The sequence below is a fragment of the Conger conger genome, chromosome 6 (genome assembly GCF_963514075.1).
Source record: "Conger conger chromosome 6, fConCon1.1, whole genome shotgun sequence".
In the NCBI taxonomy this organism is placed as follows: Eukaryota; Metazoa; Chordata; class Actinopteri; order Anguilliformes; family Congridae; genus Conger; species Conger conger.
Genome location: NC_083765.1, coordinates 15532481 through 15676659, shown reverse-complemented (window position 1 = coordinate 15676659; position 144179 = coordinate 15532481). Strand labels below are relative to the sequence as shown.

The 144179-nt window shown below is 40.8% G+C and overlaps 6 protein-coding genes across 8 annotated transcripts in view; 5 read left to right on the top strand and 1 right to left on the bottom strand.

The window, feature by feature from the left end:
* The first annotated feature begins 25729 nt into the window (after positions 1-25729).
* Positions 25730-78978, top strand: LOC133130620 (nuclear receptor ROR-alpha A-like). Its single transcript, XM_061245319.1, has 10 exons — positions 25730-25859; positions 62457-62542; positions 65102-65243; positions 67563-67958; positions 68470-68591; positions 68714-68846; positions 69537-69644; positions 69783-69893; positions 70270-70382; positions 70989-78978. The coding sequence occupies exons 1-10, from the start codon at positions 25829-25831 to the stop codon at positions 71151-71153; spliced, it is 1407 nt and encodes a 468-aa protein (XP_061101303.1). The 5' UTR covers positions 25730-25828; the 3' UTR covers positions 71154-78978.
* A 721-nt stretch (positions 78979-79699) lies between these two features.
* On the top strand, positions 79700-91951 carry ice2 (interactor of little elongator complex ELL subunit 2). The gene is made up of 15 exons (XM_061246287.1): positions 79700-79790; positions 80118-80228; positions 80430-80673; positions 81013-81132; positions 81257-81391; positions 81519-81638; positions 82111-82270; positions 82682-82848; positions 83040-83841; positions 84918-85084; positions 85375-85504; positions 88442-88526; positions 88825-88875; positions 89212-89458; positions 91424-91951. Exons 1-15 carry the CDS (start codon positions 79777-79779, stop codon positions 91568-91570), a joined length of 2700 nt encoding a protein of 899 aa, XP_061102271.1. The 5' UTR covers positions 79700-79776; the 3' UTR covers positions 91571-91951.
* Positions 91952-94121: 2170 nt separating this feature from the next.
* Positions 94122-102361, top strand: LOC133130555 (annexin A2-like). The gene is made up of 13 exons (XM_061245216.1): positions 94122-94245; positions 95849-95905; positions 96722-96815; positions 97638-97732; positions 97940-98053; positions 98405-98495; positions 98595-98674; positions 98766-98825; positions 99448-99541; positions 100079-100174; positions 100678-100736; positions 100877-100999; positions 101968-102361. The coding sequence occupies exons 1-13, from the start codon at positions 94150-94152 to the stop codon at positions 102025-102027; spliced, it is 1119 nt and encodes a 372-aa protein (XP_061101200.1). The 5' UTR covers positions 94122-94149; the 3' UTR covers positions 102028-102361.
* Positions 102362-104626: 2265 nt separating this feature from the next.
* On the top strand, positions 104627-113255 carry LOC133130732 (PR domain-containing protein 11-like). Of its 3 annotated transcripts, XR_009708965.1 has the most exons (6): positions 104627-104769; positions 105818-105924; positions 106215-106474; positions 108904-109090; positions 109208-109300; positions 112534-113255. XR_009708965.1 is itself a non-coding variant. In XM_061245533.1 (5 exons), the coding sequence occupies exons 2-5, from the start codon at positions 105825-105827 to the stop codon at positions 112581-112583; spliced, it is 597 nt and encodes a 198-aa protein (XP_061101517.1). In that variant the 5' UTR covers positions 104627-104769; positions 105821-105824; the 3' UTR covers positions 112584-113255. The 3 variants fall into 3 exon arrangements, 2 of the variants coding, with proteins under 2 accessions (XP_061101517.1, XP_061101519.1); XM_061245533.1 differs by lacking the exon at positions 109208-109300 and having other exon boundaries at positions 105821-105924; XM_061245535.1 differs by lacking the exon at positions 109208-109300 and having other exon boundaries at positions 106302-106474.
* Positions 110374-122794, bottom strand: pnpla2 (patatin-like phospholipase domain containing 2). The gene is made up of 9 exons (XM_061245532.1): positions 122179-122794; positions 121641-121873; positions 120685-120750; positions 116957-117166; positions 115421-115481; positions 114979-115176; positions 113836-113968; positions 113494-113616; positions 110374-112845 (listed from the first exon to the last, which is right to left on the bottom strand). Exons 1-9 carry the CDS (start codon positions 122363-122365, stop codon positions 112557-112559), a joined length of 1500 nt encoding a protein of 499 aa, XP_061101516.1. The 5' UTR covers positions 122366-122794; the 3' UTR covers positions 110374-112556.
* An 18719-nt stretch (positions 122795-141513) lies between these two features.
* The window catches only part of LOC133130586 (ATP-binding cassette sub-family C member 12-like), a 20491-nt gene continuing 17825 nt past the window's right edge, over positions 141514-144179 (top strand). The window contains exons 1-5 of the mRNA XM_061245254.1: positions 141514-141665; positions 142715-142861; positions 142952-143099; positions 143266-143499; positions 143885-144058. Coding sequence (XP_061101238.1) covers positions 141514-141665; positions 142715-142861; positions 142952-143099; positions 143266-143499; positions 143885-144058 — 855 coding nt within the window. The remainder of the gene's footprint in view (positions 141666-142714; positions 142862-142951; positions 143100-143265; positions 143500-143884; positions 144059-144179) is intronic.

The following is a 144179-nucleotide window of genomic DNA, read 5'->3' as shown; positions in this document are numbered from 1 at the left end:
TTTAGCAGAAATGGGGTCACAGTTTTGCACACCCAGAGTCCGCCCCACAGACGCCCCGCGTCTCCCTCTGTTCCCAGAAGAACGTTAAAGGGCACCTTGGAACGTTCTCTGAAAAAATGATGCAGTAGATAACCTTACCACTATCACTGTGCAGTCCTGTCTAATTGAAGCCTGAAACTCATTTTAAGGTCCCTGCCGAAAGGCACAAGTGTTTCGAAATTAAGTTTTTCAGGAAACTTTTTTTTAGTTGGATGGCAGATACAGCATATCCAGTCACACCAGACATATTCCGAGGGCGTTATCCACTTGCAATAACCACTCATAGCGCCTTATGAGGGGTTGTGGTAAGAAAATGAAACCTGATTAATCCTTTTCAGGAGGTTTTCCCTTTCCGGACCCACAATGCATGGGGTTATTTCAGTTCTCCAATTGCACTCAGGAGACTTCTCAGCAACTAGATATTTTTTTTCCCCTTTCTGAGATATTGACGTGTATAGTTGTCTGCCTTTTTCTTTATAATATTGGTAAGCCAACAGTGCTGGACATACAGGTGGATTTTAATGAATTTACATGAATTTACTGCCATTGTGTTGGTTCAATGTGAATAAGGAGGGGATAATTGTGATTGTGAAGCACTGTGTTTTATGGGTCAGAAGTGTTTGCCTGATCTCAGCATACCGGTGTGTAACTTTGTATGAAACTTTAGACAGCAGGTGTAAATGAGCTACGGAGCTAGCTCTGGAATATTAATTGTGATGGGCATGGTCCCTGTTAAATAAAGCAATAGTAAATACTAGTATTCATCACAGAAATGGGATATTTATGTTTTACTATTATATTTTTACAGTGGAATTAAACCAATTTCCATTGTTGGATAAATATTCTATGAAGCACCGTTAACAAATACAATTTATATGTCATTTTTACTTGTCCAGTGTTGAGGCAACAATATCCAGGCAGTGCTGAGAAGCCTGTCTCTTAATATTGGATAGAAAGGACTCTAATGGTGTGGCTGTGATGGGTCTCCCTGTCAATTTTTTCCCAATAACACCTTCCACCTAGAGGCCTTTGATGGAGTGGCTAATGGCTCAAGTGTCTGCTTATTTTCTCCCTTTTAAAGACAGGTCTCTTTATATGTTTTTTTTTCTTCAGTAACAGTTTGTTTTCACAACAGCAATTTACAACAAATGACAAAGGATCTGCTTCAAAATTCACTGTACTGCAGTTCCGCTGCAAATGAGAGATACTGAGTTTTACATTTCTCCTATTCTAATGTACAGATTTAATGTACAAAAAAGGACAAGAGGATAGTTGATACTATGATTGGATAGGCTATTTTGTATATCTGTATATCTGAGAACAGATTAGAGGAATATAGCTCCCTGAAGGCAAATAGCCAAATTCTGGTCAGTCGATTGCTAAGTGTTGTTGGACTGGGATCTTAGTGATGGACTTTTTCAGAGTTTTTAAAGACTGTAAGACATAAGGCACAATTAACTCCTCATTCCTGCTAAATACGTGTTGGATACAGTTCTGCCAAACCTCAGACAGGACCCCCACATTCTCAAGTTTAGGAATTAACGGGGGTTGCCTTGGTGATGAAATCCTGTTGTAATGCCATGCAGAATCAATAACGAAGTCCGTGCAAGCTGTCGATAGTGCTCATGATCTGTTACCTGATCAGAATTTACCGATCCCGCTAATGAAGTGTTGCCAATGCATGCTGGGAAGCCTGTGTTATTGGCCTCCTGGCAGGCTTATCCAGCTGAGGATGCTGTCATTAGAGCAGTGATTATACCCCCTGATCCAGCGCATATCCTGACAGCTTTAGCCTCACTGAGAGATGCATAATTGGCCATCACCCATAGAGGGAGGTTTTCACATTTCACATGGCACGTCATGCAATATCCCCCCCCCCCCCCCCCCGGTCTGTCGGTCAGTAGTGGCTGTCCATCGGCATGGTAAGTGCACACTCGGCTTATGCAGTTTACAGAGAAAAGATGTCACTTGGAGAAATCCTATGTAATCCTATGTGCCCTCCCAGTGACATTTCAGCAGTGAAACAGGCCTACAGTTGCATTTCCGGCCTATTAAGGGAGAAAGAAAAGTAAGGAATAAAATATTTTAAAGCTTTTTTTGTAGAAACTCCAATCGTCAGTACCAGTGACGATCATAAGGGTGCTGCAGCAGACGATGGGGTGAGCTCTGCAGATGACTCGGTGGTGTCACTTCCAGCAGCCAGCCGGCTTTGTCGGAGATGTCCTTGTGCACGGGCTGCGGGTGGGGGCTGGACGGGGTGTGAGGAAGGGGGAACGCTGGGGATTGCTGGTTCACAGGCCCCAGTTTTCGTCTGACCTCTCTGTCTCCGCAGAGTGAGCAGTGAATGAGGATAAGTGAGCTGCACCAGTCAATGAATCACCTGGCAGGACAGCCCTGCCAGAGGGGGCGCGGGTCAATTTCCCCTCCGGAATTGCCTGGCATTAGGAAGTCCCCCCCCACGCCGCCCCCTGTGTATCCGGCGCGGCTTTAAATGAATCGCTGCCATTAGCGCGGTGAGAGGACAGCTCCATTATGGGAAGGAGACTGTAACTTTGAATGTCACCGCGCGCGCCTGAGCTCCGGAGTCGCGTCTCAGAGGGAGGGTGACAGTTCCATTTATGATAATCATCCGCTGTCAAAAGTTAAGGAACCTGGAATTATGACTTACAGCCCGGCGCTCTCCTCCGACTTCATTTCTACCCTGTCAGTTAGACGGCGCTCTTTATGGGCCTGCGCCGCCTGGCCCCTCTCCCAGGACTCTTCCCTGTGTTCACACTGTGTTGACACAGCCGCTTTTAGAGGAAGTGTTTACAGCCGGCTCGACCCCTCACAGTTTGAGATGCGAAAGAGTGGCTTTGGAGGAGATGGACCAGCGAGGATAAGTGTACTTATTAGCCATGCTTTGCGGCACCGTAGGCTCCGCTTAATGTCATCAATTGAATGCTGATGCTTTGAAAAGTGGCTTACGAATGTTTCATTTTAAACAGCTACCTCTGATTCCATTAACCACACAGATGATGTGCTGCGGTGTCTGTGGCATAAATGATTTTTCCGTCTCCTCTTCATATCAAGAGGTTAAGCTTCTCTTGCCTCTCCAGGGTGACAAATTCCCAACCTGAAATATTTAATTAGCCCGGCAAAAAAAAAAAATTGTAAAAAGGCAAAATTATTAATTGAATTCATCTAGGTTGCATCAGAAATAAAGACATTTTATCTCAATGTTTGTTCATGCAACATTAATTCTCATATTTATACAGTATTTGTACTGTATTATACTACTGTTTATATTATACAGAAGGAAGTGGATTTTATTCTGTTTACAAGTAAAGCTACCCAGACATTGAAAAGGTAGAATTGAATGAAAATGTATCAAGACAAGTGTTTTAACCTCCGGTCATCCAGATAGCCCTAATTATCAGCAAGTCGTCTCCATTAAAGAAGAGCATGTGTTGTCTTATTGATTTACACCGACAGGAGTGATTAAATCTCGTTAGCAGTGCTCGCTTGGAGAAAGAGGAGGTGGAGAACAGTTAATTGAACGGAGTGGCCATCCACACCATTACAGCAAGAGGGAAAAAAACCCCACAACAACACAGAAAACAACCTTGTCCAACCCGTGAACTGGCCCCTGATAGATTATTATGTCCATCAAGGGTACATTCTCCTTAAAATGCTGACATAACCTGGCAGGCTCTGGCTTTGGCAGTTCACCCCTAATATCTCTCCCTGGCCTCCTCCTGCTCCCTCCAACGGCTGAACTCTGAATGACACATAGAGGAGGAAAGTGGCTTCCTGAGTTCCCGCCCCCTTCCCAACCCTCACCCCCCACTCCCTCTCCCGGCCCTAGCAACAGGAGATTCTCCGTGAGTGACTCGGGATCACATATGACAGTAATGATTCCCGTGCAACTTCTTTGGTTCTTCTGTTTGGATTAGTTGGCGTATGTCTAAGTAGCTCTGACAGAACGACTGTTTGCGGTGAGGCCCAGGAACGGAGCCAGATGGCAGGGCTGACTCAACGGGAGAGAGACGGAGTGGAGGGGAGCCATGGCTGCACGAGGCGGAGAGGTTAAACTGGCCCTCTGTGTCAGATCCTCCGTAGGCTGAGAGGGCGTGCGGGGAAAGGTTGCCGGTACCTGCCAGATAGAAAGCTCTGGATAGGCTGTTTCCGCACTGTCCCACCTCTAACGTGTGAAAGGTCCTGAGATCCAACCTTTTTGCAATATGGAAATGGACCTGCAACACTGTGAGAGAAATGCAGGATTCAGTTCACGGAGCTCCCAGAGGCAGGACGTATTATAGCTAACGCAACGAAAATGTCTCATCTCCCCGCTGCTCGTACGTATTTTGCAGACTATTGCGTAAAATTGAATTTATTTATTTATTTATTCATTCGCTGTTCGAGAAGTTGCATTGCAGATGAATGCAGCCGGGGGAATAATCCTTCATTGCTTCAGCGTCCTACTTAATAGAGATGTATTTTGAATGTCAACAGAGCGATACCCCAGACTGAAGCAAACAAAGGGGAAGCTGGTGATATAATGCCTCTGCTGATAAATGCTGAAAGTGCTGTCAAAGGGATGCAGATGAAAAAGGGTAAAAGTGTGACAAACTGTTACATTCGAGTCATATTTAATATAAATATGTGTATAGATGTGCATTTGTCACGGTTCAGGCCTGTGTAGAGACGGCAGTCCCCACAACAACAAAAGGAAGACATCCCTTATTAAGCCGAAACCCGTGCGATAGCATCTGACATTTTTGCCTGGGCGTTTATTGCTGTGCATTGACGATGAAATGGATGTATCGTTTGCTCTGTGGTCAGTGTGGAGCATGCACCGCTGTCTGCGCTGGGTGCTTCCGCCCCCATACACACACAGTCAGAACGTCTCTCCACCCACTCTCCTCTGTGACAACAGTGACAAGAGATTAGAATCAAAATAACAACTGCTATCTTTGCCCTTACATCATTGTTCAGGAGACAAGAAAAGCAATGTCGCTTTGGCATATTTGTGCAAAATGTTTTATTCCCTATTTGACTGTTAACCTTTGGTACCCTTTTGCTGTAATTCCTTTGGAAGTGCTGTATGCCATTAAATGGCACATACATATTTGCCATGCATGCTTTCACTATAGAAACATGGATACAGTTTGATGATTTATACTTGTGAAAATGTGTTTTACTGTACAGAACCTATGAAACATATTCACATCCGTGCACATCAGCTTGTAGAATCTTTAACACAACCAATATGACTCCATCTGAAACAGCTCATTTTAGTCTCCAGTTTGTAGCTGATGTTGTCCTGCTTTTATGCACACAACAGACTAAAAGCAGATGGATGATGTCAAATATTGACTGCACACATTGGCCGTCCTTAGCTGTGTCAGTCGTCCTAGTGCTGTCATTGCCGTCTAATGTTTTGCCCCACATGGACAGATCTGCGGGTAGATTGTGACCTTTGTGATATTGCAGGGGGATTACCACTTGTTGCCTCATGTTTCCGTTTTTTAATGTGCTACTCTGTCAAGCTGCACAGCTCTTCATCCAAGTCGAAGCTCTGTCCATTGCCACTGCTTTATGGTGCTGATTGAGATCTGGCTGTGGCCCAAGAACCCCCTCCCCCATAGACCCTGCTCTGGTCAGGCTGCGTAGGGATTAAAGCAAGTTTACAGTGAAAAAGCCCAGCGCATCCCATCCACAGTGTAGTCAGATGAGTGATGGACCGAGGCTAGGTCAGCTCTGCTCACTTCAATAACACTGTGACTCCCGCTGCTCCTAGTAAATTACTTGGGTATTCAATCCACCTGCTCTGGCATTTGCCCTTATTTTTACGGGCAGATGTACGGAAGGAAAGTAAATATTTGTTTGCTGTTGCCTGTTGTTTGTGTGACAACATTATGGTCGGGATTCAGTCAACATTTGATTGTAATATTGAATAACAATTAAAAGAAAGATTCCTTTTTTCCACAAACATAGTTTCGCGAGCATAGCAATTGGTAAAACTAATTTGCCAAAATGAGTTTGTGGAGGAAAATATTAAGCGTAGGTTTATTTGTATGTCTGAGTAAAGAATAAAGGTTTATTGAGGCTAATCCATGAGAAATGCCTTAAACATGTTTAAGCCTTGTTTACATTTTACATTTTTACATTTTTGTCATTTGGCAGACGCTTTTAATCCAAAGCGATTTACAAGTGCATAGGTTCTACCACAAGTCAAAGCATCACATCCAGAACTAGGAAAATACACATGGAATGCTGTTCTAAACATAGTCGTCATCATGTTAAGATTTGTCAGTCAAGTTTAGAGAAAAACCACAAACCAGAATTATGTATAAGACAGTCATGGTCGTACCTCTAATGTGTATGGCATAGAAGTGTAAGAGATGTCAGAAATGCATATCTAATCTTCAACCCACACATACATTTGCATAATATAGCCCTTTGTTCAATCTGCCTTTGCTGCCAGGAAGTGTTTAGCAACTGGGTCTCAGATGGGTCACACACTTCCGTGACCTTTGACCCTGTGACCTTGCCTGGGCATGAACAACAGCACCAAAGAAGCATGTCCCTGCAGCCAGTCACATTTATGCTCTGAGATATGGGATATTTACTTTTTGTGTTTATTTAACAATATATTCCTCGAAAAAATACTAGAAAGCAGAATGTGTGTGCATTCATCGGATACATCCTAAATGTTTTTGCTAATTTTACATTTTCTTTTTTTCAGGTATTTCAGTAACAAAGAAGACGCACACTTGTAAGTATAAATATTTCAGTATTTCTGAGCTACAGCTCATATGCATAATATGAACGGGTGAATGTCTAATGTTATTGATAATTGTTTGTCCTTTCAAATGATTATCAAGATTAATTAAAGTTTATTTTAACGAGTACGCAAATAACATATATAAATGGACACAATAAAAAAACACAAATGGTTTTATGCGCCATGGTTTCTATTTGTTTTTGTTCTTTTGAGAAATGTTTTGGTCGCAGACCAGCTGTTTTCAAGCTATATTTTCCCACTGAATTGTTTTTGTTCAGGTCTGGTTTTTATCTTTTAGTCTGAGATAACCAGACTATTTCCTGCCGCTGGTTGCTGAAGTCTTATAATGTGAGATGTGCATAAAACATAAAATGTTATTGTAGCTTCCAATGCTATAATGATGGTGTACGTGTGTAAGGGCTACATGTTGTACTGTACATGTATGAGGAAACTTATCAAATAAGCCTTCAGACTTTTAGAAGCATTGGGCTTCTGTTATGGTAATGTTCTGTTAAAACACTGAAACTATTGGAAATATGTCATATGACTGGTTTGCAGTCACACGGTGGAATATCAGCTAGTTTGCTAAAGCTGTTCCTTGTCATGTGTGTAGCTTGTGAAAAACAAGGTTGTGGTTTGTTTATAACCCTCATGGGGCTTTTTACCATTGAACACTCTCTGATGGTCCTCACTTTCCAAATGGGAGTCATTCCATTTAAATTGCATAAAGAATATACATCATTAGATACGCCTGCTAAAATGCATCTAGTATTGTTCTGTAAGAAAATGTAACATATATAAAGTGTGTGTGTGTGTGTTTGTGTGTGTGTGCGTGCCTGTGTGTGTGTGTATGTCCATCTGACAACCTAAATCATAAATGATTCATTCCTGAAGGCCAATAGGTGTTAAAATGCACCATCTTCCCAAGGTGAAGGTTAGGTTTGGCCTGCAGCCTGCAGGCTCAGATCATTGTGACAACAGTCAGTGTCTGGCTTCGACCGAAGTAAAACTGCAACAAACTCATTTCTCCCAGAGCGTGCAGCCCTACTTCTCTGCAGGAGAAAGCAGGTTTACTTATTGGTCTTCTCTGCATTGGCCTCCTACCAACAGTCAGTTATGTAGCATGTACGTTTATTTTTGAGCTGGATTAACAAATTATCTACAAAAAGGCCTACAGGAAGTGCCTAACCAAGCAGTCTGTTTACCCTTCTCAGTGGCAAAGACATTCTTGTTTTGGCAGGAAACAACACCTGTGTGAAAGCAAAAAGAGAATGAAGCAGCACAGTGTGCACATAGCAGTAGAGGCAGAGCGTGTGACTGGTGGCTCTTTAGCAGAGGCTTCTTGTGCAGCCTGTAACCATGGGTATGTATGCTCACTGGCAACTCATTCACATGGGAGAGGAATGCAGTGAGCTCACTGGCACACACCTGACACTTTTGGACAGAGAACGTCCTCCGGTGTTTTCTGAAGGTTCTTTTCTGAAAATATGCATGTATTACTGCATTTTATATAAGTGTGCAATCTGTTATATTACTGCTACACCACAAAATAATATTTATACAAGTGATAATACTGCTTATTAAGACCATAATTAGAATACTTTAGTGCCAGAGGACACCGAGAGCAAAATATACCAGTCAATGCACAGCATGAGTTTCATGAGAAGCTATTTTGTTGAGATTTGTGATAACTTTGTCATGCTGTCACTTCCTGCTGTTAAAGTAAAAGTTTGTTTTTCTCGATGTTCAGTAACTGAAGATGTTTGTTTCCTTCAGCGGCTGATCCAGCCTGGACTCTACAGGCAGAGCTCCATGCAGAGTTCAGGGATGTTGACGATACCCCTATTACACTGGGGACGTCACGTCCACACTTGACTCAATATGGCGTGATTGATTGACACTCTCTAAGCACCTCAGTAGTCCCTTCATCAATACACATTTTCAGGGTGGCTGTGATCCAACAGAAAAAATCTCAGATCTTGTTGTGGATCTTAATAGAGTGAATGATTGTGTAAGATTAAAAAAATAATTTTATGGAGAATGCTTTAAAGTGAGGAGTGATTTAAGCGTACTACCCATACCACAAGCTATAATTCTCCTACTGGAACATATGGCTTCATTTTATTTTTTTCCCCAGACAACTTTATAGGCATTATGTTTATTTGGTATTACTGTGAAACAAAACGTTTCATAAAACTGTTTTGACAAATGGTTATATTTCATTCTGGCATTGATATATCAACATTGCTATTTAGATAAGCATGTAAGTTAATGCAGTTCTTTCAACAAATTCCTTTATTATGACAAATTGTCAGCTAAATAAGTGCAAAATAGCATAAACACATTTCTAGTTTTGCACCTCAAATTGATTTTTACACCACAGCAGTGCTTATCAAGCCAATAAAACCAGTGAAAATAGATTATAGATGTTTATTGATGGTGATAGCTTTGACATATACAAATATATATATTTTTATATACATGTATAGATATAACTCTAGATTAAAACTATAACCAATGATATAGGTAAATAAATGAGATGCAAAATAGAATTTTACTTTTGATTTCCCATTTCATTGTTAAACTGCAAGTAATATTTGCGTTAATCAGTAGTGGACCATGGGGTCAGAGGCATGGCTTTCAACAATGCACACCCCAAGCGTCCGAGCACGCACACACAACCTAGCTCAACTGTTGAGCATGCACACACACGCTCATTGCACAATGAATAAGCCGGGGAGATCTCAGTACAATCAGCCTTTTTCTTCAGGCACACCACAATGGTATGGAAAACCCAAGGGAGGCTGTGTCTTTTGAATGCAGGACATTTCCCAATTAGCGTTTTACACTAATTCACTTGCATTCTGATATCGCAGTGATCACTTTATTAGGTATTCATTAGACCTAGTTTTTACTTATTGGTCTTCTGCCACTGTAGCTCCGTCCACTTCACGGTTTGACGTGTTGTGTGTTCGGAGATGATCATCTGAGTACCACTGACGTGACACATGGTTATTCCAGTTACTTTAGCCTTTAGTCCACTGTCCAGTCTGGCCATTCTACACTGACTTTTTGTGAGAGATGAGGTGATATTGTGTTCATAAAATGTCTATGTACATGATTTAATTCATTTGTAAGCCTGTTTTGTTCATTGTTGCGATCTACTGTACATGGTATTTCATGCTCTTAAAAATATGTGACTCTTCAGTGTGACTCCTTACTGTGTGAAGTATGGTATAGTAGCTCGCTGATCGGCATTCAAAGCTTATGACCACTTAAATTGAGTTTGCCAATATTGCAACAAATGGAGAGACAAGCTGAAATAGAAAATGTACATCCATGTGAACATGTGCTTCAGATATTATGAGGCATTGTCGCATTTTATTTCATTAAATACACAAACACTGCATTTTAAAGGGATTTTTTAGCACATTAGTAGGATTTGATACTGCATGAGGCTGTTTGTAAATCCTGTACAGGCAACCCAGTGCAAAACAAGTGCAAGCAAATAGGTTAGAGTGCATTTAAGAGCCCTCCCACCCCCGAGTAAAATACCTCACGTGCAACCAATGAATATTACTTTAAGTGCTTTACAGCAACGACAAATATTTAGCTGTTTAGAGTATGAGGAAATGCATAAATTGAAGTCGGAGGAAGTGTAAAATTTCCCTTCAGTCTCCTAAAGGCAAGCCAAGATACAGAGTGCATATCCATTTATGTCGCAGGTCATTAGGCAGATGCCACTTAGTCAGCTGCTGGAGAAGGTGTTTGTTTTGGAGGCGCTGTGAACAGAACAGCGGCATCTGTACCGAGCGCGTGTGTGAAGGGGCTCGTCTCCTGCTCTGCCAGAGGCTGTCTGGGCCCAGGGAAGTCAAGTGCACCGATTCAGGCAGCTCTTCCACTGACTCTGGGCAGAAAGGTCCCCCAGGAGAGACACGCAGAAAAAAGCTCAGGTTGTTAAGTCACCCTATACTGGCTCATATTAACAAGTAGTCCTTTGGGGAAAGATTGGGGAAAAAAATTTGTCACTGCATTTTAGAATAATTCCAAACCAAAAAGTCATATGCGGAATTATGTTCACCTTCTCTGCATCTTTATTAAAATTAAACCCTCGGTGCTAACCTCTTGTGAATGCAGTTACTGAAATTTGTTTTGATCAGCATGCAGTATAATCTGGTACAGCATACAGTAGCCCATAGCCTTAAATAAGAGTGGCATCCTTTTAAAAATCACAACGTGTTTTATACCTTGCTCAAATATCTAGTAGAGTGAGAGTATTACACTGTACTTTAGATCACTACAGCTCAATTATTTGTGCGAAATCTAACCGTGTAAGGATTTATGAACAGTAATCGCGGTGTATCCTGCCAATCTGAAGCAATAATATGTGCCAGTTGCGGTTTAGTTTCACTTGGCTGGGAGTGTTCTCCTGTGAAAGAGCTGGGGACTGTAAACATCTTCTCTTTGTAGTGTAGTTGTTCACTCGATATTGGTTTGAAGGTGTGAATGAAGTTGTTATGTTGATTCAGCACAATGGGGATTTGTTTGCTGTGTTTGTGTGGGACGCATGTTAATTGCATTGCTAGTTTCAGCTAAAAATGTGTCCAGGAGTGTTCAGACTCTTTAACAGAAAGTTGTGGGTGTTAATGGCTTGTGTCATCTTATTGTATAATAGCTTTAGAGGAATGTCTTCGAAACATTTCAGTTAGTCCCCCCAGTTACCGGCAACATGTTTTACTGAGATACAGACAGGAAACAGGAAGTCTCTGAACCTCACTTGTCTGTGATAAGTTACGCAAATATACCACCTGCAAGGTTTTCTTCCACTCTTGCAATAGTTGCACATGTAGTGAAAGAAAAGTAAAAGCAGATGATCTGAGAGAATGATCTGAAATTGTTATTACATATACAGTATAATTGAACAATTTACAATGTATAAATAGTCTATATCCTCTTATAACAGCAGTCTGAGTTAAAGAGTTCTAGGAATATTCTTAAAATAGAAATGCAAATAACTATCAACATCTTCTTCAATGTTTTGTTTCTCAGATTGTTCTGTATAAAGATAGCACTGTGGTGTCTGTTAAAATAGGCGCATTTAAATTTAAACAATGGATTATGTTTTTGTTTATTTGTGTGAAAAATAATATTTCACTTCTATCCTTTCGCTTTAACCGACAAGAGAGAGACTGTTCACACTCCCTGAAACGGGCTGCCGTTATCACATGAGTGTGAAATACGTTGAATGAATGTAAACAATTTGTAAAGAAACATTGTGGATAAACAAGACTGGCACTTTTTTAGCCAGTGTTTTCAATCTTTAGCAATAATTTTCTGCATGTTTTAGTCTTTAATTAGGGAAAGATTTCTCTAATTCCACATGATTTCAGCAGAAGGGCAGGAGTTGTTAATTGCCTGTGTGGTCTGCATAGTGGACCAGTGGACCAGTGGACACGTGGCCAGGCACGGGCCTGTGTTTCCCTCTCACTGGTAATGCTTTATGGACACTTGGTGTGGGGGCTCACAGGGAAGCAGTTAGACCCATCCTCTGCTGCTCTGTCAGTGTCTGTGTCACTGCTTCTGAAAGGCCTAGTATAATAGCGTCATCATGTAGGAAATGCTAATGATAGTTCATTAGGTAATGATAGTTGTGGTGAGGCAGGTGGAACTGGGTATTTCTGAGCTGATAGACTTATCCAAGGCTGTCCTATAGGCCGTCCTGCAGGTCGTTCCAGGTAAAGTAATGGGGCATGCTGGGAAATGGGTGCATATTGGTGCTTCGCTTTTGCTTCTACTGTATGTGTGATGACCTTGCACTGGCATTTGGAGCTTTTTTATTCCTTATCACCTGCTCATCCTGCGTGTGTGTGTGTGTGTGTGTGTGTGTCTGCCTCATACACCAGATCAGATATGGATGTCAGCGCGTGATGCTGTCTTTGATTCATCTAGCTTGACGAAAACGGAGGTCACTGCTCATCATCTGGCATGATTCTGAAAGCCGCTGTCTGAGCAGGGTTTGAGGTGCACAGCCGGGTGAAATATGTCCTTGCTCCATCGTTAAATTCCACTCTGCCACGCCGGCTTCTCACCTTTCCTTCCATTCCGCACTTATCCTTACACACATGTCTCTCCGGGGCGCTCCAGACCTTGATGCAGTTTGTCTAAATAAAGCTGTCATGTATGGATTCAGTGCATGCCATGGATCACGTCGGTTTGCTGTTGCTCCAGTTGTAATGCTGGGGAGAATTCCGCAGTCGGCTCCTGTTTTGACTGGACTGAGTTGAACTTATGCCCTGTATTGTTACTGCAGTTAATAATAGAGAAAACAGGAAGTATCCTACGTAATATGTGTGTGTGTGCATGCATGTGTGTGTGCGTGTGTTTGTGTGTGTTTGTGCACATGCAGTGATTGTGCATACATGCATGTTTTATGTGTGTTTGTGCATGTGTGTGCATGGGTATATGTGTGTACATATATATGTTTGTGCATGCCTATGTGTGTGTGTGTCTGAGTGAGTGTGCATATGTATGTGTGGGGGTCTGTATTACTGCATTATTATCAGAAATAAATTATCTCACTGGTTTCATCAGAGTTTGAGCAGATTTGTGCATTGACCAGGTGCCAGGCAGCTGGCAGCATTGAAATGGGAAGCTAACTGTCAACTTAGCTTGAAAGGCTAATGTTATCTAGCAAGAAAAAATTATTTCATAAAATGAAGAATAATTAATGTATCTCACAGCACAAGCTAGAGCATGCTCAAGTGTATGCTGTGAAACTTTGATGTTATGAACACACATCTTATATGATTTTTTTTTGGAGTAGCACAGAATACATGAAGGTACCCCAGGGCATTATGCTTCAGAATTTATTTGACACAATTGCTACATATGCCCCGATGGACATAAATGAGGTTAATATCCAAGGCACTGTAGTACTTTCATATGAAGGGCGTTGTGATTTGTAACATGCGATGACAGTACACATTAAAGCACTGATGAAATTATATGAAATCGAATTATTCATAAATCATCTAATAATAAATATGTAGATTTCAGATGACTCAAATGTAATCTTATCTAATGCCTCGTACAGAGCCAGGGATTTCACATATAACAAGCTGCTTTGGCAAAGCGAAGGTGAACACATTATTCGCTGTGCACACACATACAAATGTTACGTCTCTGCTGTTTTCCCTCCGCAAATGCGCTAAAGTGCAGGCCAATGAACCGTAAAGGAAAGCCATGATCTGCAATGCATGATGCGTGTTGTTTCATGATCGCTGCAACAGAAAGCAGATTATGGAAGGATGGCCGAACAAAGTCTGAGCAGCAGAGACAAATGACTGGGTGGCAGGCGGCCATTAAAGAGAAGCTGGGCCCATGAAATAGATTGTGTGCTTTGTTAACTTGTGTGACATTTGGGAGAGAAGCAGTGTCTGTGCAGCTCGCCGGCTGATTACCCCCTCCATAAATCAATTACCTCCGCCCGCCCGGTGATGATGTTTAGACTCACACAGAGCATGAGTCTTCTCTGTGAGGGCAGAGAAACCCAAGAACTTAATTACTGATGTCAAAGACCTTGGCCTTCCTCCTTTCCCCCTTTTCTCTTATTCCATCTCCCATCCTCTATTCTTCAGTCTCTCTCTCTCACTCTTTCTCTTTCTCACACTCTTTCTTTGCAGGACTGCAACCCAGTTATACCATTATCAATGATTTGTTTACTTATGTGTCTGTGTCTACGCATGTACATGCATGAAGAACACATTGACTCATTCACTTCCCCGTGGTTGTGTCACATAAGGAGTGTGAAGAGGTCAGATAATATTACGCCCTTTTATCTTCGTCCTCATGGACAACTGGCTGTGGACATTTCTTACATTTCTGTGTCAGCAGGAGAAGCCTCAAAATGTTCTCTTAGTCTGTGAAAACGAGACAGCCGCAGATGTTAATTATCTATTTAAAAAAAAACTATTTTAAAATATTTAAGTGAATCACACAGAATAGGTGAGCATTCACACTCCAGTGTGATTAGGGCCTCAGACACCACAGGGTTTGCAGCTGCTCTGTAACTCTGGAAGAAAGAAAGGGAGTGAGATTGTCCTCTCTGTCTACATCTCCCTACCCCCCCCCCCCCCCCCCCCCCCCTTTTTATAAATGTGTTGTTCTAGTTCAAAGCTCCTCCAGTATAATTAACATCTCACTAAATTGGCGTCCAGTGTGATTAATGGGTAACTTCCCTAATGACGTAGGGCCAATCTGGAGGTTAGCTCACTTTGAAAGATCAAGCTCATTTCTTACCTGAGATAAGTAATGCAACCTGGATATGTTATGCTGTCTGGTTATGCTTAAAAAAACACAAAACACAACTCTGCTTCATTAAATTTGGCTCTCAATTGTTATGTTTTACAAGTGTTTGATCCCTTTACTTTTTTTTTGGCTGTTGTTAGCTTTCAACCTTTTTATCTTTGGTCTTTACAGTTCAGAAATTCTAAAGTATAATCGTTGCGAATTTTATAACTATGTATTGTCATTCTAAAACTGTAGCACAATGTGGCCAATCTGCTATTGACTAGCTTTTGTAATTGAATGTACGTTATGAAATTATATTCCGCTTCTATCCTTTTGCCAGACCACATTACTCTTTTCTTTCACTACACTGTCAGTAAATTTTAGCTAAGCTTGGATTTAGGTAATTAGCCATGAGCCCCAGTAAATTGCAAACACAAGTCTCCAGTATTCCCAGTATATATTTCCAAAATGTTCTAATACTGACAGATTTTCTTCCTGTGTAATTTGAGCAATTTCCTTCTGAGCAATTAGTGATGTTTTCTTAGTATTTGCTAATGAGTGAGTACCTGTCCCTTTGCGGCTCAAAATATTTTTTTATGCAAGAACAGAGCTTCGTGTAATAAGGTGTAGACTTACCGTGTCGAGGGAAAAAAGGCCAACCTTTCAATGTTACTTTTTATACATGTATAGTATATCTAATCCATGAGAATTAAATTTGAAATGTGTACATTGCAATTATCTTTCATTGCATGTAGTAGCAAGAGCCTGATATTGTGTATAGTATTATACTGGTCTTGGATAACAATATTTGTTGATCATCTCTGTCCTTTATATTAGTGGATTAATATAATTAGGTCTCATACCAGGATTTTTTTTTCCCATCCCTGCAAATTTGCTGTTATTATAAAATCTATAAAAGTCTCTCTTGAATTGTCTTGAAATCTGGTTAAATGTTTAGCGTTGGTTGGCTCTTTTGTTCAAAACAACAAATTTTGAAGTGCAATATCTCACCTGTTTCAAAACCAACCTCGATGCTGTTTTGCAGGTCTACTACAATGGCAACGATTTTGGTATTGCTATGTTGCACCTTTTCTGGGTTATGGACATAAACGTTATGTTAACATGAGACTGTTATGTTCAGCAACATTATCACTAGTGACATGGACAGGCTATCCGCAGCCAGTCTCACTGTCTGTCCAAAGTAGAAAGCAAGCACTCAATTTGTGAAAACATTTTGGATATAGTAAAGCAATGTTTTTTGTTTTTCCAGCATTCTCTGCAAACTCTAGCAGGAGTCTAGTAGTCGTGAGCGGGAGTAGCATGCACGGCTGTAGCATGTTGTCAGAGGTTTTTAGCGATATCTTGATGGAGAGCAGGCTGATGTTAGCGTTGGGGTTGATAAATATACTTTCTTGTATTTTGAGGCTTTCAGCAAATGTAAACATTTCATTTAAAACATCGTTTTTTTGTGATTAATATTATAGAAAATCTGAGCTGGTCACTGTAATTTTTTAAGTATTCCTGCTTTGTCAGTGGTGAGCAGCTGTTTTATTTCTGTAGCCGCCCTTGTTATATGGCCTTCTCGGGAGGCATGGGTGTGTCATTGAGCTGCAGGGTCTTACTGAATAGAATGGTACTGTCGGGTGGACTGTCCCCACTCTTCTCTTGTACACTGAAGGGATCCATCCATAGAGAATCACCTCTACTGCAACATTGCACAATGTCATCATCTATTATTTTAAAAGGAAAAAACTAATTTATATGTGTGGCCATATGATACTTGCCAATAAATTGCATTTATATAGCACATTTCATCACTTTCAAGGACCTCATAGCAATTCATCCTGAAGGACAGGGTGACTCACCCCAGCTTCCATTGATATACAGAGCTCTTCAATATAATGCTCAATGTGTTTATTGCACTATTTTGGGGGTAGCTGATGATATGAAACTTTACATGATAGTTATTCTGAACTTACATTTGATAGTTTTGTATGAATAATGACCCTGCCAGTTTAAATAAGGGTCACTGTGAGCAGCTTTTTTACCTTCTTTTGGTTTTGGTTCAATAAATTTGGCTTAACACAAATCTGGTTATTGCAAAAGCTGATATTTTATGTGGTCCAGTTACTTGCACTAAGTATTCCATTAGATGTGTTACCACACATGTGTGCTTTAATGCTACAACATTAGACACAATGAAGTTAAAAGGTGTCAGATGCGGATGGGAGGTACATAAAATGGAAAATGTACAGTATATAACTTTGCTATGTATGATTTTCCTGATTTTCCCGACATGTTCCTTTCAGTGGCACAAACCACTTTGTGTAAGGATGTTGTGAATTACAAGGTATTAGATATTAGGATTGTACACAAAAAATACAGCCGATGTATTTTTTCACACAGCGAGTGGTCAATGTGTGGAATAGCTTGCCAGTACATGTTGTGGAGGCAGAAACACTGGGGGTTTTCAAGACCAGGCTTGATACAGTGTTAGATTCTATTTAGCTTTCAGGCAAACTGGGCAATAGGGGTAGGAAAAGGTGAGCATTGCTGGGCTGAATGAGCTGTTCTCCATTATGTTATGTTATGTTATGTTATGTTAACATTGTAGCAACATTTTGCAATTCAAAATCTCTTTTTTACCATGTCCACATGTCCAAACCACAGTTTTCCAGCTACTTTCTGCAAGAAAATATTTTGAAGCCTTGACAAAATAATGAGAATGCAACATTTTCAGAAATGTACATAGCCCCCAAAAAACATTTGAAATACATTTGGCTAGTGGAATGTTTACCAGCATCTCCTAATGAACTAAATACAGTTCATTAGGAATTTATACTGATATAAATTGACATTATTGAGACTGTAATGAATGAGGGTAGTAGTGCCCATAAGGGTGTTTCAGTAGTGCCCATAAGAGCTTCGGTAGTGTCCATAAGGGTGTTTCAGTAGTGCCCATAAGAGCTTCGGTAGTGTCCATAAGGGTGTTTCAGTAGTGCCCATAAGGGTGTTTCAGTAGTGCCCATAAGAGTTTCAGTAGTGTCCATAAGGGTGTTTCAGTAGTGCCCATAAGAGCTTCGGTAGTGTCCATAAGGGTGTTTCAGTAGTGCCCATAAGAGTTTCCGTAGTGCCCATAAGGGTGTTTCAGTAGTGCCCATAAGGGAGCTGTTATGAGATACTTCCCAGCTCCTTGAGTTGGAGGAAACTTAAAGGTGTTCTGAAAGACTAAAAGTGGGCCAGGCTCCGAGGTCTCCCGATGACCTAGCTTGCTCAGAGGTTTCCGGAAACCGCGTCCTGACAGGCCCCCTCCTCGACGGACCGCATTACAAATGTGAGAGCGCGCGTGCGGAGCCGGCCCGCGTGATGAATGGCTGCGCCGCGTTAGAGGCATCCTCATAAGTCAGGAGTAAAAGCGCGCGGACTGCGCCGTAAAGGCCCCGTCCGCGTGAAGCCCGGCCGCGCCGGCGTAGCTAACCCGCAACGCCGCGAAGCGGAGCCACGCGCACGCGCGCCCCATAGCCTGGAGATCCCCCTCAATCTTCCCGGACAGTGCTCCCCGCAGTGAGCCGTCTGTTTTTCCCCCTCTCCCTTTTTAACAGTACAACAATCCCCTGAAAAGTTATTTCTTTCCCTGACAACCGTAATGTTAATAAATGACCGCATTAAACTGACTGATCGCAGTGAGTCTCTCTGGGTTGCTGCTCAAACGTATTCTTAACCAAGACCTTTAAAGATGTGTAAATCAGAGCATTGTTACTGCTTAAAAGAAAGGTGTGCCCTGAGCCCTGTGACAATAAGCTTGTTTGTTTGGATATCAGTTGTCTTGAGGCAATGCGGTAATGTTGTAGCATTAGGTTTCAGTTACTCGAACTTCCTCTAGAGAGTGTGGATCATTACGAAGAAATTGAACAATTAAGAGTTATTAGAGGTGTACAGAGCTACTTGTTTACCAGTAATGCATCCTACAAGGTATTGTGTTTTGAAGTATTTTAGAAATTAATAGACAAGGATATTATATTTACATATATGTGGCAGATTATACAATAGCCAGAAGGTTAACTATATTGTTTTTCATGCGTTCTTCCTACAGCAGCTGACATAACTCAATAGCGGTGAAGGAGGAGGAGAGAATGCAGGCTTTGTGTCGGTGCAATGCATCACGCGCTATAGGGGGTCCGCCTTGTATGGGCTGCCGTAATGAAGTCCATTTGTTAAATTCTTCCAAAAGGCCACATTCGCCTGCTGCCCTTTTCAGCAACCGACACGACTGTTACCGGAGTTAGCCTGCGCAACAGAAAATATAATCACGACCCCCTTCCTCAATGACTCCCCGCTTCCTGCGAAGAATAAACAGGCACATTATCAATTCCTCATACCTGGTTATGACCGTAATTATTGCATAGACTATGACCTGCCCTATTTTGTTGGAAGGAGGCGGTTGAGGGGCCCCTCTAATCATTTTCTTTTTTTGTGGAAGATGGATTGGTTTTGGAGAAAGGTGGAATGTTGCCAGTTAATTGGAATTCAGATAGCTGTACTTCACAGTGGTGGCTCCTGTCTGAGACGGACTAAGCCCTTTGCACAGACAAAACGTCTCTGAGAGGCTGCTTTTGTGTGTCAGCGCAACCACCTTCAAAGCCTCTTGTTCAGCCCTGCAAATTGTCATGGATACAGCTGAAGCCATATAGTAGACCCACTCTAACTCAATAAGAAAACATCAGTGTGTAGAGCAGTCCATAGGGCACACAAACACAGCCCGTCAGAATCCTCCCCCATACAGCCAGAGGTTTGATGCCCCACCATGGCACACATGCTATCTGTGGTCCCATCTCTGTCTGTAACCCTGTCTGAATAACGTGATCAAACACATAAGGAGGGTAGGCTCTTTAAAAAAGAAAGAAAACTTGAGTGTGTATCCAGTATCATGTATAACAACTTCTGGATGGGCACTGTGTCAATAATTTGTATCCAGTTAAGTGATTGTTCTGTAGCTATTTATTATGCAAAACCGTTTGTTTGCATGTAGAAGTTTTTACAGGCATGCTTGTGTTAAAAGTTTAAAGTTGTCTAATTATCATCGATCACCTATTTTATTATCTACAGTACTGTGCAATAGTCTTCGGCACCCTAGGTGTTTTTAATATAAATTTGGTCTTAGATGTTTTTTAGATGTCCAAATATTAGTTTTCCAAAAAATAAATGCTGCTTCCATCAGAAAAAGTTTATATTTCTTAAAATATTAAATAATAGACCACTTTTTTTATATAAAATTGAGGCTGTCTGGGTTTACCTGGAGAGCCAGCAAAAACAAGACAACTGAAGTCTGCAGAAGAACTGTGGAAAGTTCTCCAATTCTTTTGGAACAACCAACCAGCCGGTTTTCTTATGAAACTGCAGGACGGTGTATCTAAGATAATTCATGCAGTTTTAAAGATGAAGGGCGGTCAGGTGGTCACAACAAATATTGATTTGTTTTTAACCACTTACTGCTCTTCATAGTATTTTTTATATTTAGAGATTTTAATTTCCTTATTTTTAAAAGCATCCTTATTTTACAGATTTTCTTTTATGTGTGCTTTTCCACATTATATTGCCAAACCTGACTCTTGCTCTTTACTCTCTACTCTGGCTGTCCGTCCCTGAGTTTAGCTCATTCATCTCCCCTTTTTTCATCTCAGAAACAAATGCCCAAAGACAAGGCCTTTTCCCTGACATTCCAGCTCAATTAAAACCAGCCAGGCGATGACAACGGCAACAGCAACAACAGCGAAATACCTCACAGCCACGTCTGATGTTTTCAATTAGAGGAAGAGCAAGAGGAGAACTTATCGAATTTGTTTCCTACAAAAATGCACCTATCATGTACATGGAGCGGCACAGGCACACAGGAGTGTGCGAGAGTGTGTGTGAGTGTGCGGTAGTGTGCGAGAGTGTGCGAGAGTGTGTGTGAGTGTGCGGTAGTGTGCGAGAGTGTGCGGGAGTGTGCGAGAGTGTGTGAGAGTGTGCGGTAGTGTGCGGGAGTGTGCGAGAGTGTGCAAGGGTGCGGGAGTGTGCGGGAGTGTGCGGGAGTGTACGGTAGTGTGCGGTAGTGTGCGAGAGTGTGCGGGAGTGTGTGTGAGTGTGCGAGAGTGTGCGGGAGTCTGCGGTAGTGTGCGAGAGTGTGCGGAGGAGTGGAGGAATTCAGCAGGCTTAAATATGCTCCGGACCTTTTCCACCCTTTCAGGAAAACTGATCGGCTTCTGAATTAAGGCCCATTCCTTCTGCTCTCCCCGTGTCTCTTGATTTTATTTTGTATTCCTCCAGAGTCTTGGAATAAGGCTGTGTTGTAGTACAGTCATCTAATACGTGAGCTAATTAACCGACAGCCTTGATTGGGGATGCTGGGCTGTGAATTATTCAATCTGCCTGGGGTTGACTGAGCCTTGAGTCAGGATGCCTCCGCATGCTGTCAGCCTGAATGAGCCACACGGAGGGACAGGAGCACTCAAGACTCTCGGAAGGAAGAATAACAAAATGTTTCACAGCCTAAAATATTCTGTGAATAATTCTAGAGTGCCCCTGTATTAAAGTTAGGTTATTTCCACACACTCTGCTAAAGGATGCTTATAATAACACATAAAGTTTATGTGCTATTATTATTTGTATGCAGTGCAAGTGCAGTTGTTAAATTTTCATTTTAGGGAATTAGACTGTCATCCTTTTGTTAGAAATAGTAAACATTTTAACTATAAAACTGCGATTTTATTTTCAGAAGCCTCTGAAACCTAATTTTCCATGGCCTGGGGAATTACTCCAGCTCGAAAAAAGATTCCAATGTTCCATGATAATTAAACACTTTTTCACATAACCTCACTTTCAACACAAACAGGGCTGTTCTATATTGTCAGAAGGCCCTTGAACACAAAATGCACAGGACATGCACACACGCACACACACACACACCCGCACAGGCGCGCACTCACACACACACACACACGCACCCGCGCACACACACACGCACCCACGCACACACACACACACCCGCACACACAGACACACACACACCCACACACACACACACACTATTCAGGCTCACTGTCACTGTATCAATATTTCCTATTTAGATAAAATGTAAAAATTAAAAGCAGATTGACACAGAGCCTGCTTTTGTTTGGTGCACAGGGTTTTTCTGGGTTTCTCCTTGATTGCTCCGTAACTACAGTACATCTCCATTTATGGGCAGAGCTGAACCGCCGTGGGGTAACACACATGGAAACAGCTGCTTGGTAATGAAGCGTAATGCGACGCAGACTGACACTCTCTGTGTGTCGGTGCCAGGCCTTGCGCTGGTCCTGTGCGCTGTGACAGCTCTCACCCCAGAGTACCGCTTCAGCATCATGAAAGAGCCAAGCGCCACGTTCATCCTTCTCCATCCTCCATTTTGCTAAACCTGACATGAAATGTTCATGAATTGTTAGATTTGGAGTGAATGTCGATGTCCACAGGTGTGGAGAAAGCATCAGAGCCCATTTAAGGCACCAAAGGGTCACATGGTTCATTAAAAATATCGATTTTATTTGAATGAAAACATTTAAAAACTTTGGACTCAAAATATCTACCATATACTGATGATATGATTACATAGTATTGTGACGCTTTCTATATATATATATATATATATATATATATATATATATATACATGGACTATACTGCAGTGTATTATAGATACAGTATGTGGACTGCTTGGAAAGTATAATTTTAAAATGTATTTTAAAAGTAAATTACACTCGCAAGAGTAAATGGTAAATAGCAATTTTTGTATGTGCCAATAATTTTAATAGAACCTATGTATTGTGAAGTGTTGTAACATATTTTATTTTAAAATGTATTTGCAGCTTATATTCCATTATTGGACATTCCTTCATGTGCATTGATGCTTTTCTACATACTGTACGCTGTGTCTATTAATTAAACTTATATCACAAACCTGTTTCATATCGCAAGCGTTTTTCCTTTGGTCTATGTTTGACCGAGTCAGCGATGTAAGGCTGACACGTCACATGAAGTCATCCCTGCACAGTTGGAGGCATAATTATAGGGGCGTATTCAGTGCCTCAGACAGACCTGCCATTGATGTTCTTCATAGTGATGCAGAGGAAGGTGAACTGTGGGGTACGTTGCCTTTTTAAAGAGGCACCTTGCACCTTGCGAAGCAGAAATTAAGATATTGATAAAACAATATGAATGCTGGGCCATGTTTAATCCAATTATTTTCTAGCAGCAAAAAATTACTTGTTACTTGTGCCATTGCTTTTCAGCACTCTACTGGTGCATCCAGGCTTTGTTGTTGGACCTGTTCAGTAACTAGAATATTTCAGGCATAAAACTGATTTTATTTCCCTACAAAGAGCCCCGTATTTGCTCTGCTCTTCCAAGCTCCCTTGCCTATAGAAGACATGCATTTGAGAGTCAATGTAAGCTGTCCAAACACAATATTTTTACAGAGCAGCATTGTTACTGGATAGAGACAAATTATCTCATGTTTATATCTCCCAAATGTAGAGCTGTGTGTGTATGTTGTCTTTGTGTGTGTGTGTGTGTGTGTGTGCGCACGTCGTCTTTTTATCCAAATTCTCCCGGTTGGGCCCCAGACATAAACATGAATAGTTTGGGTCCTGTCTCCGGGGCCCAAAACAAAAGCAGCTTATGCAATATCCACCCATACATGCAGCATCCACCCAGAACTCATTTCTCCCAACCCTTCCTGTACTCAAACCGTGTGAAAGACCCATAGTGATAGAAGAACTGTACACGAGTAAAGTGCACGGCTATGTGTCTTCTCTCCCATGATCTCTCCTACACATACCCTTTTATCTCTCGCTCCCTCTCACTCTAGACAAATAGCTATTTTGTGCATCAGGTAATGGTGGCACAAGGTGGTGCTGTGTCAGGCTAAGGTTTTGCAGTTTTAGGAGCAGTTAAACTGAGGGCAGCAAAAAAATAGCCCTGGACCGTGGTACTTCTTGATGACTCTTGTGCAAGCAGTAGCACATCACTTCTGCTGTGTGAAATGTTTGAATCTTCTCTCCATTGATGGTGGTGGGCACCACCATCTGAAGTGTGTGATATGCCTGATTTGAAGGTCTAAATGCATCATGCTGTCTCATCTGGTCATTATTTAATTGTGCCTGTAGTTTGTTTGTGTAAAAGCTCTTTCCTCGTATATTCCCTATAATGTTGATGCCATATTTGCGCATATTATCTCACAAGGACAGTCACCTTCCAGAGAGCTGTTTGGATGACCTGGGATTTTTTTTTGTGTATTTTAGATGTTGATGAAGTTGAATGTGGTTAAGTCTGATTTGAGGGTCGGTTCTAGAACGTGCCTGGGCACAAACTGCTGGATGGAAAAAGCTCAAATTCATACTTTTTAATGTATTCTCTCCGGGCAGGCAGTGCCCCCTGCGTAAATGTTGACAGAGTAATTATGGCGATAATGTTCATATGGGGCGACAGGAGACGGCAGCATCCACCCACCACAAGGCTGCATGTGGCACTGCAAAATACCAAAATAAAAACTTACCAAAGGAACAGTGGAAAGTAAAACAAGTGAAAACAAACAACAGACAGGAAATGGAGAAGGATTATCATCAGTTGAAGGCTGAAAACAAAGGCGGCAGCAGTGGAGACGTGTTTGTCTCTGGTGGAGAGGATGCGGTGCTCTGCCGTTTGTGTGTGTGGAACACCAGCTTATTAATGGAGATTCAAAATGGAGCCCTGCTACTGCCAGAGCCCACTTGCACTAAGTCCAGAATATTGTATCAGAGGGAGACAGCTGTGGAGAGCGTCTGATCAGCTTACCATACGAATGAGAGAGAGAGAGAGAGAGAGAGAGAGAGAGAGAGAGAGAAGAGACAGAATAAGAGGGTGTGTGTCTATTTCCTTGCTGATTACACCTAGTCACCATGGCATTCGAGAGCTCAGTCTACACATTGCCAAACACATTACTCACAACTACAGTATTTTCCATTCCCTTCCCATTGTGCTCCATGCTACCTGTCAGTGATAGGTCTAGCCCACATAGGGTTACAGGAATAGTTGGGAAAAATTAACTGAGGATAATTGGCGGAACCTACGAGCTGTCTCAAAGATGGCAGTCCCCTTGAGAGAAATATGCTCTTTTCAAACATCTGGAGAGATTCTCATCCCCTTCTAATTATTACTGTATGTCCCTCAGCATTTACCCAATTGGGCAGGAGGATGTTGTTGATGCTAGTCAAAGATAAAAATCAGAGCAAAGGCTTATATATTTATATATTTTTAAATGAGAGCGCAAACTTATTTTCCTTTTTTCTTTGCATTCTGCTTCCAAGGGAATAGAGAGAGAGAGAGATGTCTGGTACAGCTACTGTAATGGCTTTATTTTCTTGAAGAAATAAGACAAGACAGGGTCTTGTGTGTCTACCAGCTACAGACACACAGCCACAGTGCTGCGATCGGTGGGAAGTGCTCCAGGTACCTCGCCAGATCCCTCCCAGCTGGCTTTTGAGTGGCGGCTCGCCGGGCCACTCAGAGCAGGGGAGGGTGGGGAGAAGGGCGGAGTCTTGAGATTATGATGTCACGGTCACATGGATTCTCATGTGGTCGTGCTCTGAGGTAGGAGCGGTGCCGTGCTAGCCAGCTGCTGCTGAGACAGCAGTGAGGGCTATACTCTGCCGATAGCCTTCTCCTATGGACTTGGAACTCAATGATGTATTTTGTGATTTCAGCTATGAAAGGTAGGAGGTCATTGCATGCTGTTGCACAATGTTTTTTAGGGTAGAGTAACAAGTTGGAGACACTGAAGGAGAAGGCAGAGGAAGGGTTGGGGGTGGGCTTGACTTCAGTGTTCGTAATCTGACAACACTATTTCAGTGTCTTTTCAGAAGAGAGACAGCGAGAGAGAGAGAGTGTGAGAGAGAGAGATAGAGGGGAAGGGAGAAGGTAGAGAGTGGAGAGAGAGGGGTGGCTATCTTTAAATGTGTTCATTACCTTGGAATTAAGCTGTCACAGTCTGTTTTTCTGCCTGAGTTGTGAGCATTTTTTACACCATAAGGTAATGAAGTTAGCGAATTTTTAATGGGTGGTGAGAGTTCCCCTTTTCTACTCATGTCAGGCAGATAAAATTGGCAATACGGGGAGTGTAAGCACTGTTCTTTATTCAGCTATGTGTTTAATGTGTCAGTGCCTGTAGTAGAGATTAAATAAGCCCCAGCTTTGACAGCGTATTATGCATCTGTGTATTTTCAGACAGATTATATTATATGTACTCCTGGTTGTATGTGTTATGATGAGCTGGAGAAACACAAGCGACCCGAGACAGCTGAAACTTCCTGCTGTGGTGGTTGGTGTGCAGATGGGGAGTCTGCATGTTTTTTTTATCCTTTCATCCTCTCTCTCTCTCTCTCTCTCTTGCACACACATGCGCACATACACACATGCATATGCACGGACGGGCAATTTCACATACACACATATACACACACACACACAAGCGCATGCATACGCAGAAGCGCATGCATGCACGCACGTACGCGCACGCATCCACACACAGACATGCACATACAAGCACACGCGTGCGCATGCACACACACACACACACACAAACACAAGTACACACACACACACGTACACACACACATACACACACGCATGCACACACACACAAACACAAGCACACGCACACGTACACACACATACACACATGTGCACATACACACCTGCACACACGCCTGCACACACATGCACACACACACACACACACACACACACACTCACTCTTGTTCCAGTCTAGGTGACATGTCAGCTCCGACAGCAGTTATAGTGGGCTTGCCTCCATATGATTTGTGGTTCGGACGGTGGCATTGGTGTTGGCATTGTGGGTTTTCTAGGCTCATACTGGTTTGTTGTGTTCCACTGACCTATTTTTTGGGCTGGTGCACAGACCACCATAGAAACAGGGCTTGTTTATCGCATCCCAGTGATGTAGATGCTGCACATTGGACTGAGCATTGCTTAATCCCCCCCTCCCCCCACCGTCATTACAGCCATAACATCAGCCCTCACAGAGCCCTGCCTCCACCAACGCCACCCTCTCCCGGAGTGCAGCCTGGCTAGCTGTCACTCTGCATTAGTCTCACAGTGGCGGGGATGGGAGGGAAAGAAAGCTTGGGTTCCACCATTTTACTGAATGTTGTTTCCAGTGGAGAGCCTGGAGCATCTGCTTCTCCTTGTATTACTCATGTGGAGGGAATTTTGTTTCCGCCACCTTGAATTTAACAAAAATTGTGTGTGTGTGTGTGTGTGTGTGTGTGTATGTGTGTATGCGTGTGTGTGTGTGTGTGTGAGAGAGAATTTGTGTGTGAGTGTGTGTGTGTGTGTGTGTGTGTGTGAAAGAGTTTGTGTGTGTGTGTGTGTGTGTGTGTATGTGTGTGTGAGAGAGAGAGAATTTGTGTGTGACTGTGTATGTGTTTGTGTGTGTGTGCGCGCCAAATGAATGTACATAATTACAAGAAAAAAATGGTTCGCAATTTTGCTGCAGGGTTTGATTACAGTATAACAGATAATAACAATCACGAGAGGGTAGTCATGTGCATTAATGCAGCATTATTATTTTAAATGAATTAATGATTTTCTTTCCCGTTACTGGGCTGGCGTAGGTTTGGAAGAGAATCAGAGCACTGATATTTTAATATAATCAATTAATGATAATGTCAGTGTTGGAAGCTGCGGTCTTGCTTGCGTCTAATGGATGAGCACGGCGGAGCTCTGATCTCCATGATGTCCTGTCAGTGAGGCAGCTGTGCGGGGGACATGTAATGTCACCATAGCCAGCAGCCACAGCTTTGGAGTAGACTTATCATCAGGCAGAGTAAAGAAAACACAGATTAAAATGGCATTTCATTGCATCAGTAGTGAAAACAGCGCTGGTCTATGTTACTTAAAACTGAGTTAGTGCACATTCTCTGGTCAGATTCTTTTTGGTGTACCACACTTGACCGATACAGAAAACCTAACTTCGATACAATTCATAGTCCAATAAGGAAAATGTTTTAGGTTTTGTTTTTATTTTGTGTCTTCACTTCAGACAGTATGCAGTGACCTACCGTGGGCGAGTAAGTACACATCAAACAGGTGTCATTTTAATTCAGTTTGTGACTGCAGGAACGCCTGCGTATAACATGAACCTGATGCTGAGCACCATGCTCTGCCTTTGTACACAGTGCTCCTGAGTATAACATAAACCTGATGATGAGTGCCATCCCTTCATCACAGAGAGCTATCTCCCCCAGTCTCACAGCTACGCACAGTGCAGCCACAGCCCTCACAAGTGCCATTAATGGAAACATCCTCCTCTTTACACAATGCAAATTGGTTGCCAAATTAGGTGAAATATTCCCAGTATTAATTTGAGAATTAATAAAGCACAGGAAGTGATGTGAGGAAACACTAGTGCATTTCATCTGAAAATGTATCAACCCTTTTGTCTCTTTACTCATGCAGAAGAAAGACATATTCAAGGTTGTTTGAAATGGCTGACAGCAAAAATGTATGTATCAGTAGGGACCATGATTTACAGGACAGTGTGTATGCGTGTATGTGTATGTGACATTCAGTGCCTAGCAGACCACAATAATCCGTTTTTAGTTGTAAAAAAAGGTATATGGCAATACACAACAGAGTATAGTGTATGTATTATTACTAGTATTATTATCAATAATTACAAGAACAATAATAATAATAATAATAATAATAATAATAATAATAATAAAACAGTTGAAATACTGAGTTTGTTCATATTACAGGAGCAGTTAACAAGGTTAACAAAATTACATTGAGGTGAAATAAAATAGCGCCTCAATTACTACATTTTAAGACAACCTTTAAGTCTGTTTTTTTTAGCATACCCAGTTTTAGTAGTACAACATCAAAGAGTAAGAGTGATGCTAATTTCTTATAATCATCTTTCCTTTGTTAGTTACTTGAATCATCTTTTGAAGACAAAGCGATATGGAATTCTGGAACCAATTACTGTATTAATATAAACATTATATAAGAAAGAATGTATATGTGAAACTTGAAGCAGAACATATTTTGCCGCTGTTGTTTGTTTCTGAGCATGATTTCTTTACATTATGGAACTGCATAAAATTCTTCCATGTCACTGAGCCCCCTCATGTGAAACACATTACTGCCTGACTGTAGGACTAGTTAACAAGGTATTGACTGCCCATGAAAGTATGGATTTTCCATTTATAGCCGAGTGTTGAAGAAAGTGCAGTCTGACTGAGAGTTCTCTGTAGTTTGGAGTGTTTCAAATTCTGTTTATTCTGTGGTTTGACACTTCAGGTTTTGATATGCATCTTCAAAAAAATGTTATTTCGTAAGTAGTCAGCACACTTCCAGTGACATGTTTTTTTTTATTGCATGAAGATATAAAAATCACCTGTCCCTTCATGTTCTTCCATTATGAATTATGTGTCTTGATCCACAGTTGTAACCAAAGATTATGACATAAAAGTCTCCCAACATTTGGTCATAAGTGTCACTTTGTGCATCTGTCAGCAGTGAACACTTCATTTCTAACACTTATTTCTGCAGAGGCAGATATAACAAGGCCTGTCTTTGACAAGGCTATATTCATGTTCATCTGAACTGATTCCCTGTCATATTTAATGCTTACCCAGAGCCAGTTCAACTCAGTAAGCAACATAGGCAGTTGCTTTGGGCCCCATGATCGCCAGGGGGTCTCCTAATTATTCAGATAAATTCATTAATGAGTTATACAAGTATATGTTTTTTATAATGTTGGGTATCCTGCATAGTGCTGTTGAGCTGCTGTTCTTTGGAACACTTCTCTCTTAAGAGTATCTCTCCTTGGCAGCAGGAGCCAGGACCAGAAGACTGAACTGAAGCCTGATGGTTGTGCCCTTTAGCAGAGAACTTTGTCTTCATTTATTTGTTAAATGTCACATGTATAATACATATAGCAGAATCTGATGTAGCTCCTGATCGTTGTTAGGCAATATAAGGTTGAGTGAAGGATGTTTGATGTTTATTTACACATGTATCCTAGATTACTGTCGAATGTCAATAGTTAATTTTATGTAATTTTATATCATTTCATAATTTACTTGCAAGTACTGCTTTAGCTCTGCTTTTAAGTGTGATACTTATTAGTCATTTTACAGCTGTTCTCTGCAATCGACATATTTAAACTAATTCCTGTGCCAATCATTGAGTGTGTTTTGCCATACATAAAACACTTCGGATCGAAATATGCCAACTTAATTTTAGAATTTATTAATATTTTTCAAGATACAATTTCAGGACATCAGTAGCCAACAGATTGTATGATGATCCCAACATTATTATTGCTGTTGCATGTCTCAACATTGCACACACATCACATATTTGTACTTTATGGCTCCTGCCCCAGAATCTCATTATGATGAACTGATCTTTAGTTTCACATAAATGCATGAGCTTTTCCTTTTTTTCCTGTTGTTATTGTTGTTGCAGACATTGCAGCTGTGGTGCTGCTCGGTGGCAGGTAATAGAGTTAGGAGGCGTCCGCTGTGTGCTGTGGTTTCCACCTGCCCAGAATGATCTATGGGAGTCTGTGGAGGATGGCCTTGTGAGCTTGTACTCTCTGAAGGCCAGGGCTCAGAAGTTCAAACCCAGTCGTTTCAGAGAAACAGGTTTGGTTTTGGTTGCTGTGCTGGTACTGTTATCAGAAACCTGTTTTATTTACCGTCCCTTGTACTGCAAGTCCCTCCGGTTGGCTGTCCATTGGCCCTTTCAAGTGCCATCAAAGGGGAGAGGGGAGAGAACAGGCATTATTGATTGTGCGTTTTGTCTAAATATGAAAGTGGCTAAGCAGTGCCGTGTGTACTCTGCTTCCTCACCCCTCCGCTGCAGAGGTGAGGCTGCGTCCTGCCTGGGCCCTAAACCCCCGCATGGCGGGGCCACGCTCTCAAACACTCCCTTTGACACTTTGTCAAAAGAAAAAAGAAAACGGCTAACTCAGGACAATTGTAAACCCAGGAATGGTGTATTCCTCTGGAGATGTCCAATCCCCTGCCCCCATACCCGACTAGACCGGTTTATTTTTTTTTAATGCCTGAGCTCTGAAGTTAAGCTGCTCGTCTCGAGAGACAAAGTTGTTCGGCTTTCGGCGGTAATCAAATCTCGACACTGGCCAAGCGTGAAGTGGAAACCACCACGTGGAGCTTCGCTTGTGTTCCCCCTCCGCCTCCCCGGTCGGCAGAGTCGGAGAGCAGCGGGCCCTGTCTCAGTCGCAGTGACCCAGCAGTGGCTTACTAAAGGCTGCGTCTGTCTGCAGAATGTGTTTGTGCATACCTCAGCTGCCAGCGTGTGGAAAGATGAGATATGGCGTTACTGTATAACTGCATATCTCTACAAATGACTGAATTCCACCCTGGCAGCCCATGTGGCTTTCTTAATGAAAAGACGAACGCTCTGTCACAGGACAACACCGTGAGTGGCATACGCACTGAGACCCTGCTCTGAGCGTCTGCACGGGCTGTCTGCTCAGGAATGAGACTGACAGATTTGGGAGGGAGGTCCACTGGGGGCCAGACAGACTGTCCTGGTGTGTGGTGGGGGAGTGTGAGTTAATGTCTAGGGTCAGGGCAGTGTGTGTGTGTGTGGGGGGGGGGGGGGGGTCTAGCAGGGTGGTAAATTCCTTCTTCCACCATAGAGACCTCTCACATGCTATGCACTGACCAGGAGGGAAAGTAAGTAAATCAGTAAATAAATAAGTAAATGTTGTTATGCTCTTGTGTAGCATAATGGTTGCTGTTGTGTTGTGAATAAGAATAGGAACTATATTCAAAAAGTTTTGTCGAATATTTATGAGAGACAATTACTATAGTTTAATAAAAGTCAGGACAAGATACATCCAAAGAATGAACTTAATTTCAAATCATTTCAGATGTGTCTGCATAAGCGTGCATAAGCCTGTGTGTGTACATGCGTACATGTGTATGTGCATAGGTGTGTGTGTGCATGCACTTGTGTGTGTGTGTGTGTGTACATACGCACAGGCATAGGTGCAGTGTGTGTGTATGTGTGTGTGCGTAGGTATTGCATTTTTGTGTGTGCATGTTCACATATGTCTGTGTCCATGCATATATGCGCATGTGTGTGTGTGTGCATGTGCACGTGTGTCTGTGTACATGCTTGCATGTGCGTGCGTGTGTGTGTATGTGTGTGTGTGTGCTGGGGTGGAGAGGAGTGCAGACAGCATTTTAATGGCATATCCTGCAGCGCCAGTCAGGAGGTGTGTGGCTGGACTGATTGGTATTTGGGTAATTCCATAATTAAAAATCTTTGCACAGGAGTGCCTGAACTCCTGGCTGGAATTGTGAGTAGGCCCTCTAACACGAACAAGGAGAGAGGCAGTAATGAAGCTGTGAGGATAGAGAGGGGAGATAGAGAGAGAGACAGAAAGAGAGAGAGTGATCTGCTTTATTCCTGTGATCGCCGTCTGCTCTAAATCCCTCAGCCACCATTAAAAAGCATGTATTATCATAAAAAGTATGTATTATAACATTTCTTGACTTTTAATGAGACAATGACAGAGTAATAGCCAAACATGCAAGTATAGTGTTGCATCAGTTATGAGAGAATTACTGCAATTAAGGAGGTATTTACATTATGTGAGGGAATTTTACCTTCATTATAAATGGTGAGATGAAGAATCACTATAATCTGGGGAATCTTGCTTGGTATGTCATCAGAAATTTATTGAAATAATTAGCAAAAATCTATCGGAGCGAAATCACAAAGGCACACATTCTTTAATGAACCAAGAGCTAAAAACAGTGTAGACACTTTTAATATGGTAAAATATATTTAGAAAAAAAAAAAGTCTCAATTTCCCTAAGTTTCATAGTCTTTGTATTGTTTTCATTATATATTTTCCCCCAAAACATATCAGATCCAGGTCTTGAGTTACAGGCCACTACATTTTAGCACAAGGGAAGATAATATGAAATAATGTACCGAACATTTGAGGCTGTGGCCCTACACGACCACATAGACGGTTTATGTCAACCACTCTGAGTGTACTAAAACAGTCAGAGGAAGTGACTCTCAGATTTCTGTACTGATTAAACATGATATATCTATCTTCTGCAGAAGATAATTATCTGCACAATATAACAACTTGCACACACACACACACACACACACACACACAATCCTCTGTTTGATTGTCTGCTTTAAAACATAAATATTGCGATTGCAAATTAACTTTGCTGCTTATGGAATAATTGTAATTTCAGATATGCATTTAGAAGATATTACGTAAAAGCTGATAGCTGATTAGTCTGAGGCAAATTTCAAATAAATGTGGTACACTAACTTAGGTCCATATCTCTGCTTATACTAAAGCTATATGTAGCTATGGCTTACATTAGCATATTTGACAGGATGATAAATTGCTAGCTAGCAAGCTAAGTCATTTTTTGTGTTTAATGACCCACATGATTCTATACAGCTGGCGAGCAAGCTAGTTACATTACATTCCCTTTTTAAACTGTCTTCAAATGACAACAAAGGTGATAGTAATTTGAATAATGTTCACATGTTTGAATAATGTGCACATGTATACAAGTACTCTAACATACCGTCCTGTGCATGTTATGTTTTGTGTAATTGTACCTTTCTTTCTACAGCCATTTTGTTCACTATGGAACAAAAACCCATTTCTGAAAGCAATGAATAGTATAAGTATAAATATAACATATAAAACAACTGTAATGATGATAAGAATTGCTACTCTATAATGTTTAAATTTCTGTTTGTATGTCTGTGACCGTAATGTTTCAAGGCACAGAGGGACTAAATGTCATGATCATTTTAAATTGCAAAGAGTCGAAATTTCAGATAAGATTTAATGGTGTGAGAAAACATTAAATCTGCATTAAAGACATCTTTAACGTTCCCCCTATTTGGTCCTACCTGCCAGTTTATACTAGTGCTCAAATACTATTATGTTTTACAATAGAAAATGCTGTTGTATGTAAACATACTGTATGAAATACACTGGTGTTTGTAAGTCAGTAGGAGGGCCTGGATGATGCCTGTAATGGATATTGTTGAGTACTCAGGCTGTTAGCAGGAGTTTTTGACTGAAACAGAGTGTTCTCATATAATGACAAGGCAATGCCAAGAACATTGGCCTCAGTTTTACAATATAAATTATCATCCTATCAGTGATTTTCATAAACATGTATATTGCATATTATATGCAGGATTTACAGCACATTATGTAAGTCACATATGGCCAATACTGTAGCTATAGGCAAATACATGCATACATTTGCATCTCACATAAGGAGCTATTCTGTAAATATATATCGATAAAGATTTCATGAGGAAATATCTGACCTTATGTGTTTTTGAAAATTCAGCTTGGTTTGAATAATAATAGATAGCAGTGCTCACACAACAGCAGACAGAAGACTATAAACTGTACTGTCTCCATCAACCAGAATAAATTAAAAACAGGAGGCAGTGTTGTGTAGAGAGATGAGTTGTGTGTGAGGCTCTAACCACTACTTTTCAGACATGCTGTTGCAAGCTTCTGAGAGAAACAGAAAACCGTGTGTGTGCGTGCGCATGTGTGTGTGTGTGTGTGTATGGCCAACAAAGTGCTGATTGTATTTTTGTTTGCATGGCCATTTTAGCTTTTAGGTAAGTTGCCATAGCACCGTTGTCTTACATGAATGAAGTCTCATTGGTTAAAACGTTTTTAAAGTGGGTGTTAAAGTGTTTTTAAGCTGGACTGCATCTTTTCTCTGTGACAAATATTCCTCCAGTGCCTCCTCTGTCAAGTCCTTGTCACTACATGTTCAATCATAACAGCTAATGTCTTTGTCTAAGAATGTTTTATCTATAATGCACCCTCATATGCATAAATCTGCATTTAAAACCTCATTTCTTTAAGCTTCTTTTTTGTCCATAGCTTGGATGCTTTTTTGTCCTCGGTAAAGGTGAAATCTGTATGCCGTTATCCCCATTATCCCCCCTGGATGTTGTGTGTCAAAAAACACGTCTGAAAACAAAGATAATGTATGCAACTATACAGTGGCAACTTCACTAATCCTGTATGCCAAAATAAATCATCAAACCTAATGTTGGATAATCAGTAGAGAATGATGGAATATATAAAATAACATTAACATAACATGTGTGTTCCAATGCTGGAACCCTGCAATAACACCAGTGTAAAAAGATTTGTGGTACAGCCTACACAATTATAAGGGATGAACTACACAAAGAAATGTGCGTAAATGTGAGATAGCTACACGTTGATCAGAAAAAACAAGGCTGCAGAGTCTGTGTTTGTGGTTAACTGTGAGAAAAACAGGTCTAAAACTGGCAAAGGCATTGATTAATGTGTGCCTTAATCTTTGATCTGTATGGGAATTTTTTTTTTTTTTTCTTGGGGCTGGGAGATTATTATAATTCATACATTTGGGGATTTGTTTTCCCTAGCTTGGGCAATCTGAAGTAAACACACTAAGCCATTTTATTTATTAATATATAAATCATTTTTTAAAATGTATTTTACATTGTTGTCTCATTACTATACAATGTAGCATTATAGACATGAAGGTCCAAATGCAGCATTTGATAATTGACTCACTCGAACAGGCCAAGTGTAGCAAGTACATTTGAACAGTTTGTAAGTAAGAAACATGTCTTCCACTGAAAGTGTAATTAGACAGGGTGGATTCTCAAAACGGTTAAATCATAAAATAACATCACATAGTCCATTTCAGCTTTATGAAATTAAACTTCATGTGCCTCTTCTAGTGAATTAAAAAGCTTTCCATGTTTTCTCAAGCGTAACACATCTGGGCTACAACGGAAAGAGCTATAATTTTTAATATCGTTTTTTATTAAGGTTTTGCAAATACAGTTTTGGCCAGAGCATTTTTAATGGAAAAACTAACGCTCCACACACCACATACTATTCATAAGCTTTGTGATTTAATCATCAAAGAAATATTCAACTGCAGTGTCCTTGTGGTGGCAAAATAACCACACAGTTCTCACAGGATAGATAGTGTGAAATGTTCTTTGATGCATATGTTGGTGTAAAATCAATTTCTAAAGATCATCATTTTACATAACCATTAAATTACTGTTAAATGACTGGTGTTGTGAATGAATGATGAGCCAACCCATGTGTAGTTAGCTACAGTTCTGCATGTGTAGACATGTTTCAGGTCTTGCCAGGCTATTTTTGACCACATGCATACCAGATACAGGCTGCATGGAGCTGTAAGGTATATTTAGCCCTGTCCTCGCACTGAAGGTTGATCCATAGTTAAATAAGTACAATCTGAAGTTGGAGGAATGGATGGTCTAATAGAAGGTCTAGAGAGACCTTACAGAAACATGGCTTTGTGATGCAAGTGTAGTGTAAGCAGTTTCAGTAGTGCACCCACAGACCCTCAGGTTGTAGCCAGAATTGCTTCTGTAAATATCCAACTGTATTGATGGCTAATAGTAGAATAGTCAGAATGTCTGACAAAATCACTATGGAATTAGCTACAACATTCACATGGAGCAGAATCGTTAATGCTCAAATATGATCTGTGATTTTTGTGAGCTAATGTGGCCAAAATGATATGTTGGCACTTTGTATTGGTTTCATTTGTATAGTATCAATGTATAGTGTATGCTGAAATGTGTATGCTGCTTTGTAAAATAACCTCAGAGATAACAAAATTACCAAGCAAATATCAGGTTATGGGAAATTATATTGTGGAAGAGTTTTAAATATTTTCCTGGAAAATATTTTTTTTGTATAATGTGATTTAGTTTATGTGTATTCCTCGTGCTACAGTAAATGAAAGCACTGGGCTTTGGGATGCTATTCATTCTCAGCATCTCAGAATGGATTAGTGCTCTATGGTAATTCCAGCTCAATGTTTCTCCAGTGACCTGTGTTCATTTTATAAATACATACACAATACAAATACACAGGGCTGTTTACTGCTGTGGTGGGAACTGATTAACTGAAGGCCATTTTGGATGATAGCTTGCTATTAATAATTGCTGACAGCATACATCACATCCTACTGACTGTATGTTGGGCTTACAACTGAAACGTATTGTTCAGGTTAGAGGCGTATAGTTGAAATATTGGAAGCAGCACTTGACTATTGAGGGGTGATAAGAATGAGAGCCTCACTAAAGCTTCCCTGTGTATCACAGAGGACCTGCTCGTGCTGTGTCTTATTACTTGGTGTGTCTTACATCCAACTCCCTCACCCTCAGTGTCTTATGTGCGTTTTTTGGAGGAAATCCCAGGCCATTCCTGGTTATTCCCAGTTCCCAGCGCTACGCCGCTTCACAGCCAAGCAGTGGTGCTGCCTGCCGGGAGTCAATTAGCACATTCCCCAAAGCTCACTGGAGGTGCATGACACCACCAAGAACATCAAAGCCTGATTTTAAATGAAGCACTTCATCAAGTGAAATGTTAGCCGCTGTTTGTGTGCATGTGCCTGCGCTTGCAGGATATGCATGCATGGATGTGTGTGTGTGTGTGTATGTGTGTGTGTGTGTGTGTGTGTCTGAATGCATGCTTAGATTCGATTTACTGAGAGAGCTGAAAATAACTCAGCTAATTTGTGCATGACACAAACTGTGATGCGGGTAATTATTTTGTAAGCAAATTTTGAATGCTGTGGTCCAACACAGAAATCCGTGCAATTGGCTAATTAGAGTGCGATATCATTTTTCTTTCCATTGGTGCATTCTCTGTACTTACTGTGTGTGATTGACTCAGAGCAGGTTTAGCAAAGCATGCTCTACTGATTTTGAAGTGCTAGAAGTGTTTGGCCTGGGTGAATGTGCAATATGCCTGTTTTTTCTCCGAACATCTGGCCATTTTTTTCTTGGGAAAGGAGCGGAGAGATAAGATAGACTCTAAATGAGAACACATACGTTATTGTCTCGTGAAGAACTGTGACTATAAATGCCATGTCTCTTGCTGCCCCTTCCATAATCAACAGAATTTTGAAACCTTGATAATCTTGATAGTGCACCTGCTGTCCAAGGCTACTCCTGCTGCACGGGCAATAAAGCAGCGCTTGTGTGTGAAACACGAGGATTGCGTGCAGTCTAGGGTGACGCGTGTTCATGGAGAGTGAACGATGGAGGGATGAGGGCACTGGTTAAACCGTAGTGGCTGAAAGGGAACAGGGCCTCCCACCTCTCTGTGAGTGCAGTGGCCATTCCTGTCTGCAGATGACAGATCTGATGTGGTTTTCTTTAATAGCGGCAGGTTGGCTCCGGTGACCTTGCATCACAGGCCGGTAGAGATGACCGAGTGTGCTGTGTCCGGCTGCAGGGAAGAGCCTCGCCATGGTGACCTCAGTCCACAAGCTGTAGCACAGCTTTTTTAATGGAGGACAGTATTTCATGGTTGCATTTAGCCTTGGTGTTAAGGGTCTGATCATGATGATTATGCTTACTTGAACTAAATCCTAAATAGACTGTGGCTGGAGGACTTTGGACAGAGTTCAAGCTGTGCTATATGCCTTGCAATCAGACCCAGACCCGAGAAGACCACTTTGGCTCAATTTGCCATGGTATAGCTATAGCTATAGCTATTGGGCATTCCACCATGAATGCTGGAAGAGGCAGAGGACACTGCCTAGCAGAACTGAATGTATTCTCAGGAAGGCATTTGGAATGTGTCTTTCAGTCAGATTGGGCGATATAGGTACCTTTGACTCAATCTTAGAAGTCTATTGACTCTAATGAGCACATTTCATTACTATTAAAAGCAATGTGCTTGGCAACAACAAATTAACATCATGCTGATGAGTGGATCTATAAATACAATATTTAATGCTAATCCTAAATATATAGACGATAAAATATTATATCCAACTCAAGAGATGCACTTTTTATGAAATTGTTTCTTTCACCATTACTATAGCTGAAAAGCCTTGATGTTAGTTATGTTAATTAGTTAAGCTTCACTTACAATTTGATATATTCAGTCTCAAAGACTCTGCATGCATACTGCATCAAGTCGACTGTGGCACAACAGAATGTGGTACTGTCTTGTGTAGACTGTTCTTACTCAATTACACAATATCACCATGTTTACAATCTTAATGTTGTTACTCCTTTCTCAAAAATCTTTATTTTTCTTGTGTGCACGTGTGTGTGTGTGTATGTGTGTATGTCAGTTGTAAAGGTAGTTTGGTGAGGGTACAAAAAAGGCAAACAGTGATCACAGTCCGTGCATTCACTTTCATGTTTCACATTTACAGTGGCCCTGCGTTTCAAAGTCAACACTGCAGCCTTGGTCCCTGTGCGCCTTGTCAGCTGCTCAGCCTGCCCCTTAATGGTTGGGCTTTGACAGCATGCACAGTGAGCAGATGAGGGACGGCCAGCGCTTACAGAGAAGGTCACATGCAATGTTATGTAACAGGCCCGATCCGACCACACTGACCGCCACATCGAGAGCAGCCTCTTCTGCTCCGGCCTGACCAGTGTCCACAGTGTTCCCCAGCTGAAATACGCCCCTCCCGGCCATTTTCTGTAAAGAGAGATAGTTTAGTGGTTAGAGCTTAGGTCTTTCCCAGTTAGGAAAACTGAACTGGAACAATTACGTTGGAAAACTGAACTGAAACAATTTAATGGTCAAATTATTTATATGTTACTATTTTGTTTTTAGAGGAAAGAAATTCAGTAAAGAACTTTCCAGTCATTCTTCTGGAAAAGAGTATTGAAAGAGTACTGATTAGTTAAAAAGATGTATCTGGACATTTTGATGTGCTTGGCATTTTGTCCCAGCATGTGAAGAAACTGATTAGTAATTTGGATTGTTGGTCATAGATATAGATCCCTAAAGGGCTGTAGCTTCCAATCAGGGTTCTTAACAAATGAAAGCTACAACCTGAAATTTGGTTCCTCCAAAGGTTTTCTCAGGCAGAAAGAGAAACATAATAATTAATAAACATAATAAACATAATTAAATATCTTCGTAGAAAATGCATCTATTGGATATCCTCAGTAAGGAAGGATGCATTGTAGATTAACCTTTAATCTATCAGGTAGATTCTTAGATTGTAGTTGAAGTGTACTGTGTACTGTGTACTGCACACAGACATAGCAGCTTCTGAGGTCCTCCACTGATTTGAGTCAGATGATCACACTTTAAAATGAAAATGCGCATTGACACTTCTTCTACACAGCATCCATTCCTTCACTACTGGCTTGGTTGGAAGTCACCCACGCCTCCACCAAGGAACAGGGTGATGCAGAGACCATTGGTCAAAGCAGCAGAAATGTGAAATGAACAAACGTTAGAGCCTTATCTGATCTTGATTTTCAACAAGGGAGCCTCATTTCCTGGCAGCGACTATTGGAAACAGATTGCGAGTGCCTGGCTGTGTGGTAGAAATTCAGACTTTATTGGAAACCTCAGCTCCTTGAAGGTAATGTCACGCATGGACTGGATTTGTCAAAGCATTTAAAGCCCACAGATCTGACCAGCGCCATGAGACGCAAAGTACACACAGAGTTTTGGGAAGAGAGCAATGTGTGGATTAGATCGCCACTGTTTTCCTTCAACAAGAGCCGGGAAAATACATTTATTTCTGCCTTTAGTTTCCATTAAGGTTGTGAGAAGTAGCGGGGAGACACCTTAATTGAGTTCACTGAGACAGTAACTCTCCTCTGTGAAGGAATCGAGCCGATCGAAGCACACCGTTGGCAGAAAATTATTCTTAATGGCGATTTTCTAATGAAGATTGAAGATAGAAAGCTCCCGGTTTATTAGAGTTTGAGCCAGCGTCTGACTCCACTGCCGATATCGACCCCAGTCCGTACATGGCGGCACTCTCGTGCCGAGGCGCCTGTCCTTCCTCTGGAACTGCAGCTGAGGAAGAAGAGCTCTTAATTTGTGTGCATGTAGGCCCTGCATGCTCTACAGCAGTGAATCCCCTCCCTGTGGTAACCACCATTTCTGTAAATCTGAGAGAGAGACTGTGACAAGTGGCAGTGACTTTGACTATGTGAAACAGCCTGTCTGCGATGAATTCATACACAAACTCTTGTGTGCAATGCACTGGCATAGTACTGTGATTCCCACACATTTCTAGATGCCCTGAGATACACATTGGCTGGGATTCAGGTTTGATCCAGCAGACCAGAATAGTTTGACATCTCTTGTCCCCCATTTTCAGAAAAGCTGAAATAATCTATCATTTAAAAAGGCAGACAAAATCCTCAGGGCTTCATTGGCTGCTTATGCACAACATTCATAAGCTTGCTTCATAAAGACTTCATAAAATATTTACAATTAGAGCCTCTGCTTTTCTTTTCAAATATATATAGCATTTATTGCAGTTCAGTTTTACAACTATAATTATACAGATAGCTACAGTATTTTGAGGCAATTTAGAATACCTTAGATACAGATACAGTGATCTACAAAAAAATGTAAGTCTTCAGCCATGTGTGTGCAGTAAATAGTTTTGTGGAAAGGGTTAACATGCCATTTGATCATACAAAGCAGTGTAAGATCTGTCACAAATCTGTACTGTAGTTTACTTGTTTCCTGCACATCAAAAATACAAAATGAATGCAGGTCATATGTGTTGGCTTTAAGGTTTTAAAGCATGACACGCTGTATACTGTGATTGAATTACATCCAACAATTTTGTCATAATGTTTTATTCTGTGATTCATGAGCGAGATTGCTGATGAAATACATATCCTAACCCATACTCAAGCACTGTATACAAATGAAAGATAAATAAAATATTCACCAGTAAAAATAAGGCTGCATGATTCCTTATTCCTCTCTGCCAGCTTGTTTTTTCTATCCTCCCTCCCTCCCTCTCCTGCACTCATCAGTGCAGTGATTGACAGTGCTGAGGGAGGGATGTGTATTTGATATGTTGTTATTTTTCATCCTCTTCTCCTGCATCTCAGTAAATCCCTGGGTGACAAGGTAGGGATCTGTCATGTCGATGGAATGAGCCTTTCATATGCATAGCTCAGATAAGGAACAGCCATTTTGTCAGGTCTGACTGTCCCTTAGCCAGCAGTCTTATGCACTGATGTAGGAGTACCTCCCAAAAACCTGCTCAGTTAATAACACGGCCTGTGTTTGCCAAAATGGTTCATTTTTCACTCCGACCAGATGCGGTCTGTAAGACATTGTCAGAAACTGTGAAACCTCTACAGTTGGCTTAGAAATGCACAATTCCCTCTGTTGCCAACCATGTTTTTATTGGGGGAAAAAAACACTTAAATGATGTTTTCAAATGAGTGCAGTCATTTCTTCATACTTTGTACTAATCCAGTATGTAGTGGATGGTGGATGTTAGGAGGGGAAAATCGCATTCCCCTTCCATCCTTATCTCTGGGGTATTTCGAAGCATATTATATCGCAGTGTGTCTTGAAAACATTCCAATGTGCTATAGGAGGCCTTTTGGGGCCAGAATAACGTGTAGAAAGTTGTGTGTTTGAATCAAATTTAATTTTAATTGCACCCCAATTGGTATTCCTTTTCCATTCAAATGTAATAAGATCTTGGCAGTTAGATTTGATAAGATCTTGGCAGTTACATTTGATAAGATATTGGCAGTTACATTTGATAAGATCTTGGCAGTTACATTTGATAAGATTTTGGCAGTTACATTTGATAAGATATTGGCAGTTACATTTGATAAGATTTTGGCAGTTACATTTGATAAGATTTTGGCAGTTAAATTTGATAAGATCTAGGCAGTTACATTTGATAAGATTTTGGCAGTTACAGTTGATAAGATTTTGGCAGTTACATTTGTTGACATTGCACGGCACTCTATGAGGTATCAAAGAAGCTCGCCAGTGAACAGGGTTATAAACAATGCAGCTGAACACAGCATGCTGGGTAATGGTGAAGTCTATAATAACTCTGACAAAGATTCACTTTCAAAGGATTTTTAAATGAACCTAAAATGAAGGGAACATGAGTTCCCAATCATGAGTTTTATATTTGGGGCATTTAGAGTACTTCAGTGAAGAAATGTTTTTTTTTTTATGCCAGCTAATTGATATCAAAAGATATCAGAAGATGCTAATTAGCATGAAATAGTGTCTTCCTCTAAAAAGTTGTACAGTTTTAGAAAAATGTTTCTTTGTTGGAAAAACTTACAAATATCTCTGGTAAATGAGCTGCAAACTTTTCTGACACCATATAATTGAACTATTGAAAAGTAATTTACAAAAAGTTATCATATCTCTGAATAAGAAATGGAAAAAGCCTGTCAGTTAATAATATTTCTGGTGTTAACCTGAATACAGAGAATGAAGACATCAGATAAATCCCAGACATGGTGCTTCCCTGGATTGCGAGATGGGCATTTTCACATGGCGTTGCTCAACTTGCTCATTATCAAGTCTGTCCTGCTGAGACCTGATAATCTCATGCATTTTAATTTTTATCAGGCTTCAGCCTGGACAGCATGAGGCAAAGCCCCAATGCCTGAGAGTGGGAGCATATTGCACGTTTCAAATCACATCATCACTGCGATCCAGGATGGGCCTCCGCTGGCTGTGTTCACCTGAGCCAGAGTCACAATTCCTGGGGTCAGAGCTTGAGCGCGATACAGATCTCCAGTTACCCAAAGGGTTGGCTTAAGCCCTAATCCCCATCCTGGTATTTCAGGGCCAGTATGTGCCATGCCTATTTACAGCAGTCAGGCAGCTGACCTGACTATGAAAAGTCCCAGCTCTTGAATGTGTTCCTAGGTCTAAGTTGCATAACCTGCAGCTATCTTTAGATTACAGTCAGAGAGCCCCAAGTGGTACTGTAACTTGTTTTCATGACATCGCTAAGCTCAGCAGCAAACAGAACTATTCCCTACTGTGAGGGAGTAGCCATCCTGTGTACTTTTTCTAGAGTGATTGTGTTTTAATTTTATTTTATTTATGCCAGCCAATTGATATTATATCAGAAGATGCTAATTAGCATGAAATAGTGTCTTTGTTTGTTTGTTTTGGGGGGAGTGATGGCACAGTTGACTTTAGTCCAGGAACTAGGCTATTTGTTAGTGTTAGTGGTAAAATTAAAATTCTCATTGGTATTTATGCGATGGGCCTACATTTCACTTTAATGTTGTCTAATGTTAATCTTTGGGGTCATGTTTCTTTGTATGTCATTGCATGATTTAAAAAGACAACCAGACATACTACGGAAAAGTCCCGTAGATTCTACAGGTTATAGTATTTACAGCCTGTACAGATTGGGTTACGTTTCCCTGGAACCAGAATAGCTGTTATATGTTATACATGCCTGCTCAACTCAGCCCACCTGCTTATGATTTGGACGCATAAGATAATAAGATGAGGACATTCAGCATTCATTTCCTTTCTTTCCTTTGCCAACAAATCGATTTCAAACCTTGAGCACGGCATGACTAGAGTGTCCCGGCATGTGTCCATCTCCCTCCGAGACGATTCAAGGCTTGCTTTTCCTGTTAAACCTCCGTTTCCTCCATCCGTTATCAGGACTGCCCACAAAGGTTTACTGCAACTCCACTATCTGTATGGAGGTGAGAGGGGCAGGGACCTATTAGTGGGGGTCTAGATCACATCAGCAAAATTCAGATCTATCCCATGGCCCCAATCCAAGAATGGTTTATTTCATGATACCCTGTGCCACATTATGTAATTGTGTTGTATGTGAATTGTTGTCCAAAAACCTCTAATTCCAGGCTTAAACCTAAAGAGGAGTTGGAGTTGGATGGATATTTTAGTGCTAATAAATAATGAAAAGTAAATAGTTGATGATTTAAGAAGGCTGGGCTTTTAAAAAAAATTCAAGTAAATTGCACTGACCTACAATTTTTTATTGTCCATGTTTGTGTCTTTAAATGAAATTAAAGGAGACCATCCTCACCTGTATTTACTTTGCATTGAAATCCCCCTAGTTAGGAATCACAGTCACAGCCAATTTGCCTGCCTACCCATTCAAGGTACAATACTGTAGATTGTTTTTTTTTCTTGAAAACAGGACTGCTAAAATAAACAGAGGAATCGGAGACAATAACATGAAATGTAACAAATGTTTCACACCCAAGTGCTACATCAGAAGCCAGTATGCTTGAATTGGAAGGCCATATGTGGAAGAGCTCTAGTGCTAGGAAAACAATGGTATGCATGTTTCTTAATTCTGGATTCACATTAGCCACAGTACTTTATCTACACTCTCATCAAAATGAGATCCACATTCAGACAATCCACAGATGGCCTACACCTGAACTCGGAGCTTATGTACAGTATGTCTATATACTGCTGAAATATGAGTAATATACTTAAAACGTAAAACTACAGTAGTCTGTACAGAAGGTACAGTATGGTTCTGTTAACCCCTTAAGTCCCACTGGCCCAGGGCTGGGCCGGTGTGGTTTTTATTTTGCATTCATTCATTTTTTTATGGTTACAGGATATACCATTTGTAAGCATTAACTCGCGGTTCTATCTGTATAACCTATCTTAAGATGACATTGCTTTAGCGACAACAGTTCCTTATTTTGTAACAGTGGGTGGTAAAAGAATTGCCATGGGTCCTTACCTTCTCTGTATTTTGGAAATCCACATATTATAAGAAATAAGGTACTATAAGTGTCCAGTGGACCAAGTGCATAATAGTTTCTCATTCTAAAATGTGCTAACCCAGAGAACGTTGATGGGATGTCCGTTGTTTACTTAGAATTTCTCTGGAGCAATTATCAATGTTGTCTGTTTTGCCATGCTATTCTTCTACAAAAGTACTGTACATAGACGTGCTATTATCTGCGTTACGTACAGGCTCTCTCGAACACAATGAGCCCAAGTACAACTGTCTCTTACTAGTAATTGTGATGTAGTTGCAGAGAAAATGCGTTAGCCCCATCCGTGTGTAAGAAAATTCAGTATAACATAATTTAGCTAATGGCATTACTTTTCCAATGGCGTATAATTTGTTAGGCTTGCATAAAACAACACAGCATTTTTTTGCCTGCTTAACAAAACTGTAGCATTTTCAATATGCACGGGGAGTCTGTTGGTCATCAGCAAAAAACAGTTCTTGAGATTTTATACAAAAAATGGTTGACGTTACACAACAAAACTTTTATTTTGTGATGCCTATGTCTAAATAGTTTTTCATGCATTCATTTTACTTTTTAAAATCTTTTTAATAAAAAATTATGATAACCAGGGAAACAGAGTGTGCTGTTTCTAAGTCAGTGTTTATAACCTTTATTGGTTATAAACATTGACATCTATGTTCCATTATCTGATGGATGTTGAGGAAATGACTACTCTTAAACCATATTCAATGTATCAATTGGCTTCTGAGGTGAAACAGGTGTGGGTGAATAGCCATGCTTTAATAAAATGGAGATGGGAAGAGTAAGCAAGCATGGCTGTCTTAAGGCATTTTCATCCACAGAATGTGTAGTGTTTATTAGCGGATTGCTGTTTACAGCCTCAAAGCATGAGCTGAAAGTTAAACACAAGAAGTTTCTCCTGTGCCGGTAGCAATTCATCATCATTTAGTGGCACCCAAGGTTACTGCCATCAGTCAAAGCCAATTTCTGCCACAGTTCAGATGCTGCATTTTATCAGACAATAAATTTGACATGATCACACAAATCTGAAGAGGATGTTAAAGATTAACCTGGAACCAGTCTTCTTCTGACAGGCTGGAAACTGCATGAATCTTGATTTGCCTTGACACTCAACCAGGTATTGTATGAAATTGCAAGGAGACTAATGCAGTTTGGCATGCATATCGGAGCTCTGGCACAGTGTGGAGACTGCCATTAACCATCATCATCATTAACCATATGCCTTATCAGTGGCAGTGTTGTTGGCAGGTTGTTGTAAGGTAAGTAAGGGGATTTTCAGACACAGTTTATGTTTCCAACGAAGTATACTTTTACCTTGAGACACTTCTAATACCATTCCTTATTCATTAAGAAATTCATTTTCAGCAAATTAGAGGACATTTGACTACTGCCATACTGAATCTTTGATACACTAGAGCAAATTGCCAGTGAATTACATATATTGGATTTGTAGTATTTAACACTAAATTGGGTCTCTGTTCACAGTATTTATTTATTTATTTATTTATTTATTTATTTCCATTTGGACAAATGACTCAGACAGTCAGAAAGCATACTCCATATTCAAGCCAGGCCATGCCACCATTGCCTATTCTGTAGTGATCATCTCAGTAAGAAGAAAATTTTTGCAGTGAATCATTATTTTTTTCAACATTACAGTGTGGATTGGGCTGTGCACCTGGGTGTTGGAACTAAGTGTTGATTTTATATTTGGTGCTCTTTAGAATGGATTGACTATTCTTTAGTGTAAATCCCTGAAGATTCCAGGAAACATAAAAGGCTAGGCTGTTTATGTGCATACAAATAATTGCAGGTTTCAAATTAACTATAATTTCAAGCACCAACTACAGTGTATTGAAATATGTGCTTTGATGTACAAATCCTTAACTCTGGAAGGACTAATACCCACAAGGTTAAGAGTTGCTAATTATATGAGAATGGTTATACATATCTAACAAGGAAAGTAGACAGTCTTAATAAACTGATAATTTCATAAGAATAGAACACAAGCCATTTTTATTCTAAAATTCATATACTTAAATATTAAATGTTTTTTTATTTTGTAGTTGATTAATTGTAGAATTTAAATGTAAACAGCGAGGACAGGAACCAAGGTCCTTCCTAGTGTTATCACAAGATATTTGAGATGACATATCCCATTCCAGTGTTAATATTAAGTATGTATTAAAGTCTATATTAAGGCTGTAAATCTCCATCATGCCACTATTATACCTTATAGGGTCTAATTATGAATTTACACTATATTATTTTTGAAGTTTATAAGCCCACTGCAAATGTGTTATACATGTAACATCTTACATCAATTTCCTCATAACATTTAAACAGGGCTGATTTTTTAATGGTAGTTCTAAAATATCAGTGATATATCCTAATACTTTAAGGGCACTACATAATGCTACAGGATTAAGCCCCAACTGTGAATTGCAACTACATTTTAATTTATATAAGCCCAATACATCAGTAAATACACTGCTGTGTGAATGCACAAAACGTCAAAGGTAAGTACCTGTGGACGTGATGGTCTCAGAAGGAAAAACAGACTGGTTTATGGTATCCAATTAGGTAGTGTGCTCTACAGTACTGTAGCAGAATCAAACCCAGGATTAAGACTTTATCACTTAGAGCTTACATTTATAGAATATGTTTTTCTCATTTTGGGTCCTGAGCCAGAGAGTGCTTCCTCAGTGTCTACAGTGTGTGTATAGATATGGTTAAATACATATGTCTTGTGTATGTATGTATGTTTGTCTGTATGTAAATCGAGGAATGTTTGTGGTATCCTTGCTCTGTCATCCGTGGTGGGCAATGTGGTATTGACCTCCTGGATGGTTCCGTATGGGATAAGCCGTAGTGATCGGTGTTGGAGAGGGAATGTGCAGTGTTGAGGGAGAGGGGCTGAGAGATGTGTTCATGCCGTTTCACTTATCTCCAGCCTCATAGCTCCTGTCTGTTATCAGCTCTCACTGTTGTGTAAGATTGGAGCCAGGGCCAATATGGCTCACTTTCACATGGGTCCTAAATGAAATATGTCCAGGATTTCATGCAGGCAGCGATTTACTATGGAAGGGGGGGGGGGGGGCTTTTTCATCTCCTAATGAATTTGCCTCAGGGGTCCCGGAGGTTCTCTCCTTCACCCTTCATTAAATGGTTTTTATTTCTGCGTTCATCTTGGAGAACAGGCGTCCCGCTGAGGAGAGGCCTCTCCAGCTCATTTTCTCTCTCCTCACTCTCCCGAGACCAAATGTTTACCCTCTCCCACTCAGCTCCTGACCCCAGTCCTGCCTGTCCAATGACCACTTTCACACACGTTCACACTTCCACTCTCAGTAGTCCTTCGTGACTTGGTCTGCTCTCAGCATGCACATTCTGGGGAAAATGTGAAACCTGAGTGAAAAATAATTGATCTGCCTACAATGATCCAATTGTCTTGGAAAGTAAAGCATAACCCAGCGGTGGCTCGATTCTGATTGGTGTGCATGTTGGGAACTGTAGTTCCATGTGGATGTTGGGGTGTGTGCATGTTGGGAACTGTAGTTCCATGTGGAGACTGTGGCCTGGGCTATACTGTATGCCTAGGATGGCAAACAAATTGCTTCCTCCCATTGTGACACTGGGAGAATATTGTGCACATAGTGTCTTTAAAGGCAGAGATGATTTTACCTTTTCACACTGGCCGTTAACAATAAGGTCAAGGTGTGCTTGTGTGATGTCTTTGTGAAGGTTTAGATGCAGCAGTGTTATTCTAAATGTGACACTCTATATTTTACCATGCCTCACAACCATATGTATAACAACCTAGCTCCACCCCTTAACTGAAGTTTTTTTTTATGCACTGCACTAGGGACACATGAAAATATACTGTACATAAATGCTTGTGTTTTCTGAGAACTGCTAAACTGTATTTCTTGTGCTCATCATGCCTCTGGTCAGAAATCTTATCACTAAAGCTTTTTTCCATATGGTCTGAAAACCTTTCCTCTGTTGGCATTGATTTAACGTCAGTCCTTAAACAGGGGGTGGGTAAGAGTGGGCAGATTTGGCCTGTGTTCTGACAGCGCAGTGAGGCCAGACAGGCCCTGTCTGTGTGGGATGGTTGGCAGGGTGGTGGATCAGAGCCAGGTATTGTGCACAGGCTCTTGTCTCCAGTGCAGGCTCCCTCATCCCCGCGCTGTGGCTCTGGCCCTCATCCCCCCGATGGAAAGTATCGATGGGTCCCTGGTGTTAATGAGGCCATTAAGTGTGGACACAGGCAAGTTCAGGGGGAACTGTTTGCATTTAAGGGCTGTCAGCTGACTCATAAGAGCTTTTGCTATGGAGGTAGAACAGGCTGATTATTATCCTGGTCTTTTGGGTTTGTTTATATAATCATTAATCTGTGTACGTCTTTATTTACCCAGGATTAGAGCTCCTAGCCCATTCACTGGCTGCCACTAAGCAGGTTCACTGAAAGGTAGCTGTGGGCGCAGAACCCCTCCTTTTCCCCAGGTTTCTGAGGGAAGCAGCCTTCGTGTGTGACTGCTTAATCCCCCTCCCTCCTTTGAAAAGGGCCATGGTAATGTTCCTGAAGTTATAAAACCGTGAGGTAGAAAATCAGCATCAAACAAGAACTGTAAGAATTATGTGTGATTGACCCAACATTTAGATGTGTGTTTTTCTGTGCAGTAATTCTGTTCATATGCATCAAGCTTTTTGATTCATTGAATAGTGTACAATTTGTATGCATACATTTTTTAAAAATCTAATTCCACTCCAAAATATATAGTTTCTTTAATGTGTGCAGGTCTACTTGCCTGTTCCTTTTACTGATAAATTGATTAGTTTTCTTTTCAGACAAAGACGGTGATTAAAGGCTGTTTGGCGAGAAAACTTTTTTGCAGCTTATTATGGAACACACAGAACCTGTGCCATTGCACTGCACTCTCCTGCCACACTCATCCCCTGGCCTACGGTGGAGCTTCTGCATGTTCTGAAGTATAGGGCTCAAAATACGCTTCCTATGGCAGTGCACTGTGGTGTAGAATTTTGGACACTGTCGATGGTAGTTGTCTATGGTATGGTAGTACATTTCCTCAGTCAAAATGTAATTCATTGTACATCTATGCATCTTAATCAGGTGAGTTAGCTTTTGTCGTCATTCGTTTGCACTCTCCACTTGTGAAATACACAGACCTCAGCAGTCAATCAGAGTACAGTAAATAAGCAAATCATACAGATGAGGACTGAACAGCTGAGAAGCCTTAGCTCTGGCTTGAGTATTTCACAAGGCTTTCTCTCTAATTACATTGAGGAAACCTGACTTTCTGCAGATCAGTTAAGGTTGGCTTGCATCGGGTTTCAGTTAGACTGTATCTCTGTAAATCTGTGAGAACAGTTTCAGTAACGTAATGTGTGTGTGCCTGCGTGTGTGTGTTACAACTGCAGAACATGCAGATGGAGTGGTGGAGGCTGCATAATTGTTTTTGTTTTTTTATTGCCTCAAATGATTTAAACAGTGAAATGGTAGCGTCCTCTTGAGTCACGTAAATCAAACAATCAAACACCTCTGGAAAAGCAGTCTCTTTGTCTATGATGCGAATGGAGCAGTTAATTTTTCCTCCGGGAGCTTTTTCTGCTTTTTTATTTATTTATTTTGTTCTTCTAAGTGCTTTTCAGGTTACAGTGCTTTCTAAGGTTTTCTGACCTACAACTGCCTACTGCTGCTCTTTCTTTTATAAGCAGTCCTTTAATCAATCAATACTCCGGCCCTTTAAGAACTGGCCTTGACAGAAAATATGTTGTTTTGCAAACAGACACTATACCTTAGTCTTATTTAACATTTGCTCTACAGCCCTTTTCCACTGTTGTGCTGGAACCAGACTGGTTGGTTTAGTGCAATTTATTTCAAGCTGCATTAATAGCAAGCAGAACTGCAGTGTGATTTTTACAAATGAATAAGTCTGGATCTGGATCTACAGTGGAAGGAGTGGCTGACTGGCAGGGTGGGCCCAGGGCACAGGAAACAAAGCATCTGCAGTGTCTGACAGTGCCGAAGGCTGCAACAGACTTAGGAGCCTAATCCCGGTTTGATCTGGTCCACAGCACTGGGTCACTGGTTTGATCTGGTCCACAGCACTGGGTCACAAGGTGAATCCCTTCCACAGAACCAGGTTGAATAGCTAGGCAGGTTTGTGCTTGTGTGGGATAACACACCAACAATGTACCCTCCCATCTCTGCAGTTGGCTAAGTGGTTCCAAGCAATTTCTAAGCAACTTCTTAGATTTTAAATCCATGTTCATGAATCAAGTTACTTTACTCAGTTGCATGGAAACATTTGACATTTTTTTGACTGTCAAAAAATAAAATGTTGGACTTGTGTAAGCCGGTTATGAGTTGAGTAGAGTTGTATTATTTAGTACATTGTATTATTTGTTAAACCAACATAACTGACTCAGTTACCTTGGTTTAAGTAAACTAAATAATACAATTTTGATGCTATGCAGCTCAATTATGTGGAACCTATTGACATAAATTAGTTATGTAACTCTAACGATTCATTTTTATTTGTATACAGAGCCATTACTGACATTCATGAATGGGGGGGGGGGTTTTCAGAGGGTGAAAATAAATGAAAATGGCGTGCGTTTACAATACCGCTGTGTTTGAAGCTGCATCAGTAGGTCAGGTCCCAGGCCTATCGGTCAGTCACTGTCATCTTTCTGTGTCGCGACTGCCTGGAGTCTCTCTCCTCTGGCTTTGATTGGGTGCTAGTAGTGAACTGTAATCTGCAGTGGATTCTCTGGCTGCTGCCCTGTGGGGGAGCTCCTTAGCCGTGAACTCCAGAGCTGGAATAAAAAAAATTTAAAACATCTCAGGCATTACCCAAAAGGCTCATGGGAATTTTTATTTGCATTCTGAGATCATAATTAGTCATAATTTGAATAAAGCATGAAGCATTCTCCCCACAGAGCCCTCATTGTGACAATTAACCTCAGTTAAAATGGCCTTCATTCTGATCACGTGGATCAAGGAGGTTTTCCAACCCAAACAGCACAGGACTTGAAAAACAGGAGAAAAGCCTACAGGAACACCACCACCCATCCCCAGTACAGAGCACTGTTCTGCATGCCTTCAGGAGATGCCCAAAAAAATTTCATTACTTTATTTCAGGTTGTCTGAAACCTGCCATTAAGTATGTGAAATGAAGTTACCGTTTAAGCTGCATCCACACATGTGCACATAGGCATACAGTAGGTACTTTCATACTGCCTTCTTATGTGTAGCGCACATACAGTATTCATTTTACTTTGTGTAGCACATGCAAAAGCCCAACAAAAGTCAAAGCTGTTACATGGTAATGGTGCAATTATCGCCATAACACGGTGGTTGGGTTTGGCAGTGTTTATTCCCGCTGTGTATTACCTGAGGCCTGTTGTCTGGTAATGGTTTCCCTGTGTAATTTCAGAATATATTTTGAAGGGTTCATTATCCATATTTTCTACTGTGTTGAATAGCCATTCTGTTATATTCATAGCACAGAGGAGCCTTTAGGGTTTCTTTGGGCTGTGCAATACAGTTCTCAAGCAGCTCCCAGACTAATTATTGAGCTTTAACCACGGACTGTGCAATTGTGGAGTTCAATATCTTCACACAGCTGGTATTAATGTGCTCAGTGATCAACTCAGCTGAATAATGTACTGTCTGTCTGCATAGTTTTAAAATGCATTGTAATGCTTTCATTATTCTGTTGGGTGAAAACATTTCCAGCTTTACAGTGGGGTGAAAACATTTGGGAACCCCTGGTTTAAATGTCTCTTACAATGAATCTTTATGTGATCAAAAGCAAACATGAACTCTAAATGGTACAGAGTTAAACATGAGACCTTTCTACAAAGATTGCTTTTTATTTTAATTTTTGGCAGGTTATAAATTATAAAAAAGGAAAAGGGCCCTGTGCAAAAGTTTTGGAACCCTTTTGGATTATTCTTTGTTACGTTTTTAAATGGTTAAAATGTTGTACTGTAAGTTTCCCATTATCTAAACTTTAAACAGTAGTGTGCTGTCTCATTTTTTTGCAGTAATAATTACAAACTTTCCAAGACCGTTACTCAGACTGCATGGAGATAATATGGCTGGTCAGTACATACGTACATAAATCATAAATAGACTATAAATAGTGAATGGTATTCTGGAATCACATTCAGAGGTAGATTTTTGGCTGGCGGGATAAGGGGTGCACCGTACCGTGTTCCTGTCTCTCAACCAGAGCTCCTGATGGCCTTTCTGTCATGGTTCCTTGGATGAGAGGTGGGCTACAGTGAAGATGACGGGGGTGCTTGAGCTTCAGAGGCAGTGTGGCACAGGTGGAAGGGGTGAGAGTTGGGGGTTGGTGCCAGGAGGCAGGGCTCCCCCTCCACTTCGAAGAGCAGAGCTTGTCTGCTTTGTAAACCCAGACTTCTGTGGTATCCCCTGGAGTGCAAATGCACAGTCTCTCAGTCAGGAATCTCGTCCATCTGCACCACGACAACACATAAATTAGAGGCCCAATTACTGTTCTTCTGGAAAGAGAGAGAGAAACAGAAATAGAGAGAGAGGGAGACAGAGGGGGGAGGGAGAGAGACAGAGAGATATGATGATGGCTTTCTCTGGAGGTTCCAGAATTATTTCCCCTTTCTTTCCATGTCTGATGTTCGGTGGGTATCAGTAAGAGAGTGGAATAAATAACGAAATGCCGGTGGCTTTCAAGGCGTCTCATCAAGTCATCAAGTGTTGAAATATTAATATCCTCACATGTGCGCCCATACAAACACACGCATGAATTAAAGCCAAAGCAGCCCTAGGCTAGCAATGGGACCTCCACGCACGAGTCATTTCCAAAGAAACCACACTGCAGCTTAGAGCTGTTTTTTTTTAATGGCGTCCTCAAATCTGACGATGGCAAGGTTTCCCACGGCTGGGAGTTTTGTTTTAGGCCTTCATTAAGCCACTTAGAACGAGGCAGTGTGGAATCTTAAGCAGACGCGGTTGCTCCACGTTTCTCATGCCGTTGCAGTCTGTTGCCTTCCCCGGGTTTTTCCCCCTTAAATGGGGAGTGCTCTATGATTCCAGTGATGATCTGAGGAATCCCCAGGAGAAGGCATTAGCTGGAGAAAACACAGAGATTGAAAAGATTCTCTCATAGACCTCTGGGCAAATCAGACGGTGTGCAGTGTTGTGCCAACACATGACAATCTCCAAGCAGATGACAGATTTATGCTCGTCAATGTGTGCTCTTTATTGTGTCCGCTGACTTTCACATAACCTTCTTCTGAACTCAGTTGGGAATATGAAATGGTACATGCTCAGTTACGCGCAATAAAAGTCCTTCCCGAGCAGAGTTTGAATAACTACATTACTGATGCAAGCTGCTTTTTTCCATTTTCACAAAATTCATGGCTTTCAATTTCAAATTTATACAACCTTTTTATGAATGTGGAGAACTATGTTGCTCTAAGGCAAAACGGCATTTTGTGTGTGTAATAACTTGTGTGAGTCACTGTTTAGTTTGCAAGGCAAAAGATCAGTACAGTACATTTTTATAGTTGCATAGAAACATAGCTGATGCAATGGTTTTCTCTGAAAGTTTTGATAAATATGCATGCCTGAAATGGCAAATGCATTTATATGTAAAATATACTAAACATGAACTGGTTATTTTCAGCCTGTGTTTTATGGGGAAATTGTTGATTAAACCTTGTTTGTCCCTGTGCACTGTAGTTGAGAGACACTGTTAATCTGCACACATTATGCTGCCCTGAAAGCAGTCCTTGTGTGTCCATCCAACCTCTTACATAACGGGCCAACAACGGGCTTTGCCATTGCGTCATCTGGTCACTGACAGATGTCAACGAGCACACACACGCCTGCATGTCCCCTTTTCGGTGGTCAACTTCATCTCTGTCCGAGTGAGCGCAGGGACAACTCCGGTGTTTGGCTTTACCTTTTTTTAAAGATCAGATCACAGGTTGGATGAAAGGAATATGATGCGTATATGTGTGAGATATGATCAAAAAGACCTTATACGAGCAAACTGTTGAGTGAGTATAGGAGCCTGCTTGGATAAATGGGTAATTCCATTACTGTCTGAAGGAGTCATCCATGTGCTGCCATTGAGACAAACACAGTTTGGCACCTTTCAGCTCCAATGGCCTATCCTCAGGAGCGCTCAGATGTACATGGTCCAGGCCTGTGAGCGGTTAAGCCTTCAGCATAACTGCAGTATTATGGCCACGGTTGTTCCACAGTGTCAAACATGATCTCCATCCTCTAAGGTCAGGTCGGTCCGGTCATTGGTTCAAGAGTTCAAGGCAATTCTAGTCTAGAATGTGATTAACCAAGCTGTTTCTATTGGGTTTTCAGTAAGTGTGAAGAAGGGAAGGTGTGTGCGGATGCAGAATAATTACACGTACAAAGCAAGGATAAATCCAAGCATAAGGGAAATTGCCTACACTCTGCTGATGAAGAACAGTGTGGTCAAAATGTTTTTCCTGTGCGACTGCAAAATAAATTCACACCCTGGAGGAACAGCGATAAGTCGCTCCTCACACATACAAAACCAAAGCACCTCCTTTACTCACAAAAATGTGTTAACAATGAAAGTGTCATCTTAGGCCATCCGAATGCTTTGATTTTCAGATAAAGTAGACCAGCTACTTAGCAAAACACAAACAGGGCAGGATTCATAGTGCATTGTATGCGAAATGGAGCGATCACCTCCGGTAAGACTGAGAAAATTATCAATCAGCTATCTTTCCAACAAGCAGCTGATTAGAGTAGCTTTCAGAAGTCGCAGCAGAATTTTAGTCGACTTTATACTCTTGTATTATGTCAACATTGCACTTTGAATCCTCTCCAAGAGATGCTCTCTGGGTACAAATTAACGGCTTGCGCTTTTAAGCAGTGACAGAATAAACGCTCACACTAAGAAGACTCTTATCGTGAGGCTGATTTCAGCGGTTTTAAGGGGGTTTTCAGGGTGCCGGGGGAACCTCCCCTTCTGCGCTGCAGTAATAGTAAAGCACGGGGTTCAGGGATCACAGGGAATGCGAGAGCGGGTGAACACTGGCTGGTTACCGGGTGATAGAGAAAGGCGTGTCAGTGCAAGGCGTCCCGCACATGAGGTCAGCCTGTTGATGATGCCTGAGACAGAGCTGGAGATTCATCCCCAACATGGATGCCACTCTCAGAAGGAAAGAGCAGCGGACTGCTGCCTCCCTCTTCTGCTTCTGCGTATTCGCGACATATTCTGTGAACTTTCTCATGCTGAAATAAAGCCACAATCAGTGCCGCAGCACGGTCTAAGACACGCACTTTGATGTGATGCGTAAGTGGGCACTGGGGTGGAACATGGCAGGAAAATGTGATGAAAGGCACAGCAGCAGAGGCTGCTCTTCTGAATATTTGTATCTTTGAAGTGGTAGACAGAAAAAAACGTCCCTTTTTCCGAAGAACGAGACTGGGCAAATTGTGGTCAGCAACTACGGGAAGGTCAAGTGCAAGTCAAGGCTCTCCTTCAGAGAGGAGGCCTAGCAGATCATAATCAAAGTTGATAATTGTTTAAATAAACATTGGCTTGCTGATTCACAGCACTTAAACATGGGGCTTTCTGTCAGGCAGTTTTGAGAGTTCTTAATCCGTTCTGTAACCTGAGCCTGTGCAGCTTGAAGTGAAGACACCCATTCTTATTCACTTATTCTCTGTTGGCATTTTCTGGCACTTTTATTGATAACTTCATATATTTAGTAAAATCCAACCTTTACATTAATACCACTCGTCTCTTGAAATGATATTCAAAGTGCATACATTCAAGCTTTGATCTTATGTTTGCTTTGCCACCGGTAACGTCCCTTCCATACGCTTCTTCTGTCCAATAGTTTTTCTTTTGAATTGAACTCAGAAGGGAGAAGGGGGCTCACAACATGTGTTCCTAGTTGCAGAGTTATACTCCCTCCTTACAGGCTGGGTTAATAGGCAGTTCCAGGACTGTGGTGCATAATTAGCAGGACAAATAATAGTAAACAAGACTCAAACACCATGTTGTGGAAAGAGAGATGCAACTTTTTTCACAAATTCTCAGAACTAAAACTAAAAGGCTTATCGTGGTCTTAATTGCGGCTCACAATTCAATGTTTTTAGCTAGTGGAATAACACCTTTAAGCTGTTCTAACCACAATATTTTTTGATTCAGCATGTTTTTGTTCTGTCTCCTCTGCTCCCCCTTCACTTGACAGTGTCTAGCCTGTAACCTCTAAGAGGGTATGCAGCCACACCTGGCTCTTTGGAGGAGGTGCATCATCGAGCGATATGTTCACACAGTAAAAAGGGAAAGAGGTTTAATAAATGTCCATGAGCCCAGAGCGGGCCGACATGCAGCCCCCGAGCGATGCCTGGAGGCCTCAGCCGCAGCTCTGCACTGCCCCCTGCTGGGCAGCCCCTGCGCATGCAGCTCCTCCTGCTAGACCAAGGCCAGCCATAATTACAGTGTGCCCAAGCTGTTGTGAGTGCATGTCAGAACAAATTATGTAAGTAATGAAGCTGAAAATGCTATGGGAGTACAAATACAATGCCCTGTTAATATTCATACAGGGGAAGCAAGAAAATAAAAACACAACAGTGCAGAGCTAATACACAGAAGCGAGTTGCGGCAGCACAAAAGCCCACAGAGAAATGACTCTAATCTCAGAGATCATCAGACTGTGACTTTTCTGCTCATTTCAATACCCGCTTCGAATCCCCTCTGACGAGTTACACTAACCTAATATTACACAAGAGAATATACCAAAGTGTGAAGGATTCCTCTTATTAGTGACGATCTTATATCCATCGCAGCATGCTTAAATAAGACTGCAGTGTGTAATTGACAGTAATGCAGTGCATGTCACTCTCTACTGCATTTGCTAAATGAAATGAGGGCTAATGCAGCATTTACAGGGTGGATTTTGGTGACTATCACTGCAAACACAGCTACTCGGGGTCTCTGAAGGCCTGGGACCAGTGTAACACAGTGAATCACAAAGCTTCTGGTATTAGCTTAGCGGCTCAGCTGTTTGATACAAAGGACAGCCCTTAGGCTTGCCTGAGGGACAACAGCATTTTCCAAATGACCCACCAGCAGCCTCCCGGTTCGGTAGAAGCCGAGAGATGGAGGTTGATTGAAGCAAATTAATTTTGTGTAGGTGAGATGTGCTGAGGCAATACAAATCTGCGGCTCCATGAATGTTCAGAACACTGCAGAACAACGTGGCAGAGAGTGATTGCAGAAATTGAAGTCATTAAGTATTCTAGCAGCACTGGCTTCTGTTTAGTGGTTATGCTTGTCTGTCTATGTTGTGTTTAGAAAGCTTTTAATATTCCAGTCATATTTTGTTTTCTTTATTTATCTTTATTTATTCTAATATTGCCATGCTGGTAAATGTGTATATACGTACTGTACTGTATTTCTTTTCTACGCTTACGCTTTTATATAATGGTTACCACATTTATCTTTCAAAATTTCACGAAAGAAAGACAAAACAAACTTTAAATTAATATATTTTTAATGGCACTATGTGTTTTATGGTAAATGTATTCTTCCGCTGAACAGTAGATTATTGGTGGCTAAGCAATGGTATTGTGAACATTAGCTAGCAGTAATGTATCCTCACGCCACTATCGAAGCAACGGTACTAACATATCCCCACTGCACTAACCTTAGCTAAGCAACGCTATTGCAATAATGTATCCTCACTGCATTAACATTTGTTATAGATATTTATCTGGACACTGCCGAATAACGTGCAGTTATTGAAATAACTGATAGTGTCATTATCGATCATCATTTGCTTTGCCTGGGTTTGGTGTTCTTGTTGATATTTCGATCCAAGGATGTTGCCTAAGTTATTTTACTTTGGTAGGCCACTAGAGGCGAGATGATGATAACGTTAAGTTACATTAATTTCAATTACAAAGTAGATAACGGTGATCTACAAACACGGAGTAATTTTAAAAGTTGTATGAACATTCCATTTAGCCGTGCATATATCGTGGATATTGGCACGGCTGGAACGCTGCCTGACCAATAGAGACAATGGACCGAACCTATCCGTTGTATAATGGCAATTAAAGGAGTTATTTTTTATTAGAATTAGCATTAGCTCACCAACCACACATGGGTGCAGTGCATCCAGTGTGATGTTCCCTGCTATACTGGCTGGCTCGATCCACACCTGCTTCTATGTGGCATGTCTCTGGGTCCATGCATCTCCATGCTTTTCTGAGCAGCCCAGGCCTGCTTGGACACACATCTGTGCAAAACAAACCCACTGGTCTGATTTCTACAGTCCACAACAGCCTTGAATGGATAGCTTTTGCTTTTTTCAATCCAATTCAAAAGGTTTTGTTTTTTTTCATGGACAGGGGCATTTCTATTGGGGAGGAATGGTGATGGAAACATTTTATGTTGACGGTTTAACATTTTGCTCAGGTTTTCCCCCCAATGAAAGTCCTTTCACAGTGGTTGATTGGTTTGATTGAACTGTTCTACTGAAAGCCCTTTTGGCGTCAATGCAACGTAATGGGCAATGCAGGTGGCTCTGGGTATTGTTGTTTGAGTAACCAGAAAGGGACAGTATGCTGTTCTTCGATTGTGAAGGCTCAGATTTTCACGTTGTGTTTTGCCTTATCAGTAACAGTAATGCAAGTGTTATTTTTACATAGGCTTTAAATATAATGAATATACAGTAGGTTTTATGAAAACCTGGATGGAAGAAAAAAGTCTTTAGTACAAGCTTATTGAATGTGTCTGGGCGTGGAATTCTTATAAAGTAAATATCAACAGTGATTGAACATGCACTCAGTGAGCACTTTATTAGGTATTTATTAGATTTATTTTTTAGATTTATTAAGTGTTCTGCTACTATAGCCTATCCATTTAGAGCTTTGACATGTTGTGTGTTCAGAAATGCTCTTCTGCATACCACTGTTGTAATGCATGGTTATTTGCGTTACTGTCACCTTCCTGTCAGCTTTGGCTCAGGAGATCAGCAGTTTTCTCTGAAACCAACCTGTCTGGCACCAACTATCATTCCAAAGTAACTTAGATCACCTTTCTTCCCCATTCTGACATTTGGTTTGAAAAACAGCAGAACCTCTAGACCACATCTACATGCTTTTATGCATTTAGTTGATTGGCTGATTCAATATTTGCATTAACAATTGGTGTAATAAAGTGATCACTGAGTGTATAATTCAGTATTTCTTTTTTCTGAGATATGCTATATTGCTTGTATGTTTATTTCAGCAATACTAATAATGTTGTTTGCTTCTGGCCTGTTTCCTTGGATAAAGAAAAACTATTCCAAGTGCATTTGTATGTTCTTCCAATGTTATACAATGTTTACTGAATTCAGGTAACAAAGTAAATTATTTATTTTGCAATTTTGTAATTGTGGTAGTTAGATAACCCATTGTGTGGAGGCCCTAGTGAGTCTCACTTTGACAAAAATAACTAAGTTAAAAGTAAAACATTGTCTGTTCAGTGTTGTACGGCCATAAACAGTTAGGTTTTTGCAGTCATTGGACAGAGACACCTGTGCCTTCTTTTGAGCGTCTCAGTGGTTGCTGATCATAAGAAATGTTAGCCTATGCTGGGTGCTTTGTGCTGAGTTTTTCAAAGGGCAAAAAGATCTTAGACATGATTTGTATCTATGAAAAAGATACCCCAAAGAGTACACTGTCTATGGTCACTGTTGTAAGCATCAAGTGGCTTTTTGAATGTGTGGCATTCACCTCTTTGATAAGGTTTTCGCCGCTTTGGTTTGCAGTGCGGCCCACAGTGGCATGAGTGAATTTCACTCCTTCTTTCATGGTTCTCTGGTGATCCAGATCATGATCGTTCCTACAAATTTCACCATCAGTATTTTCAGAGTTTGCTTGAGTAAATTCTGAAAATGTCATTTGAATAAAAATCTTTTGCACTACAATAAGTGATTGTCTTAACAAGCATTTTAGTCTTGTAATAAGACTTAAGATCTCAAGTAGAAAATATTAGCTTGTTTTAGTTAATGTTTGCTTAACGACTGACATTTTCTTATTCCATTGGCAGATTTTGAGATGAGATTTGCTTAACAAGTGAAATTGTTGTATTCCATTAGCAAATTAGTCAAACTTACCTCATTGGCAATATTTGAATCTTATTTAGCAAAAATGTCAAAGAAGTAATGTTTTGAGTCTCAGTATATGGAGGAAAGCCAAAGAACCCCTTTTCCTGAGAGTGGAAATGTATTATTTTTCAAATTTGGATATAATTTTTAAAATAAAATATGGATTAAAATATGTATTAAAAAAAAAATGAAAAGGCAAACATGCAATTGTCTGACCTGCTGAAACTTAAAATGAACTTAAAAAACAACTGAAAGCTGAGCTTTTGGGTGCTGATACTATGGATGTATGTCACCAAATATACATCTAGTACCAGTACCAATTAATTTAATTTTTTTTAAATCCTTTAACCTTTTATGGTGAAAGAAATCTCTGGTAGTTTTTGATTGTCGCTTCACGCATCAGTTTGAACTGTGTTTGAAGGTCTTTGATGTGACAGGTGTCTGCAAGGTTCTGACACTTTTCTCTGTCCCTTTTCTCTCTCTAGCTCAAATCGAAATTATTCCCTGCAAAATCTGCGGTGATAAATCATCCGGAATCCATTATGGTGTGATTACGTGCGAAGGATGCAAGGTAAGCGCCGTCAGAATGTCAGCGTAATGTCTCTTCCTCTCCAGTTGACAATACTCTGAACCTCTCCTTGTTTTCTTGACTGCTTGTCTTTGGAAAAGCTTTGAAAGCCCTTTGTAATTTTCTGCTTGGATTCTGAAAAGAGTAAAAAAAAGCCATATTGAAACATAAAGCAACAAAAGGGAAATGGAAGTTTTTTATAACACTGGTCAAATACTCGTTCCGCAATAAGGATGACACAGCACTCAATCACTCGCTGGACAAAAGTTATTTTGTTTGTCTTTTTGAAGCCAAAGTTTGATGTTTATGCTGTGAGTGCAATGCTGTCACGCGATTTGGGACATTTCTGAATAAATAACACCACTAGATAACATTTCTGGATAGATAACTCTTCATTTTGTAAAATGAACTGTTTTTCCTAGCAGCGACAGTTGCGTGGTCTGATCTGAAAACATATTTTGCAGGGTCCCCAATACCTTACTGATTCAGGGAGGAAAGAATGGCTTTTTGTATTTGCATTCGCTTCGAGTCACCTGCTGAATTAGTATTCAAATAGCGGCCACTTTACCTTTGTTCATCCGGTGTGAGAGACAGGGCCTCTCTCGCTGTTGCACTGTGCTCCCTCTCTTATGCAGAATACGGGCTGAAGCACAACATGCTGCTGAATAAACTGCTGAAATGGGGCTTTCATGATTGCTCATTACATCAGGCACAGAATCATTTAATGATTTGTGCAAGTACAAGAGTTTGGACCATAAATCACAGCATTATGAAAAAGTCCTTCTTGTCAACAGTGTTTATACCCCACTACCATAATGGCTTCCATTAGATAGCAACTTGGCAGCTGTCAGCTGTTTTCTTGTAATTATACAGCCATCGAGCAACTAATTAAGACATATGTGTATCGAGCAGTGGAATGGGGTATGTAACTGATGCGCTGGAATCAATTCATTAAGTAGGAAATTGTCAAGAGATGGAGCATCAGATGGGTGTGCTGCCCTCACACAGCCCTGTGACCAAGCTGTGTAAGGCGCTTTCACACCAAGTTTGTTCAACTGTTTTATTCAAACAGAAGCATGGAGCTATGGGGAAAAACGTGTGCAGCTACATAGTAGTATCAGGATGCAAATTAAAACAATCAAATCAAGACTGCCTGGTGTAAAATGCAGCTATGACCAACTTGAAATACCACCTACCAGATGTTTCAAAACCTAGCTTGAGCTGTTTTTACACCAGCAGGGTGGTTTAAAATCTCTTCTCTCTGTGAGTTTGTGATTTTAGTCCATCTGATATTTTTGTGGTGTGAATGTAATTGAGGTTCATATGGAGGGCACTGTATGCAAATCACAAACCATTTAAAGTCAGTCAATTAATTACGTCATATCTTTAGAGAATCCACTAACAAGCTCAAAGACAACCAGTCCTATCTTATCCATTAAGCTAAAAGATAACCAGGTGTGCATTCAATATACAAACCAGTCACACAGAGCATTCAAAAGAACAACCACACTGATGTTCAGCAGCAAAATGCTTCCAGTACAACAGAACAGTACAACGATGATTATTAGAAAAGGGAATGCCTTCATGAAGCCCTTGCATTCCAAATTGCAATGAAACACACTTACAGTAAGAAGTTAAATTCAGCTTTACGTTACTGGAGAATTCAGCAGTTACAAACGTGAACACACGTGAGGCTGTCTTGAGTTTAATTAAGTGAAATAATTTAAGAACAAATGTTGATTGAATCCAGGCCTGTATGTTTGTCATCTGCATACCACTTACTATATTTCTGCCATATGATTTGTATTTAAAGTGAGTTATGATGTGGTTTTAATGGTTGTAAATGCCAAAACAGTTTAGCGCATCGTGGCACTCTGCCATGCTTTTACTGCAGCACTTTCAAACATGAACTCCTTTTGAAAATGACACTGTGCTGTACATGCCTGATAAAATGTCACTATTTGACAGATCAGTGCTGTGGGTTCTGGAGATTCAATAGCCAGCTGCTGCAGGTAGTTGTCTAGCAAGACGGATAGCAATATATTGTGGTTTGATGGCAGTATCAAGAAAGCATTCAAGCTCAGGCAATATTATTGGTACATTTATGAGTCTACCTCTATCTACACCTGAATCATTACATGTTATTTAGCTGATGCTTTTATCCAGAGCGACTTACAGTTGATTAGACTAAGCGGGGGCCAATCCCCCCTGGAGCAATGTGTGGTTAAGGGCCTTGCTCAAGGGCCCAACAGCTGTGTAGATCTTATTGTGGCTACACTAGGGATTGAGCCACCAACCTTGCGGATCTCAGTCATGTACCTTAACCACTGCCACACTGCTAGGATCAAATGCTGCTAGGAAATAGTTGAATACCACGATGTGTGGATCATGAATTTATACACATGAAAAAGAAGCGTGAGAGGTGTGTAGTGTCCTCGTATTGTGAAGTGTGAGGTGTGTGAATGTTCTCGTGTTGTGAAGTGTGAGGTGTGTAGCGTGCTCTTATTGTGAAGAGTGAGAGGCTCCCAGTTCTCACGAGTGTCCGTGTGTCTCTTCCTGCAGGGCTTCTTCAGGAGAAGCCAGCAGAGCAACGCTGCGTACTCCTGCCCCCGTCAGAAGAACTGCCTGATCGACCGCACCAGCCGTAACCGCTGCCAGCACTGCCGACTACAGAAGTGCCTGGCGGTGGGCATGTCCCGTGACGGTACGTACAGGAGAGTGTGGGCGTGCCTGTTCTCTGGTCAGGGATACACTAACATTCTCAAGGTGGCTTTTAGACAGCAGGCTCAATTAAACAAAAACTGCTCCAATAAGCTTTTATCTCTTATTATTACTAGTATAACCCTATTTACTGCAGCTTTTGAATATGTAAGGGACAAAATACACAATGTTTTTCATGTGGCAGCCAAATTCTGCATACCCCTGCTGCGTGACCCTTACAGTGGCACTGGAAATTTCATCATTATGAGTAATAAGCCTATATCCTATATCCTCCCTAGCATCTATGTTAAAATGTCAGTCACATTTTGTTGTCTGTGCACTTTGAGTATCGTTTCCCCTGTATGCTAATGCTAAGACTTTGATTTTGTGTTGTTGCACACAGTTTGTGCAGTGTGCCAGGGTCAGCTTGTCTTTAACTGGTTTCAAACATGGAGTATATTTTGGAGTAGCCTATATTTTCACTCACACTACCGGATTTACCTGTGTAGAATTTGTAGCCTACAATAGGCAACTTGTATTTCAATTCAGGGAGGAAATAAACAGCTAAGCGGTGCAACGTGAATCCGGGTGATTCTCACTCCTCTCCAGGAGTCCTTATTTCCAGGAGACTCCCTGAGACGTGGGATGCCTGGCTCCTGCGTACTCTAGTTTAGCGCTCTTCCATGCCAGCTTGGATGACTCTTTACAGTACAATGAACATACACCCATGGAATAGATCTTTCATTTGATACCAAATCGTAAACTTCCTCTGCAGCGGCATTCTGATTAGCTTTGACTATTCTGAATTCAGTAACCAGCTGACTAGCCAGCTAGTTAATGGGCGAGTACCTTCCAGTGAACTTCTGTATTTAATAATGGCCGTGTCTGCCATTATTTCTGATTCATGTTAGATGGTAGAGGCATATGCGAATTAGCGTCTTACGTGCATTTTTGATGCCGAAGAGAAAAAAAAAACTGCAGCATCAACAGGGTTGTGTTGTGCTTGCTCTGTGGTGGGCTATATCCAGGCGCTAGCTCACAGAATCAGGACAGGCAAGGTGACTTTTTCCTCTCTCCACACTCAGTCCCGTCTGCATGGCACCGCCTCTCTGCTGAGACTGGCGGCATCGCCGTGTGCTGCGTGCTGTAGGCTCCTGGCTGCTGCCGGGGTGGGAGAGATAGCGACTATAATTGGTGACTTAGAGTGCAGGGTTTAGCCTGTTTTACATCAGACATAACGCAGGGTTTTATACTTCTGTTTCATGTCTGATTGTAAGCTACGTTTAGCTATTTATTATTATTTGTTTATGTGGGGTTCACTCATTCAGGCAGGGACAACGAATGTATCTCCCGAGAATAACTAAGATTAGGTTAATACTTTGCCAATTCAAATATTAGGAGTTTTTTCATACATTTTCGTGGGATACATTTTAATTTCCTCCCCTCAACTGAAGAAAATAAATAGTTATTGAGATAATTCACCTCTTTCAATCCTCTTTTCTAATAGATTTCCATATTATGTGTTCTCTCCCAAATTGGAGGGACTTTGTGAAAAAAGAGGAGAGCAACTAATATTTTCAATACATGTGTACTGCACATCACTGACTTTAATCAGAACGCACCCTTTAAAATGCTGGACTGGGTGTCTTTTGGAAGTCTGTTATTTTATTTGAGGAGGACTACTGTAGCTGATCCAAAATATTAATGTCTATTTAATGTTTCTACCTTTCTGTGTCTGCCATTTCATGAAAATATATTTCAAATATTTAGAATGATGTATTTATAATGTGTTATACCATATTTTAGAAGATTTTTGAAGTCAATCTTTCTTTGTTCACCCCTGGGAGATGCTGTTCTCACGTAGATGCTGATGCAGGATGTATTTAGCCAGACTGGGAGATGTTGATCTTACACAAAATGTCTGCAGGATGTTCTCAGGCTAAGCAAAGCTGTTCTAGGAGACATGGGCTGCTGTCATATGTGTACTGTAAGTCTATTCTAAGGGACTGTTACAGGGCTCATACGGCAGGTTGTAACTGGTATCATGTGTGTGGGTGCGTGTGTGCGTGTGTGCCTGTGTGTGTGTGTATGTGTGTGTGTGCGTGCCTGCATGTATGTATGTGTGTGTATGTGTGTGTGTGTATTTGGCTGTGTATTCGTGTGTGTATGTATGTGTGTATTTGTATGTGTGTATGTTTGTGTGCCTGTGTATGTATGTATGTGTGTATTTGTGTGTGTGTGTGTGTGTGTGTGTGTGTATCTGGGTGTGTATTGGCGTGTGTGTATGTGTGTGCCTGTGTGTGTGTGTGTTCTCCCCGCACAGCGGTGAAGTTCGGCCGCATGTCTAAGAAGCAGAGGGACAGCCTGTACGCGGAGGTGCAGAAGCACCGTCTGCAGCAGCAGCAGCGCGACCACCAGCAGCAGCCGGGGGAGGCGGAGCCCCTCACGCCCACCTACGGCCTCTCGGCCAATGGGCTGACAGAGCTGCACGATGACCTCAGCGGCTACATGGACGGCCACACCCCCGACGGAGGCAAGGCCGACTCGGCCGTCAGCAGCTTCTACCTGGACATCCAGCCCTCGCCCGACCAGTCCGGCCTGGACATCAACGGCATCAAGCCGGAGCCCATCTGCGACTTCACCCCGGGCTCCGGATTCTTCCCCTACTGCTCCTTCACCAATGGGGACACGTCCCCCACCGTGTCCATGGCAGAGCTAGGTGAGGGTGCGAGGGGGGCGGGGGGGTGATGGGGTAAAAAGGGGGTTTGGGGGGGGGGGGCTGGGGGAGAGCACAACCGGGGGGCAAATGAGACAAAAGGTGGCTTAAAATAGCAGGAATTTGGAAGACTCATCTCTCAAACTCATTAGCGAGCGCATTTTTTGTAATTAGTTTCCGTTAATTAGGGCCAATCAGGATCCAGCAGGGCACATGCCAGGGGAAATCATTTTTGAGGCTCCCAAGTGTTTTGGAATACTTTTCTTCTTGTTTTTTTCTGTACATTTTATACATTTTACTGTGAATTACATTGTGTTACCCTTCCACCTGTCCCCTCTCTATTTCATTCAGTTTGAATCAGGCTGGCTCCGTAGCTGTGCAGACTCATACACTAAAGCCTCAGTGAAGGCTTTGTAAACATATACAATGTAGCTGTACGGTCCCATTATGAACTGCTCACATTCTCTGTGACTAGGCTGGCTATAATCAGGTTCTACTGCTGTTGTTTTCCCAGAACATCTGGCCCAGAACATCTCCAAGTCCCACATGGAGACGTGTCAGTACCTGAGGGAGGAGCTCCAACAGATGACCTGGCAGGCGTTCCTGCAGGACGAGGTGGAGAACTACCAGAACAAGGTACTGTGCAGCCGCCCTCCAAAGCTAGAGGGCGCCATTACTCCAGGCCCCGGCTCAGGTCACACTGCTCAGGTCACAAGCAGCCTAGTGACACAACCTTGTGAATTCCATTTCTTTTCCAGCCCCGGGAAGTCATGTGGCAGCTTTGTGCCATCAAAATCACGGAGGCCATTCAGTACGTGGTGGAGTTCGCCAAGCGCATCGACGGCTTCATGGAGCTGTGTCAGAATGACCAGATCGTGCTTCTGAAAGCAGGTACGCTGCACCCGAAGCCAAAAAAAGGTGTGGGGCTGAGCCATCCCAACAAACATGTTGTTGGACACTGCCATTTTCACAAGGCTGTTTTTTCAGAACTGCCATTTTCAGTGAATGAAGCGGGGAAACCACAGAAACACTCTTATAGAGTGTGTGATATTTCCTTCCTTTGCCCTTTGGCGGTACTACCGCTGCTGTTACCGTGAAGCATAGAGTGCTGTGTGACATCAGCAACTGAGGAGGTGGTTGAGCCACGACCTTAGTTTCCATCCGTACAATGCTGTCTATGAACAGGGTGGAAAAAGCCCCCTCGAACCAGCAGACACATTGCATATATCAAGGACATTCATGCAATGTTTTGTTTGGATTATTTTCACAGCACAATAGCCATTATTAGAGAATTACTGACATAGGTAGATGCAGTTCAGCATTTTAAACCATGACCATTCCATCATTCAATTAAGACAATTTAAATTACACCCATTTCTTCCTTAATACAGGTAGGCCTGTGAACAGCAGTATTTATACATTTGAACTGTCGATAGAGCAATGGTCTCAACAAAATGCTTCACTTACATTAAGGCATGTGGCCCATTCTTTATATAAAGTATAATTTTCCACGCGTTTGCCAGGTAATCTACTGCTCTAGTGTGTAAACATGTTATGTGTGTGATGTGGTGTATTCTGCAGGTTCTTTGGAGGTTGTGTTTGTGAGAATGTGTCGTGCGTACGACTCACAAAACAACACAGTCTATTTCGACAGCAAGTATGCTGGGCCAGATGTCTTCAAATCATTAGGTGAGTGTTTATCCATTGTGAGTGTATGCATGTATACAGAATGTTTGCACGTGTGTGAGTGAGTGTTTTTTGCATCCATAATATCTGCTACAGGCTGTCAGCACCTCTCTCCCTCTCTGTCTCTCTATGTTCTCACAGGTTGTGATGACTTGATCAGCTCTGTCTTTGAGTTTGGGAAGAACCTATGTTCTATGCACCTGTCCGAGGACGAAATTGCCCTGTACTCCGCATTTGTGTTAATGTCTGCAGGTAAGTATCTGTTACAATGCCTGGCCACAGAATTATGGCCATAAACAAGATACTACTCAGTAGCCCTGTCCTTGCATCCACACGTCCACTATCAAAATGCCTGAAGTCAAAATCACTGAAATACTGCTGTCACATCCAGAACATCTCTTCACTGTATGCAAGCGCCTTATACCACAACAGCACTGGTTTTTAACATTATTTTCAGGCATATCATTCGTCATGTAATGGCATCTGATTGTGTTAATATATGTATATTTATAAGTTTTCTGAAGGATAGTAAAAGCAGTGTTCCAGCCCGCTGTGACCTATGACCTATGACCTCTTGGTGACAGTTGCTTGTGATGGTTTTGGTTGAGCAGTCCTGTCCCTTCCCTAGATCGCTCCTGGCTCCAGGAGAAGGTGAAGGTGGAGAAGCTGCAGCAGAAGATTCAGCTGGCCCTTCAGCACATCCTCCAGAAGAACCACCGGGAGGACGGGATTCTTACAAAGGTACCGGTCCCCAAGCTGCCGTTTGTACCATTTAGATATTTTATTTTGGAGATACTGCGTGTTATGCAGGTACTGCTTTTGTGAGTGTATGTATGCTACAGAAAGGCTGTGTATTAATAATGTGTATTAAGGATTCCAGAAGAATTTCACACTTGAATCCTCACTTGATTCACGCTTACGTAAATGTTAATCTGGGAGTACTCCTTAAGCACAACCCCCCCCCTTCAGTGTCTGTAGAATCACACACACACTCTTTTCCCTTCACTCTGTTCTTTTTACAGTTTATGTAGAATCACTCTCTGGTCTCTTTACAGTTTATGTAGAATCACACTCTCTCTGTTCTCTTTACAGTTTATGTAGAATCACTCTCTGTTCTCTTTACAGTTTATGTAGAATCACTCTCTCTCTGTTCTCTTTACAGTTTATGTAGAATCACACTCTCTCTGTTCTCTTTACAGTTTATGTAGAATCACACTCTCTCTGTTCTCTTCACAGCTTATGTAGAATCACACTCTCTCTGTTCTCTTCACAGTTTACGTAGAATGACACTCTCTCTGTTCTCTTTACAGTTTACATAGAATCACACTCTCTCTGTTCTCTTCACAGTTGATATGCAAAGTGTCAACACTGCGAGCTCTATGCAGCAGGCATACAGAGAAGCTCACGGCTTTCAAAGCAATATACCCGGACATTGTTCGCACCCACTTCCCCCCTCTGTACAAGGAGCTTTTCGGCTCAGACTTCGAGCAGTCCATGCCTGTGGATGGGTAACCGCCTCAGGCTGGGGAAGCTCTGTCCACCACGCTGGAGGAGGCGGAGCCAAATCAATCCCAGACACTTTACTGGTGCACTTCCCAGACCGGGACAGCCAATACGCTGCACAATTCGGGGATCGTGGTGGGCCTTTTATTTTTGTTCCTCTTTGCATTGTTAAAATTTTGTTCTTCTTTTGTTGTTATTGTTTTCTTAATTATATGCGGGATTCTTTGTCCGCATGAAAAGGAGAGGTAATGAAATGTCAATGTGATTTTCTTTCAAACTGAACTTGGCCTTTATATGCATATATTTTCAAGGTGTTCCTCAAAGCTGACTTGGAACAACCACTTATATAATTTGTCATTGGTTATGTAAATATGTATTTAAATTGAAATAAAAAATAGTGCTAATATCACGAGAACCATTCCCAATGTCTACAACAGTTAAAAATCTGTAATTTCTTGCAGTGTTAAAAGTTGATGTTGCACCTTTATCACAGAGAAAAGGACGATTATACAAACACTTTGTGTGGAAATGTAGCAGTAATTTACCCCAGTACGTTGATGAGGAGCTATATGCATGTCCTGGTCAAGTTCAACCCTTTACCTTGTAATTTAGTGTTTTACTGCCGTTTTGTTTGAATCACTGTGCTCAGAATGCAAACTTCCGGTGACAGGGGAAAGGCAGAGAGAGAGCACAGTGCCATTGAGTTTGGTCTGCCTGCCATGGTGATGTAAAAATGCACCTTTTTACGGACAATCGTCTAAATGTAGAATTCTGGTAATTCTAGTTAAAAAAGAACTTTAGCTGTCACAAACCATCCTTCATGGTTGCATAGTAAAATCATGTAAGGCCGTCTGCTTTAAATCCTTCAATGGTGAGGTGTCCCAGGTAAACTTGGGGGTACTGATAGATTTAAAGGGTCCACCTGTTTTTTAAATGTGCTACAGGGTATACAGTAGTAAGTATTTACTATACAGAAAAAAAATGTTTTTAGATTCTATTTTAAATAACATGTATGATATTAGCAGGTAGACTATTCTTTATTGTTGAATTGATAAGGCACTTTTATTTGCACCGTTCTTTTATTTAAGACTCGCGTAATACCTAGTGATGTGTTGCATGTGTGGAAGAGATACCGGTTTTACCACAGTTATACGAGGCTAGGACTGAGAGAAATTGATGCAGGGTTTTTGGCTATGAGATTACATGAGAAGCAGATAAGCCACTTTTAATCCATTCTCCTCAATCAGTGAGAAGAGCTGTCATCATTCTCCACAAACGGCTTCCCAAGAGCTTGGTGTAGCTGTCAGTGGTGATGCCAGGAAATGGAAACTGGGTATTGGGAAACAAGAGGCAGTGCTACACCATGCCTGAGGCTGTTTTTGGAGCTCCCTTTGCATTTCTGCTAAGACCCCTGAATGGCAGAGTACATGTTCAAATACACTATACATTTTCTAGGGGCTGTTGCATAACCAGATGTAACTTGTAGGTCCTGTCTAAGTCCGCAGGTGGTCTGCCCACTAATCTCCAACCACAGTGTAGAGAGGGATCCGGTGTCAACTTTTTGTGATAAAAATAGGATCTACAGTGAGATGTGAAGTGAGCTTGCAGTGACTGGGCAAGTGAGTGAGCAAAGGAACAAGTCAGTGAGTGTGTGAGGCAAAGAGAGAGATAGTGAGTGAATGAGTGAGTTGGTGAGTGGGTGAATGAGTTAGGGAACAAATGGGAAAGTTAGTGAATACATGAGTTGGATCCCTGCACTTGCCTGTATATCACATCTTACACGGCTCCAAGCAGGCAAGTGTATGAACTATCACTTAATATAAAACTGCAGCAGTGGTCTCAGCTGCCTTTGCCATTGTCCTAAAACAAAAGTATATTTAGAAAATATTGAGTCTCTGCAGTTCTGTCTGCTGAAAAGACACAACCTACCATTTGAAAATAGTCCCTTGTGAAGACTACTTCGCATTCAAAATAGAGGCTTTAGGATTGACTGGAGCTGATAAATAATCCCAGAAACGAAACATTAGCTCTTCAAAAATTACTCTCATTCTGTTAATTTGAGATGTTTTCCCTAAACAAACTGGAAGCTATACCAATCTGAGCAATATTATGTCTGTGAGACTCACTGATAAACTCCACATTTCTGGGGAGGGACTGCCAAGGGGTGATATGTGGTGTATTAAAGAAAAGCATCTGCCTGGTCTATTTTCAGATATGTACTTGAGCTGTGAGTTTTCCGGAATGACAAAGATGTGTTGTAAAATAGTGCCACCTAGTGGCTACAGACAATGTAGCAGTCCTGGGGAACAGGGGATGTGCTTAATCTCTGTTCTGATTAACCCCAACAGTCCAATTCCTTGTCAACTGATCCAATGAGACTATTTCAGTTTAAATCCTTTCGTGTTCGTTTGTGAGTGCAGTGTATGTCTGTGTCTGTGTGCGAACACTTTGGTGATTGCTTCTCTACAGTAAGTTCTCAGCCAGCTCTGATGTATTGCCATTGGATGGTAAAGGAAAAGAGAAGGAAACAGAATGTTAAAAGCCTTGTCTGGTTGTAAAGGTTCTATTTTTATAACCCATAGTAAATTACATGAGAGACAGGTGACAAACAGCACTTATAGTATTCTTGCAATACAAAGAATAGGAGTAATTTGTGTAAATAGGAGTAAAATTGTAATATGAGTGCTTTCACAAAATGCTTTGCTGTTGTTTTCTTGCTTGTGTTGTGGTCCAACCTTACCATTTGTACCTTATTGTGCCATAGTAAATAGTTGTGCTAGGTTTTTCAAGTTTTATGAAGATGGACAGTGTTGTGTTTTGACATTCCAGGAGCCAGGATGTTAGCTTTTGGAGTTGTGGCACCAGTGAGGCTTTTTGGTTTGAGAGATCACCATACAGTTGATTTTTATTTTTCAGTTTTTGCACATTGTCTTCATTCCTCTGCAGTGCAATATGTACATGAGTCCACTGTGGTGTACTGTTAACCCTCAGGGAAGTGTGAAAGAAAATAAAAACAGTTGCAGTTACCGTTGAAAAGAAGGTTTTGTTTCTTTTCTGTTCATTATGATTTCTTATTCTCATTTCAAATGGAATGTTAGTGATACAAAGGGTAGTGAGTAAGAGAAACAGCTTTGAAATCTGTATGTGTCATGGATGGAAAACAACTGTCTTTGGGGGTTGACTTGAGACTCTAGAAGTTATGCATACTGAAATTATTTTGGATTGTCCTTAAGTATGCTTTTGACACTCAGATAAGGAGAGCACATAAGCATATTGGTGTAGAGTGTGATAACAAATGGATAGGCCCAGGGTGCAGTTCCTTGTATTATGATCTAAGAACAAAACAAGCCTATAGATTATCTTTCCTCAGCCGGTTACTTTAAATCATTTTTTTTCTCCATATTAAATATACTTTCAGTGTTGGTATACAGTATGTACTGTAATACCATTCAGGCAAATTCAGTTTCCAGTCATACCATCCAGCTTTGTGACACTACATTTTATTTGAATGCATTTGTCATACTTCCTTTGGAAACAGTTTTAAACAGTATTATTCTATACACATGTTTTGGTATAGATGGAAAAGGAAGCAATACTTTACTATGCGCAGTATCAGCTCCAGAATCCCTGTGTTTACTTCCCTGTGCCATCTGGATCGCAGACCTGTATATAGAGTAGCTACCAGCATCTACATTCTTAAAGTTTAGAAACACGCTCAAACTGTGAATGACAATCCATGTACATGTACCTCCACGTAGTGGAATATGGGTTCTGAATTAGAAAATTAATGCTCAGGGAAAAGTTAATTAATGTATATTAGAGTAGTGAGGTCATTTTGTGGAAAATGTTTTTCTCTAGGTACGCACTTGATCTGACATACATGCTTAGCTCTTTTGGGAGAAAATAATCCTATACTTTTCATTCAAGATGAGGATTACATTTGAAAATAAGATGAAAATATGTCCTCTTCAAAGTACAGGGTGCAAACTGGTGCCTGGCATGCATATTTCAAGTGTTGGTTTTCAGTTCATGCAAGGGGGGTGTATTTGTAGTGTTGTTTTTGTAATATTCCTTGATTATGCGCCATCCTGAAAAAAAATAACTTTGCTGGATGCTATTAACAGCAAAGCCCATGTTTGTATTATAGCACACTATTTTAACATCATGTGTATGTTGCAAGAAATCTTCAGTCTGTCAGCTCATCTGTCAGCCATACTGTTAGAGACACTGATAGCCTGTTTGATGGGGCACTCCGGATGAGGTACTCCGGATAGCGGTAGCATCCTTGCTGCCGTGTATTTAGTCAGATCCTCCTGGTATTTAGGCCACTCCTCTCTTGTACCTGCCAAGAATTTCATGTTTTTGGGGAAATTAAAGTTTTCTAATGTTACCTAATGCAGCTGATCGGGAGTAGTTTCTCTTTGAGCAAGTTATCACAGAGTCACTCTATGAGTGATTTTGGGTTTTACTGGCGTAAACATTTTTTTTTCAGCTTAGTGCCAAATGAATCCCCCTTCTGTGCCTAGCACAGTGATAGATTTTACCCTTTGTGCAAATCTTGTACATTAGCGATACGGGTTTTAGAGAGGCGCCATTGCTGTTGAAGCTGTTGAACAAACAGTGGTGATGCACGCTTTCATACTATCTGGTGCTAAACAATGTCTGCTTCGCATACCCACTCCATCATAAAAAACTATACATTTTTACCAACCATTTCTTTTCAATGTGTTCTTTCCAACATTTGTGTATCTGCTGGCTTTCCGATCCATGTAACTCTGCTTTAAATGGAGCAAAAGCAATATCAATCTGAAAATGAGCAAAGACAGAATGCTTTTTCATTTGTTTTTCAAATTAAGGCACCTCTTGCCCCTTGGTGCCCAAATGTGGGATGTTTCAAATCATGGCATCCTGTAAATATATCATTTCCTCAGACATTTTCGTGAAAAACTTTTGTTTTATTTTGCCTAAAAGGTAAATTGTCTTTCTATTGCAGGCTTGTGTGGTATGTTTACTTTTTATTGCAGCAGATGACATCTGGATTTGTCTCAGAGAGGATTGCAGGTTTCTAAATGGTACCCATCCACCCATACTCAATCAATTATTTTGATTAGTTCAGCAAAAATGGCAATTTACTACTTAGATAAAATGACATGGTTCCAGATTTGACTTTTGCTCTAATAACAGTGAATGATGCCTTTGTTCGTTTGTGCTTTCTGCTTGTCAGGTGAAAATGCATGAAAGCAATATTTAAAGAAATGAACTGTGGACTAAGCATTGCTTACTAGCATTGTGTGTGTGTGTGTGTGTGTGTGTGTGTGTGTGTGTATATATATATATATATATATATATGTGTGTGTGTGTGTGTGTGTGTGTGAGAGAGAGAGAGAGAGAGAGAGAGAGAGAGAGATGTAATTCTGTCTTTCACACATAGGATGAGCCCCAGACAAGGCTTCTGTACTGACTTAAGAATGACAGGGTCAGGTGGTAAAACTGTAGTCTTTTTCCTTAATTTCTCTTCATTTAAAAAAAAGTGTTTTCCAGCATATTTAACAATAGTCTAATTTTCCAAAGCACAGCAGGCATAGCAATGACAAAAAGTAAAGAGCAGTTTTCAAATAATAAAAGAACAACTTCTAGCCATAACCGAATGTAAAGCAATAATATAAGTGTTGAATTATTAATTTTGTGCATAGGTTTTAGACACCTGCATGTAAATACCTCGTATTTATCACATATGGTTTGGTTTTGTCTTATTTTGTTGGTTTGTTTTCCCTGATGTTGTCATTTTTTCTTTATTATATTTGACTGGTTTTGCTCCTATGTTGGGGACAGAACTTCGGATGGCCTGTACGCATACTTTCCCCTCTCTCTCTGCTTTTATTTCACAATATTTAATGTTATTGATCACATGTGTAGAGGTAACTTTATAACTTCTGTCTGTATAGGTAAAAGGAAGATACTGCTATAAACAACTTCTCAGTCCAAATATTTATCTGTTTATTCAAGACATCATGCTGTACAATATATCTGTTTTAGTATATTACTCTTTTAGAATTAGTTTGATAGCGGTAGGGTGTGCTGATTTTTTATTTAATTTTTTGTGTTATTCTGATGTGAGGTGAAGTTACTTTTGTGAACAAAACCTTGATTCCTAGGCTAGGCCACCCTATCTGTCCTGTTTATTTCACTGAGTATTGATGTATAATTAATATTAGAAATAAATAAATAAATAATTATGAATAATGATACTGATAATAGTGAGATTATTGCAATACCCAGCTAGTACCTGTATCAGTGTGCTAGTATTGGGATGAGGCTTTCCTTTCTTTTACTTCTCTCTTTAAGATTATTAGCAAAGGGAGTATCAGTACATGGCAGATTCACAATACATGTGTTTCCAAAAAAGAAAATATACATTAATTTGTTTTTTTGTTTGTTTTTTTTTTCAGAAAAAGCAGTATAGTGTTTCTTTTCATCTCAGTGGTAGTCCTTATTGTGAAAACTGCTGGTTTGAGCTAAAGCTCCAAACCAGTGGCAGAGCTGGCCTCATAGGGCATAACTGAGAATGTACCTCAATGTTTGTCAGAAGCTGGACATTACTGCAGTCCATACCTCAATTCCGTTTTTTGGGGGAAATAAAATTCAAAGAATAATAAATGTCCTAATAAAACTTAATTAAGCTCTTCTTCATCAAATTTGACTCTCTTTCAACAATAAGCAGTGTGTCCATCACAATCAAAAGGGTATATGCCCCTTATACTAAGTATTATCTTAAAGACATGTAACAAAAAAATCACCTATGGAGGTGTCTCATTCGTATTTCTAAAATCAGCCAGAACATGCTCACTCGTAATAAGTGGTAAATTTCAGTCACAGTGTTTCATACAGGATTCATACAGATTTGAAACAGATTTTTTGTTTGTTTGTTTTTTTCTGAATATGTATCGAATGAATATGTATGTGTACTCATGAGTCAGTTCACTCTAATTTTGTATTCCATCTTCCTTAGGAACTTGTTTTCCATGTTTTTTTTTAACTGATAAGACCATTGAAACTAGTTTTACTTTGATACAATATATTGTATATTTAAGTCTGTATAGAGTAATGCAACTGCAATGTACAATATACATTTCTAAGTCAATGAGCATGAACTGGGCAGGTGACAGCAGACTGAACACCAGATTAAAATGAACACATCAAATGTACTATGAATGTTCTAGTTGATATTAGCAAGCTAAATGAGATGCTTGGCTCAGTTAACACTCATATCTGAAAAGAATGGACAATCCTTGTTGGTGTGTTTTAAGTTGGTTGAAATTTAAGTGTTTCTTTTGACAAAGTTGACAAATGCATTGTATTTTAAATATGCAAATGTGTCTTACTACACATTTGTATCTCTTTGAGGCTGTTTTGTTAAATATAAATTCAAGGGAGGTTGTTCTGTGCTAAAGCAGTATAATCTGTGGATAACTTAAACCAGGATTGTGTGTATTGCAATTTTTTATGTCACGTTTGCTACTGATCTTAAAATGAGGACAGAATATTATGTATGTTTTTACCCAGCCCATTTTAATTCTCATTAGGACTTGTCTCTTCATAATAGTAGTTTTGCTCCTTATTGTCTCATTCTTAAATACATAAAAAGTATTTTGATTCATTTTGTAAATACAACTGTAAAGAAAATAAGAAATTTAATGTTGTCTTTTAAATACTTTTCATTCTAATATGAATGTTGTTATATTGTACTTAGAAACTGTACCTTTAATATTACCTTTATTAAAAACACACTGGACACATCGATTTAAGATGTGCTTCATGTGCTGTTACCCATAATAAAAACGACAGCTTGTAATGGGCTCTTGTCATTTGTCTACTTAATTTTGGTGTCTGGTTTTATTTAGCAGCTTATGATGAAATACCATGGTGATACTAATAAGGTGTACACTGAACATTATTATTATTATTATTATTATTATTATTATTATTACATATCAGTACACTCAATGCATCTTCCTCTCTGGTACACTTCATTTCAGTTCTGAATAAGTGCAATCTTTATTGGCACCAAAGGAATTAATTTTTAGAATGATCAACATTTCATCGTGGCGGCACGGATGGTGCCGTGGGTAGCACTGCCGCCTCCTGGGTTCCAATCCCCGTCGGCCGGGGCCTCTCTGTGCGGAGTTTGCATGTTCTCCCCGTGTCTGCGTGGGTTTCCTCCGGGTACTCCGGTTTCCTCACACAGTCCAAAGACATGCACGTTAGGTTGATTGGAGAGTCTAAATTGGCCATTGGTATGAGTGTGTGAGTGAATGGTGTGTATGCCCTGCGATGGACTGGCGACCTGTCCAGGGTGTATTCCTGCCTTTCGCCCAATGAATGCTGGGATAGACTCCAGCCCCCCTGCGACCCTGTTCAGGATAAGCGGGTTAGGATAATGAATGAATGAATGAATGAATGAACATTTCATCGTTCAAAACAGGGTTAAAAAAAAGTGCAGCGAGCAATGAAAGCGGGGCCTTGTTTCCTGGGGGAAGATGAAAAACGTAACACAGTCAAAGCCAGCGGTAAACCGTTTCAAGCTGCTTGGCTTGGAGCAGAAGCTTCTGATTTCACGTTGGTCAGCGATGCTATGGAGTTGTCATGGTACGTAGATGGTTAAAATATATGTAAGAAAAATATTTTTGGTTTCTGTTCCACATTAAGTGTTGCTGACTGTAGCTATAGTCTACTTAGCTAGTGCTAAAGGTTTCTCATGGCTATCATCTAACTGTAACTAGCTAACGTGATTAAAGCAGCTGTTAGAGAATTTACTATTCTGCGATTATAAACATTCTGTGATTCCACGGATTTAAGTTTAAGTTAAGTGCTAGCCCTAACTAACGTAAAGAAATGTTGAACTGTTTGCTATTTTTGTTTGTATGTGTTCTAAAAATGAATAGCTGAAAACCGAGACAATCGTTTCATTCCCAGGGATGATTGCCCCTGCGGTGGCACCGTTGGTTTTTCTCGAGACCTGTATGACAAGTACTCTTTGGCACCCACTGTGAAAGAGCTATGTGCCAATGCCATAGCACAAATTCGGTACGTACTGTACATATGTCTATGGCCTGTGACAGACTGGCTAACAAACATATTTATCAAGTGATTCAGCAATGTATGTAGCTATTGGCAACTGCATGCGGTGTGATTGTGACTATTTGGGTCTTTTTGTTTGTTTGTTTCTTCTGGAAAATGCCATGCTTGCAAATATGTGATTGTGTTTTTATGGTTTCTATTTTCAAGTTCCCCAGTAAAGGTTGAAGTAAAGCCGGAGCCAAAAGTAGAAACCGGCGACAATAAATCAGACTGTGCCCCCTCAGTGGAGCTAGAGAAAACGTTGACTCGTGGAAACGCAAATGAAGTTTTTCCAGAACCCAAAGTGCCATTCCCTCGTTTGTCCTGGCTGACGGTCAGAGAACAGACCTTATACATGCATTGGCTGAAGCAAACCTTGTTTCCAGGTTCACTGACAGATGATGATTTATCAGTGAGTAAGACCCTTCTATTCAATTGAAATGAAATATGAAAGGGGAGTCTCCACACAGAGAGGAGTTCAATTCAGTTGATATTAGACAAGATATGTCTATACTATGGCATGTGCAAAACAAAATTAATGATGTTTGTATATTTCTGAACATTTTGAAATTTAGAAAATGTCCTATTTTTCATACTCTTCCCTAAACAGAATGTCATAAGCATCAAAATGTGATCAAGGGAGCGTTACTTAAGTGACGTGGTTTATATTGGTTTCAGTGGGCAGTTCCAAATATTTGTGGTCTCCTCAGTGGTAAAGAGTGTACTTAACCTATTCATCCTTCTATTCCAGCTGTTGCAAAAGCATGTGAACAATGAAACCGCTGAGTTCATGAAGTACCTGCAGGATGTGGCAAAGATTTGTGCAGATGATTACAACTACATGCCCCATGGCGCAGCTCTATACTCAGAGGTATGTACCGCATTTGACTTTTTCTGATGCTGTGCTTTGAGGTCACCTTGGGCCTGATGAAGTCTTATCTGTCAGTCTCGGTAATATACAAACAATGGATTTCTGCCACTTATGCGTTTATCAGGAGTGTCTCAGAGCCAGCCTTGAAATGGTGAAGAATTACCCACAGGTATATCTCATCCATGAAATGACCAGCATAACCGGGGGGAAATTCAACCCTGGCCTCTCTCTGAACTTTGAGAAGCAACTACTGGCTTTGGTACGTGCAAGGATGCTGATTTGTTTTCACAGGAAATTCATATGAAAAGTTTGCCTCACTTCTTTGTTGCTCAGTTGCCTGCTATTGGTATTCCAACCAGTTGTTTCCTCCTCCTTGCTTTTTGCAGGGAAATGTGATGATGGTGGAGCTTCCTAAAAAGCTGCACCAAAATGTTCCGTTACCAGAAGACTACCAGCCAGTGTCATCAGTGACTCTACCAGTGAAGAAAGCCAGTTTGATGCACACAGTAAGCTTTTCACTTTGGGCTAGTTTTTGCATTTTCAGAACTTGGAACACATGACACCACATGGCACTATTAGACCACTGCATGCTAATGCAGCACAGCAATGACAGTATCTCATGGAAAGTATTGTAATTATACAACAGCTTTACCAACACGTTTAGACTGATACAGTAACTCAGGTTCAAACTTATGCGGTTTTTAGGACAGGAAGCAGCTCTTCTGAAGTGTTGCTAGGTTATGTTTCTGATACAATTAATCAACCAAACATGAACATAGCTGTTTGGTTTGGTGTTATCATGAGATAATGTCACTCCTTTGAATATCTCAGCCAGTCACAATGCGAGGTTGGAACTAACTTGTATAATACAATGAAATCACTCCACCAAAGTAGTGCAGATAGCTTTTATTGAAAAATATTATGGTTCACAACTCCCCACTTTGTTTTATTTTATTTCTACATCTCTTGTTTTTGCAGGACATCAGTAATGACCCAAACGCAGCAAAACTATACGCAACATATGAGCCACATGTTTGTGTGACCAGGCAGGCATTTCTCACGCTTCTCAACAACCCAGGCCCAGAATACCCCGAGCAGTGGGAGATTCCTGTCTGGGTGAGGATGACCACTGGGGAAGGTATGATGGTGTGAAGTCAAAGGGACCCTTTAGAAATTGAGGAACTTGAGTAGATTCTGTTCAGGGACCTCTTAAATACAGTAAATAAACTAAAATCAAAGTATTACATTTTTTCTTCTATTAATAATAATAATAATAAACTTTATTTATATAGCACCTTTCATGCATAAAATGTAGCTAAAAGTGTTTTACATTAAGCAAAAGTAGCACCTATTCTGTGTTATGCACACCCTCTCAGTCCTAACGCACTTCCTGCTATAACTTTGATGATCAGCGCTCAAAAGTTTGCCTTTAAGAAACCTCTTGCTTGCATTCCTACCCTGGTACACAGAGGCAGCTTTTCTGTACAGCTTTTTTTGAGCCTGTTGACTGGCTTCATTCTTTGATATCCTACGTGTTTTTGAACCCCAGATCCCAGGAAGGAGGTGTACATCGATTCTCCTCTGGTCAAAACAGAGATGACCACGAGGGAGAAGAGTAAACTTTTCCACGAGGAGAGTATGAAACTGGCACTGAAGAGGACTGAACCAAAGAACGTGCGAGAGCTTCAGTTGGAAAAATCAGCCCCGGATTTCATGGTACAGTTTGGGAATATTATACTTCAGCGTAGGGCACAGTTTTTCACAGATTGCCCCCATTATTTTTCACAGGCTTGTTTAAGTTGATTTCAAGATATGTCCACAATGTTCCTCATAAATTCTAGAAAATGATACAATGGTGCAGTGTTTTTTGCAATTATGTTTTCAAGTGAATTTTCTTTTTCCTTTAGGAAAGCCAGAGAAGTCTGCTTTCTTTTGCCCAAGACTGTGCTGACTTTGAGGTAGACCTCACAGATCTAGAGACCTTTGGCGAATCGGCAACCAAGAGCCGGAAAGAACCAAAGCCGTCTGAGAGTGCTGTGAAACCTGCCCTTCCTGTGGTCAAAAGCCCCTCCCTAGAAAGACCCCCGCCACGTAAGAGGCCGAAACTGGAGCCTGATGCAGAGTGTCCCTCAGACCTCTCCTCCACTGGCGATTCAGACGAAGAGCGGCTGGTGATCGACGCTCCTTCCTCTCCCAGAAGAAACTCTGCGGTGACGGACCGGCCCGAGCCCTCGAGCACGTCTGCGGGGAAGGAGCTTTCTCCTCCCTCCTACTCCACCCGGCACCCCAGCAGCTCTCTCTCCTCAGACGGTGTCCCAGAGACCCCGAGGTCCCCCTCTCCGGAGGCAGGCAGACGGGCCCAGGGCAGCACCACCTCACCCCCAGGCAGCGAGAAGGCCAAAAGGCCCGGCAGGCGAGCTGCACCCAGGGCGTCCCAGCAGTGCGACCAGCTGGGGCAGATTCTGCGCATGCAGAACGCCCTGCTGAAGCCTGGCCCCAACCTCGCCCAGGAGCCTCTGTCCTCACCCCCACGTGGGGCCCCCCAGGGTAGCCCCGCACCCCCAGCTCAGAGCCACTCTCAGTCCCTGGTGAAGCCGTGTGTGTCATCCTACCTGGAGGCCAATCAGGGCCCAGTCCAACCGGCCTCTGTCTGTTCGGCTTCAGCAGCCACTGGTCCTGTTAACAAGCAGACCACTGCAGAGTGCAAGAGTAAGTGCTCACCCGATGTAAGTCAGGGTGTCACAGTCTTGGCATTAGTACAATATCAGTCCAATGTTATCGTGCATCCCTATTTTCAAGTATGTGAAATAAATCATGCCAGCACTGGCAAAAGCAATATCAATATACAAGATTAGTAAGCAGCAGACATCTTGGTTTTCTAGAATAGGTGTATTTGGTGTGCGTAATGCTGGTTGGTGTGTGTTGTATGTAATGGTGTGTTGGGTGTACATTAATGCCGGTGGTGAATCTGGTGTGATGTGTTGTTGTACAGTAATGCTGGTTGTTGTGCAGTAATACCGGTGGTGAATCTGGTGTGATGTGTTCTTATACAGTAATACCGGTGGTGAATCTGGTGTGATGTGCTCTTATACAGTAATACCGGTGGTGAATCTGGTGTGATGTGTTCTTATACAGTAATACCGGTGGTGAATCTGGTGTGATGTGTTGTACAGCAATGCCGGTGGTGAATCTGGTGTGATGTGTTCTTATACAGTAATACTGGTGGTGAATCTGGTGTGATGTGTTGCTGTACAGTAATGCCGGTGGTGAGTCTGGTGTGATGTGTTGCTGTACAGTAATACTGGTGGTGAATCTGGTGTGATGTGTTGCTGTACAGTAATGCCTGTGGTGAGTCTGCTGTGATATGTTGTTGTACAGTAATACCGGTGGTGAATCTGGTGTGATGTGTTGCTGTACAGTAATACTGGTGGTGAGTCTGGTGTGATGTGTTGCTGTACAGTAATACCGGTGGTGAATCTGGTGTGATGTGTTGTACAGCAATTCCTGTGGTGAATCTGGTGTGATGTGTTCTTATACAGTAATACTGGTGGTGAATCTGGTGTGATGTGTTGCTGTACAGTAATGCCGGTGGTGAGTCTGGTGTGATGTGTTGCTGTACAGTAATACTGGTGGTGAATCTGGTGTGATGTGTTGCTGTACAGTAATGCCGGTGGTGAGTCTGGTGTGATGTGTTGCTGTACAGTAATGCCGGTGGTGAGTCTGGTGTGATGTGTTGCTGTACAGTAATGCCGGTGGTGAGTCTGGTGTGATGTGTTGCTGTACAGGGCTCCTGTCAGAAGCCCTGCTGCTCAGTGCGGAGGATGAGTCGGCCTATGAGAGGCCGCAGGAGGGGAATCTGCTGTACTGCCTGTACAGCCTGCAGAACCTCCTCCTGATGGTGCGCAGCACGGTACCCCTGGCCCTGCGGAGGACGTACGGGACCGTGTCAGAGGTTGGTGCTTCTGTCCAGGGTGTGCTCTCAGAGCTGTGGTATCCACATACCTTGCTGTGGATCATTTCATGGGAGCAGCGTTTCATGGGACAAAACGGGGCTTGCCACAAAGAATTGCATTGACTGGGTAATGTAGGAAACCACCGCTCAAAGATGATTTCGCTGGAACAATTCATTTTTCACACACTTCGAAAATGGAGGAATTGTTACATTTTTCAATCGTTCTTTTCACACTTCAATTCATTTTGGGGGTAGTTTATGATTAAATTTAACAAAATTGTTTTCTTCAGATTGTTCCTGCTCATTTCTTGGCGAAGTTGGAGTATCAGCTGAGTTACGGTATAGAGTGTCTCACTCAGAGTGAGGTCTGTCAGCTATGGGCTGAGAGGAAGCTGCACCCCAGCACTTTGTCCTATGTGGGTAAGTGGGTCATGTGTTCAGTCACTAATAACATACTTAAATAATTTATTGCAAATAAAAAAAATACTGTCCCATGATCCTGAAGGGAATGCTTGTGTGTATACGCTAGCTGCACACTGTTTCATTGCTTGTTTTAATTTAGTACACATTCTGTTCACCAGAGGGTGCTCATAGCCTTACATAGGTGTAGCCGAAAATGTGTCTTGAACCCATGAAAAGGTGGTGGAAGACAATTGAAAATTGTGCTGATTGTAACTAATTAGAAATGTCAGGCCTTTTTAAAACATTTTAAGTTTTTTCTATTTGTTTATTCTGCCGTGGCATATTGTGTTTTACAACCAGGGGAATTATCATTGCTGGCAGTAGTAAAAGTAGTAGTAGTAAAACATAAAAAGAACACATGAAATGATTTCAGTATCCAGTCACCTCTGTACCACGCAGTTCAAGCTCTGAATATTAAATCAGGCTTATACTGTGATAGAAAAATCCATGTGGAGGGTGGGGTTTTAAGATAACAGGATAGAGTTGGCAGATTGAGAAGGTTGTCTCCTCCTAATAACGCCAGTCACACTCCCTGATTTCTCCAGACACCAAGGCTGTTTCACTACTTTCAGCCGTTTAAAACGTTTATGCTTATAAATCAAATGAAAATGAAAAATGAAAACTAGAAATGATAGCGAAGCTTTGTGGCCTGAACTTCACCCAGTCCCCCTAGCCCTGAAATCTTTTCCATTGTGATGACTCGCTGCAAATGTTTGCAGTTTGTTTGCCGTGTTTCCATGCCTACGGTGCAACCACTTTTCTGTGAGAGGATTGGTCTCTCAGATGTGTCCATGGGAAATGAAATATGCCCGATAGTTGCACTTTTCCACATTTGTAACTTCTGTCTTACTTAAAAACAGGGCATGTTCAGCCCCAGTTTTCTTGTATCCCTATATCCACAGTCATTTCAGGATCAGACTCATTGCTAACTAAATCTTGCTCAGCTGGAAGTACTGGAGAAAGTACTTGTTTTTTTTTTTGTTTTTTTGTTTTTTTACAATTGTGCGTGCAGTGTGGTAGTGCCTTATTGTACCTTCCCTGAATCATAAACATACATCCCCAACGTAACGCATGTTTAGCTTTCTGTGAATTTCCCCACTGCAGGGTGTGGTGTACTTGTTCCACCCAGTTAAAGCAACACTGGAGGCTTTGCTTCCTGCCAATATTTCCTACTTCCTAAGGTTCATATGTTCTTTTGTTGATGTGTCCCTTACCTGTGTTCCTAATGCTAACTGAAGAGCCCTGCAGTCTGAGAGTCCTGTGGGACCCGGAGCTATGGCTGTGTACCCAGTAGGGTGGATCTGGCAAGGCATCACTGCATTCCATTCGTGTGTTGTAATGATCAGGCGTGGGCTGATTTACTCTGCCGGGAATGGGATTGCGCCGATACCTAGTTCTAAATGTGGGGCGACATGGCTCAGGCAGTAAGAGCAGTCGTCTGGCAGTCGGAGGGTTGCCGGTTCGATCCCCCGCCCGGGCTGTGTCGAAGTGTCCCTGAGCAAGACACCTAACCCCCAAATGCTCCTGACGAGCTGGTCGGCGCTTTGCATGGGTGTGTGTGAGTGTGTGTATGAATGGGTGAATAAGAAGCATCAATTGTGCAGTGCTTTAGATAAAGGCGCTATGGGTGCCAACCATTTACCATTTAACTAGTTCTAGTACCTTCTCTGGATCAGGTTATTGTTTGGCCTGGTGAGCTTTATTCATTTCTAGAACATGGAAGGTGAGTTTTGCAGACACACATTAAGCCTATTTGTAGACTAAATTCAATTTTAAATGGAGATTCTCCATCTCAATTTAGTCCAGGACCATCATTAATCTATGTCTGTGAAACCAGCTCAGAATGAAATTGAACTCAATAGGCTGTGTATTATCAAGGTTAAAGGTCTGATTAGTAGACATTAGTTCATGAAACCCTGGCCTGGTCTTTTCTGAAGGGCATATCTCTGAATGCTTCCCCTGGGTTGTTCATTCACAGCAGTCTTAAGTGATGTGTACAGGACAGTGTGGCCAGGGTGAGCTATTTGTGAACCATCAGAAAGACATACTCACCCTGTGCTTCATTCACTGATGACACGCATCCCTTTTTCTTGCTTTCTTCAGTGTCCTAGGTGAAATAAACTTCAAACAGGTCCCCGCAAGTCTCATTGATATAGTGTGCTACCAGGACTTTTCCCTGTCATAACCGTGTGTGATTTAGACAGGGTTGCTGTCCTGAGTCATTGTTCATGAGGGAAGTGGTGTGTTGGCTGTGTTCCATGGAAAGGACTGTAGAGTAGTGGTTTTGAAACCAGGGGAATTCCTAGTGGAAGCACTCATGTTTAGCCTCTTTGCAGGAGTTTTGTATCTTTTTACTTTCTACAACAAAAAATATTACTTGCGGGTATTATTGTAATAGAAAGACTTGCAGTATCATGTTTTCTTAAAGCATGCATCCAAATTTGCTTGCTGCAAAGATCTAAATTTGTCTTTGTAATGCTGTGACAGGGGGTGACCAAATGCATACAGCTAGAATTGTATCATTTGCTTTCTGACATATTTGTGGAGTAGTGCTGATTGGCTGTTGACGGAAATCAATCTATGTTTAGCTGTTAGTTGACCTCAAAGCTGCAGGAGGCCCATGCCAACTGATCTCTGAAGTCATGAAGGAACATTTCAATCAGTAGAGAATAGCTGCTTCAGTCACGACTGTGATTGGACAATAATCCAGTCGCACCAGTGTGGTGACCGTAAATAGCGCATCATCAGAGCCCTATTTGTTGCTGTGTGACGTGAAGTCACGGCAGTATTAGCATGAGGGACTGCAGTGTTCAGACCATGTTCCTCCTGAGCACACTGCTACTGGTGTGTACCCTCCTTATCTCTAATGCCTGGTCTGCTGTTCTCACCCCACAGGCCACATCGATGCACTCACGTCGAAGCTGGTCGTGATGGAGGAGCTCCCGTATGAGAAAATATTGAACGCCTCGTGTGCTTTTGTGTGAGTATAGCTCTCCGCTCATACTGCTGCATGCGTTTGTTTGGCTTCAGATTTTCACCCTGTGCTACGTCTTCACATGCATCTCCCACCTGCCCGAAGCCTTAGTTTCACAGAGCTACTCTACGTCTGGGACAGACGAAGCTCTAACCAGCATGTTTCCCCATTTTTGCATGCCGCCATTTAATGTGTTTTTGATCTGAGTTTTTGTTTTTTTTCCTACAAAATTACAGGGCCGTGTCAAACCTTTAGATCTCATCAGTCTGTTTCTGTGTTTTTCTTTTTGTAATCTGGTCTACAGCCCTTCCAAGTCGCTGAATATTCTCCAGCATTTGCTGAAAAAGGTTGCTGGGTGAGTACCAGGCTCTCTTGCTTCCAGGTATGAATATTTGGCTGAGTGTTTGAATGTTTATACTTAGATAGTGGTCTAATGTAGGCAGTTATGTTATTACATACATTCATCATGATTATGGTTGGAAGGAATTCTCAGTCTGGCGGCTGGTCTTTTGAGGCCTGGGCAGGGCATGAAAAGTTACTCACTAGTTTACAACAGTATTGTTTTTCAGTAGAGGAATATTCTGTTTGCGACGGACTGGACTCCACCCCAGCCATTATCACGCCTCACTCTCCGATGAGCCCCTTAAAACGGCAGTATTGCGAAGTGATGTAGAACCTGGTGTCTGTCTAGTTTGCAGGAGGGCAGGTACCTGTTGGCCCACAAAGCAGGGGAGCCTCTTGTCACCATTGTGAAAGCGGTCGACGGGACCAAGACAACGCGGGCCACCTACGACCTGCACCAGGCCCACAGCCACCTGCCACAGACCCCAGCCCAAGGCCCTGTGCCCTGGGTGCCAGTGGACCCCACCCACCTGCTCTCTTTCCATGTGAAACACAACCGCGTCCCATGCACCTTCCCACCGAGGATCGCCTTCCAGGTACTGGGCTGGCCCAATCATTTCCTCCAGAGCCCCTGCAGATACAGTATGATATACTAAAGTGATAGAGCATCTGATTAAAAATGTCACAAGGGGAAGAAAGGGGAGAATTGCATACCTTCCAAATAGTACCCTCTCTAATATACTGTAGTGAGTAGGGATGTATGTGATCCTAAAAGGCAATATTTGCACAGATAATGAGTTGTATGGAGATGTTCCGTGGCTAAGTGAGCATTAAACTGGAAATTTAAATTGCGGCAATTTGTTGCACACAATGATCACAGATGCATTTATTAAGCAACAGAGCCCCCTTCCCACTAGTTGATGGATCATTTCATTGGCGCATAATTTTCTTGCGTTGGAATAAGCCCTAATACTACAATATAGGCTTATTGTTGAGACTCGAGGAGTGAACTAATTGTTAGTAGTTACAATAATGTTGTTTCATATTCCATAAAATACGGTATGTCTTGCCTATAATAAAAATCATTTTACCAATTCACTTTTCAGGCTTACATATTTGCTTCATTACACAAGGGCAACATAATTGCTGGTAAAAATGAGTAAAAGTGAAATTAATCAGACAAATCTTTCCCACACACTGTAAAACTTGAACCAAATTTACCCATTTCAGCACTCATTGGTTATCTGCTATTGTGCTGGTAGTGGTTAAGAATTAGAGCTTGCTTTATTCTGGGTGTGTTGTAAAACCCAAATAGGTTTTTCAGAGATTCAGAGGAGGAGGACTGTAAGCATTTCACAACTTTTCTTAAGATATGTGATTTGTTGCGAAGCACATTCTTAAAATATCCATATCACATGGGGCTGGTTGCACCAGCTGCACATACATTCTTGCATGACTTCCTGCGTGTGATCTCATCAGTGTTTATATCACCACCATCTTAAAATAATAATGGCTATGCTAAATCAATAAGTAACAATACATGTCCTTGTCAATAAATCGAATAAATTGTCGCAACTGAAGTGATTGTTTTATGTATCATTTTTCATTGTAAATATATCTAGTCTGAAGATAAATTCATATTGTTATTATTATTATTAGGGGACAAGCGCCTATTGTAAAAGCTTTCTTCTTAGTAGTGTTCTATGTAGGTCTGTGCCAACCCCTAGAACCGTATGTTAGAAAATTGTGAATTTTTGCAGACTGATAGAGGACTGTCTAATTTTGGTGTCAGTGCCTCAAACCCTCTAGCGCCACCAAGAGGTGATAATATTTGCTTGCAGGGCTCTTGTTGCCTAGTGATCGTCTCGCCCTGTGAACTACAAAGCAGGAGATGTGGGTGTTCCCAGACTTAGTCAGTCACCACAGCCTGAGTCAGTGAGGAAACTGTGAGACATTCCACAAACTATTCCAAGAGGCCCTGCGTCTACAGCATGGCTCTCGGTTTTGGTGTTGGATATGAAAGCACTCCCATTTCTCTTGTGTTTATGGCCAAATGGTACGTTCTCCTGTCACCTTCTTGATTTTGGTGACATCAGTTTCATAATGTGAAGTAGCTGTTAAATGTTAAGATAAGTTCAAATGTTCTAGCCTTTTAGTTGTTCAGTCCTGAGGACTCATTGCATTGATGTTACTCTGCCCCTGATTGTGCTGGTGAAATGTCCCTGAATTGAAATACAGTCCCCAGGTTCCAAAGCCCATAAATAACATTGGTAATTAGCATGGGTAGAAGCGTATTAGTCGATCAACAGTTATCCCCCCAAAAAAAAAAAAAAAAAAAAAAAAAAAAAAAATTGCACTTATGATGACGACTATATGTTTAGAACAGCAGTCCAGGTGTATTTTTCTAGTTCTGGATGTGATGCTTTGACTTGTGGTAGAACCTATGCACTTGTAAGTCGCTTTGGATTAAAAGCGTCTGCCAAATGACTAAAATGTAAAATGTAAAATGTAAGTAGTGTGCTGCTGTTGTATTGTGTTTTAAGGCCCCCCTCTCTTTGCAGACAAACAGGCCTAAAGCTGTGGGCACCAGAGCTGCCGGGGTCCCGGCGCAGCCAGGCACACCCCATGGGTCAGCCAAAAAGAAGAAATGGAAGAAGTGGAAGAAGAGGAACAAAGGGAAGGACAAATCCAGTGTTGCTGAAAATTAAGCTTAAAACGGAACATGAGCCTAAATGGCAAGGAAACGCTGAGGACACATGACACGGCTGAATGTTGAGGCTTCCATTTTTCTCTTATGCTTTGTGTCCCAAATTGGTGGAGACTAGTATATAGCCATTTAAAAAATAATTTCTAAGTTGCTGATACTTATGCCCCCACTATTTTCTTTTTTTCTCTAATTCTGTACATTTTGTATTGATTGAATGTATTGATTCAGTTTACCTTTACACGTTGGATCACTTGTTAAGGCTTAATAATGTAACAAAAGATGTTGCTTTTCCTCTGTATTCCTCCATATATTTTGTTTTGTGAATTCTGGATTTGGTTAATGTTAAATTATTAAACTTTTATTTTTGCATTTGTATTTAAAATGGCATGCCAACATTTTCTTCCTACCAGCTTATGGAGAACAACATATTTGTATATTTGGAATTATATTTTGCAGATTGAGGTTTTAGACTTGTTTCACAGTTCAGAGTTTGACTCACAGAAAGCACAACACACTTTGAATAGGAGATGGTAATACTGTACCAAGCATATTATATTGTCTGACTTTGCCATGAGATCATGAGACCCCTGACACTTTCCAAACAAACCATGATGAGTGTTTGAGATGAGGATGGTACTTGCAGCATCTTGCTTACTTTTGTTTACATTTTTTGTATACAGAGATCTGGTTGCTAGCTTTGAAAAGTCAAAAAATTGCTACAGATTTCACTCAACTACATTTGGCCTTTTTTTTTTTTTTTTTTGCATGTTTGTCACAGTTAAATGTTTCAGATCAAACAAATTTAAATATTAGTCAAAGACAACACAAGTAAACACAGAGTGCAGTTTTGAAATGAAGGGTTTTATTATTAAGGGAGAAAAAAAATAAATCCAAACCTACATGGCCCTGTGTGTAAAAGTGATTGCCCCCTAAACCTAATAACTGGTTGGGCCACCCTTAGCAGCAACAACTGCAATCAAGCGTTTGCGATAACTTGCAATGAGTCTGTCTCTTACAGCGCTGTGGCCTCTTGGATGAGTCGTCGCTGCGCTCTTGGGGTAATTTTGGTCGGCCGGCCACTCCTGGGAAGGTTCACCACTGTTCCATGTTTTCGCCATTTGTGGCACAGTGGCTCTCACTGTGGTTCGCTGGAGTCCCAAAGCTTTAGAAATGGCTTTATAACCTTTTCCAGACTGATAGATCTCAATTAATTTCTTTCTCATTTGTTCCTGAATTTCTTTAGATCTCAGCATGATGTCTAGCTTTTGAGGATCATTTGGTCTACTTCACTTTGTCAGACAGGTCCTATTTAAGTGATTTCTTGATTGAGAACAGGTGTGGCAGTAATCAGGTCTGGGTGTGGCTAGAGAAATTGGATAATTTGATAAACCACAGTTAAGTTATGTTTTAACAGGGGGGGGGCAATCACTTTTTCACATGGCCATGTAGGTTTGGATTTTTTTTCTCCCTTAATAATAAAAACCTTCATTTAAAAACTGCATTTTCTGTTTACTTGTGTTGTCTTTGACTAATATTTATATTTGTTTGATGATCTGAAACATTTAAGTGTGACAAACATGCAAAAAAATAAATCAGGAAGGGGCAAACACTTTTTCCACACCACTGTATATGTATTCATTTTGGGAAATGGGAAATAATTATTTTGATATTGTGAAAACATCTGTTTAACAACAACAACAAAAAGATTGCAGATTGGTTGAAGTGTCAAGTTAAAATACCACAGACCCCTTGAAAAACCATGGATTTAAAAAGAATGTGTCTGGCCTGCATGATGTTTAGTTTTAAAATATGAAAATTGATGATGTCTGATATGCCGTCATCTTGTAGCCGAACAAAATAAATATGCTGATTTTATGAGGGCAGTGGTCACCTCACCTGCTGTGGTTTGAACATGTGTAGAGGCTGTGTGTTCAGTTTAGATCATTCTAACTTTTCGGTGAAGAAACCATACCCCTCAGAGGTCTGTTTGGAGCTTTTTGACCCATCTTACGCTTGAGAACCACTCAGTGCAGAGGCATTTGTGTGTTTCACTGAATGTTTGGGGCTATTTTTTACCAACGCATGGTGTTCAATTAATGTAGTGTGAGATCAGGGACCCAAGGGCTGTTCAGTTAAATTCTCAGACTCCTAAAATGGTCTTTAAAAAAGGAAAAGTGAGGTACTGGATTTGTATCACTCGTTCAGAAGGAATGAGTCCCAGAGAGAGAATCAGTTGGCTCATTGGTCTTCACCCTGTGATGCTTCTTTAGTCCTTGTATTGTTTTACCATGAAGCTGTCCCAACTTAAAATTAACCCAAAACTACCCTGCACCATATCTGTAAAGGTGTTGCAATGTTAGCGTGAATGGGAGATACAGAGCTGGATCATTCTATCCGATCATTCTATCCACCATTATGATCTGATGAAAATTCCCAAGTGGTTCCTCTAACGAAAGTGTCACAGTGAGAGGTAGGTGTGGGGTAAGTGTTGAGTGTATAACAGTCTGGCCCTGCTGCAGCGGGTGGAGACAGGGAGGGGAGGGACTGCTCTGTGCAGGGGTGTGGTCTGGAGCACAAAGCATGCTGGCATACTGTCTCTGGTATTTAAACACGACACCCACCTCATCTCCTCACTGCACAAGTTACCCAGTGTTGGAACTGTTTCACTTAACCCAGGTAAGTGTGCTTCTTGCTACTGTACTTGTTGAGGATTTATTGAAGTTAAAAGTGTGGGTCAGTAGGAAATGATTTACATTTGACCTATCTCCCTCAGGGAAGTATTGCTAACTTGGAGTGCCGCTGGAAGTGTAGTTTTGCTGTTTCACTTTGCAGTGAGTTCAGCAATGGTGAAGAGACTCCTCGGGATCCTCCCACACTTTCATACAAATCATTTTTTGTTTGTTTCTGTAAAGAGTGAATATTGAGATGGACCTGTAAATGTTCTACTTGTAAGCTCAAGTTAGTTAACTGTCCTAATTGATACCCTGTGTGAGAAGAAACTGTGATAGTTGTGTGAGAGTGATAATTGGATTTCACATCATTCTTTGGAGTGGCCCTGATTTGTGCGTTCCTGGGTGTGTCTGAGCAAAGAGTCGGTGTGAGTGCCAACCAGGCCCTTTATTTAAATTATACCATCCACCAAATCACATCAAAGGATTTGTGGAGCTCAGCATAATTGCAGTGCTTTAGTTGTTTATATATCTTTGGGTTTGGGATGCAATCACTGGCTGTTGTTACTCTCTAATCATTTCCATTTTAAACAATGGTGCAATTGAAGGATAAAGTAAATGTATATACACAGTATATGATTCCTTAATCTCCCTGACGGTACAGGATATGTGATTCATGTGTTATTAATCATGCTTTCTATATGAGGCATCTGAGCATGTGCTTGTTGCTCATTTCTCTTATTAAATGGTTGCTTGTTTGTAGCAAACATTTCAGCAATACTAATGTTTTTTTATGCTATTTATTTTGAGCATTCGCTAAATCAGGATCAGGGTTACGCTTAAACTATACATATGAGGCTATCTAAGGAAGTCCTCTAGTGTAGCTGTACTTATAATTAAGATTTAACATTAAATGCTTGCTGTAACTACATTATTGTGGTTTCTGTGCAGAAATAGCTATTGCTAAATCACCTTCATGAAAAGTGATGTTAAACCTCAAGCACACATTACCTTTTTGCTCATTGTAAAAATGTATTGTATGTCTAGCTAAATACATTACATTTACATGTACTGTGCAAAAGTCTTAGGCACCTGTATAACATTATGTACAGATAAGATTCTCTTTCAAAAATAATTCAATGAAAGGTCCTAAATAAACGTACTATACATTTTACATTACATTTTAGTAATTTGGCAGAATAGTTAAAAAGTTAATCAAGTCAATATTTTTTGTGACCACCCTTCAGCGTTAAAACTGCATCACTTCTTTGAGATAGCCAACCCTGTCCTGCAGTTCTATAAGACAATCAGCAGGGAGATTTTCCAATGTAATGATTTGCCACTCAAATCAAAATAATGAATTTTAGGGTACAAAGAGAGGCATATGAAAAAATCTCAAATTGCATAACGGTAACCTTTGCACCATGACACTTTAATTGCACAATGAATCAATAAAATTGGTTGTCATGAAGCCTGACAAATACTGTATAAACTGATGACAAAAAAAACTTAAACACTTTTTAAACTTTTGTAAAATGCAGCACACAAACATTGGTGAGTCTAATTGTTATATTGATGATTGCCTAAAACGTTTTTCCTCTTTTCCAAAGGTCAAAATGGCATTAGTTTCTGAGTTTTTGGGTCAGCTTACCCTGTATTTTGGTTCGGTGAGTAGCCTGCCATGACAGCAGCTTCCTTCTTCAACATGATTAAATCTTCACACAGTGCTTACTTAGCTGGACAGTGGAGTTGTGTTGGAAACGTTACTCCCCTCAATAGATGGGTGAGCTCAGGTCAAGCTGTGCCTCGCCTCATAGGACCTTTATATAAATGCTTCATTCATTTGTAAAGTTGCCTTGCTGTAACACAAGGCTGCTGCTCTTCAAACTGAAAATGACAAAATGCAGTTCATAGGACTAAATAGTTTTTCAGAGACTTGGCATCCTGAAATAAATAAAGCGATACATTTTAAATAAAACACAAGCATAATGAAATTTGGAGCCTATTCATTTCCTTATGTCATGAATATGAATCAAATGAGAATTTCCGTATCATCAGCAAGACAGTGGAATAGCAAACTGTTGTGACATACTGTGTGACCTCACCAGGGGGTGGTAGATCATAGGGCCAAACACAGCACAGCAATAAGGAACACCTTTTGTGATTAGTACATTCATTTCCTTTGAACAAAAAATCCCATTAATGTCAGGAATAGAAATGAAAGGGAACTGTATCACAAAAAGGCCCTAACAATTTTCCAACCATTTCTATAGCGGAGAGGATAGCACAAAAAAGCCAATGCAAAATGCCCCCTATGGTCTCTTAAAGTGAATGGTTCCACAGAACATTGTGTATGTGGGTTGATGGGAAGTGGTGTCTGTATTTTCTTTTAAATGATCACGCATTGTATTTCACACTGTATTCCCTGAAATGTTTTGTGATGTAGCTGCACCCTTGGTGTTAAAACGCCTCTCAATCCTCAGGAGAGTGAGCCCAAATACCCCACCGTGGTTCCCTTTCCTGACTTTGATCCTGAAAGAGATGCTGCCAGAATTGAGACTGCTATCAAAACAAAGGGTAAGACAGTGACTGTACTGACTGACTGACTGACTGAATGATTATTATGATGCCTTTGAGTGGAAAGTGCATATATGGAACTGAACACTAAACATTACTACAGTAATGTTCTATATATACACAGTAAAATACAGTATACAGTATTTACAGTAAGTTGTACAATACAATCATTTTATTATTATTATTATTATTATTATTATTATTATTATTATTATTTGGCTTCATCAGAAAAATGATGAGCATGGACATATGACTATCGTGAAGAAAGTAGAATCTTGTGCAGATGAATGATTTAAAGTGACTAATTTGTTAATGAACCAAAACAAGTTAAGGGAAATTAGCAGGTTAAAGGAGTTGAATCAGTTAAAAGTAAAGTGTTTAGGGGATTTTTTCTGCAGCTGTTTCCAGGTTTTGAGGTCCGGCTGGAAACCAACATGCCTAAATGGAGCTGGGACAAATGAGTCACTTTCCTGGCTATGTCCAAACCCCAGGAGTGGGTGGTTTCTCTTACCAAAGACCGAGTCCAGACCTCAGGCTTACAGAATTTCCATACCGGCTTGCACATTTTCTTGTATTTAAAGGGAAAAAGATGTAGCAAACTTGCAAATCATTATAGCCATTGGGGCTTCCTCCACCATTTGCAGTCATGGTTTGTTGTAATGCTGGAATATAATTCCATAGTTCCAGACTCAAGTTGCCCCCTTTCCAATTTACAGTAACTGTCATTTTTTGTTTGCCCTTCAGAATTTCATCTTGTGATTCGCTTTTGTCCTAAAAGTGCCTCCTGTCCTGTTACTTTGACTGATGTATAATAATGTGCAGGTGTGGACGAGCAGACCATCATCGACATCTTGACCAAGCGCAGCTACACTCAGAGGCGCGAGATTGCCTTCAACTATGAGAGAAGAGCCAAGAAGGTCAGAGTAGCACAGTGACATACAGTACTCTTACACTCCATAAGCAAAACAAATAATTAAAATACATTAGCTGTGTGTTGTTATTTATGCTTGATATGATTATGTTTTCCTATGGCTGCACTGGAAGAGAATCCCTTCTGTGGAAAAAAATGTCTGTGTTCCCTGGATCTGCTTTGGACCAAACTGCAAACTATGTTATGATTGCAGGATATGATTACAGCTCTGAAGGGGGCGTTGTCTGGATCCCTGGAGACTGTGGTCCTGGGTCTGATGAAGAGTACCGCCCAGTATGATGCATCAGAACTCAAGGCCTCTATGAAGGTAAGGAACACACAGGGTATTGAATCTCTGGCCCTGCAGAAGTTGGTACAAAGCTGAAGCCGTATAGTTCAGCTCGAGTCCATTTTAAGTGATGAAGTTATCGCATGACATGAGAGTGGGAAAGATGGTCATAATGGACTACATTGATCATGCACAGTAAAGACACCATAGAACATCTCTACTTCCCTCTACTGGAGGGCTGCAGAAGCACATTTCGGAGAGACCTGAGGTAGAACATGAAGAGAAAGCGGTTTCTGATTAAAAGCACAGACAATATTATTTTTGTATATGTTGGTGTATTACTATGTGTCCTGTATATTTATCACATAAAATGATGTTGTCCCACAACAGGGTTTAGGGACTGATGAAGAAAGTTTAATTGAAATGGTCTGCTCTCGCAGCAATGAAGAGCTAGTGGAGATTAAGCGAGTCTACAAAGAGTGTAAGTGAAGAACATCTGCTGGTGTGTACAGTCAGACAAAAAGCTGTCTGTCTTCAGGCATTCATACAGTAATATCTCATCCATGCGTCACCTCTGCAGTGTTCAAGAAAGACCTGGAGAAAGATGTGGCTGGAGACACCTCCGGAAACTTCTGTAAACTGCTGCTGGCCCTTGTACAGGTAAGGGTGACAGAATAACAGAGATGGACTCATGTAGTCAAATCTTCCTGGATTGTGTTGTTTGCGTAACACTGGATCCTTCCCTCTGCAGACAAAGAGGGAAGCACCCAGCAACCTTGTGGACTATGAGAAGATTGATGCAGATGCAAAAGTGAGTGTGATGTTCTTTTTCTGAAGTCTGTATCTGTGAAAAGAAACGCCATGTTTAATACCTGGAATATGAGGCATCAGTACTGTATATAATGTCAGACGTTCAATTGAAGTGGTAAAAACTGGGCTCCATTTTTTCAGCTCACTTTCTGGTTTTGCTGAGAGATGTTGCTCACTAGTGCCAGTGTGGTTAGCTTCAGTATATAATATTCAACCACCAATTTCAATTAAAGTGTTAAAATACTGTAACTGCACCCATTTGATGTCAAAAAACACCAGCCATGCTTGAGGTGATGTAAGACTGTAAGGAATAATAAACCGTGAATGTTTCATAGACTGCAGGAGTCTTGCATGATTTACTGTAATCTATGGGTGCACAACTCTGGTCCTGGAGGGCCGGTCTGCAAGCTGGTTTTTGTTCCAACCACAATTACCTTAATTTATTTTAGTTATATAAATTATGTTGGTTCACTCCTGTACTTGAGCAGAGTATAATCTTTAGGATACACTAGCAGTCTGCAGCTGTAGCTGGTGCATATACAACTGTCTGATCAAGACATTATTTAGCTGCTGTAATCTCTTATTCTTCTCCTCCGCCTGCCCTGTAATCCCACCTCCTGCAGGCCCTGTATGAAGCTGGTGTCAAGAGGAGAGGCACTGATGTGGCCACCTGGATCTCCATTATGTCAGAGCGGAGTGTTCCCCACCTGCAGAAAGGTGCCTTCCCGTCTGGGATCCCAAAACGTGATCCCAGGAAAAATATTTATATATTGTTTATTTCTCATACATTTCATTTTACATTTAAATCTGAGATAAAATGAAGCTGGTTGATTAACAAAATGCATATGTTATTTGTAATATTATGACCGTATTAATAACTAGGTAGTGTATACTATATCTGCATTACTGTCTATTGTCTAAATGTCTGCTATAGGTAGTGTATACTATATGTGCATTACTGTCTATTGTCTAAATGTCTGCTATAGGCAGCATCCTGTCTTAAACATGCTCCCATATATCAAAGTATTAAAAGGCCAATCAATTTCAACCAATTTTGGGTGTTGTAGTAAGATGTTGGCCATTTTAATTGTGTGTAATTGTGATCCCTTACATTTGAGAACCAGCTGACAACAGAGCAGTCAGAATGCTTCAGGTTCAAGTGCTAAATTGCTTAAGAAATGAACTCATTGTGTAAGTTGGTAAAATGCAAAATACTGTATAAGCAATGGTTATAGTTGTGTGGTGTTTCCTTAGTGTTTGACAGGTACAAGAGCTACAGCCCCTATAACATGCAGGAGAGCATCCACAAGGAAGTGAAAGGGGACCTGGAAAAATCCTTCCTTACTCTAGGTATTGAACTTCGTAAACTGTGTACGCCAGACGGTGTCTGAAGTCACCGCATCACTCAGGACTGTCCTGTACTGGCTGGATTCTGTACTGCTCCTCGGTGTGTCTGTGTTCATGCGTGCATTTGTACGTATTGCATTTGACAGTACTCCCACCTGATCAAAAACGCCTCATCATTTTGAATAGATGCCTGAATCTCAATGACTGATGCAAGAGGCAGAATGAGCTGACTGAAGCCTAGTATTATCCTTCCTGCCTTGTTCCTGCTAGCGGTTCATTCATTTATTGTTGAACATAATTGCAGCCTGCTGTAAGAGAAGTAATAGTGTTCAAGGGTCACACAAAAAAAAATATGATGCCTGCCAAGAATCCTTGATTTCTGTAATTAATACAAGGAAAACTGCCAAGGAAAATGCATCAAAAATACTCTTTAAATATTTTTGTCTCCTTTCTCTTTCTGTATCTGTCTGTCCTTCTTTTTAATTATTTTTTGTTTCTTCTTCCAGTTGATTGCTTTGAAAACAAACAGCTGTACTTTGCGAACAGATTATGCAATGCCATGAAGGTAACTTAACACAATCCTCAGTTTATTCTTAAGAAGAATTTCGATGTAAGAAAGAATTACAGAAGAGCTAAGATCCTGTTCAGACCTACATCTTTCTGTCCTCTCCATCTTTCTCTCGTCTCCTACATTTTCTGGCTCAGAGTAAAGGTGCTAAGGAAAAGGTGGTGACCAGGATCATGGTTTCTCGCTGTGAGGTGGACCTCATGAAGATCCGTACCGAGTTTAAGAAGCAGTATGGAAAGTCACTGTACCAGACCATTGCAGTGAGTGTCTCACACTGCTCATTACATACCAGCACCACACACTTCAACAAATCAATTAAGACACGATTGTTCAGCAGATTACCTTGGAGTGTATTTCATACATACGGGGCTCAGGTGGTAAGTGCAGTCATCTGGCAGTCGGAGGGTTGCCGGTTCGATCCTGCCCTGGGTGTATCAAAGTGTCCCTGAGCAAGACACCTAACCCCTAAAATGCTCCTTAGGAGCTGGTTGGTGCCTTGCATGATGTGTGAGTGTGTGTATGAATGGGTGAATGAGAAGCATCAATTGCACAGCACTTTGAATAAAGGAGCTATATAAATTCCAACCATTTACCATTTATATACATGTAATCAACTAAATTCACAGCAAGTATAACTTATTAATAAGTAATGATGCCTGAATAGAAGACCAGGTATCACCTACAGAGAGAGAACTATAAGCAAAATGGAGGTCATGAACCTAGGCCTGATTTAAAACAAAGAGATGGACTAATTTAATCTTATTGTTACAGATACATATAGATGCAGTTAAATAACATGCACAATCGTGTTATGTTACTGAGTTCACAGATCACATGCATGTCCTGTTCATCTCAATGGAAACCAGGGTCTCTGCATAAGCAAAGATTTCACTGAGTTTAAATGCATTCCTGTACAATGAGTGGATTTTCCCCCCAGGCACTACCAACAAATTGAACACATGATTTTAACCAGAGGTGTCATGCGTATTCACATTTGGCAGACATTGTGTCTCCCCAAACTTAAAAACTGTTAAAAACCATATTATATTGTCACAAGTGAAAAGTACGCTGATTGCAATAATTTGCTAGACTTGATCAGCCTTTTGGGTGTCACTCGCTGTCACTCACAGCAGTGAACAGTAGAGTGGAAGTTACAGTAGGTAACCGTAACCATCGTCATAACTAAGTAACTAAGTCCTGTGTTCTTCATCACTCTCCCCTCTTCCAGGAACACACTAAAGGAGACTACCAGAGGGCTCTGCTCAGTCTGTGTGGTGGAGATGATTAATGCAATGTGTGACAATAACCAGTGACCCCAACCATATCAATGGGAGAGTAGCTCTTTCGCTCTCCCATCTCTATGAAGACACCCTTCTCACTATTGGACAACATCACATGGAAGGGGGAAGGGGCTGGAAGGCAGTTTACACAACACTACAGCAAAGGACATGTCTCCTGTATATTCGCTCAGTGACAAGCATCTCAGCCAGTATTAGGGTTGTTACATTTTGTTTTTGTTTGAAAAAAGTAATCACTTGGTAAAAATGACATGCTCTCAGTAACAGATAAGGTATAACTCCCAGTTTTTATGTCCTTTCTCTTGTAATAAATGCTTGAATTCATGTTGAATGGCATCTTCCACTTCATTCATATTTTGTCCAAATGTCTGCTATAGGCAGTGTATACTCTATGTACTATAAAAACTTTGTTTGGACCAGGCCTGGTCCAACACCCAATTAAATGACTTTACATTAGTGCATTTTTTAAACTCACATATAGAGGGAAAAACTTTTATTTTATGTTTAATACAGCCTTCACTTTTGAATGACTTACAGTAACCTTGCATTGCCAGTTAATAAATGATAAAATAATAAAAGTTTGAGAACCACTGCTCTAAAGGGTGTGGGTTATATTTCTGCAGGCAGTCGACAACACAAATTTGTCATCTCTGAAATCAATTTAGTTTTACTTCATCGACCAGAAAATGGAGTGACCTGTTACATTGTTAGAACTTAAAGCAGGATTGAGTTACAAGTTAACTATTTGTCCCTGGGAGGCGAATACTGATAATTGATGCAATACAATTTTGAACATGATAAAGACAATATACAGTGGGATCCAGAATTATTGCATTACATTACATTACATGGCATTTAGCAGATGCTCTTATCCAGAGTGACGTACAACAAAGTGCAAATTAAACACAAGAACAAGTGCAAAGAGGACCTGAGAGGACAGTATAGTTCCGAGTCCTAGTGTAAACATGCAGAAAATCAGAACCCTTTAAGAGTAAAATCAACTTTCAAACTAGCATACCACAATTGCAGCTAGAATACAAAAAATAACAATACCTATACAAGTAACAATATCTATACAATCTATACATAAGTGCCATTACAGTCTAAGGCTAATCATGGTGGTGAGTTGGGGAGGGAAAGGTGTAGCCTGAAGAGATGGGTCTTCAGTCTGCGCTTGAAGGAGGTCAGAGACTCTGCCGTTCTGACATCCACCGGGAGGTCATTCCACCACCGTGGGACCAGGACAGACAGCAGTCGTGAGCGTGAGGTGCCGGTGTGGTGAGGAGGAGGCGCCAGACGGCACGAAGTGGCAGAACAGAGGGGTCTTGTTGGTGTATAAGTCTTGATAAGGGATTGAATATATACAGGGGCTGATCGTTTAACTGCCTGGTATGTGAGCACCAAAGTTTTAAATTTGATGCGAGCCATAACAGGCAGCCAGTGGAGGTTGCGGAGCAGGGGGGTGACATGTGAATGTCTGGGAACATTGAATACCAGACGGGCTGCAGCATTCTGGATCAGTTGTAGGGGTCTGATGGCAGATGCTGGAAGGCCAGCCAGCAGAGAATTGCAATAGTCCAGTCGGGACAGGACCATTGCTTGAACAAGGAGCTGAGAGAGCATATTTGAAGGAGCATATTTATTTGCAACCCTAAATAAATATGTAAACAAAAAAAAAAAAAAAACAGCTTTATTTTCCAACATAGTATTGGAATGTTTTCTCTAAATGTATCACAAATGGTAGAAAAAGACTCATGGCTGTCAGCTTTGGCAGAAACTATGGACCGCTTCTTAGTTTTTATTTTTTTTATTTTTTTTTCGTGTTGGTGCGTTTTTCTTGTTGGTGCGCTTTTATTGAAAATGTCAGCCAAAAATAGTGAATTATAGCAGTAATGTGATGGTGCCTCTGGCAAATCAACCGTGACTGCAAAGTGATTTAAGGCACCATGACAAAGATAATAAAATAATGTAAATAAAACATGCCAAAGAAGGTGTATTGCCAGGTGGCGTAGCAGGACGAGGTGTGATATCGAGGTGCCGGGTTCTTGCATCCATTTGGCGAAAATTATTTATAAGGTAAGATAATTCCGTTTTAATTCTATTAAGTTCCCAACATTCGTGATGAATACTACATTTTTAAGTCTTCCTGCAGTGTTTTATTCGTAAACAACACTGTCATAACGCAGTCAAGAAGCCGCTGCATGGAGTGAATTATAAATCCTGGAGTAGTCGGTGGGTCTAGTAACGTCGCACGTAGAAGCTTTGCCTTAAGCAACTTCCTAAGGGATATTTCGGGGAACACGCCTCAAAACTTTGGAAAGGTATACCTTTCGAGTCTTCGAAGAACGCTAAGCGACACCGTTATCGGGCAACGCGACCCTGTATTTTAAATAGAACAGAGATAAAACAAAAGTTTTTTTTTTTTAAACGTTATAATTTTTTAATAGAGTGGCGATTCTTAAAAATAGAACATTCTGTTTTTTAAATAGAACAGAGATAAATATTTTTATTCCCCGAACTTTTATTTTGATAAATGGGAACCGGAAGTCTTGCCAGTAACAATTGCCAGATTCACGGAGCTCTCGAGGCTACCTTCAAATCACGATAGAGGAAAAAAAAATACTTAAAAGAAAAAACACTATTTATCTAGTAGTAATATCATTTCATTCTGCCAGAAACCTGTATTGTATCCGTGGAATTAAATTATTCGCCTGTGTCTAATTTACCATTCGGTGAGTGCATTTAGTCGCTTGTTGCTAGTGTAATTAGTGATTAAGACCCATGCTACAGTTTACATAAATAGCCTACCTGACGGTAGTTACGTCGTTAGTGTTTTCTCACTTGAAAAATGTATTCTGAAGGCTGGCTGATAGTTCTTCGTCAGTTCCGAAGCATGAAACGACCTATCGATCCTCATAAGCAGAACACGGACAGTGGCAACATTGCATCTCACGCGACATAGGTTAGAACGTAAAGGGAACGTGCTCACAAATAACATATTCTGCTGTAATTTATGTGCATGAATGGAATGGTCAATTATAATCCTCACGTATTGTCTACCACTTTTCCACGGATACTAAACACCTCAATAGTTAAATCATTGAGATCTAGATCACCTAGTTCCACTAGGTGACTTTTTCCTGGGAAAACTATTCCAAATTCGCCATAAATTATAACTAATCCCCTAATTTGTGATTCAGGAGTAGCCTAGTGAGAGAATATATCTATGGTTTACAGAAGAATAGGCCTACATGTCATTTCATTTTTCAGTTTCTGCTCCGCCCTGATTTGAGACTGAGCAGTAACTCCCTGATTCTCACACTCAGCTTAATGGCAGAGTCCACTGCTACCTACAGAGTTACATCCTTAAACTTGTAGATTGAACACAATGGAAGGTATTTTTCCCTACTCTGGTGTAAAATCCAACTTGAAACAACAGTGACCAGCCGTTTCAAAAACTTGAGCTGTCTATTTCAGCAGGATAATTGACCAATACCCTCATCAGAGAGGGAGGATTTTTGCTCAGTATTCCCTGCTTCAATGCAATATAGTGAATCTTCTTGTGAGGTACCTGTGTTTATCCGGGATCAGCTATGGTGTGTGTTCTGATTGTCTATATGAATAAATTATTTTTGTAATAACCACAGATACAATTGATGCGAGAGGTATTGATGCTTCTAACTAGTTTACACTAGCTCGTAGCTGAGATATATTTTATATAGGTTGTAGAAGGGACTTGACCATATGGAAAGATACTGATGTCAGAATCTTCTTTTTTAGCAGCCAGATGAAAAACAATGAGTCTGTTGAGTCAGAGGAACCAAACAATCAGAAACGTGATCTAGAGCTTAGCATTGCACGGAGCCACCCAAAAGTGGACTTATGGTGTAAGTTCTTGATTGCCTTCATTGAATTCCCATGTCATTGCATTAAAATGTTCTGTGTATGCTAGTATAATATCGAGTGTCAATTATGACTTCTACTATTAGTTAGTTAGCCTACATGTTAAAATGACAATCATAACATTTGCCTAGGATAAGTCACATAAAAATGTGTCTTCTTCTGATTATGCAAATTGTCTGGGAATTGAATACCAGTGACTGGTAATGAAATAAATCTATTTTAATTTCAGACAGATAACATAACTGAAATGTTTTATTTTCTTCTCTGTGTGTAGTCTGTGAAGAATGTAAGGAGTACTACATAGAGGAATGCTCAACCCATGGGCCCCCAGTCTTCATGCCAGACACATTTGTGGCCTTAGGGGTCCCCAACCGTGCTGCTCTCTCTGTCCCATCTGGAATAAAGATAATCCAGGAGGGAGGAAAAATGGATGTGTGCTGCATGGAAAAAAACATCCCAAAGGGGGCCCTGTTTGGGCCTTACCAAGGAGAGCTCGTCTCTCAGGACAAGTCCTCAGGGTTCTTCTCCTGGATGGTGAGTTCAGCACTCACAACAGTTTGATTTCATTATGGTGCTACAACCCACAGCAGTGGGCATACCGTAAAACCCCATGATAAACCGTGTGACAACACAAATTGGGATATAACGCAATCATCAGATGGCTCCTGTTTCCTGATAAATATATATTATGTTTTTTTTGTTTTATTTCCCCACACAGTAACTGGGAGACCAAATGGAAAAATATTTTAAAATCGCAGAGACCACACGTTACGCAATTAAACGTTTTTGGACCCCACTTATCACATTGTAATGGGGTTTTTACTGCTGCTACTGCTTTGCTTAAAAGTTGACATACAAAGGGAAATCACCACATGTTGCTCAGCTGTCCGGAAAGCAAAGGAATTTTACTAGCTATTACCTATTACAAAAAAGGACCGCTGACCCAATTGCCATATTGTTTGTGCTTGTATTACTGTTATTACTCAGTGATCACTTTATTAGGTAGGCCTGTAGACCAGGTTATTCATGCAAATTTTTAATCAGCCAATCATGTCAGCAACTAAATGCATAAAAGCATGCAGACGTGGTCAAGAGGTTCATTTGTTTTTCAGCCCAAATGTCAGAATGGGGAAGAAATGTGATTTAAGTGTCTTTGATCGTGGAATGATTGTTAGTGCCATAAAGGGTGGTTTGAGTATCTCAGAAATTGCTGCTCTCCTGGGATTTTCATGCTCAACAGCCTAGTGAGCAGCAGTTCAGCAGGCAGAAACACATTGTTAATGAGAGGTCAGAGGACAAGGGCCAGACTGAAGCTGACAGGAAGGTGAAAGTAACACAAATAACCACGCATTACAACAGTGGTATGCAGAAGAGCATCTCTGAACACACAACATGTCAAACCTCTAAGTGGATAGGCAACAGCAGCAGAAGACATTTTTGTTAAAATATTGTTTTGTGTTAGACCATTGTAAATCCCTTCCTATCATTGAAAAAGGCTCACTGACATGTTGACTCGCCTTCTACCTGTGTTTATAGTCCTCAAATTCGAGTTTAAAAATATGCAGTTGACGGGCCGGCACTCTGTACCTGTATAATACTATAGCTGCACAATAATTCAAGCCAATGGCATTCCAACTTCAGAGCATTCACAGATAAGGGGTGGGATGAACAGTGTTTTGAGCATGTTTGTTGCTGCAATTCCTCTCTTGACCATTAGAAGTCCGAAATTGCCTCTTGTACCTTTAATAATAAATAAATCTAAAACATAAGTCAAATTAATACCTGATAAAGTGCTCACTGTATGCTGCACTGATTGATAATGTTACGTTTATGATAGTATTGTCAATTTTCTTCAGTGTTATATTATTATTTCCTTATTTTTTATTAGATTGTAGATGAAAACAACACATACAAATCCATTGATGGCATTGATGAAACTAAAGCCAATTGGATGAGGTATTTCATGAAATACTACTGTAATCGCATAATTCAGTCCTGTTATCTTTGTGTGATTTTAATGTGATATTATTCTAATAGCTTTCAATGATTCCATCGGTTATGTAGAAGCATTGGTCAAAGACAGCGTTTAGTGTTACTATGAAGTACTGATAAACCATACAGCTTAAACCATGAGTGCTCACTTTTCACTATAACTTACAAGGAGAGCATTAGTAAGTTATAGTGTAAATATGACAGGAACGTGTTTATTTAGTTGGGCAACGTATTGTGTTTTCAGACATGCATGGAAGGGTGGGGACAAATAGAGAGTCTGGTCTGCTTTTTATGTATCTGTATCGAGTATGGTTGCAAAGGGCTGGAAAAATATAACTCAACACTACATGCTTACTAAAACTTATGAGTGAAAAAAATAGTGAATTCAGAAAACACATATTGGCTGAGTATTCAGCATGAAAAATCAAGGGTTGGCTGCTTGCTCTTCAGACGACATGCATTCGACAAGTCTGCACTCATCAGAAATCCAATACAGATCCCACCAATGGTATGGGCCTATAGATTTGATTCTGCTCACTAATTATTAAAGTATTAAAAAGCTGAATTAGTACATGTTCTTTTTTTTTCTTTTTAAATATTTTGTTACTATGGTAGTCAAATTTAATAGCAGATATGCACAGCTCTCTCCCTGAAAAAAATATTTTTTCATCTGTTACCTTTTGGTTCTTGGTACATGGTTAGTGAACTTTTTACTCCATTAGTTTAACATACATGACTTGTATATTAATGAATTATGTATATTAATAATTTGAAGGTAACATTAGTAACATTTCAGTAAAAAATAAAGTGGAGTTTTTATTACTTTGTCTTACAAGACTGTTCAGAATGTTAATCTGCAAATTACATCATGTCGTAAATCATCACATTTTGATACAATTTTTCACCTTTCAATGCACTAAAACTGGCATGGGCAAGATGTTTATGTACAGGTTGTCTTCCGTTTGGCTTAGGTATGTGGGAATTCAGCGGAGGAGAGTGAGCGGAACCTGACCGCCTTTCAGTACAGTGAAGACATCTACTTCCAGGTGTGCCGGAACTTGGCAGTAGGCGAGAAGCTACGCGTGTGGTACAGTGAGGACTACATGGGAAAGTTACACAGCATGTCGCAAGACACCGCTAACAGAAACCTTCCCACAGGTGAGAAACCTCCAACAATTCAGGTCTTTGAAAAGAATGGTTACACTTGGCCATCTCCGTATTTATATTGTAACTTTTTGCACATTTCCCTTATCTATATATGTGTTCTCCTTCCAGGGGTGCTCATATGTTCTCAGTGTGGGAAGAACTACTGATGGACACCACATCTGACAAACTGCTCCCAGTGTGGAAATAGCTTCAGCCATTCAAGTAATCTGAAATTACACAATCAAACTCATACAGGGCCTCGTCCGTACCAGTGCTCTCAGTGTCAGAAGATCTTTGCTCAATTATCTCATTTGACCCTACATGAGAAAACTCATACAGGTGAGAACCAATACCACTGCTCTCAATGTGGGAAAAACTTCAGTTACTCAAGCTCTTTACGGAAACACCTGCAGAGTCATACTGGAGCACGCCCATACCACTGCTCACAGTGTGGGAAGAATTTCAGGCACGCCAGTTCCTTGAAAAACCACCAGCAGGCTCATACAGGGGAGCGCCCATTCCGCTGCACCCATTGTGAGATGACTTTCACTCAGTTAACTCATCTAACACTGCACCAGCGAACCCACACAGGAGAACGCCCGTACCACTGCTCACAGTGTCAGAAGAGCTTCAGTCACTTAAGTACCTTGAGGAACCACCAACAAACTCACACCGTGGAGCGGCCGTTCCACTGCGCCGACTGCGATAAGAGTTTCAGCCACTTAAGCACTTTGCGGAACCACCAGCAGACTCATACAGGGGAGTGTCCATTCCACTGCTCCCAGTGTGGCAGAAGCTTCAGTCACTCAAGCACGTTGAGGAGACACCAGCAAACTCATACAGGAGAACGTCCATTCCACTGTTCCCAGTTTGCGAAGAGCTTCAGTCGCTCAATTACTTTAAAGAGACACCTGCAAACTTACACAGAATAGTTGCCACTCTGTGTGTTCTTTGCATTTAGGGCACCGATGGTATGCATTTGTGTGTGTATATATATTTTTTGTTCTGTTAATGCTCTTATTTGATAATATTGTGAGTGCTTCTGTGCTACACCACCTAATGTATGAGAACAGGTATCATCTATTGAGCTAGATATGTGATGTATGACAGAAAAAAATCACTTGAAGGCAAAGTAAGTAATCCGTTCTACCTAATAAAGTGCTCACTGAGTGTAGTTTCAGCATAATTTTATTAAAAGTGTCGCATCAACGGTGAGCTCCATAATATTTTTGACAGAGGTGGTGTTCAATTTACAATTACAGTTTTAGATTTGTAATCAAACAATTCACATGTGGTTAAAGTGCAGATTCTCAGCTTTTATTAAATTGTATTTCTTAAATCCATAAATACACCATGTAGAAATTACAGCTCTTTTTATACACCTGCCCCCATTCCAGTGTTTTTTGTTAGTAGTGTATTTAATTGCTTCCTTAGTGCAGGTATCTAGTCTTGATTTTAGGATTTTTATTGCCTTTGTTATTGTTTGTCAACATGAGGACAACATCAGACATATGCCACACCTTAGGCTTACCAAAATCAGCTGTTTGGAATATCATTAATAAGTAAGAGAGTAAAAAGGTCTTGCATGTCTCATTTGTCCACCTTTTTCCAGAAACGTTTTTGGTACTTCTTAGCAAACTGAAGCCTGACCCTGGTTTCTGCAGCTATTGTAGGCAGTACAGAAACAATGTCTTGGCTAAAGGAAGTATTGCATTGAACTTTACCACCTTTGTGAGAATCTTCCCTCTAATAATGCCTGTTTAGCAATTTGCTGACTTACAGGTAAACCAAGATGAAGTAACATAATTTGAATGTTTACTATGCAACAAACATAAATCTATATTTACCTTTTTCACAGTTTTAAATACTATAAATATATTTTTTATAGTACTACTACTTTTAACACAAAGACTTGCTGGCTTATACTGTATCGATATAAGGTTGTTTGTTCATTGAGCTGTAATGTATGTAGACAGAAGGCACATAGCTCATGGGATCAGGAAAGGGTCAAACCTCCACTGAAATTCACAATGGTCTGCATGAAAATTCTGATATGATTGTCTGAAATGCAGCCACGGAAAACCAGTTAATCTTCCATTTTCCCTTGTGGTTAAATGGCCCATCTAGACCATCACATTGGCTGGGCAGGTGTCTTAGCTATCGAGTATAGCATCACTTGCTATAACTAAAGTTTTGAAAGGCAAATTAATTGAATGTTACTGCTAGTATTATGTTGCACAATTCAGCCTAACAGGTCTATGTTTGCATTGAAAGTACACGTAAGGTCAAAAGTTAATGTGCAAAGTGCCATTTCCTTCTATCAGGAAACTCTTTATTCTCATAATCAATTCTGACTTCACGGTCTAATCACTTTCTAGATTACAATGTCAGACATTTGAAAGGTTAACGTGACATGGCACAGACTGGGATATTCAACTACATTCACATAGTTAACATTCTATGCATTTTCTTTTTTCTTTTAGTCACATTGCTTGGTTGTTTCTATATAATAATATATGTATGATTTACTCACTGACTTGTAAGCTGCAGTTGGTGGATGTCTATTTGTTCCTACTATTGCTTGCACTGATGATTTTATATACAAAATATATATAAAACTGAAATTTTATATATATATATTTTAAATCCTGGTCCTGGAGAGCCGCGGGGTATGCTGGCTTTTATTGTTACTCAGCACTTAATTGATCAATGAATACAGTTGACACCGTTAATTCACCTTGTTTCTTTGTTCTGAATCGTTGGCTGATTTTAAGGTGAAAACAAAAACATCATACCCTGCGTCTTTCCTTCCAGGTTGCCAACCCCAGCCTCGAGTCAATTAAGTACAGACGAAAACATCTACTACCTCACACCCTAAATTGAATTAACCTTTGTATCATTATGGGGTGGCCAAGTTTAAACACTCAAGTATTACATGCAGAAATGGAAAACAAAATGAGTACCTCTGCATTGAACATTCATTTGACGTCTTCTGACTAGTACCCTGTGTGAGACAATCTGTCACTGCTATCCATTAATGAGATGCTGTACTGTATGAGTAGATAACACTGAGAAAATTATATATCTGTTACTATCTGTCCATATATGTTCTTTCTTTTCTTTTCAAGTTCCTTCATTTCCCATTCACATTATGTTTATTGTTGCGCAGACCAGGCCATAGAGGCAAATGGCCAGTACGCTCTGCACAGTATTAACTTTCCTCAGCCTGGAAAAGTACTGAAATGTGAGAAAATACTGTTTGCAAAACCTGAAGGCAGCAGTGGTCTTGATATATTAATACAGATTTCAAATTTCAAACTTTGTTAGATAAAGGCACTTGGCATAGCAATTTGGAGGTTTGGAAATCATCTACTTTAGATTCTTTGGGCCTGACATTATAATAGTCAGTTTGTCATTTTTGCTGCATGAACCTCTGTAACCTTGGTCTTGTTCAGGGCGAGTAAAGGCTTTCAGGACCCTAGGAGCCTCCAGGGTGCCCCTCTGAAGACGGCTGTGATGCCATGGGGGCAGGTCCCACCGGGCGCATCACCAGCCCTTCCTCTGGCATCTCGGCGAGGGAGGACTGGGTGAAGATGGACGCGCGCAGGTCCAGGTTGACGGACAACAAGCCGGGCAGAAGCTGCCGCTGGTACTGGTCCAGACGGAGGATGAGGTCCAACATGGAGGAGCTGCTCCCGCTCATCCAGCTGGGACTGGGCCGGGCGGGCAGGGACTGGGAGCGTCGCAGCTCCAGCTGGTACGACAGCCTGGTACACAGGACAGGACAGGGATTAGGAACACTGGGCGACATGGCTCAGGCAGTAAGAGCAGTCGTCTGGCAGTCGGAGGGTTGCCGGTTCGATCCCCCAACTAGGCTGTGTCGAAGTGTCCCTGAGCAAGACAGCTAACCCCCGAATGCTCCTGACGAGCTGGTCGGCGCCTTGCATGGCAGCCAATCACCGTCGGTGTGTGAGTGTGTGTATGAATGGGTGAATGAGAAGCATCAAATGTACAGCGCTTTGGATAAAGGAGCTATATAAATGCCAACCATTTACCATTTACCAAGATTCATAACATTAAAATGGAGAAGAATAATTGCTGCATTTTACAATACATGTAAACAAATTGAGCAAATCTGAATTATGGGCTGTATACAATTGTATAATTCTTTTTTTTAGAACTGGACAATAACTATTTAATTGCACAGAATACCATGGACTATTTCCTCAGTATCTCCACTGGCATTTCCTATATCTTATAGCAATTCTGCTATTACACAAATTACTTGTTTTACCTTACTTTGGTCATCTATTTTCAAGCGGTACAAAATTATGACTGCATTTACATATGAATCACATACATCTGTGAAAATATGGGAAACTACGGAACTGATGCCCGTTAGTATAGATTCTCACCTTGCAGACACCTGCTGGGACAGCCTTCTCTTGGCCTGATTCAGAAAGCATTGCACCAGCTTCACCATTTGCTCTCGCATCCATCCAACATCCTCCTGTACGTCTGGTAGCCACTCCAAAAGCCTGGCACAGAAAGAGTGAGAAAGACTCATTGTCTCACTCACTCACTCACTCACTCACTCACTCACTCACTCACTCACTCACTCACTCACTCACTCACTCACTCACTCACTCACTCACTCACTCACTCACTCACTCACTCACTCACTCACTCACTCACTCACTCACTACACAGAAAGACTTAATGTGAGGGGAAAAACGGGAGAGGAACATTGGCCATACCTAATAGTCATAGACATAGCAGACTCCAAGGGCAGAGTGTATGGAATCATCAACGCTGAAGCCATCCTGATTGGCAGCAGGTTGCCAAGAGACTGGAACAAGCTTCTCCTCTCCTTGCACGCCTCTACCAGTGCTTAAATGGGAGAGACATTGCTCTTTAATTTTTCTCCTTCTCTCACTGATAAGCAAAACATCAGTTATTATTATTTTATCAATATACATTGGCAAGTGATATGTAGAATGATTGAATTGTTCACTCTGCTTTCCTATTTCAAGTTTAAACATACAATATAGATTTACAAGTATTGAATAGGAACTTGAAAAAATAAAAATTCTGGAAAATGAGGTGTAAATGAGTGAACTCATCATGTTGAAAATACAGGCCTAACCTGTGCCTTCTAAGAACCATCAAAAAGGAGTAACAGTGGAGAAATAACACAATGTCATTGTCAATAAGCCATTACTATGGTTCAAAATAAATGCTAGCAAATTATCTATATTGACAATTTTCCAAACATATGTCTTGCAAGCTGTGGAGGACACGACAAGTGATCATTTAAATAGGGAAAATAAAGTAGGGCATATCATATGATAATAGTTAGGTCTGCACGATATTTTGTATGTTTATCGTTATTGAGATATGAACATGCGAGTTAAACACATCGCAAATAACGGCTTGAACTGCAAGTATTTATTTAAATGATGTTCTGTTAAATTGATGAACTCTTCATGTGCAATTTGTTCAATAGGCTATTAATAGGCTATTAATTGTCTGGAGGTGTATGTTAGCAATATTTCTAGCTAAACATTTTGTGACATTTAATTTAGGCAGATATGTAAACATAAATATACATCAGCAAACCCGGCAATTTATCCAGTTACATAAAATAAAGGTAAGCAACATAGGATGAATATTAAAATCAGATGCCGATATGATAAATGCAGGATATTTAAAACCACGATTTCACCGTAGATTACAATTGCTCTCCAGCTGTATAATTTAAAGCAGCAATATTACAAGGTGCTACAGAAAAATGAAAGGCAACAGGTGTGTCAGACAGACCCTAGCAGTAATATTGTGACGCTCCACTTTAGCCATGTGCTAGTCTGGACTGCAGAACTCAGCCCAGTGTGGGAGGCTACCTCGGTGCAGTCTTGGGGGCAGGTGCTCAAAAATGTGGTCCTCCACTGTGGAGTGTTCATTGAAGACAACCACCTCCCTCCCGTCATGGCTGCTCTCTCCATTGGCCTCTTCCTCCCCCTCTTCCTCCTCTTCGACCACTTCCTCCCCATCTGCTCTAGCACCTAATGCACGTTGGGGTCCTCGATATTGCAGCAGTCCTGAATATCACAAAAGAAGGCTGCTCAGTCTCTATTGTCAACCACATGTTTTCCCCAGTCTAACATTTGGTCTGAAAAACAGCTGCTTGCTTTTATGCATTTCGTTTCTGCCACATGATTGGCTGATTTAATATTTTCATTAACAAGCTTGTGTATAGGTCTCCCTAATAAAGTGCTCACTGAGTGTAGATGTCTAAAATCAGGCAAACAAAATGCTTTCATAACTTGCGTCTCTCTCTCTTACCATTCCTCCTGATGAAATACAGGGCATCTTTGTAGCCCTGTTTGCACATGGCCTTCATTGTCTATATACACAGACACAAGGAAAGAGACATGTTATAATAATAAGGTTATTACATAAAATGAACATCACTGTTCACCTCATATTCGTGCTGAGGTGTGTTTGTACCGTAAATCCTCAAATTGTGTCCGGAATTCTATTTGAAGCCGGGCCTCGGATAATAGCCGGGGGCGTGGTCGATTCGGACAAATAAAGGCCGGCCCCCAAATACAAGCCGGGGTAATATTGTCTACCAGTAGGGCTATCAGTCCATGAGCACTAGAAGACATTGTTTCGATTTAACTCAATTAAATAAAAGAGCTCTTCTTAATATTTTATATTGTTGGTTGGTTTAATACTGTTGCCAATGAAAAGTCGTTGTCCTACACCAGGGGTCTCCAATCTTATCCAGAAAGGGCCGGTGTGTGTGCAGGTTGTTGTTTTAGCACAGGACTAAGACAGCTGATTCTACTCATCTAGGTCTTGATTAAAGACCACGATTAGTTCATTAGTATAATCAGGTGTGTTACTGCTGGGTTAAAACAAAAACCTGCACCCACGCCGGCCCTTTTAGGATAAGATTGGAGACCCCTGTCCTACACCATGGGTCTCCAACACGTTGCTCTCATGATACCAGTCGCTTGCCGCCCCCTTCTGAGTAGCTTGCCAAAGGCTGAAGCAGTATACATTTAAACACAATTGTTGCCGCGAGGCATTCCAGCCTACGAATTTAATTAAAAATTAAAAATTAACTCAATTTAGGCTACTTGGCTACGCAATAAGGTTTCCATGTATTTACAGCACAGCGCAAGTTCAATGAATGAATGAAAGCGGCTGCCTTGGCTAGCAATAAACAAATGGGTTGAAATCCCGACACTCTTTCAACTACATAAAACTTAACAGTGAACCCCCAGATTTCAGTGCCCATCAGTCCCAACATTTAGCAATAGAATCAAACAGTCCAAAAGTAAATTAAATCCCAAACCAAAGCGAAAATCTTTTGAAAGCCTACCGGTATGCTGCTCCAAACGAAACGCATGTCTCACAATAAAACGCACTTTAGGAAAAAAAGATCCTTAACTTGCTGTTATCTACGCTAATTTGTTATTGTTCATGAAGGTGTGTCTGGCAAGTTGTTATTTTATGGATTCTGGACTTGCATGTGATTTATTGTGTTTGAGAATATTTGCAATAAACTAAGTCTGTTAAGACTGACACTATGACTTACCAAACGGTGTTCCTGATTAGCCTACACTAATTGATTTCTGAATGGTTACAGGAAGTGTTGGACAGTGTTGGCCCACTTTAAGTGTAGCCTTTTACTTTATTTCTAAGAATAAAATTCTACAACAGAAGCCTAATAAGAAATAAAGGCCTGCCTCGAATACAAGCCTGCCCCAAACAAAGGCCTGTGATTTGTGCAGCCTAAGTAAATATAAGACCCCGGCCACAATTTGAGGATTCACGGTATACAGCAGACACCATACTTTAGCGGAGTACCTGTGGATCAGGGGGGAAGAGGGCCCTTGAGACCCTATAGAGATTTGTGAGGGTAAACTGAATGCTGGTGTTGGTGAAGCGTAACTCGTGCAGGTTGGTGGAGGTGTCTCTGGGGCAGATGTCACTCTCTCCAGAGAAGGGTGACACTGTGATTGTGTTCTTCAGCTCATACTGGGGCAGGTTGTCTGAAATCCCTCCATCTACATATCGCTGAGAGAGAGAGAGAGAGAGAGAGAGAGGGGACCATATCAGTTTTGCTTAGAAGTTCTAGCATTCTTATAGTCATTATTCCAAATATGGGCGCTGCTTTTCTTCACATCATACAGCAGGTGGCATTACAGAGCATTCAACGTTTTGGATTGTGTAGTATTTTCCCACATATTATTTCAGTTTTAATTCAAATTTTTACTTGCCGTTATTTAATTTTTCATGGGAAACAATATAAGACTATGCACAGCTATGGAAACACAGTCATGCCATTAAAGACCATTTAAATGAGTCGGTCAGCTGCTGCTAAACTACCCTCACTACATTACCACACAAACGCAAACTAGCTTTAGGTCAGCAAAATTTCACAAATCCCAATTATGGTCTACCAGATTATCCTGCTTGGAATGTTGAAAGACGGAACCTAAATCCCAAAAACTATCTGATTGGCTATTGGCCCCGTAACCCTGAACAGAGAATAGATGCTGGTAGACTTCACAGTCAGAGATAAAAAGAGAAGACAGATCCCGATCAAGTGCAACTTCAATTACATTCTAGCAATTGAAAAAAATAAAAAAGTCAATGTTTCAAAAAGATGTTTTGTTGTGTTGTCACTGAGAGAAGAGAGAAGAGGTAGAGACAATCACACTTTAAAATATATACAGATTGTAATTTACTATACATTATTTAAATTCCTGAAACTACAATTTGTTAAAGAAACACAGACTGTTCCATTAGCAGCACAGTATTTTCCAGCCATAAACCAAGGAACAGTTTGTAACCATCTTGCACAGCAACAGCAAAAAAAAAGAAAAAGAAAAAAGAAAAGACTTAAAAATCTATTCTCTGAAATCTTGTCTGTAACCTCACTTTCCTAATTGATTGTTATAATGTCCATGTGTCATACTCCTTTGTTAAAATGTACATGTTTTAATATTTTTTCATGAAGCACAATGAATAACTGAAAGTGAAAGAGACGGTCTGAGCAAGAGAGAACTTTCCCCTACTTCTCCATTCCCAGCATGCAACAGAGCTACACATGATAAACAACAGCTGGCAGCTAACAAATGCGCTCATAGGAAAGACTACATTAACACACAAACACAATAATTTGTGTTTATTTATGTTTAATAAAACATAAATAAATGAATGCTGAGTCATGTAAAGTCGGCATGCAGGTAGGTGTGTGTGTTAGTAGAGAAAGAGTGAAAGGAGAAAGAGTGTTACAACGCTCGTGTTTCAGTGCGCAGGACAAACACAGATTTAATCTTTAGACAGTATGAGCAGTTCGGAGAATCAATGACCTTGAGCCCCCCCCCCCCCCATATAACCAGTACCAGCATGCCCACTGTTTCAGGGGCCTCTCATTCTCATAAGGTTATAATTGTAAACACGGACATGCCATTCTGCTCATACTTAATGTCACACACAGACTCGTGTGGTGCAGACCACAGGGGGTGGAGACCTATCACTGTGTAATCTTGTTTTAAGTACAACACAGTGACACATTATTACATGCTGTCCAACTGCAAACACTGTCCATTCAGCAGACTTTCAGTCAAATGGGCTGACTTCATCACATAAATGAGATATTCTGGGAGACATTCAGCAGGGAAAGTGTACAAACATGGTGAAAAGGTTAACAGTAACACCTTTTTAACATTACATAGCAATGCCCGTGTTGGAAATTTCCTTAACATTACAACTTGTAATGTACAACTTTTGTTTTTAGCACAACTGCTGACACACATAATTATAATTTCCTTTCCTTCACATTCCATCAAATGCGAACTGCTTCTGATATTTTTTCCCACTTTTGTAATAATGAGTTTTAGGGTCATTCAATACATAAAATCTATGAGGAATTTTGTTTGGATTGAAGAGGGCAAATGCCACATTCTGGAGAAAGGGAGGTATCCACCCAGAGAGAAACAGAGAGGGAGGGAGGCATGCAACTCCCCAGAGCACAATAACAAAAGACCAAAACAAGGAAAGAGAGAGAACAAGACAAAAGGTCAGAAAGCTATGGTCGTAAGCAGGGAAATGTAGAAAGAGTCAGAAGGAAGGAGTAGCATGCAAGAGAGGAAGGAAAGACAAGGACAGAAAGACAGGGGGAAGAAGTAGGTGGGTGAGATTCTCGAAGGGGTCAGGGGCAGGAGAGGCACATAAGATCGAAGACTGACAGAAGGGAATGCAGGGGTAACAGATAAAGTGCAAAGGATGTTTCACAAGAGGAATGAAAAGGACCACACTGAGTACAAAGAGCATAGATTGACTCAGAACATTGCTCATCATGAGAAAGAACATGAGTAGCAAATAGATAAAATAAAGCTGACATTTACATAATCCTAGCATCACATAATTAATAGGAACTGGTCTGAATGATTATAGACCCACTGGTAGCAATGGACATGGTTAATCGATTAATCAAAATGTTTTTTCTTTTAGTTTGTTTTCTTAAATCCTGTATTACAGTGGTAGCTATAACAATCATTATCATTTTTTAGTACATTCATAAAAACGCCTTTAAGACTGTTCAATATTTTGATTAGACTTGTGGGTAGCCTACAGCAGTGGGGTCGTAGAATTTCAGAACAGCCAAATTGAAATGATTGCAGCACCACTTACTCGAAAACACAACAGAGTATGCTATGGCAAGCAACATTTTGAAGAGGATAATCTGTAAAAACTTCAGTGTAAATATGTTGCATCGAACTTAAGTTACAACAACTGCATGATATAATGCAGAACAAAAGCACCATGACAAATCTCTAAATGAAGGAAGCGATCCTCTAAATGCAAGTTAAACGCGAGTGCAATTAAACCAGAAAGAAGCATATTGCACAGCATATCACTTGTATAATTACATGTTATGCTAACGCTGTGTGAAAACGTCCTAATATCTGTATGGAAATTCTCCTTTGCCAATTTCCATTTGTGCCCTCTCGTCCTGCTAATCAAACTCACCCTGAACTCACCCTATACTTCACTTTGTAAATCCATTCAATCAAGTCCATCCATCAAGTCTCCTTTTACTAAGCTTGAAGAGATTAAAAATCTTAATTAAATCTATCCTCATAACGCTTATTATTTATACATGGAATCAATCTGGTTGCCCTTCTCTGAACCTTTTCCAGTGCCTCTCTATCCTTCTTATAACTGCACACAGTACTCCAAGTGTGGTCTCAGAAAGGTATTGTATAAACTTCCTTAGATTTATGCTCAATACTCTTGCCTATACATCCTGTATATCCTAGCATCCTGTTGGCCTTTTTCACTGTTACCGCAGATTGACTAGAACCTAAAAGGCTTTGATCAACTATTACCCACAAGTCTTTTTCAAAATTAGCACTTTCCAATTTTGTACCACCCACAAAGTAATTCTGCCTAATTGTATTCCCCACAAGTAGAACTTTATATTTAGTTATATTGAATTTAATCTGCCAGGTCTCCGCCCACTTCTGGATTCTGTTTAAAATTTACATGATAAAACAGACAAGCAAAAGAGATTGGACACTTACCACACCCTGTAATGTAGGAGGAATAAGGCCACAATACACAGGGATGTAGGCACTGCATACACATGCCTGGACACAGAAAAGTTCATGTTCAGTTCAAAGGATTCCATTTAAATTAACTAACAAACTTGAGACAATAAGGATGATGGATTAAAAAGTAGTATTTTTGGTAGACAATAATCTGTGACTTAATAATTATTTATTATTTTGTTAACTACTGATAGGCAAAATATGTTTGCAATTATAACATGTCATGTACACTCAGTGAGCACTTTATTCTTTACTTTTTAGACTTATTAAGTCTTCTGCTGCTGTAGCCTATCTACTTTTGGTTTGACGCATTGTGAAGAGATTCTCTTCTACATACCACTGTTTGTTATTTACGTTACTATTACCTTCCTTGTCTGTTGTGCCACCCTGTCTGGCACCAACAATCATTCCATGATCAAAGTCTCTTAGATTACATTTCTTCCCCATTCTGACATTTTGTTCTGAAGAACAGCTGTGCCTCTTGATCACGTCTGCATGCTTCTATGCATTTAGTTGCTGCCACATGATTGGCTGATTAAATATTAGAATTAACAAGCTGGTGTACTGATCTGCCTAATAAAGTGGTCACTAAGTGTATACTAGACCAACGAAATTGGAAAGTCTCAGTAACTGGGCATCAGTATGTCAACCGCAGTTTCAGTCAGTCCATATATCAGACAAGCCAACTGACACTCAGCCTTTAACAGCATGGAAAAAATAAAGGACCGATAATGATAAAGGAGCATCAGTCTTTCTGATTTCTGTTCACTCTAGTGCACAGTGTGAGCCAGTCACGCCAGACTCAATATATGGACGTATGAATGATTGCATTTGAAGGATCATGACACAGTAACTCAGTAAATACATAAATGACAGTGGCTGTGTCCACTGTTATTAATACGCCAGTTTGTTAGTCAGCAAGACCTCACCTGCACCAGCTCCTCTTTACTATTGAACTGGGACACTAGAACATTCTCTCCATCAGACACGCGGGTCAGGGAGATGCCCAGGCGCCCGCTGGCAAGGGTGTGGGCATCTGGAGGAAGGGTCCGGTACAACATGGCTCGCATAATCTTCACCAGGTTGAAGGAGGGGTGCATGGGTCCCAGAAACCGTTTTCTGGCCTCTTTGGAAACATCAATAATATTCGCCCCTGCCTGACCTAGAAAGACGGTCAGAGTTCTGACTGACAGATACCTTCAGTGCTTGCAGTTGGTAAATACTACACTATCAGTAAAGGACATTCAACACAGTGACAAAAACAGAGTAAAGTAGAAACATAAAAAAACAATCACAATTGTTCCTTTATCTAATACACATATCAATACAATGTTCCCTCCAAATAATGCAAAAGAACTGATACTGTTTTATGAAACCAAGTGCCAAACTGAAGAGTGGAACGTAGCACTGTTACAGACTGTTGTTTTTAATCTAACGAGTAGATCTGCAATTATGTTAGATACGTACCCAAACATGCTCCGGTGACGAGGGCGGATGCAGTAAGAGCGCCTGCTGACGCTCCATAAATATGTCTTGCATTGTCTACTAAAAAAGGTGCCTGTTCCTGCAGACAGCTAGCAACCCCAACATGATAGATGCCGAGGAAACCACAGCCTGCAAATGAGATATTCCAAGGCGATTCCAGGGGAAACATGTTTTGGTCTTCACCTTGAAGCACTCTGTACAATGCAGATGTTTGGAAGGCACCTGGTACTACTCGGCAACAACCCGTGAAATATTCAGACTTTAAAACTTAAATATACTGACATCTGACAAGACGATGCATTCGTATCCAGTTCCTCTAAAAATCTATTGGCGTTAAACTACACCGCTATATAGCTAACTAGCCTATAACTATAATCGCTCTGTGCCTTTGTTGTTTTCCTGTTCACATTTTACATCCATGTCACGTCACCATGAATCGTCCTTTAAACTGAGAATAATCTGTCACTGTTTTCGAATAAATCCATAATCGTTAACTCTCATTCTCTGCTGCCTGAAAGTTATTTCCTTAGTTGCAGTACCGGTAACTTACTGTCGTTCCGTTTTGTAACCATCAAGATTTCACTTGTTGCTCACTGGATCTGAAACATAGGAACGGAAAGCAGGCAGAGCGTCACGCCCAAGTGTGGCGTCAAGTCATCTTGTCCAATCATATCTCTGGAAAGAATAACACCCTGTCCAGAGAAATGTTATTGACTAGTCGGCCAAGTTGGGTTGCCAAAATAGGGAGAAAACCCCTAAATACAGATCAGCTGTTTGAAAAAAACAAAACAACATGGGAACGCCCGTCAGAGTGAAAATGTATGACAGTGAAATAATTGGAGGATTAAGTTTGGGGGAAATTAAAACTCTGCCAAGAGTTTGTTTTCATGTTCTAGTAACATAAAGGCATTAACTTTAATGGAATCCTTTTAGGAAACCTTGTGATTTATTTTTATTTTTATAATTACTATTTCTGTCGATGAATAAGTTAATAATAGGCACTAAAGATGGGCATTTAATATTCAACAGTAACCTCAATATCTTAATAAGTATTAATCTTTGAATAAAAAAATAAAAAAACATAAATATAACTAAATTTAAAATATTTTTACTCACTCCCATTTCCAGAGTTGACTTCTGACAATTAACTGGGCCTTGAAAGCCAATTTTGTGTAATTTTGTGTTGGGCAGTATCACAGATTTTCATTTTTAAAAAGTTAAACCTAGCATTTAGGTAAGCAAGCACACACATAACTCACATGGTACATTGCAGATTTAATTTTGCATTTTTTCATGTAATTCAAATGTAAACACATTTACTTAATGTGGAGATATTACAAGAAATTAGTATAACGCACATATGACACATATGCTTTATGATATGTCATGCTGTAATCTAAATATACATAGAAAATGTTGCTTCTAAGGTAACCTTGTTGCTATTGGAGGACAAAGGGATTTTTTCCCCACTTTTCCTCAGTAAGCCGTTTGCTAATCTGGCCTACCTTCACTGGCAGGAGATATTTTGTGGTTTTTCTTTCAGGGATTGCATTCTGTAACACCCAGCTGATTATATTTCAATTTTCACAATGCTGTCAGCATGATTGTATCCTACATGGTATTTGTGCAGTATCGCATCATCAGTCATGCCAGAATCCACAGGACTTGCTGGGAATTGCTTCTGCTTCAGGCTCCTTTTCGGTCTCTCGGGAAGCTCTGGGTGGCACCATTCATAGAATGTTTTTTATCCAAAATTGTATTGTACAACCAGTTACACACATTTTATTTATAAATTTAATGTCTGTACGTGTGCATACGTGAACTCCATTACATGACATTTTATTTAGTAGATGCTTTTAATGAAAGCGTTGCATATAAAGGTCAGACAGGTCACAGGTACAACTCACATACGATTGGTTGTAAGGCCATGAACATCAGTCTAGTACACAGGGTAGATGTGCCAAGTCTGTGACTACCATACCAAGACATCTATAGTTTATAGACATATACAGAGACAGGTGAAAATGGTCTTTTATTGGACATGAAAGTTCTGTTACAGGTTTAAAACAGTCAAATCCTTAAAAATGAGTCAAATTTCAAATTAGGCCAATCAATTAAACTAAATGTATAAGCATGTAGTAATTAAACACATTATCCAAAGTAACAAAAATGAATCAAATTAAGTAAATTAGGCATCCAATTGAAAAAAAAAATGGATTCAAAACCACTATTTTTTATTTCATTTATAGTTATTTTAAGTCTGTGTCAGTGTGGACAAAAGGAAAGAGAAGATAAGTCTCCCTCCTTGGAGGGTGGACTATATAATTAGTTACTTCCAATGTCCATCCTCCTTTTTTGTTCAAGTCCACCACAGCGCTCTGTAAGAGGAGATTTTGTATTCTCTTCCTCAGTGGTCCACAGATGTCTTTTAGTAGACCTTGATGTTTCTTGTCTCCCACAGGACCTGCTTCATGTTGTTAATGATCCTCCACTGATGCTGGAGCTCTGCTGTTTTGATTCCCCTGGTTGGCCCACAGAGGACGCTCTCAGCAGTCAGGGAGGATCTCGGCAGCAGCCTGTTCTGGGAGACAGAGGAAACACCAAGGCCCCAGACCCGGCTGGACATGGCGCACTCCCAGATCAACGTTTTACATGATCCGTGTCAGTGCATCTGTGGGGACAGCGCTCAGTAAGGGCTAGATGTATGCCTATACAAGGCCTGGTGGGGAGACACATGAGAGCGGACATCCGTGCTAAGGCTTTCTGCTTGTTGCTTAATGTTGCATGACAGACATTTGACCAAATTTTTGATGGATCCAGGGCTGGGTTTCCCCTTTGGAGCGTTTTGGCCAGATCTTAGAAAGGTCATGATTACCATGTAGTTCCATGAGAGTAGTCCAGCCCTGGACAATCCCGTCCTGAAGGCAAAGTCCTTCAGCCCTCTGTAGGTGTATGGGGGGTCCCAGCTATTTGGGACTTTCAGGTCTAGTGCACACAGGCCCAGCGCTCTCAGGAAGGGAGTGACATAGTATGTAGCAAAGGTAATAGGACTGTGAAATAGGAAATAGACTGTGTTTGCCATGTTGACACAGGATCAACAAGATTTGATGAAAAGACAGTGCTCACCAATACAGGACTATGTCACCCATCATTGCACTGCCTCTGCACAATTCTGCCACCTCAGTGGAATGCTCCCAGAACTGTTAAGTTGAAATGGTACTGGATAGATCATGGGTCTTCCACATACACTGTTTGGTGTCTTTTGATAGCTAATGTTGTGGGAAATAGTTTGGTGTAATTGGTGGTGTAGTACACTGGTTGCTGAAGATCTAAAAATACAGTTAAAATTTAGAAATAAACCACAGGTAATCCAAGTTAGCATCGAGCTGTGCTAAAGGTTAACATTTAATTAAGCCTGTTCCAGTAGTGTCTGGTAAGACATGCTTTTCCTTCGCCTCTCAGATACTTTTTGGTGTATTTGAGGGGGGGGGGGGTTCCTACACGTCCATGTAAGCAATCACACCAAGCCGCTCACCCTGGGCCCCTGGCAGTGGGTAATGCCCGGGTTGGTCCTGATGGCCTGTAGGATGTCCACTCTGCCTATAATGTCTGTCAAACAGATTTGGACCCAACTTAGGAGGGGGCCAGGGAAATTAAATCTCACAAACACCCTCCTCAAGCACACATGGCTAACCCTGTCAAAAGCCTTCTCTTGGTCTAAACTGAGAAGGCTAAAGGGGGACCTGAACTCCCCGGAGTGGATTATTAAATCCCTCACGAGGAGCAAGTTGTCAATAATGGACCTTCTGGGGATGGTACAGGTCTGGTATGAGGTGTTGGAACCTCCTCATCAGTGCCTTCAGCATGATTTTATAGTCAACCGAAAGGAGGTTGATAGGCCGCCAGTTCTGGAAGTCCTACAGGTCCCCCTTCTTTGGGACAAGAGCTACTGAGCTCTGTCTCAGTGAGACAACTAACCTCCCCTCCCGGCACGCCACTCTAAAGACCTCAGCCACATCCCCCGAAAGGAGGTCCAAAAGGCCTGGTACAAGTTGGTGCTTTATGTTGGTTAAGGGAATGTCCAGGCAGCCTAGGAAGGTGTCCATGAGGGTCCCATGAATAGGTTTAATACTGTAGAGGCCCTCATGAAACTGTCTGGCTACCTCCTGGACTTCAGCCTCTTCAGACACCACCATGCCCAAGCTGTTATAAGGGGAGCAGATGTTATTGCTTATCGACCACGTCCTGCAAAAGTACCTGCTAAATTTCTCACCCTCCTCAAGGCCCTAGTGGTGTGCTTCTTTCGCTCTTTTCGGAGGGCAGTAAGGCTCTGTTTGGTAAGCGCTACTTCGCTGCTAACTTCCAGGGTACGGGAATTAAGGAGGCTCAACCTGTGGAGGGCAGCACTCATGCGCTCAAAAGTTGGCCTCTTTTCCCTTGCCTTCCTCTGCCAACTGCCTGGAAGGAGCCCCGCACTCGCTTTTTCACCATTGCCTGGTGCCTGATGTTCATTCACCAGAGACCCCTACCAACGGTTATGGACTTCTCCCAGACCAGGGACACATCCAACAAGCGGTGGTCTTAGAAGTGCACCACCTTGGTGGAATAGGCATGGAGAAAACAGGAACATTACATTACATTATTGTCATTTGGCAGACGCTCTTATCCAGAGCGACGTACAGTTGATTAGACTGAGCAGGAGACAATCCTCCCCTGGAGCAATGCAGGGTTAAGGGCCTTGCTCAAGGGCCCAACGGCTGTGCAGATCTTATTTAAGCCACAATAATTGGTCGAACCACCGACCTTGCGGGTCCCAGTCCATGTACCTAAACCACTACACTACAGGCTGCTATTGCCACACTATCACCAACTATCGATACAGAAGCCGCTGTTAAGCACACATAAACTGTTAAGTCCACGCAGCATAAACCATGCACATTTTAGCAGCTATAACAACATTTATTCCGCAAAATATCAGAATAAATAGATCTTAGATTTTGCTGCGCAGCATAGGTGTCAGGGTTGGGAGGTAGTACCGGTCGTGGTTATTTTCACCTGGCCCTCATTACTGCCAATGGTACCTTACCTCCTGAGGCTGTATATAAAGCACTAGCGGACAATCGGTTGGTGTTACTGTTCGCTCTAATACCAAGCCGGTATGCACGCGGTAAGACTCTGAGCCTTATTGAGTCAGGTATCGTGCAGGTTCGGGTTGCTGTCTCATTTAAAAAACAAAACAAAACAAAAAGAAAAGGTAAGGAAGACGCTCAGCCTGTTGGTGCTGTGTGCACGGCTGACGCCTTCCGTAAGGTTCTTTGTTTTTCTTTGATTTCATTTTCAGCTCGTGTGAGCTTGCGGGTGAGGGACGTTGTCCCCGGTACATGTATTTTTTGGTTTGTGTTTTTTCCTGAGCTGCGTCTCAAGGTTCATTGTTTTCGTGCCTTGTGTTTTTTTTTTTTTACTAGGTTATTTTATTTTGTCCCCGGTCTGGGGTTGTAGTGCTCGTTTTCAGCACTCATTTTGGTTGGGTTATTCGCCCTAGTTGCTTTATTTTCCTTAGCCGTTTTTTGGGGCTATTTCTTTTAATTTTCCTATTTTTATAATTAGCCTATTCTTATTCACATTATTATTATTATTATTTGTCTCGGATCTGGCAGAGGGAACCAATCGCAGATTTAGGGATAACATGAAAAAGGCAGGCTTTAATGAGAGAGGGCAGATCCAATATGTAATCCACAAACGGGAAATGGTGCCAAAAAAACGCTGCTTCTTCTTTCCCAATCAAAATTGATTGATTTATGATTGATTGAAACTTTTATTTTAAGGAAAACACACTAATATACCTTTAAACATCACGTTTAAAAAAACTGACTATAAAGAAAAACTCACTAGTGACTACTCACTAAACTACCAAAAATATGTAAAACTTCCTGCTTCAGGAATTATTTGTATATTTGTAAATTATGCCGGAGATAATGTCGTTTGAATGATTGGACTAGCTTGCCCGTACCGAGAGTAGTAATGACAAAAATACAGCGTGAAGGTAGGAATTGGTAAGTACTGACCTACTTCATAATTATTATTTTTTTAACGGATATATAATAAATAAGTAAGTGTTGTTTAATCGTAGCTTCATAAGTAAAACAGTGCCTACCTGAGTGATATCATTCATCGTCACCGAACTGGGGCTGGGGCTGCGTTGCTTTTCATGACGAGTTGTATTCGGAATGTTGGAAGACGCGACGTTTATCGATTGATTGAGCCAAAACTATTTGGGAGGAGGGTAAGAGATAACAGAAACACAGATGGCAAAAGGGCACAAATGTGACAATCACTATTATGATTATTAATAACAATATTATCAATATGACCGTTTCTCTTTTGCTCATCTAACCACGTGCTACCTTTATAATAGTTTCCACTGATTTTAGCCATATTTTATATTCATATATTTCTATTTCTCTTGATATGTTGATGACAACCACTTTTGCGGTGAGCCCCTGCGTCATTCAGGCGACTTATTTAATATCAAAATGCAAATAGGTCAAATGTAATTGTAAATCTGTTCGTATTCTATAATTAAGGACAACACAACGCCGTTTTTAAATTGGAAGTAATAGTCTGCAATGTATGGAAGGTTTTCCGTTCCACGTTTACAATTATCAAACCACTAGGCTATGACTAATAATGAAAACTCAACAGGTGAATTAACAAACAACTACAACGCAAAATGACGTAGGCTATACGTTTTTATTAAAGCGGTGTTTATTTGATTTGAAAACAGAACCGGCTTTTATTATTCATCACCATCACGTTTGAAATTTACTGTTTTATATATGATTAATTGCGACGGCATACAAAACCATCGGGCCACCGCATTCTGGATGAACTCCACCCAGCAAACCCCCTCAAAGCCTTAGGCAATGGTGACTTGGTACATCTTATTTTGTCATGTAAATGACTTGAATTAGCAGTAAAATATTTCAATTGAAATCAAAGAAAACATAAGGATCATGATAATAGATACTGTTGGTGCCACAGCTTCTGCTCGGCATGTCATTCGGCTACATCTTCCTTAAAGTCTCAGTGTCGGTCTACTGCCGCTTAGGTTCTGTAGGTGAGTGAATATAGGTTCAGGTTGTGTGTGCAGGTTGTTGTTTTAGCACAGGACTAAGACAGCTGATTCTACTCATCAAGGTCTTGATTAAAGACCACGATTAGTTCATTAGTATAATCAGGTGTGTTACTGCTGGATTAAAACAAAGACCTGCACCCACGCCGGCCCTTTTAAGATAAAATTGTACACCTCTGGGTTACACCAACAGTTGCTAATATGTATGTTCAGCGTACTTTTAACTGTGACCAGAAATGTGTAATCTATAGATTCCCATAGCTCTATGCATTATGATTAATAGTGTTGCAATGGCAAAACCGAAATAGCCTGCATGTATCCTGTTTAAACTGTGTAGCATGTGGCTTCTTAAATCAAATGGCAAATATAATACATATACACACCATTTGCTGGCTATATATGGATTAGCTACGAGTACAGAAATAAACATACTCAAAGGACACCTAAATAGCATATCATTCTGCCTTATACAAACCGATGGACATTCTTGTGCAAGTAAATTGCAAGTTAGCCAGCATGTAGCTATTACACCATTGGTAGCCACTGAACTTATTACAAATACGTTCAAAACAACACGGTGTGAATACTGTCTAAACTATACACGTTACAATGTGCATAAATCGCAGAAAGCGTCATTTGGCAGACACTCTTATCCAGAGCAATGTACAGTTGATTAGACTAAGCAGGAGACAATCCACCCCTGGAGCAATGCAGGGTTAAGGGGCCCAACAGCTGTGCGGATCTTGTTGTGGCTAGACCGGGGATCAAACCACCGACCTTGCGGATCCCAGTCATGTACCTTAACCGCTAAACTACAGGCCGATTGCTGAGTCAGATCTTATGGCAGGCTACTGCTGCTGCTTTATCGTCTATGCATATTCTGGTGGGTGGCTCGGTTTATCCACTTTCTCTGCAGTTAATATTTCTCACGGTAACTTCATAGCTAAACATTCGACAGCAATTAATTGGCAAACAGCGCCAACAGGTCGCATCTCAACTCAAGCCGTACCTTAATCAGTGCAGCCTGGCCTCACATAGGTTCATGTAAATCTAGAATCAGCCAAGTATTTTTAAGTGCTTTATATTTTGTCACATCATCTCAGACGAGGGGGACATCGGCCTGGTTGTTCAGTGGGTGCTCCAGTAGGTCCTCCACTTCACACATAGCATAGTTGGGTCGAGCTCCGTCATCTCAAGCGGTTTTTGGGGGGGTTGTAGACACTCCTTGTTTCGGCTGGCTTGCAACAGGGAGTCTTGACACCAACGTTTGCATTAACATACCTCAATAAATATTCCTGGCTGGCTGAAATGCTGAAACTAGCAAAAACAAGGGCTGCACATATTAATTAGACATAAAGACCACTGTACAGCATACTGAAGCATACTGGTGAATGTTTAACTGTAATCTTAATGAATGATTTAGTAATAATAATGATAAACTGAAAAAATGCTTTGGATAAACCAGAATTTTTGTCTTTAGACCTATATATTTTTTTTCTCAATTGATTTTTCAGTAAAAAATCAATAAAAACCTAGAAAATATAGCTGTAACAAATGAAAGTAAAGCTTTTTTCACTGTATTACTGCTCTTACAATTATTACAGATGTATAAATTTATAGGGGGTGGCCTGTCGCGTAGTGGTTAAGGTAAATGACTGGGACAGGCGAGGTTGGGGGTTCGAATCCCAGTGTAGCCACAATAAGATCTGCACAGCCGTTGGGCCCTTGAGCAAGGCCCTTAACCCTGCATTGCTCCAGGGGAGGATTGTCTCCTGCTTAGTCGAATCAACTGTACGTTGCTCTGGATAAGAGCGTCTGCCAAATGCCAATAATGTAATGTAATGTAATAGTATATATATACATTTAAATATATTGAATAATAAAAAGAACAGGGGCAGGCAAGCAGTATGAACATAAAACTAGGCTAATGTGTCAGTACACGTGTGACTGGGAAAGACATGCGGGAAAGGGTTGTGCAATAAACTGACCTAAAACAAGGAAATATGCTATGAACTAAATACTTTTAACAGGGCAGGGGTTTCTGGATTTTAAAAGAAAAACAAACAAACACTAGCTCCCTCTGGGTATACAGAGTTCTAGAACTTCCATCTTTTGCTGGTTCCCAATACAAACAAATGAAGTCCCAAAGCAAACGTAGTCAAAGACACAAATGCAGATTCCAGCTGTAACCTCATTCAAAAGTAAGTCAGTACAGAAATATGTTAGTTCTCTGAAACCAGTCAATTTCCTCACAAGAAAGCTTCACCCAAGCTGAATGAGATGGAAGGCTTTATTATTATCTTTTTTAAATGTATTATTATTTTTTAATATAATTTGACGCCTAACGTGATGCTGTGTATATCCAATTTCCACCCTAATTTTGAATGTCCAATTGTCTCCTCAACCGTGTTCATGGAGCAATCCCCACTGAACAGGACACACAGGTATCACATGCAAGTGCAGACCCAGCTAGCAGTAGATTCTAATGGATTTACAGTTAGCAAGCTAGCTACTGTATGTCACCATAAAGCTAGTTAAAACATTACTCTTAATTTATTAATGCTGTCAATCAAGATAGCAAGAATATTAATAGCTTACTGTAGTTTATTTTACCCTTCAAACAACCTGTATTTGTTGCAGAAAATCAAAATATATGAAATGGTTATCTATTGCAATAAGTAATTTTGTTTTTGTTTAAGAGACCTACTGTAAGATCCATAACTAGTTCGGGAGCTTTGGTCCCAATGAAGGTTTTGAGTGTGTGAGACCTAGTCCATGTAGACACATCTCAATGGAAATATTGAGAAATGATTTGGCCAAGATATGGTTCTGCACTTTTGGTCCACTTTTTCTAAGCACTGTATTCTGTATTCTGTGTTTACTCATGCATAGATTCAAGGAGAATTGTGCAATAGCTGTTCTGACATTATTCCATTTTTTTATAGTCAAAACAGTCATTGCATAATTCTCTTCAAAATCCATGTATCAGATTCAGATCAAACCTACGGAAGTGAATGATAATGAATGCAATGGACACATAACCAGCAACCAGTCCATTTTGTGATTGTGCGCCCTATGTGCATCAAAGCTGTAATATACTTTCATGGAAAAACACTTAATATAAAAACCTTCTAACTTAAGACTGCTAATCTATACAAAAGGGTAAATTCTAAAAATGCATGGAAATTCTTTTGGAAATAGCATAACCAGATGGGTAACCTGGTAGTGGCCTTGGTCAGCCCTTAGGATTAATTTCTTATAAATCACAAATCACTCTTAAAAACAGCAAGAGTTGGAGTCTATTTTAAGTAGTCCAGAAGGCTGTTCCAAAAAAGTCAGCTCCAGAATTATTGACTCCCTTCATTGATGCCAAAGATTTTCAGAAAGTGCTTAACAGTTGTGAGCTGATCAGGTCTCTGAGCTCACCTTGTAATTCCTTGGGTAAAATCTAGTTCTGGTGAAGCTGTATTCTGCCATTATGCCCCCAAATACTGGAATAGCCTTCCAAATTACTTAAAACAGACTCCAACTCTTGCTGTTTTTAAGAGTGGGTGGACTTTTTTCCCTTTATTTTGACAGTTACTAAGCACCAGAGGTGGAAAATCCTAGTTCAGAAAGCAAAGTATTTTGTTCCAATCATTTGGATTTGCTATTTAATTGCAGATCAAACTGAACTGGTGTGTGTGTGTGTGTGTGTGTGTGTGTGTGTGTGTGTGTGTGTGTGTGTGTGTGTGTGTGTGTGTGTGTGAAACAACCAAGTTCAGTTTGATCTGGAATTAAAATCACTCACTACAACTTAGCAGGGTCTGTAATAAGTCTTAAGTGCAGAGATGTTAATATGGAAGAACATCTCTAACTCCTGACCTTCTCTGCTGTGTGAATTGCATGCTCCTATATTTGGCAAGGAAAGGAGCTGTGAGGGACACAACTGCAGCAATGGGGACAGCAGGTCATCCAAAGAGGGGCACACCGTCCCAGGGTATTAGCTGAGGGCTTAGGAAAGTTTGAGACCAATCTACATCCTTGTTATTCTACTCCTCTTCAAACCTAAAAATAGACCTAGATGACAAATTGTAAGCTATCATGAGTATTGTGTGTGTGGATTTCCATCAAGGCTTGTGTTTATCAAAGCATTCCATTCACATTTATCTATTTATTTGACATTAGACATAAAGACATAAATTCGAATCACTGTGGTATTTTTCCATTATTTTACGGTGATTATATGCAGATTCAGTTAGTTGTAAAATGTAGTATAAAACATTTAGTAAAGGATGAAATCAAGTAAAGAACTGGCACCCAGGTTTAGCACTGTTTATTATACGTAGTCCAATAAAGTAAGATACAAAATAATTGTTTGTAAGCGACAATTTTAATCATGGTCATGTGGGACGAGGCAACTCGAAGGAGGCAAATACCTGAAAGGTCGGTAAAACCGGGACACTAATAAAATAAAATGAAAAAAAATGAAAAATAAAATGCAAAATACATTTAGTAGGTACTCCTCCAGGCTGCCTTCCAATAACATGTATGCATTTCAATATTTAAGAAAGTGGGTCATAGCTCTTTAGACTAGGTGGAATACCTTGGTGTTTCGGCAGTGACAGTCATTCAATATCGCGACGCACAATACAGGGATAATTTTCGTATTGGATTGAATAACGTAATTCGGCAGAAAGTTAAATACACTAATTGATATTTTTTGTTCTTAGATTTGCATTGATATTTGGTTATCGCTTTTAACTTTAACATTAGTATTTCATTATAATTTTGTCAGAACTAACCACGCGAGGAATTTAGAGGTCTGACACTTCACTTGTGTATGTAAGTATCTATTTGTAATATGTTATTAATAAACCTGTAAGTGTCCTATAATGTGATTTTTGGTATTAATGGTCCAGTATTGTTATGTACGGCACTGAGGACCCAGACGCAGACCAAATCCAAAATAATAATCCAAAAACGTAGTTTATTAGTCCGATTTTGTAGCCAGGAGATCCAATACAAAGACAAAGACAGTTGGCAAAAGAATGGTCGAGAAAACAGGCAAAAAAGGTCAAAAATCCAGAAAATCTATCGGCAAAAGTACAAGAGGGCGAAGGCAAAAACCGAAGTCACAAAAACCAAGCAGAATATCAAAAACCAGAAAATCAGATGGGCAAACAAAACAAGAGGGTAAGGCAAGCTCGGAAATCAAAGGCGAAGGGGTGTCTTTTTGAATCTCAAGAAATAGGCTTACGGGTAATTCGGCACTATGACTGATCTGTTCTGACACTGGTTCAAACAGAGACTGAGGTTTAACTACATGAGGGAAGGTGACAATCTAGGCGGGGCTGGGAAAAAGGTGGGCTAAACAAATAGACAACAGGTGGGGAAACATAATAGGGCAATAACATAATAACGGGAGGGAGATGAAAACGCGGACTGGATACTGTCATGGTGGGAGGTAATTCTCACTGGTGCCTCTAGTTGGCCGAGGATAATTGTTTCCACCTGTTCCTCGTTTACGCCAGGGGAATTACCTCCCGGGAGAGTATTTAAGACCAGCATGGACTAGTTTCTGTGCTTTTGTGTTCAACCGTTCGCCCTTGGCACAAAGCCGGTAAAGCGCCCGGTAGACTCTAAGCCTATACGAGTCAGGTACGGTGCTGGTGGATAATTCTCTCTTTGCTAAAGTAAGAGAAATATCTAAAAGGTAAGGAAGGCGTACAGCTGGAAGAGTTGTGTGTGCTGGCGCCTTCCTCAAGGGTTTTGTTTTTTCTTTTTGGACTCGTGTGAGTCGATGGTAGAGGGACGTTGTCCCCGGTGTTGTATTTTGGTTTGCATTTTTGTCCCGAGCTGCGCCTCGAGGTTTTTATTTTCGTGCCCAGCTATTTGGCACGGTACCAAAGTTATTGGTTCGCCCTGGTTATTTAAGGGTTGTTTTACGTTCGCTAGCCGTTTTTGTGCTACCTTTCTGTTTACTATTTTCGAAATTTGGTTTGTTTAATTTCTATTCCTCCCATTGTTCCGGGAGAAGTCCTGTTCCTAGCTGGGTATCCCTATTTCGGTTCTCCCTGGGATTTAGTGACTGACACGTTCGCGTGTTGGTTAAAAAAGGTTCTACCTTTGGTCGCCCCTGGCTCTCCGCTTAGCTTCCCACGCTACAGATACACGTAACCAAACATGTAAAACATACGGCTCCGGATTAGGGGAGTAGACATTGTGTGATTGTTAGACAGACTGAGGTGTTCACTGAGGGGACCTCACCTATATGTTGTGTTTTTCTGTGTTCATTTATGAACTCCACATTTATGAATATGCTTCAAGATCATTTTCAGAAAATGAGAATGTCCTTTTCCTTGCAAAATGCAGTTTCAGTTTGATAAATTGTATCTGTAGGACAAGGTCACAATGGCTTCATGTTCAGTATGTTAAACTGTTTTTATTTTTATTTTTTTTATTTACTTTGCATCGATAGTATTCTTCTTTCGTGAACTGAACTGTGTAAAATTTGCTCTGCTTCACTTAGTTTGGTTGCATGGTCTTCTGCCAAATTCCCGGAAGGGGATAATCGGGTAGTTCAACAATGTGTGTGCAAATTATTTTTACAGCAAGTAGTCAGTTTGGTTTTTGATATTTAGATTGCCCTGACATGTTTTTCATGTTGAAGGATAGTTTGCCTTCCATAGGATTCATATATATTCAATATTTTCTAGAATATGATGGTCAACTTCATATCTCTTTATATTCTTGTTTAAAAACTGGTGCTGGCTATCTTTTAGAAATACCGCCTGTGGTCTCAGTAAAATGTGTGATTCATTTAACCCCTTGAGTCTCACCGGCCAGCCATTTTTTTAAAAACAATTTTTTGCATTTGGGGGGGGGGGGGGGGGGGTAGGGTTGCCAACTCCCTGAAATGGAAATAAGGGACACCTAGCCGGCCGGGCGACTTTTTTGGCTAAACGATTTTTCACACTATTTGAGGGCGGGTTGTAATAAGTCCTATCCAATCATAAGGAAATGCAATGGCTTCAACCATTTACCAGACATATATCTATAATAAGCCCATGTACTAAGACACTCAAACCTGAATTTGATCAGCTTCATATTTTTGAGCAATAGGAATACATGGGAAACAAATGATCATTCAATAATTTATTTTGTCAGTGCAAAACAGCTGTTCAACATGTTGAACTTAATCTTTCTTTGGAATAAAACAGAACTCTCTCCTCTCCTGCTCCACTTAAAACAGTTTTTAAAACAATATAAAACGTAGAAAACATGTAACATTTCAGTAGTGCAAATATTTTTGGCCTGTACTTTTTTGTGAACTTTCAGTACAGTACAGAACAGAAATGTTTACTTCTTCTTTGGAATAAGTCAGTGCAAAAACTGTAAACAAAAACACTTATTGTGCCTCAAAGGCCATGACTACACTTGTGTAGCCTACCAACAATACTTTTAGGCATCTTCTGAACAAAAGAAGACAGACACACAAACCATGTATTTAACTGTAGAATGTACAAGGTTGCTAACCCCTGAAAGTGCACAGAAAATAAATACTGAGAACAAGACCCTTAGTGTCCTTAACAGAGTGGACATGAAGATCAATGCTACATCAAAAGCCTGTATAGAGACAGACTAAGTTTCAGATATACTGTACCACATTACCATTAGGATTATTGACAGTCTGCCCACTCTGTGACTGTCGCTGCTCATTTGGATTCATTTGCCAACTAGAAATAAGCAGCTCTGAATTTGGAGTAGACCTACTTTTTCCACTTGTATTTTTTTTGCTCTCTTGCTGCAGTAAGTAGTCGTTTGTCCTCCAGTGCTGCAGTGTAAAACTCTGAGCAAGACATTTCATAATTCAGAGAGACAATCAGCTCACTCTTAATTAGTGCAACAGAACATTTGTTCCGCACATCCGTCCATTTGTTATTCATTGAAGAGAAAATCCTCTCCACAAACCCAGTAGAGGATGGGATGCTGAGGACAAAGGATACCACAGCCAGGATGTTGGGGAGGTCAGCTGCCTGGAGAACTTCCATCCACCTCTCTGCTGTTCCCTTGGACTCCCACTTCTCCTTCTCCTTAGTGAGGTGCTCCAGAAGGCTGTGTGCAGTCACACACTCATCATAGAGCTCATCCATAGAGATGTGAAGCCTGCCAATAGAGATGAAAAACAATATAAAACAAGACTAGGTCAAAATCTAATATATGGCTGGCCCCATTTTATTTAACACTGGATACACATCTGGTTACTCCTGTGGGAACTTATTAAAGATTGTTAACAGAAATCTTGGACTGCTGCAGTCTTTCTAGCCGAAGACTAAGGCCAGACTTATATACACCAGCATTCAATTCATCAATATATATCACAGCTACACTGGTAATCATTTCATCCTTACCTGCCAACTAGGTGAAGCCGTTCAGCAATCTTCTCCATGTTGTCATAGGAGATCTTCCCAGATCCTAGAGAGAGGGGCTGCAGGTGAAAGAGCCAATTTTCCTCTGAGAAGTCAAACCACTTCTGGACATAACTGATGGCGGTGTTTAAGAAGGCTGTAAACTCCTGCCTGGCAACATCAGCATCAGATGGCAAGAGACGCTTGAGCTTTTGTCTTGTTAGGAACCCGTAGAACCCATCATCTCTTCTCTGAGTTAATCTTCTCAGAAAAGAGTCCATGATGGCATAGAGGTCGACTGATGTGGTTGCATTCTTCTCCAGCTTTTTAACCACCTCTTCAAAGAGGGACAGGACATTATTACAGAAGAGGAGGTACACTTCCACAAGGCCTGCCTCTTCCTCAACCCCAGCATCTTCTGTCAACCTCAGCAATGCTTGCAGGTGCTGTGGACATTCCTCACCGATGCTTATAAAGTATGACTTCAGCGGAGCCCAGCTCTGCAGCAGGCGGGTGATTGGAGGGTTGAGTGACAGCCATCTCGTCACCACATGGCGCAGGATTTCATGGAACTCGACATCACAAAACTCACAGAACTCCTTCAGGGACTCTCTCCTTTTGGCAGAGATGGAAAAGAAACTGTAGATCTTGAGGACAACATTTTCCACATCAACTGAGAGCTTATCCAGGGCATGTTTCACAGTGTTATGGACAATATGCGCATGACAGTTGCCACGAAGGATCTCACTGTTGGACTCTTGCAATTTTGTGAAGACTGAATTGTGGATGCCATAGTTGACATTTGCGTTGTCTGCACTGAATGCAGAAACATGATCCAAGGTTAGGCCCATGTTTTCAAGAGACCTTCGGATGGTATGGACTATTCCTTCAGCAGACTCATCCGGATTTTCAACAAAATCTATCACCTTGTTGATAATCCCGTTCTCTGGAGTGAAAAACTGCACGGCCAAGGGAAACATCTTGCGATTGCCCTTATTAGATGCATCGGTTTGTAGAGAGAAGGGAAGTGGATTCTCACCACTTTTTAATTTGTTGAGGACCTCCTCTACTGCCTTTGGAGACAGGACATCTGAGAATACTGCCTCAGCTTTCGTCCTCCCACAGGACATCTTCTTGGCGATGCTGGAGTCATTCAGTGTTCGGAGAGTCAGCTTGAGTGCACAGTCAGCTGAGTTGTAGCTCAAATTGTGCTTCACAGTGTGGTAGATATGTGCTACCTCAGCAGCAGTCACCTGTAAAGAAAAAAAAGAAATCTCACTGTATATATGTATAGTTTTCGTATAGTATATTAACTACCTGTATTATAGTAAAATTATGTATATTTATTTATTTATCCAGTATATGAACAGTTTGAACTTGTAAGATGTATGTAAAAGGTTGTATATGTGTATACTGTATAGTATATTTATGATTATGTATTTATTTGTATATATTATTTATCTATCAATTGTATTTATTTGTTTATTAAATTAAATAAAAAATAATATTGTATTATTTTCTGCCATAAAATGCTGACATTCCTTGCACTTTCCCTGAAGAGTAAGTTATCATGGTAACGTTAGCTTAACTTCTTTCAGTGTGAAGTAGTTGATTGGTAGTTTGCAAAGCAGTTCCAAGGTAATATTAGCGTTCATAATACTGCTAGCCTATCTATTAACCAGATTTGGGTTAAAAAACAAAATCAACATTCTTATTTTATATACCATATCCGCCTCTGGAGTCGCTTGGCGAACAACAAACTGGTCAAGCGTTCCCCTAGTTTTCCGCTGCTTCGTGCTCCTCTTATGGCGTTCACCCGATGAATGTTGCTTCACATCAGTCAATCCACCATGAGCGATAGAGAAACATCGGCGGCAGACGGTGCAGTTCGCCTTATACACGTTGTCCCCCGCCTTTTCAAGCCACCCATTATCTTTTTCCCAGTCGGTCCTGTATTTTTGAAGCCTTTTTATCTTTTTTCTCGGCGGAGTACACACGTTAGTGGTAGGACTGTCCGAGTCCGAGACCTCCAAGTCTAAACCGGTATCAGCATCTGCCATTTTTGTTGTGAGCACGCTCAGGACCCAACACGTAACCGCCGCGCTCAGGACCCAACCAATAGGTCTCCACTGATGTGAGAATGCGCTCCGCTCATTGGTCAAGCAGCGGGAGAGGGGCAGGGCAGCAGTGCAGCAAGATTACCGAAAATTCTCATATAAATCGCTCTATCATTCATTGATTCTCAAAAATAAGGGACAAAACGTGTCCCTTATCGGTTCAATACGGGACGTGTCATTTAGTTTCCAAATACGGGACGATTCCGTATTTCAAGGGACGGTTGGCAACCCTAGGGGGGGGGCACGATGTCTCGAACACGATGAGCCCAAGTACAACGGTCTCTGATAAGTATTTGTAACGTAGTTGCACAGAAATGAAAATTATGGAATGTTTGACTTGTTGATGGGCTTTGGGTATTTGACAACTTAAATGGACGTCAATTAATAGATTAGTATACAAGATGAAATTTGCTCTGCTTCACTCACTTTGGCTTCATGGACTTCTGGGATAGTCGGGTAGTTAAACAATGTGTGTGCAAATTATTTTTCAGCAAGATTTACTATCTAGTTACTATCACGTTGAAGGATAGTTTGCCTTCCATAGGATTCATATAGATTCATATAGATTCATGTAGATTCATCATGTATCTTTTAGAAATACTGCCTGTGGTCTCAGTAAAACGTGTGATTCATTTAACCCCTTGAGTCTCACCGGCTAGCCTTTTTTTTTGCGGTATTATTGCGATTATTGTACTTATTTATTACGATCTTCTCGACCTGTTGCTGTCTGAGGATAGCTGCAAGGAGAAGGAGGGGAGCGTGACAGGCGGGGGGAAGAGCAAACCCTTTTTTTTCAGGATAAAATGTATAGTTAAGTAATCAAAATGCAGTATTGTACACCTCATAAGACCCATAATATCATTTAGTTTTCATGTGTCCTTTTGGAGTCTCCAAATGTCCTTTTTGGAAAACTGCCTAGAGGAATAATTACATCAGAAAACGTAGCCTAATTATAACGGTATGTTCCGAGTATATCAACAAGAGATAGCATGAGAGTCCCTATAGGGGACAACAGTAGCACACCTTGCTACTACTTGCCAGAAATGTTTCTGAAATTCGGCAGCTTTACATTATTTTTACCAGCAGGTGTCATTAGTGTGCACTTTGTTGAATGAAGTCTTGAGTAATGAACCATTGCAATACAATTCGCTAGAAAGCCTCAATGCCAATTCCCATCACTAACTTGAACAACTCTGCACAGTGCCACAGTGTCTTAGTGTGTCTGCTTGTGTGTGTCAGCCTTGGGTTTTGCCTGTGAAGACCGCATTTGGGTTAGAAAAGATAAACCAACATGAATACCAGAGAGCTGTCTTTGGGAGAAAAGCAAGCCATTTCGAAGCTTGAAGAGGGGAAATCGATCAGAACCATTGCAGAAGCATTGAGGGTAGCTTGTACAACAACTTGCAATGTCCTGAAAAAGAAACAAACAGCTGGCGTAATGAGCAAAAGGCAGAACCCCCGCAAAGCAGTCGGGCCTGTTTCTCCTCCCTGAAGCACAGTGCTGATCAGCTGTCTCCGGTGTTCACAGACATTTTTAACACCTCACTGGAGACTTGCCACATACCTGATTGCTTCAAGACCTCCACCATCATCCCAGTCCCCAAAAAGCCAAGGATCACAGGACTAAATGATTACAGACCCGTCGCCCTGACCTCTGATGAAGTCTTTTGAGTGCCTTATGCTGTCCCACCTCAAATCCATCACAGACCCCCTCCTGGACCCCCTGCAGTTTGCCTACAGAGCCAACAGGTCAGTAGATGATGCAGTAAACATGGCTCTCCACTTCATCCTACAGCACCTGGACTCCGCAGGAACCTACGCCAGGATCCTGTTTGTGGATTTCAGCTCTGCTTTCAACACAATAATGCCAACTCTGCTACAGGACAAGCTCTCCCAGCTGAACGTGCCTGATTGAACCTGCAGGTGGATCACAGACTTCCTGTCTGACAGGAGGCAGCACATGAAGCTGGGAAAACAGGTCTCTGACTCTGACCTTTGATGCATATTATGCTCATTAAGAAGGCAAGATGCTGCTTGAAGAGGTGCGTCTTCAGTTTGCGCTTGAAGATGGGAAGAGATTCTACAGTTCTGACCTCAACGGGGAGTTCATTCCACCACCGTGGAGCCAGAACAGACAGTAGTCGTGAGCGTGAGGTGGAAGTTCGGAGAGGGGGAGGTGCCAAGCGGCCTGTGGATGCTGAACGAAGAGGTCTGGCAGGGGTTTAGGGTCTGATGATTTTTTGTAGGTAAGCTGGGGAAGACCCCTTAACTGCTTGGAAGGCTAGCACCAATGTTTTGAATTTGATGCGAGAATAGTATAATAATAGTATGAAACGGTAGCCTGAACTTGGAAAACGTGAATGCATTAATGTACATATGACATACATGCTTGTGTAAAGTAATCATTTTTGAATATGCTGTTTCAAATAAATAAGTCAACAGTGAATTACATGACTGACTTACATTTTATTCTGTGCCCAAATTATTGCATTTTACTGTAATGTAATACATACATTGCATTGTTACTTTACTCAAACTCCCGTAATATTATACAACTTAAAACAGAATCAAGATAAGCTGGCTCAGCAGTGCTTTGCCACTTGTCATTTCCCAATACCTTCATGTGCAGATGAGCTATACTAATTGTTGTGCTGTTATATATGTTGCAATTTATTTTAGCTAACAATGACTTCCTTCTCATTTTGACGCTTGCTTGTCCTTGGGCCTCTTAATCACAGCTGTGTTCATAATGAATTTATTATTTGTGCATTGAACACATCTCATCAGGCAGACTTTATAAAATGTGCTTGCCTTTGTCTGTATACTGTACAGGTCAATATTCCTCAGTTGCCTCACAGATTATTTTTACTATATTCAAGGTCGCACCCTTTGGATGATGCTGGATTCTTCTCCTTCATGTCATTCTCATGGATGACTGGCATGATGTGGAGACAGTTCAGAGGAAAACTTGACAAGAATGCTCTGTTTTTGTCACCTCACGAAAGTTCTGATACAAACGGGGAAAGGTTATGAATATTCATTTTTACTTCTTGGTATTGTGAGAAAATTTTACAAAACTGTAATGTTATGTACTTTATTATTTTCTTACTTTCCAGGTTTCAGAGGCTTTGGGAGGAAGAGGTAGCCAAGAAGGGCATTGAAAAAGCGTCTTTGGAACGAGTCATCCTGCGCTTTCAAAGAACAAGATTAATAATTTCAGGCATCACTGCTATCTTTGTCACCATCTCAGTTTTCGTAGGACCAGTATGTTCTCTTTTTCCATTTCAAACATTTTTTTAGTTTAGTGAACACATATAAAGCAGATGTGCTTTATTTGCAATAACTGTGTGTACAGGACACTTTTGAGTTGCAGTAAAACGTGGATTCATGAATAAGAAAGTAACTCATTTTACTCCCTTCTCATTTACAGGCTATTCTGGTTCTCAAACTTCTGGAATATATAGAAAGTGAAAATACTGCACTTGTATATGGCATTGGCCTCTCTGTTGCCCTTTTCTGTACTGAATTCTGCAAAGCCATCTCCTTTTCACTGCTGTGGGCAATTAATTTCCGAACAGGCATCAGAGTCAAGAATGCTTTTTCAATGCTAGCATTTCAGAAGATTATTTCTCTCAGAGCACTCAACACCATCTCTATGGGAGAGGTAGGTAATCTTGGCCTGGTCACCCTTGCTAAAGAGATATTTATCTGAATGTGACTTTCCTGGTAAAATAAAGGATAAGTAAAAATAAATGAATTAAAATGTACTGTATTTAGCATACAATGCGAACTGACAATCTCTCCTGATTCACTGTGCATTTGTATTTGCCTTCTTAATTAGCAAACTGGCATTGTTCTATAATTGTTACAATGGTAAGTAGATATGAAATGTAAATGAGCACGCAAAATTATTCTGATGTGCACTTAATATTACTGTAACTGATGCAATCGCTTAAAAATAAATGATGTTATTTTTTGAAGTACTAAGAACCATCCAACCAATACTTCAACTTCAAACTTAAAAAATGAGGCTTTGTCTTATTTTGCAGGTCATAAATGTCCTTGCCAGTGATGGGTATCGGATGTTTGATGCTGTTGTATTCGGTACCTTCATACTCTGCATACCTGCTCTGGTGATCATGTGCATTGCATATTCTTGCTATATTCTGGGATCTACTGCGCTCATCGGAGTCTTTGTCTATCTAATTTTTATTCCTATACAGGTTTGGCTATTTAATATTCAGTTTAATATACATTTATAATGAATAACACATGACAGTGTATTTAATGTACATGAGAATTTATTTAATTTAGCTCATTGCTTCATATTATGATCTTGATAAT

What these genes read in the sequence shown, in the direction of transcription:
- LOC133130620 (XM_061245319.1), top strand. Translation starts at nt 25,829, where the DNA reads ATGATGTATTTTGTGATTTCAGCTATGAAAG. An exon ending in TGTGATTTCAGCTATGAAAG is followed by an intron (nt 25,860 to 62,456) that starts GTAGGAGGTCAT and finishes TTCTCTCTCTAG; the next exon opens with CTCAAATCGAAATTATTCCC. An exon ending in GGTGGGCATGTCCCGTGACG is followed by an intron (nt 65,244 to 67,562) that starts GTACGTACAGGA and finishes CTCCCCGCACAG; the next exon opens with CGGTGAAGTTCGGCCGCATG.
- ice2 (XM_061246287.1), top strand. An exon ending in TGACAGATGATGATTTATCA is followed by an intron (nt 80,674 to 81,012) that starts GTGAGTAAGACC and finishes CTTCTATTCCAG; the next exon opens with CTGTTGCAAAAGCATGTGAA. An exon ending in CACCGAGGATCGCCTTCCAG is followed by an intron (nt 89,459 to 91,423) that starts GTACTGGGCTGG and finishes CTCTCTTTGCAG; the next exon opens with ACAAACAGGCCTAAAGCTGT.
- LOC133130555 (XM_061245216.1), top strand. Translation starts at nt 94,150, where the DNA reads ATGCTGGCATACTGTCTCTGGTATTTAAACACGACACCCACCTCATCT. An exon ending in AACTGTTTCACTTAACCCAG is followed by an intron (nt 94,246 to 95,848) that starts GTAAGTGTGCTT and finishes TCTTTTCCAAAG; the next exon opens with GTCAAAATGGCATTAGTTTC. An exon ending in AACTCAAGGCCTCTATGAAG is followed by an intron (nt 98,054 to 98,404) that starts GTAAGGAACACA and finishes GTCCCACAACAG; the next exon opens with GGTTTAGGGACTGATGAAGA.
- LOC133130732 (XM_061245533.1), top strand. Translation starts at nt 105,825, where the DNA reads ATGAAAAACAATGAGTCTGTTGAGTCAGAGGAACCAAACAATCAGAAA. An exon ending in CAGGGTTCTTCTCCTGGATG is followed by an intron (nt 106,475 to 108,903) that starts GTGAGTTCAGCA and finishes CGTTTGGCTTAG; the next exon opens with GTATGTGGGAATTCAGCGGA. An exon ending in TAACAGAAACCTTCCCACAG is followed by an intron (nt 109,091 to 112,533) that starts GTGAGAAACCTC and finishes GGTCTTGTTCAG; the next exon opens with GGCGAGTAAAGGCTTTCAGG.
- pnpla2 (XM_061245532.1), bottom strand. Translation starts at nt 122,365, where the DNA reads ATGTTTCCCCTGGAATCGCCTTGGAATATCTCATTTGCAGGCTGTGGT. An exon ending in CGTCACCGGAGCATGTTTGG is followed by an intron (nt 121,874 to 122,178) that starts GTACGTATCTAA and finishes CCGTCTTTCTAG; the next exon opens with GTCAGGCAGGGGCGAATATT. An exon ending in GCTATGTCTATGACTATTAG is followed by an intron (nt 113,617 to 113,835) that starts GTATGGCCAATG and finishes TTTCTGTGCCAG; the next exon opens with GCTTTTGGAGTGGCTACCAG.